Source organism: Meles meles, chromosome 8 (genome assembly GCF_922984935.1).
Source record: "Meles meles chromosome 8, mMelMel3.1 paternal haplotype, whole genome shotgun sequence".
Lineage (NCBI taxonomy): Eukaryota > Metazoa > Chordata > Mammalia > Carnivora > Mustelidae > Meles > Meles meles.
Genome location: NC_060073.1, coordinates 6,514,416 through 6,637,330, shown reverse-complemented (window position 1 = coordinate 6,637,330; position 122,915 = coordinate 6,514,416). Strand labels below are relative to the sequence as shown.

The 122,915-nt window shown below is 57.7% G+C and overlaps 9 protein-coding genes across 20 annotated transcripts; 5 read left to right on the top strand and 4 right to left on the bottom strand.

Annotated features, from left to right (window-relative positions):
* Positions 1 to 12,910: 12,910 nt before the first annotated feature.
* ZNRD2 (zinc ribbon domain containing 2) lies at positions 12,911 to 14,312 on the top strand. The gene is made up of 4 exons (XM_046014471.1): positions 12,911 to 13,065; positions 13,162 to 13,313; positions 13,444 to 13,528; positions 13,922 to 14,312. The coding sequence occupies exons 1-4, from the start codon at positions 13,047 to 13,049 to the stop codon at positions 14,263 to 14,265; spliced, it is 600 nt and encodes a 199-aa protein (XP_045870427.1). The 5' UTR covers positions 12,911 to 13,046; the 3' UTR covers positions 14,266 to 14,312.
* On the bottom strand, positions 13,535 to 18,926 carry LOC123948043 (protein argonaute 2-like). The gene is made up of 2 exons (XM_046014474.1): positions 18,448 to 18,926; positions 13,535 to 13,732 (listed from the first exon to the last, which is right to left on the bottom strand). The coding sequence occupies exons 1-2, from the start codon at positions 18,924 to 18,926 to the stop codon at positions 13,717 to 13,719; spliced, it is 495 nt and encodes a 164-aa protein (XP_045870430.1). The 3' UTR covers positions 13,535 to 13,716.
* On the top strand, positions 15,091 to 16,730 carry FAM89B (family with sequence similarity 89 member B). The gene is made up of 2 exons (XM_046014473.1): positions 15,091 to 15,494; positions 15,902 to 16,730. Exons 1-2 carry the CDS (start codon positions 15,195 to 15,197, stop codon positions 16,178 to 16,180), a joined length of 579 nt encoding a protein of 192 aa, XP_045870429.1. The 5' UTR covers positions 15,091 to 15,194; the 3' UTR covers positions 16,181 to 16,730.
* Positions 18,770 to 34,991, top strand: EHBP1L1 (EH domain binding protein 1 like 1). Of its 7 annotated transcripts, none has more exons than XM_046014462.1 (19): positions 18,770 to 19,110; positions 21,938 to 21,995; positions 22,198 to 22,293; positions 22,559 to 22,612; positions 22,703 to 22,881; positions 22,970 to 23,112; positions 23,672 to 23,740; positions 23,835 to 23,997; positions 24,165 to 26,163; positions 26,622 to 26,779; positions 26,866 to 26,914; positions 27,309 to 28,001; positions 32,411 to 32,480; positions 32,603 to 32,658; positions 32,754 to 32,877; positions 33,150 to 33,249; positions 34,048 to 34,121; positions 34,219 to 34,333; positions 34,473 to 34,991. In XM_046014462.1, the coding sequence occupies exons 1-19, from the start codon at positions 19,007 to 19,009 to the stop codon at positions 34,570 to 34,572; spliced, it is 4,404 nt and encodes a 1,467-aa protein (XP_045870418.1). In that variant the 5' UTR covers positions 18,770 to 19,006; the 3' UTR covers positions 34,573 to 34,991. The 7 variants fall into 7 exon arrangements, with proteins under 7 accessions (XP_045870418.1, XP_045870420.1, XP_045870422.1 ...); XM_046014465.1 differs by having other exon boundaries at positions 18,781 to 19,110; positions 24,165 to 24,411; XM_046014467.1 differs by having other exon boundaries at positions 18,782 to 19,110; positions 24,165 to 24,300.
* A 123-nt stretch (positions 34,992 to 35,114) lies between these two features.
* Positions 35,115 to 38,056, bottom strand: KCNK7 (potassium two pore domain channel subfamily K member 7). Its single transcript, XM_046014470.1, has 3 exons — positions 37,723 to 38,056; positions 35,811 to 36,209; positions 35,115 to 35,554 (listed from the first exon to the last, which is right to left on the bottom strand). Exons 1-3 carry the CDS (start codon positions 38,039 to 38,041, stop codon positions 35,349 to 35,351), a joined length of 924 nt encoding a protein of 307 aa, XP_045870426.1. The 5' UTR covers positions 38,042 to 38,056; the 3' UTR covers positions 35,115 to 35,348.
* Positions 38,057 to 39,236: 1,180 nt separating this feature from the next.
* MAP3K11 (mitogen-activated protein kinase kinase kinase 11) lies at positions 39,237 to 53,321 on the bottom strand. Its single transcript, XM_046017493.1, has 10 exons — positions 52,057 to 53,321; positions 47,519 to 47,699; positions 47,173 to 47,321; positions 46,897 to 47,072; positions 46,547 to 46,790; positions 45,915 to 46,028; positions 45,287 to 45,422; positions 45,112 to 45,203; positions 40,573 to 40,986; positions 39,237 to 40,101 (listed from the first exon to the last, which is right to left on the bottom strand). Exons 1-10 carry the CDS (start codon positions 52,799 to 52,801, stop codon positions 39,764 to 39,766), a joined length of 2,589 nt encoding a protein of 862 aa, XP_045873449.1. The 5' UTR covers positions 52,802 to 53,321; the 3' UTR covers positions 39,237 to 39,763.
* A 711-nt stretch (positions 53,322 to 54,032) lies between these two features.
* Positions 54,033 to 74,390, top strand: PCNX3 (pecanex 3). Of its 6 annotated transcripts, none has more exons than XM_046017490.1 (35): positions 54,033 to 55,098; positions 55,462 to 55,649; positions 55,872 to 55,971; positions 56,093 to 56,132; positions 56,232 to 56,327; positions 56,555 to 57,682; positions 58,116 to 58,236; positions 58,323 to 58,498; positions 58,933 to 59,023; positions 59,405 to 59,540; positions 60,712 to 60,872; positions 61,650 to 61,803; positions 62,091 to 62,123; positions 62,393 to 62,564; positions 62,669 to 62,779; positions 63,103 to 63,194; positions 63,359 to 63,468; positions 63,642 to 63,747; positions 63,852 to 63,944; positions 64,104 to 64,254; positions 65,069 to 65,213; positions 65,558 to 65,735; positions 66,763 to 66,871; positions 67,029 to 67,158; positions 67,526 to 67,584; positions 67,689 to 67,904; positions 68,565 to 68,818; positions 71,127 to 71,357; positions 71,526 to 71,629; positions 71,937 to 72,084; positions 72,185 to 72,415; positions 72,506 to 72,780; positions 73,142 to 73,275; positions 73,359 to 73,657; positions 73,733 to 74,390. In XM_046017490.1, the coding sequence occupies exons 1-35, from the start codon at positions 54,946 to 54,948 to the stop codon at positions 73,928 to 73,930; spliced, it is 6,123 nt and encodes a 2,040-aa protein (XP_045873446.1). In that variant the 5' UTR covers positions 54,033 to 54,945; the 3' UTR covers positions 73,931 to 74,390. The 6 variants fall into 6 exon arrangements, with proteins under 6 accessions (XP_045873446.1, XP_045873445.1, XP_045873444.1 ...); XM_046017489.1 differs by having other exon boundaries at positions 54,035 to 55,098; positions 58,113 to 58,236; XM_046017488.1 differs by having other exon boundaries at positions 54,037 to 55,098; positions 58,320 to 58,498.
* A 731-nt stretch (positions 74,391 to 75,121) lies between these two features.
* On the top strand, positions 75,122 to 86,835 carry SIPA1 (signal-induced proliferation-associated 1). Its single transcript, XM_046016571.1, has 16 exons — positions 75,122 to 75,196; positions 77,554 to 78,317; positions 78,980 to 79,107; positions 79,192 to 79,368; positions 81,413 to 81,587; positions 82,269 to 82,372; positions 82,631 to 82,788; positions 82,870 to 83,485; positions 83,813 to 84,087; positions 85,016 to 85,237; positions 85,360 to 85,471; positions 85,566 to 85,674; positions 85,766 to 85,867; positions 85,969 to 86,023; positions 86,248 to 86,326; positions 86,433 to 86,835. The coding sequence occupies exons 2-16, from the start codon at positions 77,642 to 77,644 to the stop codon at positions 86,577 to 86,579; spliced, it is 3,135 nt and encodes a 1,044-aa protein (XP_045872527.1). The 5' UTR covers positions 75,122 to 75,196; positions 77,554 to 77,641; the 3' UTR covers positions 86,580 to 86,835.
* Positions 86,836 to 88,500: 1,665 nt separating this feature from the next.
* On the bottom strand, positions 88,501 to 97,101 carry RELA (RELA proto-oncogene, NF-kB subunit). The gene is made up of 11 exons (XM_046017105.1): positions 96,742 to 97,101; positions 96,107 to 96,133; positions 95,853 to 96,004; positions 95,546 to 95,694; positions 94,789 to 94,880; positions 94,297 to 94,428; positions 93,344 to 93,448; positions 92,927 to 93,139; positions 90,838 to 90,918; positions 90,664 to 90,738; positions 88,501 to 89,890 (listed from the first exon to the last, which is right to left on the bottom strand). The coding sequence occupies exons 1-11, from the start codon at positions 96,746 to 96,748 to the stop codon at positions 89,283 to 89,285; spliced, it is 1,641 nt and encodes a 546-aa protein (XP_045873061.1). The 5' UTR covers positions 96,749 to 97,101; the 3' UTR covers positions 88,501 to 89,282.
* Between the last annotated feature and the right edge of the window lie 25,814 nt (positions 97,102 to 122,915).

Genomic DNA, 122,915 nt, shown 5'->3' with positions numbered 1-122,915 from the left:
TCAGGAACACCTGTCGAAGGAACTCACGGTTTTTTCTTTGAGGATGGATTTTTTCGGGTTGCTTTGGAGGGGCTGAGAGAGACCCATAAGTGCAGCCGCTGCCCGAATTGCTCCGTGATCTCTGACCTGTTCATACAGCCTGGGGCTGCGGGGAAGGGGTGAGGCCACATCCTCAGGGGATCCAAGCTGTTGGAATCCCAAAGTGGGTGTGAGGGGCAGCTCCGGCCTCCCCCAGGGCGTGCAGGTCGCACACTGACACAGGGAGCAATGCTGAGTGCTTACACCCGTCAGGTGCAGGGCTGAGCGTTCTACGGTCATTTTTCCCTCATACTCATTTGAACCTGACTCTCCCCTGACCCCAGAGCAGGCTGTGGCTCCCCTGGGAACACAGCACAAACAGACCAGGCATAGAGTCTTAATCATCTTAACCACTCCAAGCCTCAGTTTCCTCATCTGTGAAATGGGGCTCTAGTCATTCAACAGACTGAGAACCTACCACCTACCAAGCGCTTGCTAAGAGATAGAACCAGTCGCTGCCTTCCCGGAGCCTCTGTGCGGGTGGAGCCTGGACACGTGACACAAATCAATTCACACAGGATGGCGGTTACCTTGCAGGCCCGTGCTGTCACAAAGGGCAAGAACTGGGAGCAGAGCGCCCTGGGACCCGGAGGTCCTGGAAGGCCCTCTGGCAAAGGGACTTGGAAGCGGGAGGCTGGGAAAGGAGCACGAGTTCACAGGGCACAGGAGAAGCCAGCCAAGCCCGAGGGAAACCTGGGGGGGGGCGGGGGCTGAGGAATCCGAGAGCCAGGGGTCGAGAGACAGTTTACCGAGGGCATGCAGGGCCCCGGGGAGGGGAGGGGAGAGAGATTCAGTTCTTCTAGGAACTAAGAGAAGAAAGCGAAGCCACAGGGTGAAGCCACAGGGTGTGAAGGGAAGAGAGAATACGGAGGTGGGAGGCCACCGTGAGGAATGTGGGTTTTCTTTTCATCGCAGTGGCGCTGTGTCAGGGCAAGAGGGGGTGCTGTTGCCCGCATCGTACCTGGGAGGTGGGATCCAGACACTGGGTGAGTGGTGGGGACCAGAGAGGCAGGCGGCACAAATGGCTCCAAGGTTGTGGCTCAAGCCTGTGGGTGAGGAAAGCGGCAGAGGAGAGGGAGACACGGGGAAGAGGCTGGACTTCTGTTGGGGGCTTGTTGAGTGTGGGAGGCTTGTATCCTCCAGATAGAGACATCTCAACCTGGAGGGCTAGAGCTCAGACAGCATGTCTGGCCCGCAGACATAGACCTGGGGTCCCCAGCATCAAGGGCATCGCTGGCTGTGGGAAAGGATGGGTTTTAGCCTGGGAGAAAGGGGGTCCTGGGTGAGCCAGCGAGGTCCCCATCCCAGGTCAGGGAGTGAAGGCAGAGTCAGAAGCGGCTCAGAAGGAGCGGCTGGAGAGAGCACAGAGGAAAACCAGGGACACGATGGGGAAGAGTGAGAGGAGTGTTTGGGGAGGAGCGCATGGCCACCGGTGTCTCCTGCTCCTGCTGAAAGCCGGATGGGGTGGTGACTTGGGGACAGTGATGCGAGCACCCAGCTCAGTGCCTGGTATATACTGAGTGCTCAGTAAATGTTATCTGTTGTCATTACCAAATTCCTTAAGCCCAGCGGGGAGCCAGCAGGGAACCGAGGCACCCTCATGTGGGTGACCGAGGTGGCTAGATCGGGGGGCTTTTACAGAGGGCTAGGGGACCATCGGGGCAATGGAGGGAAGCCCTGGCCGCTGAAGGGGCTGGGGGAAGGTATCCATTGCCCCACTAACCTCAGCCCGGAGTCACAAGGAGCTGGAGCGGGGGCCTGCCGCAGAAACCCTCTGCACCAGTCCACCTGCTGCCTGCAGGGAAGGAGCTGGGGAAATAAACACTACCCTAGTCTCTTCTTGAGCACCTAGGCCTCCTAGGGGCTGATCCCCAAAGGAAGCCTGCGGGCAGGGGCCCCCGGGGGGGCTTTAGGACATGAGGTTAGCCACGGAGCAAGGAGGGTAAGGAGGCAGCGTGGACCAGCAGGGCAGACTGTGACAGTCCGACTCACGGGATATCGTTAGCCTGCCCACTGTCTCTTCTCATCTCCTGTGTCAACACATCCAGCCGTCTCACCCCCTAAAATCTACAGGCATGCTTCCATGCCGCCCAGATGGAGTTCTCCTGCAAGTCCAAGGAGACCATGCCCTTCCCCATCATTCTAGATCATTTTCACCACCTAAGAGGTCTCCCCACAGCCACTCGTACTGCCCTGGTCCCTCCTCTACCTGGCAACAGTCACCTTTGAAAAACCTCATGCTACTCCCTGCTTAAAAAACCTCCAGTTGGGGGCGCCTGGGTGGCTCAGTCATTTAAGCGTTGGCCTTTGGCTCAGGTCACGGTCTCTAAGTCCTGGGATCGAGTTGTGTACCCCCCCCAGCTCAGCCGGGAGTCTGCTTCTCCCTCTGCCCCTCACCCCACTTGTGCTCTCACTCCCTCTCTCAAGAAAATAAATAAAAATTAAAAAAAAAAAAGATGGGGCACCTGGGTGGCTCAGTGGGTTGGGCCGCTGCCTTCGGCTCGGGTCGTGATCTCGGGGTCCTGGGATCGAGTCCCACGTCGGGCTCTCTGCTCAGCGGAGAGCCTGCTTCCCTTCCTCTCTCTCTGCCTGCCTCTCTTGTGATTTCTCTCTGTCAAATAAATAAATCTTTAAAAAAAAAAAAAAAAAGAAAGAAAGAAAACAACCCCTGGGGCGCCTGGGTGGCTCAGTGGCTTAAGCCTCTGCCTTCGGCTCAGGTCATGATCTCAGGGTCCTGGGCAGTAGGGAGCCTGCTTCCCCTCGCCCCACCGCTTCTCTGCCGACTTGTGATCTCTCTCTTTCTGTCAAATAAATAAATAAATGAATAAATAAATTAAAAAAACAAAACCCTCCAGTGGCTTCTCTTTGCTCCCCTCTTGCCTCTGAGGGGTTGGGAGGTGGGGTGGGGCGGGTAGGGGTGATCCTTCTTGTCTAGAGTTCCTGCCTCTATGACTTTCTTTAAAACAGCCACTCCTGGCCCTCTGGGTCCCATCTCCTGTTTGCTTCCTGCTGGGGATTCATCACAGCTTGGAACATTCCTCTTAACGGGTATGTTTACTTACCGTCTGTCTCCCCACCCTCTCAGGAAGGCACCCCTTTGTCTCCAGATCCCAGCACAGGGCCTGCCACACGGAGGGTGCTGAAGTTTGTTGTTTGACTAAATGGAGTGAGACCACGAGAGTGCCCCCCGCATGCCGTGCACTTTGCGCTGCTCCGTTACAGCATTCTTCCAGTGACTCTGCAAAGGAGGCAATGGAGGCTTTGAAAGATGAAGTGATTAGACTCAGGTCATCAGGTGAGTGACCCGATCACCCCAGCCTGCCTAATCCAGAACCGACACAGTGCTCCTGGGAGGGAGGAAAGGGAAGGGTCCCACGAATGTGCTAAAGATGGGTGGGTGGGGCCCTGAGGGCAACGAGGGGCTCCACTGGAATTAGGACAAAGAGGAACCAGGGCAGCTAGACCCAGGACATGTTTGGACTGCTTAAATGTTAGGGAAGGCTCCTTTCTGCCCAGGGGGTTCTTGAGGCCTAGAGAAGGCAAGGGACTTGGCCGAGGTCACACCGCCGGTCAACGGCAGAGCCAGGACTCAAACCCAGGGCTCCTGCTGCCCCCCTAGGGGACTTGGCGGGACAGGGCATCAGCCATCTGCATAAGGAAGTTCTAGTTCAAGAGGAGACATAGCACAGCGGTCTTAGATTTTCCTGGCTGTGTCCTGAATTAACTATGGGAATTGGGAAAATTCTTCAACTTCTCTGGATCTCGATTTCCTCCTTGTTAGACATGGAATCAAATGAGCTGATGTTGAGGAACCCCTTAGTGGACGCTTCAGAGTTCTGAGTGTCTTTGCGAAGCTTCTGGGCTCCGAAGAAAGTCCTGGCTCTGGGGAGTAAGGGCATGGGACTAGTCATCAGTTCTGCTGATGAAGGTGGAAAGTTTCAGAGGCCTGGGGGGGGGGGGCAGTTCTGCCCTGGAGCATCTCTCTTGGAAGACACTCTGGTGAGAGTGGCTTTCACTGAGTCCCTCCGAGGTGCCACTGAGGGATGAAGGGCGCTGAGAGATGGGATTGGAAATTGAAACGAACCTTTCTTCATGCTCCATCAATCAGACAAGATCTTTGGCCCTGCTACCCTTTTCCACCTTTCAGACTCAGGCAAAGCCCACTGAGAATCAGGGTCTAGAGGTGCGATGCCTGGAGGGAGTCCTAGGCCTGCGGTGTCCCAGCCGAGTGATCGTGGAGAAATCTCTTATCTGGCCAAGCCTCAGCTTCCTCATCTGTAACTTGGGGATGATGAGAAGACCTAATTCCCAGTGCCGAGAGCATTAAGTGAGATAATTCATGCAAATCTCTTAGCACAGTGCCTGCCCCAAAGAAAACAGACGCCCTGGGAAGGGGCTGAGATTGTCCCCCACTTGCAGACTAACAAGGGAACTCACCATTGTTTTGTGTGCGTGGGCAGAAGACACGAGATTCCTGGGTCAGAGACAAAGGACTCATGGCATAGTGAACAGTGTGATCACCAGCCTATTGACATTAGTCCCCCTGTCCCTAAGTCCCATAGAGGTGGCACCAGGGGGCCAGACAGATATCTGCACACAGTGCATTTGCAGTATGGAGAGGATTCTAACCTTAGAGCACCCAAATCTTTTCTAGTGGCCAGCAAGCATGTCCGCGCTTGGCTCTGGAGGAGACATCGTCTCGATCTTCCGTGGCTGCTCATTATACCTACATCCCCGAGAAAAGTCCTGGACAAGGGAGGCCAGGCCTCTCTCACATTTCTGCAAAATGAGCAGAAACTCAAGAGGCTCCTGGATAGCTGTTTTGCAAGAACAGCCAACCCTCACATCGGAACTGTCTTTGATTTCGGTAGATTTTCCCAAGGCTGCACCACTCTATCGGCACGTGTTCAACAGGGTCTGAGACCAAATCTGTCCAATTTGTCACATGCGGCATTTCTTTTTCTTTTTAATTTTATTTATTTATTTGACAGACAGAGATCACAATTAGGCAGAGAGACAGGCAGAGAGAGGGAAGCAGGTTTCCTGCTGAGCAGAGAGCCCGATGCGGGGCTCGATCCCAGTACCCTGGGATCATGACCTGAGCCGAAGGCAGAGGCTTTAACCCACTGAGCCACTCAGGCGCCCTCACACGGCATTTCTTAAGGCTGCTCTCAACAGGACATCAAGGCCAAGATGAGGCCAATTTATAGCCCTTACCTCGACCACGACCCTCAGGAGTTCCTAGCTGAACAATTTCATGGAGCGTCAGATCTCCCTGACGAAAGCAACGTGGCTGCTCCTTAGCTCTCTGTGACAACCCATCCGCTTGGCCGGAAGTGTTACTCGCCGTAGAGCAGCTTATAGGAACAGCTGCTCAGACTCTGCCCGGCCCTGCAAGGAAGAAGTCCAGGGAAATCCTATCATCTATAGCACCTGTAAGCTGGTGAATGAAAGTTCTCCTAAAAGCCATCCAGGCCAAGGTGGTGCCATTGATTATTTCAACTAAAGTTGGGGATACAGTTCAAGTCATCCTGTTTTCAAGAAAGAGGCAAGTTACTCTTTGACTTCCACACAAGTTGGCTAGTCTCAAGGGTGCACATGGTGCTTCTGGGAAGAAACCTGGCGCACCCCCCCACCCCCCCGCCAAGTGGGACAGAACTCTATCAGTTAGGGAGCGCAGGTTGATGGTGCCTCCCATTGGCCTCTCCACAAGCTAGTAGCCTTAGAGTTCCCAGTCCAAGTTAAATAATTGAGTCTAGTCCTTGTTTTGGGGGGATTGACTGATGGCGCAACCTGTCCCGTTTGTCCATGCCACCAGCCAGATGGTGTTCATCTACCCCAGGGAATTGTGAGTGGTGATGGCTATGACTGGGGTGAGGAAGACACCTGGGGGTCCTGGGGTTGGCAGGTGTTTTGTGTGGAAATTACCGGAGCTGAGGTGGCTCTCTGCTCCTTCCAGGCTTTTAGTAAGTTAAGCGGAATGGCAACCCAGTCAGGGTCAGAACTGAGGACAGCAGGCCCAGCAGTCAGTTAAATTTAAACCCCTTGCGATAGTTTGGGTGAGTGGCATCAGGATGTTGACCTCAGTAAGGGAGGTTCTGGGTGGCTCGGAAAGCCAAAGATCATTAATGTCTCTCCTTCCTCCATGTCTCCCGTGTCCTCCTTCCTCCTTCCCCCATGTCTCCCGTGTCCTCCTTCCTCCTTCCCCAGCTGCTGAGGTGGTCATTTTCCTCCCGTTGTTACAAAATCAATCTGTTCTGTTCCAGTAACTAGAACGTCACCTTTTCCCAGTCATTCCCTACTTAAACCTTTCATTTGGAAGGGTCTGGTGCAAGAAGGACAAGGACATTTTTATAAAACTTACATGGACTTGGGGCACCAAGGTGGCTCAGTGGGTTAGGCCTCTGCCTTCGGCTCAGGTCATGATCTCAGGGTCCTGGGATCGAGTCCCACATCGGGCTCTCTGCTCAGCAGGGAGCCTGCTTCCCTCTCTCTCTCTCTCTCTCTGCCTGCCTTTCTGCCTACTTGTGATCTCTGTCTGTCAAATAAACAAATAAAATCTAAAAACAAAACAAAACAACTTACAAGGACTCTTCATGTCCCCCAGTCTACACGAGGGCCGCTTCCGGGGACTCAGATAGGTACGCACTGAGCACTCCTGTTATTCTCATGATCCAGGCCCATGAAGTCCAACAAGAGAGCCTAGGTGGTTGACCCACAATTGTAGGCCCCCTTTTGAATGAGCCGCCACCCAGGAGATGCACCAGCCAGGCTGGGGCCATTGTTAGGGGAAAGAAAGAATCCTACATCTGGGAATGGTGAGTGTGGAAGTCTGAATTTTTAGGTAAGTAATCTCTATACCCAATATGGGACTTGAACTCACAACCCTGAGATTGGAGTCCCATGCTCTACTGACTGAGCCAACTAGGCACCCCAGTGAATTTTTAAAGCTGGTCTAAGCCCCACCCCTCTCATCCTGATCATGACAAAGGACCTGGCCAAAGGGAGATGGCTCCGTCCTGGGCACAGCCACATTCAGAGACTGAACTGCTCTACTGAGGTGTGTGGACCAGGAGGTAGGGCCAGAAATTTTCCTGAGGTTTTAAGTAAACTCTACCCCCAATGTGGGACTTGAACTCATGACCCCGAGATCACGAGTCACATGCTTTTTGAGTTTATATTTGAGGAGGTTACTTCAACACCCAATGCCTGGGGTTGAGAGAGGGTTTGGAAGGGCAACCATATCCCTAGACTATAAGCCCATTATGGAGTGGCTTTTGGGATAAAAGTCACCCTGTTGCTAGATCAAATCATCCAGAAAGTAAAAAACACAGATTAGTATCGAGAACCACAATGATGTGGTCGAAGTTGGCTGGTTGGACTGGAGCAGCACCTGTGTAACCACAAAAGTGTGAGGCATCACCGATAGCCCCAAGAGGGAGTAAAAGGTTCTACGTATTCAACCCCTCAGGAGTGAACAGAGGCAACACGGTAGTCCCAGGACAAACAGATGAACATTGGCAGGAATCCCAAGTCTGGCGTGGAATGGCACCAGCAGCAGAGAGTCCCTTAGTTGGTGCCCGCTCTGTGACGGCGGACATGTGGCCATGTCTGGTATGTTGAGGGATCCAGGCAGAAATGGAGACAATCTGGACAATGCAGGATCAACCAACAGCTTGATTTCTGTCGGTCCCATTAGAGAATGACCCTTTAGCATGGGCTTCTACATACGTGATCTAGACTGGTCGGCTCTGATTTGTTGCCACAGTTAGCTGAAAATGTTACCATCCAAAACTTTCTATTGGGTGGTAGGGTTACTGTTGCTGACATTATCTACCTCGCATTTGATGTAGCAAACACAGCCACATTGCTTTCCAGTTGCGCCTGCAAGGTTCATACCCTTTGGCTAAGCTGGGCTGGAGTTGGTCCGGATAGATGAAGGTTTGTCAATTTCGTGGATCTTTTCGATGAACTTGTAGGTTAGCTGATTTTCTCTAATCTTCATTACAGCCTTCCTTTTGCTCGCTTTGGGTGCAGCTTGTCCTTCTTTTTCTATGTTCTTAAGGTGGATATTTAAGTTACTGATTTTAGGTCTTTTCTTTTTATAAATGTAAGATTTGACAGCTATAAATTTCCCTCTAAGCACTGCTTTGGTTGCAACTCGTAAGTTCTGGTATGTTGCACTTTTAAAGATTTTTTATTTATTTATTTATTTTTATTTTTTAAAAGATTTTATTTATTTATTTGACAGAGAGAGAAATCACAAGTAGGCAGAGAGGCAAGCGGGGGTGGGGGGGGGAAGCAGTCTCCCTGCTGAGCAGAGAGCCCGATGCGGGGCTCGATCCGAGGACCCCGAGATCATGACCCGAGCCGAAGGCAGTGGCTCAACCCACTGAGCCACCCAGGCACCCCGCGTTTTTAAAGATTTTTAAAATAAATCTTAAAGAAGCTTCTAATTTTCCCTGTGATTTCTTCTATGACCCATTAGTTATTTAAGAGTGTGTTGTTTAATTTCCATGTATTTGTGAATTTCCCCAGTTTTCTCCTGTTATTGCTAATTTCCTTGCATTGTGGTCTGAGAACATATTCTGTATGATTTCAGCCCTTTTAAGTTTACTGAGACTTGCTTTACGGTTTGACATATACTCTGTTCTGGAGAATGTTCCATGTATGCTTGAGGATATGCACTTCACTCGTTTTGGGTGGAGTGTTCTACAGATGTCTGTCCTTACTTGGGCTTGAGTCAAGCAGCTGTGACTTTTCTTTTAAAGGAGTCTACCTTGATAGAGGCTATTTCTGTCTGACTGTGATAACAACATCTTTTTTTTGCCTGGTTTTAATGTAAGGGCTAGGAGCATTTCCTAAGTGGGGCTGATCGCAAGAATTTAACTAGATTTCTTTGGGTCACCTTTGAGCAGCGTTGTAAACCCAAACTAAGACGATAAGAACACTAAGAGTAATCAATGACTCATTTGTGGTTTTCTATGGGAGTTGGTCTGTCTCAAGAGAGTCTCCCTGAGCGGGATAAATCTCCCTTATATAAGCAGCCAGGACTCACTGGAAAGGGAAAAACCAAACCAACCAACCAAACAAACAAAAAAACCCTGAGACCTTTTACTGTCATCTTGAAGTGGGTATGAGACTGGCATGACAGACAGTAGGAAGGGCTGAGTGGTAAGATGGCTCAGCTGTTTTTATTCTCCCTTAGCAAGCAGCACATGTCCTCCCCCTCGCCTCCCAAGTGAGCCAGCAAAATGCTAATGATTCATCTGGTTTTCGTCTGTAGTGGTAGTAAATTTCCCTCCATTCATGTTTGGTGTGTGTGTGTACTGTCTGAAAGGGGACAGAAACTTCTGTATGCCCCAGATGAGTCTTAGGATTGGTTGTTACAACGGGGTGGACCTGAGGTTGACCCCTCCACTCCCCAGTCCCACCGGGAGGAGAGTTAGTAACACCTGGGCGATGTCTGGCAGCTGACCTTGACTCGACATCCGGGTACTCTGCTGGCAACTACCTCCCCAATTTGTTCTCGCGAACAGGAAATAAAGTTGGAGACTCCTTATTGCTTGGTTGATCATACAACCTGGTCAACACGAGTTGCTGCTGATTCCCTTGGTCTTCCCTCAGAACTTGTTAGTAACCCCCTGAGGTCCTTGTACCGAAAACCATGTTTCTGCCAGTGTCTCATCCCCGGTGCCCAAACAGTCAAGAACTGTGGTAAGGTCTCTCCTTTCACCCTATGTTCAAATAAACAAGTTTTGGGGATACAATTTCGTGGCTACCGGCAGAAGACGTGAGACTTTTGAGTAAGAGATGAAGGACTTTATTACTCAGGGGGTCTGGGTGGCTCAGCCGTTAAGTGTCTGCCTTAGGCTGGGTTGTGATCCCGGGGCCCTGAGATCGAGTCCCGCATCGGGCTCCCTGCTCAGCGGGAAGCCTGCTTCTCCCTCTCCCACTCCCCCTGCTTGTGTCCCCTCTCTCGCTGTGCCTCTCTCTGTTAAATGAATAAATAAAATCTTTTAAAAAAAAAAACATTATTACTCACAGCACACAAGTGTCATGAATGTGAGTATATCTGTCCCTTCCCCTTCCCCTCAAGTCTTGCCAAAGCAAGGCGGGCGGACTCCTATGGGTGCCTGGAGGGACTCTGAGCTGGGGGCATCCAGGTGTTCTATAAGGGGCAGTAATACCAGCCCTTTGCTCCAGAGGGGCGAGTTGTCTCTGCTGTCCAAGGCTGTTCACTATACAAACATCCTGCAAAAGACAGTCCGGAACCAAGGTAATGTCTCTGCTCACTACACCTGCATTCATGTGAGAGATGCGGCGATCAATGGTCTCCTACCGCCTCACTCCTCACATCTCACTAAATCTCTACGGCAACCCTGCTAAGTAGGTATTAACTGACCTGGTTTCACAGATGAGGAATTGAAGTCCAGAGAAGTGAAGTGAATTACACCTGGTGCCATAGCCAGTAAACAGTGGATCCGGGATCAAACCCAGGCCGACCTGATTCCAGCCCTGTCTTGTCCATCCTCCTGCAGAACTTGAGGCATGCAGGGGCTCTGAGGGGAGAAAGACGATGGCAATTCCCTTGAGTAGTGGGACGGGATTATAGGAAGGGTGGGAAGGATTGAGGGGGGCCAGGAGCCAGATCTGTATGACCTTGGAGACCATAGTAAGGACTTTGGATTTTTGTCTAAGGGTGATGGGGAGATGCCAGAGAGTTTTGAGCAAAAGAGTGATATGACCTGATTTATGTTTTTTTAAAAGACTTTATTTATTTATTTGACAGGCAGAGGTCACAAGTAGGCAGAGAGGCAGGCAGAGAGAGAGGAGGAAGCAGGCTCCCTGCTGAGCAGAGAGCCCGATGTGGGGCTTGATCCCAGGACCCTGAGATCATGACCTGAGCCAAAGGCAGAGGCTTTAACCCACTGAGCTACCCAGGCGCCCCTGACCTGATTTATGTTTTAAAGATTTATTTATTATTTATTTGAGAGAGAGAGAGAGAGTCTTGCCGGTTAAGTGAGAGCACAGTGAGGAGGGGTAGAGGGAGAGGGCGCTGAGTGCAGAGCCCCATGTGAGGTTTGACCCCACGACCCCAAGGTCGCGACCTGACCAAAACCAAAGTCTGATGCTCAACTGACTGTGCCGCCCAAGTACCCCTTGATTTATGCTTTATTTATTTATTTATTCACTTATTTATTTTTGAAGATTTTGTTTATTTTGTTGGAGAGAGGGAGAAAGAGAGAGAGAGAGCACAAGCAGGAGGAGTGGCGGGCAGAGGGAGAAGCAGGCTCCCCCCAAGCAAGAAGGGCGATGTAGGACACGATCCCAGGACCCTAGGATCATGACCTGAGCTGAAGGCAGATACTTAACTGACTGTGCCACCCAAGCGTCCCCTGATTTATGTTTTAAAATAATTGTTTCCTGTTCTGCAAAGTGGGGATAACAGTAGTACCTTCCCGATAAGGCTGTCACGAGGAGTAAATGACAGGGATTAAACAGAAGGAGGTGTGCCGGGGTCAGGTGCCAGGAAGAACAGCTGTTGGCTGAGTGGATACTGGCCATGACGGTGACAGAAGGGGCACTGAGAAATTTAGGATGGGGCTGGGAGCTGAAGACAGTATGGATCTGGAGGGTCTGTACATGCTGGCTAAAGTCCAAGAGGTCCTCTAGTCAGCTTGGCATAACTTACCTGGGGTCAGGCCCAGAGTCAGGAGCACTGCTGCCCAAGAGCCTGCCAGTAGCTGGAGACAGTGAAGAGGGTCTCAGGGCTCTCCAAGTAAGCAGGCGGCAGCAAGGGTCAGAAAATGGCAGTTTCAAGCAATCGATGTAGAAGGAAGATGGGGCCCGGAGAAGGGCGGTCAACCTTCAGGTAAGAATGCAGAAGCATGTGCTGTCTAGTTAAAGAAGGAGGTTGCCGATGAGATTACGGGCGAGGGGGGGGTGTGTGTCTAAATCCTAGCTCCTTCTCCCCTGCCCCGCGAACCGCCTTAAGGCACTTCAGGCTACACTTCAGGGCACCATTTCCTGCCCCATCTGGCTTCTCCAAACCTAATAAGGGAGAGGATGCTTAAAGAAAAAGAACACAGAAGGTGTGTGTGGGGGAGGGGGGGAATCGAGTCCAGTGTTCAGGGAGCACTAGTAGTTTTAACAGAGACCCCCCCTAAAAACAGCATAATGGCCATAAACATAACTATTACTAGACCATCCAGGTTCACCAACCCGCGGGAAGCGCTCCGCGGAGGCTGGACCCAGACCTGCGCATGCCCAGTACAGCGCTTATCGGCTGGCCCGCGTTTCGAGGATTTATTTAAATTAAAAAAAAAAAGCGAGGGGCGGACTTTGCATCAGTCCCAGGCCTTGGGGTTAAGGGGATCGGCAGACCGGGCCTCCGAACATGCAGAAGGGGGTGAGGGTGTCTTGAAATAGGCTGAAAGATACAGAAAGGGAGGACGACCCCCGCCTGGCCGGTCTTGCGGGTTAAGTGAGAGGCACTGACGACTGAAGAGGCTGTACGGCGGCGCAAGGGGCCACTTGTTATCATCAGGGGTGTTGTTGATTACGCCACTGCCCCGCCTGCCCCGGGTCCGACTTGTGCGGAAAGGGAAATCCAAGGGGAGATGGAGGCCAGCGGGGATTTCTCAGACCAAGTGGTCCCCATCTGGGGCGGGCAGGAATGGCGACCCCGGGCAGCCACTTTCAGGTCCTGCGACCCGAGCGGCGTTAGCCCGGAGACTCCGGTCCTGCGGCCCAGCGAGCCCAAAGTTCGGCTACCGGGTTCGCGCGGAGGAGCTGGCCCTCAGGCCAAGAGCTCCAGCAGCAGACACGCCCCACTACGGGCAACTTGACGTCTGAGAGGCGCCATTTCCGCCCTTATCCTGGACCTCAAAAGAGGGGGCGGAGCCGAGCGGAAAGCGCTCGGCTCGTACGTCACGTCCGGTGAGCCTAGTGGCGACAACGGCAACATGGCTCTGAACGGTGCTGGTGAGCGTCTGGGCTGTGGGTGCCTGTGGTTGAGGGGTGCGGGAGGTGGCCCGCTCGGGAAAGACTCCTCTGTCTCTTGTGCCTCTCTTCCCCCAGAAGTCGACGATTTCTCCTGGGAGCCCCCAACCGAAGCGGAGACGAAGGTTCTGCAAGCGCGAAGGGAGCGACAGGATCGCATCTCCCGGCTCATGGGCGACTACCTGCTGCGTGGTTACCGCATGCTGGGCGAGACGTGCGCGGACTGCGGGGTGAGGAGAGACTTAGGACGTGGGATCCGGGTTGGGGCCGCGGACCAGGCCGCACGGCCCTTCCCCAGCTCTCCCCTCTGGACCCCATCGCCCTGCGTCTCATCCGTGCCCGCGTGCTTTCTGCTTCTAGACGATCCTCCTCCAAGATAAACAGCGGAAAATCTACTGCGTGGCTTGCCAGGAGCTCGACTCGGACGTGGATAAAGATAATCCGGGTGAGGGGCGAATGTGCTTGGAGAAGCTGCGTGGTGATAGAGGCCCAGGAACAGTAGGTTTGGGAGGTGACGGTGGAGTCTGTGGGTGAGGCGGAGGTAAGGCGCTTTCCCTTTTCGGCTCGAGAGGCACCATTCATTCAGCAGAAGCACTAAATACCCGTGTGCCAGACACTGTGAAGACTCTGAGCTCAGTCGGGCATAGTCCTAATGGGAGAGAGGAAGCAAGGGCGTAAATAGCTCTGACACAAAGAAGAAAATGGATGAGTTACCTTATACAGGAGAAGGGAAAACATCTCAAGCATAGGAAGACCAGAGCAGTAAAGAGGAGGTGGCCCAGGGCTGATGGGGGGGGACAGACTTCCTGACCGCTCCATCCACTTTCTCCTCTTTTAGCTTTGAATGCCCAGGCTGCCCTCTCCCAAGCTCGGGAACACCAGCTTGCCTCCGCCTCGGAGCTCCCCTCCGGCTCGCGGCCAGCCCCTCAGCCCCCAGTACCCCGTCCAGAGCACTGTGAGGGAGCTGCGGCAGGGCTCAAGGCAGCCCAGGGGCCGCCCCCTCCTGTTGTGCCTCCAAACTCAGATGTCCTGGCCTGCACACAGGAGGCCCTCCTGCAGAAGCTGACCTGGGCCTCAGCTGAGCTGGGCCCTAGCACCTCCCTGGAGACCAGCATCCAGCTGTGTAGCCTGATCCGGGCTTGTGCTGAGGCTCTGCGCAGCCTGCGGCAGCTGCAACACTGAGAGGCCCCTCCTGAGAAAAACCCTCTAGAAAAACAGCTGTCCTCTTGTGTGGTTTGTTCTTTTCTTGGTTCTGAGTGTGCATGCCAGCTCCAGCTCCACTCGCCTTTTTCCTACCTTTGGTCTCTTACTCTACCACTATCTGCTCTCCTTGATGCCGTGAGAGATTCGTTGGGCTTGTTTGTGCTTGGTTTCCCCCACTCAGAATGAGGGGGGAGGGAGAGGACTATGTGATGCTTTTTTTTCGGAGGAGGAGGTCATAGCCTCCTCAAAAGCAGGAACAAGAGGGATGGACCTCTACGGCATCCCTGCACCCTCCTCAGCCATCCAGTGCTCAGTTCCCAGTCTTGGATGAGATTTTGGGTTCCAGCCCCTTTTGGTATCTTCTCTGTCCCCTGAGCATTCTGATGCCATCATCCTGACCCACCTCATGCCCAGTCAAGGTACTCAGACACGAGACACTGACAGGGCGTCCGGTTTCACGTTAGGGACCCAGTGTGGACTTACTCAAGTTTCCTGACTCCCCACCTCCAGGTTTAGATCCTTTCCCTGGGGAGTTAAAATTGAGCAGAATAATTAAACATTGTTGTGGGGGGAGCAAAGAAGAACCGCGAAGGAACCCCATTCGCCGCTTTCGGTCTCTTTCCCCGCCCCTTCTTCTCGCTCCGTTCGGGTGGATACCCCATTCCCTTTCTCAGCTTTTCGCGATGTGGTCCCACTAACCGTAGCCCTTTTAAGAGAGGCCCCGCCCATGCAAAGGGGGTGGGGCAGGGGCGGAGTCGGAGGAGTCGGGGAAGGAACAAAGCGCGGCCTGCGGGCGGCGGCTGGGCTCGGCCGGCGGGGCCGCGCGGTGCGGGGCCTGCGGGCTGCGGCCCGGGCGGAGGGTTGAAGGGAAAGAGGCAGGCAGCAGCGCCGTCCGCGCCGGCCGGGCCATGAATGGGCTGCCCTCGGCCGAGGCGCCGGGCGGTGCTGGCTGCGCCCTAGCCGGGCTCCCTCCGCTACCGCGCGGCCTCAGCGGTCTTCTCAACGCAAGCGGGGGTTCGTGGCGGGAGCTGGAACGCGTCTACAGCCAGCGCAGCCGCATCCACGACGAGCTGAGCCGCGCGGCGCGTATCCCAGATGGGCCCCGCTACGCTGCTGGCGCCACCAACGCGGGACCCGCCGCGGGTCCCCCCGGCCCGCGTCGCCCTGTCAATCTCGACTCAGCACTAGCAGCGCTGCGCAAGGAGATGGTGAGCGGCTGGGCCCCGGGCCAGCTGGGCGGGGGGCTGCAGCTGAGCATGAAGGTCTCGGGGCGGAGCGCAGTCAGAGGCCCATAACCGGGATCTCATGGCTTGAGCGTCAGAACTGCAGAAGCGGGTTGGGTCAGAGGGGTTACAGTAACAATGATTATAGTTGCCGTTTATGCCAGTAGTTACCATGTATTTTTAAGTGCTTTACTCATGTTACTTTATTCCATCCTGCTAGGTAAATGTTATCCCTATTTTACAGATGAGGGTCAGTGACTTGTCTAAAGATTCACAGCTTGCAGATGGCATCGGCTGTCCACAAAAGTTTGTGCTTAGAGAGGTGCAGGAAGATTGGCTAGGGCTGAGGGTGGCCTGGACCCCAACCCCAGCCCACCCTCAGTCTTTTGCAGGTGGGGCTGCGGCAGCTGGACATGTCCCTGCTGTGCCAGCTGTGGGGCCTGTACGAGTCAATCCAAGACTATAAGCACCTGTGCCAAGACTTGAGCCTGTGCCAGGACCTGTCATCCTCCCTGCACTCAGACAGCTCTTACCCACCTGATGCTGGCCTGTCTGATGACGATGAGCCTCCCGATGCCAGCCTGCCCCCGGACCCGCCACCCCTCACTGTGCCCCAGACGCACAATGCCCGGGACCAGTGGCTGCAGGATGCCTTTCACATCAGCCTCTGAAGAGCTGGGGGTGGGGGGGCACACGCACCCATGCGGAAGGCTCAGAAACTCAGCCCGTAGTCAGTACTCAGACTTCTAGTGCCTGCTTTCCCTGTGCCGCCTCACTTCACAAGAAGGCAAGCCTTTGGGCCCCTCGGAGGTAAAACTGCCAACCCCCTCCCTCCTGACTCCGGTTAGCTAGCGCTGGGGCAGGCACCTGGGCTACAGCCTTGGCCCAGGGCACCGAATCTCCACTTCTCCCACATGTGTGCGCCCCAGCTTGGCCAACCTGCAGTCTGGTGGTGGGGCCCAAAGCATCTGGCACTCCCCTTGACGTCTCTGGGATTGGGATGAGTGCCTGCTTCCCATCGCCTTTTCACCTTTCGCTGCTATTGGCAGCTGCTGGCTCAGGGGCATCCCACCTCTGGTCCCTGGGTTCCACTGCTCTAGACCAGGGCATCCCCATTCTTGCAACCACCCACGGCCGGGAGGGCCAAGGCTCCGTGCTGGATATTTAAGTTTAGGGGCCAGACTCTTGGGCACGTAGGTCAATAAATAATCTCTCAGCGTTCTTGTGTTCTGAATGCCTGGCTCTGGGGCGGGGAAGATAGCAGTGTTTCTGGAAAGTGCGGTCCCGCGCTCCGCCGGCAGGTGGCGCCGAAGACCCCCCGAGTGGAAGAAAGGCTTGCCTACCAGGGAGTGCGAATCCTCCCTCCACCAACCCGGCTGGGGAACCCGCGGAGCTGGCCGAGGCACCGCGGTCTGCGACGGAGGGCGAGTAACTTCCCCTCTGGCCGGAGATCTGGGAGCCCAACCCTCTCCGCCCCGCCAACTCGCCTTGGTCCTTCCTGGCCCGCCGGGAAGGAAGGAGAAGGAGCCGCCTATCTCGAGAGAAACTTTCCACCCCGAGTGGGGGCGGGGCTGGGGCGGCACAGGAAATGGGTGGGTCTGAGCCTGCGGGCCTAGGGGCCCCTCGGAGGGAGAGGGGAAGGCGCCTCCAGGATGCGCCCGGGAGCTAGTGAGTGCTCTTTGGGTGGGAGGAAACAGCTGCAGAGGCAGAAGGGGGCGAGGTGGCGATGGCCCACACTTCCCCAGAGGCCACAGAAGCCCTGGGCGAGGGGGCGGGGAAAAAGGGCCAGGGCCCTGAGCTCTGGGGCAGGAGATCCAACTCTGGTGAGGAGCATTTGGGTTCCAGACGCTCCCATTCTGCACTTACTCTTGTACAGGCCGCCTGGCTCCCCAACAGCACTTGGAGACTTTAGGCCTGTGTGTGAGGGGCTTCCTCTTAAGAGGACCACACCGCTGGGCCTGGGAGACAAACCCACGTGCCAGGCTCGCTGGAAGACCCTGCACATTTGGGGATGGTGGGTGTTCTGACCTCCAGGCACACACAAAACCCCTACAACTCCCTGAGACGAAGAGGTGAGGACCTCGCGGTTACACACTTGGGCTTCCAGGCTGCTCACCCCCACGCCCTGCACACAGTCACTTGCCTCTGGAGACAACAGTGGGCACTCTTGGCAGATCAGAGAGCCTGTTCAAACCAAGTATTTATTAAGCACCGTGTTGCAGTCCATTCACAAACCTTGCCTAGTGCGGGCAAGGAGGGAAAGCTGAAGAGCTGCCCCAGGGCAGTTCCCTAACTCCAGCCAGGACACCTGCAGGTGCTCATTAGCATGCTGGGCCCGCAGGTAGGCAGGTGATAAGGGCTCTGTTCTAGGTGTGAATAAGGTGGCTAATGCCTGGGGCAGGCTTCTTAGGGGAGGGAGAGTAAATGTGTGTGTGTAGCCCAAGTTCACGCTTACACACACACACTCTCTCTCTCCCTCCAGTCTGCAATAACGGATTCCGTTTAATAAGACCTCAGAAAATCAGCCAGTCTACGTAGGGAATGCTTCCCAAGATTTCCTACTCTCAGTGGCTGTGTAAGAGTCAGAACTATAATTATCCCTATTTAACAGAGGTAGAAACTGAGGCTCAGAACGTTAGTATTTTGCCCAAGGTCACACACTTGTTGGAAATCAGCTGCTTGTGGGGTGTTGGGACTGTCTTCCCACTTGACAGCCAAGGAGTCAGGTTCCGTGACTGGCAAATGCGCGCTACCCAAAGGCAGGCACACTCGAGTTGACCCCTGACTCTGCTCTAAGACCTGGGTGACAGCAGGAGTCTGCCACCCCAGTGTTGACAGTTGCCTCTGGCCCAGATTCGCGGCGTGGCCCTGAGCATGCCTGTTCTTTCTGGGGCTCTGTTTTCCCCACCTGTGAAATGGGGCCATCATTAGTACGTACCTCCCAGGGCTGCGGGCAGGAAGGGTGGCGGCCCGGGCAGTGCTCCTGAGGGCGGCACCAAGTTGCTGGTAGCTCTCTCCCCGGCCCACGCGTCCACACAGCCTCCGCGCGCTATCAGCGGGCTGTGCTGTCCCGGCGGGCCCCTTGGTACGCCCCCCAGGCACCCCCCCCCCGCTCCCGCCCCAACAGCAGCAGCCGCGCGAGGCCCCGGAAGCCGGGCCGCCCCGCCCCCCGCTCCCGCCCCGGCCCCCGCCCCCCGCCGGAGCCCCGCCCGCCTTCCGACGGGGGTGCGGCTCCAGGAAACGGCGCGCTCGCCGCTCAGCGCTCCCGCGACCCGACGCACCCCGACGAGCCGGCCGGCTCAGCCCGACCACCCGGCGGGCCCCAGCGGCGGCAGCGGGGCGATCGGCTCCCAGTCCGACCCTCGGACATCTCCGACGGACGGGGCGGGCGGCGCGGATAGCAGCCCGGGGGGCCATGGGGACCCAGGCTCGGCCAGCGGTCGTGGGCCAGCTGGAGCCCCGAGTCTGAGGAGCGGGCTCCGGGGGCGGCGGGGGCCATGACCTCGGTGTGGAAGCGCCTGCAGCGCGTGGGCAAGCGGGCCGCCAAGTTCCAGTTTGTGGCTTGTTACCACGAGCTGGTGGTGGAGTGCACCAAGAAATGGTGAGTGGCAGGGAGGCCTGGGGACCTCCGCAGACTGGCTGGGACCCCAGGGCGCCGCTGGAGCCCGAGAGAGGGGGCCCTGCCCCCAGCCCGGTGGCCCCTTGCTCCCCCACCTTGGGCCCTGGGTGTCCCAGACACAGAGACTCAAAAATGCCTTTGCAGCTTGTGGGACCCCTGGCGTTGGGGTGTGGGTCGCTTTTGGGGAGTGGAGGTCAGAACCCGCAGGCCTGAGACTCTGTCTGTACCCACACCTTCCTTAGTGGTGCCCAGCGCTGGGGGAAGGGAGGTCTCATGTTTTTGTAACCGGAGGGACGGTTGGGGTAACATCAGAAAAGGGAGCAAGTTCTGAGGTCTGCGGGTGGCTGGTGGTGTCAGAAACCTCCGTGGACCGCAGCGCAGAGCAAGGGTGTTGCCCCCTCCTCCTCTGCCTGCTTGTGGAGCCAGAGGAACCACTTCAGCCAGAGTGGGTGCTGGGAGGCTGGATGTGTCTCCACGATGTCCTTAAAAGGGGAAACTGAGCACTGGGAGGGATGAGGAGGGAGGCCCCATCGGCTTAAAGGAGCCTGAGGGCCTAGAGGGCTCTGAGTCTGGGAGGAGAGGGCTTGGGAGGGCGCGGCCGCGGGTTGGGGAGGGTAGGTGAGAGCGGACAGGACCTAGCTGGACCGCCTAAGGGCCCCGGGGGGCATCTTGTTCACGTGCTCCCAGCCGCAGCTGCCGGGACCCCTGCGTCACACCCTAAATATACGTGTTCACTGGCGTTCGCTGGTGTCGGCTTCCCTTGGCTGGATTAGGGCACAGCTGTGGGGGCCTCACCCGCCAGGCCCCGGCTAAATTTAGGCTCCCAAGAGGAAGAGCTGCTGGGGCAGGAAGGGATTATGGGGTCCAAAGGGAGGGGAGCGAGCAGGAGGCTAAGGTCCCTGGGGCAGCAGCCATATCCCTGGTTTTGACTGGGCCAGCCACAGGGCGGGCTCACTGCCTCTGCGAGGCCCGGGAAAGACCAGGGTCTGGCTAAGGTAACACAGCTCAGGGCTAGGACTTGAACCCCGGTGTCTCTGGCTTCTGCCTTCTGCCCCAGGATCCTGGGTGAGGCCAGGGGGGGACGCTGGGCATGGTCCCAGTGGCAATGCATCTGAGTCACGGGAGCCCAGGCTAGGAAGCTGCCCCTGCCCAGGTCTTGACTCCCCGGGAGGGTGTGCCCAGCCTGAGTCAGGCCGCCCGGCCAGGCCCCGCCCTCTCTAGGCACCCCCTGTCTGCTTCCCCTTTCTGGGAAGGCCCCATGGCTGCCTTGCTCAGCCACCGCCTGCAGTCTGGGGTTGGGAAGGGGAGCTTGGCTGCAGGCCCGAGGGCTCTGGGCTCTGCTTTGTGACCTTGCCTGGCTCCCAACCTCTCTGGGCCTCAGCATCCTCAGGGACTAACCAGGGAGCCATTTGTCTAGCCTCAGCCCACAGAGGGGCGGTGAGGTAGGCAGCCCTAAGTGTCCTCGCATGGGGCTGGGCACAGGCAAGAAGGCCTCTGGTCCTGTCCTCGGCCTCGTGGTCCCCTCAACCGCCCCCACCCTCCTGGGTTACAACTGGACCCTCTAACCTGAGACAGCCTTCTCCCTCCCCGGCCCAGCCATGTGGTCAGTTCTGGAGGGCCAGGCCCGGTGCAAGCAACTCGTTGCCCCTGTGTTATCTGTCTCTTCACATCTCTGCCTCTCCCCTGAGTCTGCCCTGGCCTGTGCAGTTCAGCCTGGTGGTCACCCTCTGGAAGTCTTCCTTGATGCCCCTTGTGGGAGTCAGGGGTCCTGCAAAGCTAGAGTCCAGAGCTCGGGGTTTGAGAGTTGGGGAGCATGGCTGATTCTCAGGGCCGCCGGGCTGTGGGTGGGCATCTAATGGCAAGCTGACCCTCTTCCTTTCTGACCACTTCCCACCCTCTACCCCTCGGCTCTGACCCCAAGCTTCCCCCCAACCTCAGACCTTTGCGCCTTCCATTCCTTTTTCCTGAAGCCCTCCTTCTCCAGACCCACGCACAGCCTGTCCCTCCCCTCTGAGCCTCTGCTCAGACACCCCAACCTCAAGGAGATCCCAATGGCTCTCTCCCATCTCCCTGAAGTCCGCTTATTAATTTATTTCCCTTCTTTCTTTCTTTTTTTAAAGGTTTTATTTATTTATTTGACAGAGATCACAAGTAGGCAGAGAGGCAGGCAGAGAGAGGGGGAAGCAGGCTCCCCGCGGAACAGAGAGCCCGATGTGGGGCTCGATCCCAGGACCCTGGGATCATGACCTGAGCCGAAGGCGGAGGCTTAACCCACTGAACCACCCAGGCGCCCCTATTTTCCTTCTTGACTGGCACTGTTCCCCAACCGCTGTCGTCCCCAGCCCCGGAAGGGTCTTGCTTCCCCTCTGCTCTGCTCTGCCCCTAAACTGGGCTCGGTTTACAGGGTGCACTCCCCACATATTTGTGAGTGAACAGGTTTGTTTAACTCCGAGTCTGTCCCTCTCGGTGTCTCTAAGTCTGTGTCTCTTGCAAAGTCCTTGCTGAGTTTATGTGGGTCTTTCTGACTCTGTGTGTGCCCGTCTCTCTGAACGTCACCGTCTCTCTTGCTGTCTGTCTTCGCGATCCCGGCAGACACACATGGGGCCTTTGCCCTCTGCCCTGGGCCCCGCCCTGCCTGCGCAGCCTCACCCTGCTCCTGGTGGCTCCCGATAACCAGCTGCCTGGATAACCAGCTGCCCGGGCCATCTCCTGCGGGAGGGGGATGTGGGCAGAAGGAAGACCCCAGAGGAGATGGAGAGGCAGGCCGGGTGGGCCTAACTGAGTAGAACCTCCTTCTCCCCACCCCCAGGCAACCCGATAAGCTGGTGGTGGTGTGGACCCGGCGGAACCGACGAGTCTGCTCCAAGGTGGGGGAGGTCGCCAGCTGGGAGTGAGGCCAGCTGGGTGTGGGGACAGTGGGTGAGTGAGGCCTGATGGGAGAGTGGAGTCAGGTGTGGGTTTGGATCTGAACCCATATAAGGGGGAGAAAGATGAGGTCGAGTCTGGGGCTCCGGGGAGGGGGCGAGGGGAGAGCCGTGAGGCAGGGAGGCCTCAGACCGTGCCTTGCAGGCCCACAGCTGGCAGCCAGGCATCCAGAACCCGTACCGGGGCACCGTGGTGTGGATGGTGCCGGAGAACGTGGACATCTCTGTGACCCTCTACAGGGTGAGTCCCTAGCCCTTCTGCACAGGCGGGAATGGGGCGGTGGGGGGCAACATGGGGGATCCCCGGTGGGTGATCTATCCAAATAGCAGAGCACAGAGGGGCGAGACTGAGAACCGAGATGGGGGTAGGGGTGGCCCAGGAGGTCTCGGAGGAGGAGGTAGCATGCGCACGTAGGGCCAGGAGTAGTACGAGAGACAGCTGGCCCTTCTCCCCACGCTGCCCTCACCCCAGAGCCCCTGTACTCACTGGCGCGCCCTTTCCCCAGGACCCTCACGTGGACCAGTACGAGGCCAAAGAGTGGACATTCGTCATTGAGAATGTGAGTGGCCGGCAGGCTGGGGCCCGGGCTCCTGGGGGCTGCGGGGCGGCACTGAGGGCCCTTCCCCCGGCCCCTCTCCCTGGCCCGCAGGAGTCTAAGGGGCAGCGGAAGGTGCTGGCCACAGCCGACGTGGACCTGGCCCACCACGCGGGGCCTGTGCCCGCCCCGACCCCCCTGCGGCTGCGGCTAAAGCCCAAGTCGGTGAAGGTGGTGCACGCCGAGCTGAGCCTCACCCTCTCCGGAGTTCTGCTGCGGGAGGGCCGCGCCACGTGAGTGCCCACCCTCTGTCCTTGGCCTCGGTCTGCACCTCCGACCCCAGCCCTCACCCCCGACCTCTGACCCTCCGCCCCCAACCAGGGACGATGACATGCAGAGTCTTGCCAGCCTCATGAGCGTGAAGCCAAGCGATGTGGGCAACCTGGACGACTTTGCTGAGAGCGATGAGGAGGAGGCTAATGGCCCAGGGCCCCCTGAAGCACGGGCTCATGCCCCCCAGCCAGGTGGGCTCATAGCCTGCCGTGGATGAGATCACCAGTACCGAGGGAGGGTGGGGGTAAGCCAGGCTGCGGGCCGCTGGCGCATGCCCAGTCGGGGGGCTCGCTCCTGCCCAGGCAGTCCCAACCTGCCTAGCAGCTCTGACTGTCCAAACTTGGCTCCTAGTCCCATGGCAGCCTAGCTCATTAGCTGAGTTCCCCAGGCCCTCTCCTCAGCCCCGACGGGGTGCCTGCCCAGGTTGGCACCTGTCCTGAGCTGGCCGGGCCGAAAGCGTGGCGGGGAGATGCGGGCCCGGTTCCCCGGCCCTAGCCACCCACCCTTGTGCTCAGCCACTAGCTTCCTCACCCTTGGCTTGGCTCGTTAAGGCTTTGTTTCTGTCTGTCCCTGCGGTTCTCTCTCTCTCTTTCTCTGCATCCGAGGGCCTGTCTCTTCTCGCAGGCCGGGGCGGTGCCCTGAGGCTGGGGCGTTTCCCAGGTAGGCCCAGGACTCTGGTTGGGGGGAAAGGGGTCCTACCTAAGGGCCCTCCCCTGGGCTGACCTGCCCCCCATCCTCCCCCCCCCCCAGACCCACCTCGGGAGCTGAAGACAGTTTGTGAGGAGGAGGAGGGGGGCCGGGTACAGCCCCCGCAGGCAGGTGAGGCCCAGGCTGGGGGGTTGGGGCTGGGGAGGGAATGGCCCTCGAGTCTCAGGGCCCAGGCCTCAGCGCCCCTCCTTTCCTTCCTCCCCAGCCGCCCGCCCTTCTAGCACGGAGGATACCAGCCCAGCCCCTGTGAGTGCCCCTGCGCCCCCAGCCAGGGCCTCCCGGGGCCAGGGGTCAGAAACAGCTGCTGTGACAGGGGGCCAGGAGGGGCTCAAGGCCCTGAGGCCCCCGGGAACCCCACCAGAGAAGAGGTGAGATTTGGGATGGGCCCTGCCTCCATCCCCTGCCCCACTGTTAGAAAGCTCCATTCCCCTACCTTCCTGCCCTTTCGGGGCCTCAGCAATCAGAAGTGTGGGGATGGGGCTGTCAGTGGGGAGCTATGCGGGTTCCCCAATGCTTTCTCCTGCTCTCCCCTCAGGTCCTCAAGACCGCCAGGCCAGGATGCGGCCCCCACCCCAGCCCCTCGGCTCCGGAAAGGCTCGGATGCCCCTTGGCCCCCAGGCGCCCAAGGGGAAGATGAGGCTCCCAAAGCCTTAGGGGCTCCCCTAGCAGGAGTGGGTTCCTCTGGGGAGACCCAGGCCCAGGGAAGCCCTCAGGAAGGGACAGAGGCTCAGGGACCCGGGCTGGGCCCGGGCATCGAGCGTGGGGGCTCCAGAGTCCCTTTGGTAGGGCAGAAACCCGAGGTGGAGGAGGGGAGCGCTGGGGACAGGCCAGGGGCTAGAGGGGTGGACACCGGGCACGAGTCAGGAGGCAGAGAGGTGAACACTAAGAGGTCAGACATCAGCGCGGGGCAGGCTGAAGAGAGTTTAGAACCGGATGCTGAGCAGAGGTCAAAGGTGAGACACGAGGACACCAGGGGGTCGGAAGCTACAGGGGTGATGTCTGAGGCCAGATTCAAGGAGACTCCCGAGGCTCCTCCAAGGGGCTGCCAGGGAAGGGCAGGGGTCAGGAGCAGGAATGAGGCTCCCACAATCCTGAGCGCGCCCCCAGCGGAGACTGCGGGACACACCTGGCCTCTTGGTGACCTCAAGGGGGCCAGGGCTGCCGCAGGCCAGGAGAGAGAGGGTGCAGAGGTGAGAGGCAGAGCCCCTGGTGTTGGGGGGACAGGCCCGGAGCCGGGTCCCTCTGTTGGAGCAGCAAGCATCAGGTCGCAGGTGAGCAGGCACCAGAGGGCCCCACCAGCAGCTGACCAAGGGGTAATGTCTAGGGATCTGGGGTTTGGGGAGGCAGAGGCTGGGGATTTGAGCGTCCTGGGAACAGAGACTAGGGTGAGAGAATCACAGGTACTGGGGACCCTGGAGACAGAAATGGGGGGATCGGGATTCCCAGAGATAGAGACTGGGACAGCAGCAGCTGAGGTACTGGGGGCCCAGGAGACGAAGACCGTGGCATCAGGGGTCCTGGACTCAGAGGCTGCCGGAATGGTAGAGTCTGAGGAACTGGGAACCCAGAAAACAGAGGCTGAGCATTCAGGATTTCTGGGGACAAAGATTAGGACGGCAGAGACTGAGATATTGGGGACCCAGGAGCTAGCTGGTGGTTCAGGGATACTGAGGTTAAAGGCTGAGACAGCAGAATCTGAAATATGGGGGGCCCAGGAGACAGAGGTGGGAGGTTCCAGGATGCCAGAGATAGAGGCTGGGAGGGCAGAGGCGGAGATATTGGGGACCCAAGAGACAAAAGTGGGGGTTTCAGGGATAAAATCTGAGATAGCAGGGACCCAGGAAATAGAGGTGGGTGATTCTGGGATGCCAGTATTTGAGACTGAGATGGCAGCAACTGAGATACTGGGGGCCCAGGAGCTAGAAGCTGGGGGTTCAGGGGTCCCCCGGACAGAGAATGAGATAACAGGAGCCCAGGAGACGGAGATGGCAGATTCAAGGATTTTAGGGACAGAGGCTGGAATGGCAGAGGCTGAGGAACTGGGGACTCATCAGACAGAAGTTACAGTGTTAGAGTCTGAGAAGGCGAAGGCTGAGACTTTGGGGGTCCAGGAAGCAGAGAATGGGCTTGGGGGGACCCTCAAATATGAGGCTTTACAGGATCCCATCCCTAAGTATGGAGTTTTAGGGCCTCAGAGAGCAGAAGCAGAGGTGGAGAGCACAGTTTTAAGGGTCCAGGAGGTGGAAGTTGGGGCTCTGGGGGTTTCAGAGACCAAGTCTGGGGCTTGGGGAGCCCTGGAAGCACAGGTGGAGGGTTTTGGGCCACCAGAGAACGAATCCGGTGTTTTGGAGGCCCAGGAGGCAGAAGCTGGGGTCTCGGGGATGGAGAAGGGAAAAGAAGCTGAGGCAGACCTCCCAGAGGCCAGCCTGACTGAGGTGCAGGTGGCCAGCGGGGCAGGGGCTGGGGTGCCCAAGCCCTCAGGGGCCTCTTCCCCAGAGGAGCCTGAAGAGGACAGGAGGCTGCCGGGCAGCCAGGTAGGGATGGGGGCCGCCGAGGGCCCAGTCTGCTGCTTCCCACTAACCTGGGGCTGAGCTAACGGCGGCTCTGCATGGACCCACCTGGTGGACTGGGGAGTGGTGGGACAGGGGCTCAGCTTCAAGGAGCCCCCCTCACCCTCTCCTCTCTCAGGATGCCCTGGCTCCCCCTTCTTGTCTTCCTTGGGCTGCATGGAGCCGGACACCCCCTAAGCTGATTTTCTGGGCTGACCTTGAGGTGTGGCTGCTGGTGACCTCTGATCTTGCCTGGGGGCCACTGACCTTTTAGGTGACCTTGGTAGATAACCGCAGAGCTGGAAACCCTTTGCCTGGTCCCAGGCTCTGACCAGTGGTCTCTGGTGACCCCTGCAAACCCAGAGCTGGGGCTGTTTTCTGCCCGAGGGACAGAGGGCACGGTCCTATGTTCACATGCCCTGAGCCCATCCTTGTGTCCCTAGGCACCGCCTGCCCCGGTCAGTTCCAGTCAGTCCCTGCTGGAGTGGTGCCAGGAAGTCACCGCTGGCTACCGTGGCGTCCGAGTCACCAACTTCACTACATCGTGGCGCAACGGCTTGGCCTTCTGTGCCATCCTGCACCGATTCTACCCAGACAAGATGTGAGCCGCCAGCGGGTGGGAATGAATGAGGGAGCCTCCGGGGAGGGCTGTGGGAGCCCAGCCTCTGACCAGCGCTCTCTCTGCAGTGACTATGCCTCCCTGGATCCCCTCAACATCAAACAGAACAACAAGCTGGTGAGATGTGGAGGGAGCCACGCCTGGAGGGAAGGGTTCTAGAACCAGGCCTAGGACTAAGATTTAGGGCCGGTCCCTAACTCTTCAGGAGAGGAATCTGGGGGCTGCAGGGTCCCAGCCCTGGACTTTGGAAGTTTTGCCACTTTTTACTCTCTTGGGCTTTAAATCGTCCGTTTTCCTTAGTTTAGTTTAGTTTTGTTTTACGGCATATTTCCACTAGATGGTTTTTCCCAAACCACCCTTTGGTGTGCGGTTGCTGGGTGACGGCGGGGGCGGGCCCAGCAGCTAGGTCCCCCCCAATGGAAGGGGGAAGGCGTTGCTAGGCAACCCCTGGCGTGCCAGTCGCCCGGTAACGCCCACCGCCGCCGCTGATCCCCAGCGCCCCCATTCCTAGGCCTTCGATGGCTTCGCGGCCCTGGGCGTGTCGCGGCTGCTGGAGCCGGCGGACATGGTGCTGCTGTCCGTGCCGGACAAGCTCATCGTCATGACGTACCTGTGCCAGATCCGCGCCTTCTGCACCGGGCAGGAGTTGCAGCTGGTGCAGCTGGAGGGCGGCGGCGGCGCCGGCACGTACCGTGTGGCCGGCGCCCGGCCGAGCCCGCCCGACGGCCTGCACGCGGGGGGCCTGGCGCAGCGGCTGCGCGAGCACCGGGCCGAGGCGCCGGAGGAGCCCAAGGGGCCCAAGGAGCCCGAGAAGCCCGAGAACCGCGCGGACCGGGCGGCTCCCGAGGCGGCCTCCAAGGACCGCGGTGCCGAGGCGGCCCAGGAGGCGCGCGCGGCGGAGGCCCCCGCCGACGGCCCCGGAGCCCGGGCGTCCGTGCCCCCGGCCGAAGGGCTGGTGAACGGGGCCGGGGCGCCGGGCGCGGGGGGCGGCGTGAGGCTGCGGCGGTCGTCGGTCAACGGGGAGGCCGGGCCGGTGCCCCCGCCCCGCGCGCACGGCTCCTTCTCCCACGTGCGCGACGCCGACCTGCTGAAGAAGAGGCGCTCGCGGCTGCGGAACAGCAACTCCTTCTCGGTGGACGACGCGGACTCGGGAGCCACCGGAGCGGCCGGAGCCACCAACAGGACTTCCGGAGCGGCGGCCGCAGTGAGTGCCCCCTGTGGCGCGGGGACCGGGAGAGCGGGGCAGGGAAGCACGGCCCGGAGGGGCCCCAGGGGCAGGGCTGGCCCAGGGCGGCCGCTTCGGGGCGGCGGGACTCAGCTGGACCCGGCGAGGCGCTTTCTGAGTGGGGGGACCGCGGTGCCGCGGAAGAGTCCCCCGGCGAGGTCGTGAGCGCCTGCGCTGGGGACACAAGCAAGCCGAGGCCCCCCAGGCCCCTCCACCTTCGTCGCCAGGCTTGGGATATAGGCTAATGGTCTTTACTGCCTGACACCCTGGTGGTGGAATCGTGCGCTGGTGTAGGAAGTTCCTAGAAGGCTCCACGTTTTCCGCACTCAGCGCACTGCTGTTTATGAACTGTAAAGTGGGCTGGGCGTTTCTTTCCCTGCAGGGGTGGACCCAGGGGCCACCGTTGTCCTGTAAGCTGGGACAGAGCTTCTGTGCTCACGGGGACCATCCAGGGCCTCCCAACCCCAAGGATCTCTGACTCGGATCTTTAACTCCAGGTCCTGGAGACCCATTCTTCTCTGATAATGGGGAGGTTGCAGACGGTAGACCCAGCCAGGTGCCGATGTCCCCCACCCCCGCCCCTGCAGGTCTCAGGTTAGGGGCTCTCAGGGTGTCCCATGGTCATTGCACTGAAAGGGAGACGGTCCCAGAGAAGGCAGGGATTTGCTCAAGAAAACTGAAGCCATTTCGGCTGAAATAGCTTTCCAGCTGGGGTTCCTTCCGCCCAGTGCACCCGTCCTGCGTGTGACAGCAGGGGCAGCTCTGTGAGGCCATCCACGCCTTCAACTGCCCGGGGATGACCCCTGAGTTCTAAAGAAAGGAGGGCACAAACTGGGAAAGTCTTTCTGGAAGAAGCAGCCACATGAGCGAGGCTGATAAGTCAGGTGGGCAAGCTTTCCCGGATGAAAGCTGAGAGCGGGTGGTTCTCACGTGGGGGGACCTGCTGCATTTACTGCTGGCAGGAAAGCTCGGGTCTCACTTAGGGATCAGCCTGCCTGTCATCCCACGGAACTAAGGCCTGCAGGTGGTGATGAGGCCGTCTTGCAGAGACGGAGCCTTGAGGACAGAGTCAGAGGCAGGCATTGGGAATGAGAGACAGGAGGGGCCCAGAGGCACCCACAGGGGATGTGGTAGGCGGGGGTCAGACACAGCCACCCATGGGCCAATCTGTTGGCCTCTGGCAACGCCTCCTTGATGTGTCAGTGGCTCTTTAAATCTTAAAGGGGAGGCTCCATCCTATACCTTTCTCTGCCCAAGTCCCAGCATCTGGTCACCCCAACAGTTCCCCTTTTTTTGTCAGCACCCTGAAGGGGTGTCGCAAGGCCACTCTGGGAGGAACTTTCACGCCCTTACATGCTTTTCATCCTCAGGGAGAGAGCACAGAGAGGTTAAATGGCTTGCCCGGGGTCACACAGCCAGTCAATACTGCGGGGCCTTATAGAAAGTGCCATTTAAGAGTTCTGGGTTCACAGGTGAACCTCAACTTCCTCTGCCTCTTCCTTCATCTCCCTGAGCCTCAATGTTCACACCTGCAAAATGGGGTGATCATTCCTCCCTGGAAGAGGCGTTGTGTGGAGTCAGTTAGGAGCCGATGAGGAGTCATGGGGACAGGCGAGGGACAGGGAAGTGGGCTCTTCACCAATCAGAGTAGGCAGAGGCAGGAGGGTGAAGGAAAAACCCCAACCTCAGCAACAACTCAGCTTACTCACACCAGCCCTGATGGGAATGCCAATGCTTCCTCCTGTCTGACCCCAATTCCGCTTTCGATACCCTCATGTATGGCCCCTCCTCCAGGAAGCCTTCCAGGGCAGAGGCGCCCTGCTTTCCCTATGGTGTTGCTTCAACCCCGCCCCAGCTTCAAGGTGCCTGACTTCATCCCAGCCAGGACTCTGGGAGCTCCCAAGGGCAGGAACAGGCCTGACCTTCTCCCACCACACGCATGGGGCACAGGGGATGGGAATGGCCAAGGAGGAGTCCCAGGGTGCCCGGGTAGTGGAGGGTCTGACTCTTGGTTTCTGCTCAGATCATGATCTCCGGGTCATGGGGTCGAGCCCTGTATCAGGCTTGGCACTCAGCGCAGACTCTGCTCGACATTCTCTCTCTTCCTCTGTTCCTCCTCCTGCTTCTCTCACTCTCTCTCTCTCAAATAAAAAATAAATCTTTAGGGGAAAAAAGAAACAAAACAAAATGAGGTGTCCCCTCCAGTCCTAGGGAACAAGGTCTGGAGAGGGGTCTGGCTTAGAAGGACGAGATGCGGGGCGCCTGGGTGGCTCAGTGGGTTAAAGCCTCTGCCTTCAGCTCAGGTCGTGATCCCAGGGTCCTGGGACTGGGCCCTGCATCGGGCTCTCTGCTCAGCCGGAAGCCTGCCCCCCCACCCCCCACCCCGCCTACTTGTGGTCTCTGTCTGTTAAATAAATAAATAGAATCTTAAAAAAAGGGGGGGACTGTGTTCCCCAGATGCCTTTCTGGTGCTTTGCGACCCCCAGATTACACAGGGCTGCGCTTCCTCCCACACAAAAAAGACACAAACAGAAGCCCAGTGGGTGTGACTGGCCCAGAGGCAAAGAGCAAATTGGTGGCCAAGCTTGGGAACAAATCACAGGATTGGACGGCCCTGGGTGCTAAGCCAGGCTCTGTACGAGCCTCATCTCTGACCTCCAGTTTCCTCATCTGTAAAGTGGGGATGGTAATTACCCGACGCTCAGGGTCGTTGGGGGAACTAAGGAGTCCGTATGTGTGCTGCGCCGAAAGCGTCAATGTTTAGTCAGTAGGCCTTCATCGGTGGTCCCCACGTGCACCTCCTGGCCACCCCCCCCATCTGCGGGGGCTTCGTCTGGGCAGGGAGACACGGGTAGCCAGCAGCCATGACGCGGGCGCTGTGACGGGGACGGCCTGGGAGGCCATGCGGGAGCACTGTCCCGCCTGGGGATCAGTGAGGCTTCAGGACGGGTCAAGGTGAGGGAGGGGGACAGAGCCTTGTGAGAACCCGAAGGGGCCTCAAGGAGGCGGACTGAGCTGGGTCAGGAAGCTTGCTGATGTGAGGCCGCCCCAGACAGGGGCCATTCTGGGCCGAGGAAGCTATTTGGGGAAGCGAAAGTCCATGGGCACGGTGAGGGGTAGTAGCAGAGGCCGGAGTGCCACCAAGTCTTGGCCACAAGGCTGAGGGCTGAGGCGGGGGTCGGGGGAGAGTGACACCAGCGCGTGACTGCTTTAGGAAGACCCCTCAGTTGTGGCTTGAGGGTGGAGTCGGCAGGCAGGGCTTGGGGAATGGCTGCGGCTGACCCAGGCCACAGGGGACGGCCACAGAGCGGGCGGTGTCCAGGGGTACCTCTCCGAGAAGCACAGGGTGGGGTGGACAGCCAGGTGGTTCAAGCCCTTCTCCCCACCCTGCGACCCAGAAGGGGCTGGAGCAGGAGCCGTCAGAGGGGCCGGGCTGTCTGAGGTCCCTCACCCCCCAGCGGCCTCTCCCAGTGGGTGGCCAGGGGTGGGGACTATTAAGGGCCAGTCCTGGGGTGCCTGGGTGCCTCAGTGGGTTAAAGCCTCTGCCTTTGGCTCAGGTCATGATCCCAGGGTTCTGGGATCGAGTCCTGCATGGGGCTCTCTGCTCGGTGGGGGGGGGCTGCTTCCTCCTCTCTCTCTGCCTGCCTCTCTGCTTACTTGTGATCTCTGTCTGTCAAATAAATAAAATTTTTTAAAAAATCTTAAAAAAAAAACAACAGAACAAAAAATGAGCCAGCCCTCCTTTCCAGGCTGAAATTGGTAGGTCCAGCCAACCTGGCCTTTTCTGAGGGTCCTGTGGAGAGCCCAGCAGGCGTGGGATTTGATAAAGCAGGAGGGTGCCCCCTTTTGGCCAGGATATGGAGGTGCCGGTTCAGGATGGCCTTGGTCCTGCAATGAGTTGTATGGGGTCAGCTCAGTAGCCCGTGTCACTGTGTGGGCCCATGGCCATGATCGAGACGCAAGTGCTAGGTGATGCGAGTGGGAAGTGGCCTGACGGAGCTCCATGGAGGAGGGGACGAGAGAGGGAAGGAGAGGCCCCTGTCAGGTCCTTCTCAGCCTTTCATCTCTGGTTCTCACAAAATCCCCCTGAAGCCAGGGTTTATCAGCCCAGCCCCAGGAACAAGGACTGTGCAGCTCTAAGAGTGGGAGTAGACCGGCCCAGGACCACAGGGCCAGGGAGGGTGAAGGCCATAGGGCTTTGCTTGAAGAGGCAGTTTCCCTACAGGGGCTGGGGTGGAGCTCTGTGCACTCAGGACTGGAGAAGCAGCGGGGTGGGCAGGCCCTGAGCTGAGGCCCTCCTGTCCTACCTGTGCAAGAGGCTTTGGCTGGCCCCAGGGTGGGACTGTTGGGAAAGCCCTACAAGGCCTCACTGGCCTCTTTCTCCACAGGAAGGCCTGAGCCCTGACCCCAGCTCAGCTCCTGGCCCACCCACAACCACAGCCCCACAGCAGCCCCCTGGTGAGTAGTTCTGCGGGAGGAGGGACCCAGCTCAGTTCAGGCTGTTCACAAATCGGGAGCTGGGGACCCCCTGGGGGGGCTGGTGGCAGTTGGAGGTGTCTTAGCTTGGTCTCTGTCTGCAGGTGGCAGTGCCCCCTCGGAGGAGCCACCCCCAAGTCCAGCAGAGGAGGCTGGGCTGGTAAGGCAGGCTGGGGCAGGCGGAGCTGGTGGGCGGCACTCTCTAGGCAAAGCCTGGGCTGAGCCCACTCTGGCCTTTGCCCCCCCTTTTTGCAGCAAAGGTTCCAGGACACAAGTCAGTATGTGTGCGCAGAGCTGCAGGCCCTGGAGCACGAGCAGAGACAGATAGACGGGCGGGCAGCCGAGGTGGAGACCCAGCTGAGGAGCCTTATGGAGTCAGGTGGGGTCGGCCTCCGAGTCCCCGCGCCAACACACGCTACCAGGTCTGCCTAGCCCTGCGGCCCTTCCTGATCCAGGGAGGAGCTGGGAGGAGGCAAGGCTGGGGTCACTGTCCCATTTACAGCTGGACAAGGGAAGCAGCTTGCTGGAGGCACACGGCTCTGGTTTCTGGGATGCCTACAGGAAAGCAAGCACGGTCCCCACACCCCAGCCACCCTATTCCTGCCATCTGGGTTGGGGGCAGGCCTTGTGACTGTCCTGGCCTGGTTTTAGGTGCCGACAAGCTGCAGGAGGAGGTGCTGATCCAGGAATGGTTCACGTTGGTCAACAAGAAGAATGCTCTCATCCGGAGGCAGGACCAGCTGCAGCTGCTGTGAGTGCAGGCAGGCCCCGCCCATCACAGGCAGGCCCCGCCCCGCCCCGCGCAGGCAGGCCCCGCCCAGTGCTGGCGCCAACCCCAGCCAACCCAGGGCCAGCAGAACAGAGGGAATCTTGGCGGCTTTGGTCAGTTATTCACCGCTTTCTTCTTTCTGCAAAGATCTTTTTGAAAAATTGTTCAGTCATCTTATTTCCTCCCCCGGAAAAGTCCTGTATAAGTTGTACACCTTGTAAATTGGTACTGTTTTTATGAATCAGAAAACCAAGGCCCAGAGAAAAACGTGATACATACGGGCAGGTCAGGGCTGAGTGTCTCAGGTTGAGTCTGTTCCTTTACAGTAAGGAAAACCGAGGCCCAGGGAGAGCTGAGTTGGCTTCCCAAGTGGGGTCAAACGCGACTCTTGGCCATGTTTGTTTTTCTAGTCCTGCATGATGAAGGCAGTTTTGCCTCCTGTGATTTTGGATCATTTTTCAGAATAACTTTTGGTCTAATACTTAGGGCTTATGAATAATCATCCAAATAATCCTGCAAGGTTGTTTCATTAAAAAAAAAAAAAAAGAAAGAAAAGAGCGGTGGGAATGGGAGAAGACCATATAAACATCCAGAACTCGGGAAAGTTGGAAGATGATTTGGTGCAGGAACAGGGATACAGAGCTGCCATTAGGCCAGTCCTGCCCGCAAACGGGTAATGAGGTGGGATGGCGGGGGCAGGGAGCGGTCACAGCGGTGGGACCCCTCCCCCTCCCTTTCCCCTGTCCGCGACCCACCTCCCCCCCATCCTCACACACACAGCATCGAGGAGCAGGACCTGGAGCGGAGGTTCGAGCTGCTGAGCCGGGAGCTACGGGCCATGCTAGCTATTGAAGGTGGGCGATGGGGCCTGGGAGATGGGGCGGGAGGGGCTGAGAGCCAGGACAGAGCAGGGGCCGGCGCCTCCTGACCCCCAGCCTCCTCTGCCCTCAGACTGGCTGAAAACGGCCGCGCAGCAGCACCGAGAGCAGCTTCTGCTGGAGGAGCTGGTGTCCCTGGTGAACCAGCGCGACGAGCTGGTCCGGGATCTGGACCACAGGGAGCGGATGTGAGTGGGGCAGGGTCTGCGTGGGGGGTCTGGGGGTGAGGGGTGGGAGGTGCTCGCTGCGGCCCGCGGGGCCGGGTGGGGTGCGGTGCTTAGAGCGGGCGCAGGGTCCTGACTCTGACTTGAAGCTGCGCCCTCGCAGCGCCCTGGAGGAGGACGAGCGCCTGGAACGTGGCCTGGAGCAGCGGCGCCGCAAGCTGAGCCGGCAGCTGAGCCGGCGGGAGCGCTGTTCGCTGAGCTGAGCCCGGCCCGCCCGCACCGCAGGCTTTCCCGCCGCCGCCGCCGCCGCCGCGCGGGTCGCCGCCCGGGGCTGGCACTCCGGAGCACCGGGGCCGCACGGCCGCAGCGCGCCGCTCGTGGGGGCCGCCACCGCCCCTGAGCTGGAAGGAGGAGGGTGGCCCCTGGGGCCGGACCGCCGGAGCGGCTGGACGGCCGTGCAGTCTGGGCCGTATTTATTGGTCCTTGTGAGTGCGTGAGCGTGTGTTCGCTGGGTCGGGGGTGGGGGGCGTCCCAGGAGCGCCCCGCAGAGCCACCCCTCCCCGACGGCGGGGGTCCGGGCCGGCCGCCGCGGGAGCAGGGATGGCCGCTGAGCCGGGGCGCCCCCGCCCTCCCCCCTTTCCTGATCTTCTGAGCAATAAAGTCGGACAAGCCTTTCTCAGGACTAGGGCTTTCAATAGACGGAAGGGGGTGGGGCTGAGGCCGATAAGGTCGTCTGGGATCCCAAGTGGGGCCCGTGTGGGCTTGGAGGTTCCCAGAGGCAGCGGAGGGCCCTGCTGGGCCCTCACCCTGAAAGGATGGTGTGGTTTCAGGATGATGGGGTTTGGGCCATCGATCACTTTAGGAGTCCCATTGAAAGAAAAGACGAAAACAGTCGGGGTTATTGGTCCCGCTTTTAAAATACACAACTGCCTGAGGGCCTTACAGTCACCCCCTCCCCTCCCCTCCCCTCCCCTCTCTGGAGGCTTCCTCTGGAGGCTTGTCCACCTGGAAGGAGCTCAACTCCATCACCTGACCCCTGTCAGCAAGTCGGGGCCTGTTCTGGGGCTGCAGCCGAGGGTGCCAGCGTGCTCAGAGCCAGGTCGTCCTGGCCCAGGAGGCCACCTTGGTCTTCAGCGGTCATCGGGCCACTGGACCCAAAGAACTTGACCAGGGCACGGGCCTGTGGCAGCTCTGAGAAGGTCTCCACAACGAGCAGCATGACCAGGAGCCCGAGGAGCAAGTAACCTGGGGAGGAGAGGTGGGCTAGGGCAGCTCCCTGCTCCCCTCCCAGGCAGGTGACCCGCCACGTGGCGGGTGGCGCCTGGTGCCACTCACAGTCCTCTGAACGCGGCCATCAGGGTTCTTCCAACCACAGCCCGCACCCCACACCCTAGGGCCTTCACCTGCGCCGCTTAGCCTCCCCAGCCCTTTATGGGAGTCCTGGGCCCGGCTCCTCGTCCCTCATCTCCTTTCCCTCCCACTCCGTGGCAGCTGGACTCACCGAGAAGGGCCAGCTGGCCCAGGTGGTAGAGCACGGGGTGTAGGCTACGGCCACGGCCGGGCAGGAGGTCCCCCAGGCCGATGGTGCTGAGTGAGCCGAAGCAGAAGTAGACAGCCTCCAGCAGGCTGCAGTCACCCTGCAGACCCCACAGCACCAGGGCCGGCAGCAGCACGAAGATCATGGCCACCAGCAGTCCCCATCCAGCCGCCTGCAGCAGCGCTGCCCTGGCCGGGGCCAGCTGCCACCGGCTGGCTCCCCAGGCCCCCGGGCGACAGAGCAGGGGCATCAGGCAGCGGCGCAGGGTGGCCACGAGCACGAGGGAGGCTGGCAGCCCGAAGGCTGCGTAGACCATGCAGAAAGCCTTTCCGCCAGCCGACAGTGGGGCCATGTAGCCATAGCCTGGAAAGGAGCAAGGCGGTGGGCAATGAACCCTGGAGGGGGATGCTTGTGTCCCCTAACCCGGCCTCTGGCAGAAGGCTGCCCTCTGGTGGCCGAATGATGGGAACTGTTCTGGCCTGGACTCTAGCTGCCTTTGTTCCTCTTTTGCTGGGGGTCTTAGGCAAGTCCCTTAACCTCTCTGGCTGCTCTTCTCAGTTGGTTACGCGTCCGATTCCTGATTTCAGCTAGGTCATGATCTCAGGGTCATGAAATCGAACCCCCATGGGGCTCTGCACTGAGCCTGGAGCCTGCTTAAGATTCTCTCCCTCTCCCTCTGGGCACGTCCCCACCCCACCCCCCACTCTCTAATAAATAAATAGATACATAAATAAACAAACCTCTCTGGCCACTCTTTTCTGGAAAATGTAGGGATTAGAAGAGGCAGTCACCTTAGGCCTCTTGTAGCTGGGACAGTTCTGAGAACTGTTATCCTGTCCCAGGGGAGGCTAGGTGTTCTCAGATTCCTCAGCTCTGCCCTTGACCGATACAATACTTGCAAATCCACTAGGAAGAATGGTACCCGCTGTTTCACCTCAGTAGTACTGAGACACCCCGTGTGCTAGGCCTTGCTCTAGCATCTGAGTCTGTCAGGGCCCCGCTTTGTGGTGCCGGGAGACAGGCAGGGGCTGCCAAAGAGGCAGCGCGTGCCCGAGAGGGCATTCCAGCCTGGAAAAGCTTGTGCAAAGTTAGGGAGAGGTGGGAGAGCAGGGAGTGCCGGGAGAACAGGACCGGCTAGTCCTGCCAAGGTTGTAAACCCAAATGCCTAGAGGAGCCAGAGGGGAGACAAGAGGGAGTGGTGGGGACGGTGCTGATCCGGGGAGAACATGCTCTGCCCCAAAGGTCAGGCTTCTTCCGGACAAAACGGAACCCCTCACAGGGATTCTGGCCCAGGGGCAAAGAGGTTTCCTGATTGTTCGCAAGAACCAGGCAATAGAGACTTTCATTCAAAAAACATTTAGACACTTTCCAGGATGAAAAACCTGCAGGGCTGGGAGGCGGGGTGCGGGGGGGGGGGGGTTCCCATTCCTTTATTTCTCTGGGCCTTTGCACATGCTGTTCCCTCTGCCAGGAGTCCCTTCCTCCCTCATCTCCCTGCCTCTTCCTGCCATGGCTAACATCTCATCAGGACTTCCTGCCTGCCCCGGACATTCTCTCCTGAGTCGGTGGTCCTAATCTGTATCTGGGGTTCACTCCATTTTCCTCCACCCATGAATTCACCCCACAATACCTGTCCCCTCCCTTTGTCTCAGGCCCCGGGGTCTGGTCTTAGGGGGTGTCAGGGGGTGTGGCTGAGGACACGCCCCACCGGCAGCTGAAGTGGAGGCACCAGTTGGGGTGCTGGTGTGGGAAGCACCAGCTGTGACATCACGCCTTGTCGGGCCTGGGCTCTGGCTGGCCTTTGGGGGCTGGGAGAAGGGCTACAACCCCAGGGCCCCCAGGAATCCCCTCCTGCCCGGCCGCCTGGCGTCCTTACCCGTAGTGGTGAGGATGCTGGCAGTGAAAAGCAGGGCCGAGGGCAGGTCCCAGTTCCCAGCCTCTGAGCCATTGCCCAGGCTGGAGACCCCGTGGACCTGGGCTGCCAGAGCGGTGCTCAGCAGCTCCTCCAGGGCCCCGGGGGGCAGGCAGGCCCCATACTCCGCCTGGAAAGTGGCCAGCTCTGCCCTGAGCTTGGCCTGGAGCTGGAGCGCTGGAGGCCCCTCCAAGACCTGGAGCACCGCAGCCCCAATCCCCAGGGCCAGCAGGTGGGCCGCGACCAGTAGTGGGAATCGGGCCCAGGGCCTCAGAGCCCCCATGCTGAGCCGCCCGGGGTTGGAGGTGCTGTGGGAGCAGAAGGCGCCAACCGCAGGCACCTGGGAGGGGCTGGGCAGGGTGGGGCCGGGAGGAGGCGCTGGGGCGTGGGCGGCTGGAGACCGAGGGACGCCTGGGACTGGGACGCCAGGGAGATGGGAACAAGCTTAGAGGCGATGGCGGTCCGTGCTCCCTGTTTCTGGGCCCAGACATTATTTGCCCAATTCCCCGCAGCTGGGGAGATGCGGGTGCACAGGGGGCGGCCCGGAGAGCCACTGGCTCAGGTCCCACGGTGGAGGCTCATTCGAGGGGCTCGCTCAGCCACACACACTCCATTCACCCACTTGGCAAGTGCTTCGATCTGGAGGACACTAGAGAAGGTGATGGACAGAGGTCCCTTCCCTCCTGGTGTCCCCACCAGAAACCCGTTAGCAAGGAAATGTGCTAAGTTCACATGGTCATATGTGTCCTGAAGGGTTTTTTTTTTGGGGGGGGTGCCCTGGGGAAGGCTCCTGGAGGAGTGAAGAGTGACGTTGCCTCTGGGGAACAGGAGAGGCCACAGCCAGGCAAGGTGGGAGAGAGCTTGGGCGGGAGAGAACAGGGGACTGGCGGTGGGGGGATGTGGGCGAATACACAAGGCCCGGAGGACAGTAGCAGCCCAGGGAGACCTACAGGGGTTATGGCAGGTGTCCTCGAAGGAGGAGGGGAGAGGAGGGGCAGGATTTGGGATGGGTCAGGTAGGGGCAGGGTGGTGAGTGGAGCCGAGGATGCCCAGTGGCCTCTGGATAGATGTTCTCCCACCTCTGTTCTGAGTCCTCCCTGAGAACCCTCCATGCTCCGAGGTCCTGTCCCACAGAACAAGGGACCTGGTGGGCCTCGCTGCTGGGGAATGGCGAGGGGGAGCCTAGGTTACCACTCCCCAGAACCGCAGAGAGGCCTTGCCCTGGGGCTTGGCGTGGGGGTGGCCACCCACAGAACCCTGCAGCAGTAAGAGTGTGCGGTGCCCCGTGCCAGGGCAGGTCCCTCCTCCGGGTGCCAGACCACGGCATAGAGACAAACCCAGGACAAGCCCCCAGGATGCTGCCCAGAGGGCTCTAGGCGTCCCCCAACCCCCAGCTTGGCAAGCTGCCGAGGGGAGGTGCCGTTGCAGCCACACCCCGAGGATGAGCAGGAAAGGCCACAGAAGGTGACAGGCTAGGCTTGGGGAGACAGCTTGGGGAGTTTATTTGGCTTCATTGGATCCCGAGGCCGAGGCCCCAACCCTGGCCGGGGCAGCAGGAAGGCACCCAGAGAGTCCCGGCCCCAGATAGCCCCCAGGGTGGGGTGGGGGGTGTTCCAGGCACCAAGCCCTGGGGCAGGGGCCACAGTAGCATAGCTTTGTCAAAAGTGCTGGTGACAGCTGGGGCTGGCCCCTCTCCCCGGCACCTCCCCTCCTTCCTGCACCACCCCTGGGGGCAATTCCCTGAGACAGGCTCTGGTCCTCCCAACCAGCTGGGTACAGTGTTGGGCCCCAATGGGGCAGGTAAGTTGGGGGACCCACAGGTTTCGGGGTGTGGGGGGGTGGGCCCCCCGTCCAGTGTGAAGGCTTCCTGTGCAGTGTAGTGTTCCTGACCCCCCAGAGGGGTCCCTGGGGGAAACCGAGGCAGCTGCAGAGGCTCGCCCGGCTCCAGTGTACACTGTGGCTCTTCTAGGGCCGCCGGAGCCCAGGCGGGGGCAGCCCGGCCCACTCAAGGCCCTGCCTCGGGCGCCCACGGGGCCTGGGCGCCTATGTCTTTGGTCTGTGCCCTGCAGTCCTGAGGGCCCCCCCGGAAGGGGTTGGCAGGTGGAGAGTCCCAGAAGGGGTCCGAGTCTGGGAACAAGGTCCAGGGTGCCCGGCGGGGCGCAGGCTGGGGCGAGGACAAAGGCGAAGGCCGGGGCCCAGCTGACACAAAGCTCCAAGGGTCGATGCGGCTGCGGAGGGGTGAGGGCCGAGGTCGGCTGATGAGGCCCAGGGGCGGTGAGCGTGGGGTGCCTGGGGTGCCAGGAGCGGAGCGGGATATCCCCGGCGGGGGTGAGACGGTACTTCCTAGGAAGTGGGGGGAGGAGGCACGGGGTCAGGTGAGGGTTTCCCATCTGCACAGGGAGCTGCTTGACTCAGGACGCCCACCTCTGCGATGTTAAGAGCAAGACCACTGGGACAGCCTGGCGTGGGCTCGGATCCCAGCTCTGCCATTTACCGCTGGGAGCCTTGAGTCCCTTGATCTCTGTGCCCTAAGCTTCCTCACCTAGAGCCTGGGTATGACCCGAGCGCCTTGCTCACAGGGTCTGCGGGTGGTTAAGCGAGACAATCGGGGTCGGGGGTGGGAGGAACAGAACCTGGAGCAAGTCAGCGACCAGTAGGCGGAGCTCTCCTCCCCTCCCGACGGTCATTCCTATTATCTCACAACCCGCCCCGCAACTGGGGCTCATCCTCAGCTCCCTCCAGGCAGCCCCCAGCCTCACGGCCCTGCGGGTCCCCCCCCCACCCCCCAAGCAGGCCAGCTTCGGGGCCACTCACCACGCCTCTCCTCGTCGCGCCGCCGGGGGCTCTTGGCAGACAGCTGGCCCACGGGGACCCCCAGCTCCAGCAGCAGGGGCGCAGGGGCGGGTGGGCCGGGGGCCTCCGGGGTGAGCGGGGAGGCGGGGACGTCGAGCGTCTTGGGGGAGAAGCGGATGAGCTGGGAGGGGGGCGGCTCGGCAGGGGACGCGGTGGGAAGCGTGCGGGGTGTTGGCGGTGGGGTCTCCCCGCGCTCACGGCCTGGGCCGCCCGGCGGCGGCTGCAGGTCGCGGCCCAGGCCCAGGGACGCGAGCAGGGCGGTGCCGCGCAGCAGCGCGCGCTGGATCAGCTTGGGCGTCCCGGAGCCGCTGCCCCGCTCCGCCGGGCCGGCGCGTCGCGGCTCCTCGGGCTCCGGGCTGGGCCGCTGGGGGTTACCTGGCAGCGGGGGCGGGCACACGTTAGGCGGTCTTTGGGCGGGGGCCACGGGGACCCCTCAGTGGCCCTGGAGCAAGGACCGAGTTCTGCTCCCCACCAGCGTCTTCCAGGACTCCCATTACTCCCCCACCCAGTTCCTGCCCACCCACCGGGACTCCCCCCACCTCCGCAGCCAACTTCGGTGGCCTTAGTGGCCAGCCAGGGGCATCTGCTGGGCTCCTGTGCCCTGTGTCCACCTCCTTCCTGGCTGGTCAGGCCCGGTCCTTCTGCCCACCTCCCCCTGTACCGGACACACAGGCCAGTTCAACGTACACAACAGCACCGAGAGGCACGTGTCTCTCTTCTAGAAATGAGGAAACTGAGACTCAGAGTGGTCAGTGTCAGGCCCGAGCTCACTGATTTAGGGGCATTATGTTATCCGATCCTCATGCCCCAGGAGTTCCAGGCTCAGAGAGGTTAAGGGTGTGTCTGACGCTGCACAGCCAGGGAGGGCTGGAGATGGCCTCACTCCAGATGGAGGCCACAGCGCCTTGGCTCTCCACCACTTCCCACCCAGACTCTGCTCTGGATTTCAGGACATCAGTGTCCTGTCTATGGGCCTAAGGTTGGCCTGACTCTGTTCTAGACCACCAGGGGCGAATCTGGGGAACCACACATTGAGAAGGTAGTGTTGGTAGGGTCCTTTGGTCCTGTGATGGCCTCCCACAAAGCCCAATTTTGTCAAGCCCTCTTCGGCTCCAGAACTTGCTATGGCTCCCCATTACCACTAACACAAAGTCCAAGCTCCTTGGCTGGGCGTCAAAGCCTTTCCACATTCCGCCCACCTTGCGCCCAGCCTGGAGCAGGGCATGGGGCTGGGTGCCCAGGGGGAGAAATACAATGCTGGGGAAATTGAGCTTTTATGAGGAGGAACTCAGTTCGGGGTCCCTTTTCTTAGCTACAACCCTTACCCAGTCTCTCTGACCCATCCTTGCACCCCTACCCCAGGTCCCTGCCTTCTAAAATGCAAATTGGCCAAATTCATTCTCATTTCTGGCCCTTCCTAAACTGGCTCCTGCCTGCTTTTCCGGCTTCACCCACCCAGTCACTCAACCAACATCTGCTGGGACTACACTGGGCCCCACAGGCCCAGGGGATGAAGGCCTGGCCCTCACCTGCTGCCTGGGACCTGCAACTCCCAGGCTCTCAACTCCCCTCCGGGTCCCAGCCGGGCTTCCTCTCCCCTGGGTGCGCAAAGCCCAGTGCCTGCACACACACTGTTCCCTCTGCCCAGCACGCCTTTTCCACCTCGCCTTTCTGTGATTCCTTATTCACCATTTAAGACTTAGGTGAGGGGTCACCTCCTCTGTGAAACCGTGATACTGTTAATTACGACAAGAACTATACGTTGGGTCTTCGTCTCATTCTTGGCACAGAACTCCTGAAACTCCCAGCTCTTTCTAAGGGACTGGTCACAGAAGCAAAAGGTGCATCTCTGGTCTTCCTAACCAGCCCCTTTTAATCACATTTAAGTTCAGGTTAATGAGGTCACTTCTGGAAAGCTCGTAAGGAAGGGGGTCTGGTTGCTGGCAGCACAGACCACAGGACTAGAGAGCTGGAGACTGAGGTCTATCACCAACAGCCAATGGTTAAATCAACTGATCACATCCATATAATGAAGGCTCCATCAAAACCCTAGCCAAAGGGTTAGAGAGCGTCCAAGTCGGCCAGCACACGGAGGAGCTAGGAGCGGCGCCCACACACGGGGTACCGAAGCCCCAAGCCCCCTCCCACGTGCCCTGCCCTACGCATCTCTTCCCTCTGGCAGTTCTTGAGCTCCGTCCTTTATAATTAACTGGTAATCTAGTAAGTAAGTGTTTTTCCTGAGCTCTTTGAGCCGTTCTAGCAAATGATCAAAGGTGACGGGAGCCGCTGATTTAGAAGCAGCACAGGGGACAACCGGACTTGGGGCTGGAGTCTGAGGTGGGGCGGAGATGCGGGGTGCGGAGTGGTCTTGTGGGACAGAGCCCTTCACCTGGGGGCTGGCCTGTGTCAGAACTGACTGTGAACCACACATCTGGTGTCGGAAGTGTTGTGGGTGGCACCTAGGGGAGAACAAGGTTTTTTCCTGCTTCTAGAAGGCTTCCCAGAAGGCCCCCCCCCCCACCAGAGCGCTTATGGCTCTCATCAGGCCTGACACAGCCGCTTCCTGCTGTCTGCTGCACTCACTTGTTTCCGAGCTGCCCCGACCGCCAGGCTAGGCCCGCCCCCAGGTCACGGCAAGGCTGATTCCTAACGTGTCCATGACTGGCTCATGCAATGCACTGACGCAGTCTGATGAAAAGAGTCCGTGCTCCTACGCCCCCGCAACAGCCACACAAGCTGAGCGCTGCACTCCCGCTGTGCAGGTGAAGGCACAGGCCGTTTGTAAAATTTAGCAGAACAGGGGACAAACCTGTCTCACACCAGCAGGAAAAATGAGACAGAGTTAAGGGGAGATGGAAGTCAGTCTGCAAAATGGAAAGCGTAAAGACATTCCTGCGGTCAATGGCCTGAGAAACAGGTTTCCAAGAGGTACGTGCTTTGCTCGAGGTAATTCAGCAAGGGGTTCCTTGAATTTGCCTCGGAGCTTCCTAGCACGAGGAGGAGGCATCCCTGGGTTTAGGACCAGGGAGTACAACCATTCTCGACCCACGGATGCAGATGAAATCGTTTCCGTGAGACCTCATGGCAAGGATGCGCCATGTGGTCATTAGTGGCTCTAGGACAACATGCTTCGTGTTGAACCTGAACCAGAACCCCTGGGACATGAGGATGAGCAGGGCTGTTCCATCAGTCTAGGCTGAGGGTTCTACCAGCAGGCAACTCACTGCAGCCCGTTCCCCAATAGTGTGGCCCGTGCCTGGGCTATCTCACGGGGTTTTCTTCCATTCCCAGCCAGCCTTCTGACTCTGTGGGTGGCTGAGAGGTCAAGGTCATGTACTCTCCTGGGCCCAAGATGCCCACTGGAGTGTGGGCTTGTGCTCAGGGAACCAAGTGCTTGCTCGGCCAGCAGCTGGGCTGGGGTAGGAGCTCCTTCCAAATAAGGGGCAAGCTTGAGGAGGATGGGGTTCAGGCCCTTGTGTTCCTACTCCTGCTTGCTTGGGAAGAGCAGGCCCAGAGGGCTCTGAGGAGCATGGTGGGGCGGCCTCAACCTACACACCTGGGTTGACGGGACTTTAAGTTCTCTATTGGCCCTTCTAGCTTGGTACATTCAAGAGCAGGTGAATCCAAGCTTCCCCCTTGGCCTTCTAATGCTCCCTTCAGTCCCTGCAGTCCAGCCAGCCTGGGGCAGTGCGATTTCTGGAGCGGGGAATGGTGTGTCAGAGGACGGTCCAGGGTCCTGCCTCTAGAGTCAGACCTGGGTTCAAATCTCTCCTCTGCTGGGTACCCCACATCAAACCAAAGAACCTCTCTGCACCTCTCTGTATGTACCCAGCCCTTTCTTCAGGTGAAAGCTTCTAAGCCTCTCAAAACCTCAGCTGAGGGCTCTAGGTAAGGTTAATTGACCTCTCAGAGCCTCGATTTTCTCATCTCTAAAATGGCAAGAATAATAGCACGTCCCTCCACTTGCTCAGATGGAATGCCTGGTGCCCATAACTGCGCTGTCCTCACGGAGAACAGAACAGCTCAGAACCCGGATGCAGTGAGAGCAGGTCCTAGATTCCCTCCTTCCCTCCCATCCCCCCGCCCCTGCTCAGCTTTCTTATCCTCTTCTCACCTAAAAGATCCCCAGAAGGGACTCTGGGAAGCACAGTATGGCAGGCACCTGCCCGGCTCCACATGCACAGTCTCCTCTCTGGACCCAGGTTCCCTTGGGTCCCAGATGGGCACAGTACCACTCCCTGTCTTCTTTCCTTCCCTGCAGCCTGCCAAAGCCTGGCCACTGCTACAGGGCCAGGACAGAGCCCTCTCACAGGCCAGGCGCCTGGAGGACTGCACTCTGGGCCCCCTGAAGCCTGGGTTGCACCTGGCTCAGCTGTGGACCTATAGGGCAGATGTGAGTACTAGGAACGGCCTGCCCTACAGTTAATTTCTTGTAGTTCTCCCCGTAGTACCCACAGGAATGCAGCAAGAGTCTGCTGGGGAGTAGACAAGGCCACTCACCATTGAGCATTGGGGGTGTGGAAGGAGATCCCAAGGAGGACGAGTCATCTGAATCCAGGTACCACGGGGCTTCGTCCAAGCGGGACCTTCTCCTGGGGAGGAGAGCTGGGCTTCAGCAATCTTAGGACTATTGGGAGGCAGATGATGGTGGGGTGGGGGGCACTCAGGCACTCACCTCCCATTCTGGGCTTCCCCAGGCTTGGGGGAACTGGGACCCCAGGCCCAGCATGCTCGCCGCTCTCCATTGCTTGAGTCCTCCAGACGTCGGGGGGACTGGCGGCCCCATGCCTGGCCTGGTTCTGCGGGTTCCACTGTAGGAGGAGAACCGGGAAGTCTGAGCTGAGGTCAGGAGCCCCATCAGGAGAGTCAGGCACCAGGGACAGCTTCTCAGAGGATGGGGGATCAGGCTGGAACCCACACTATTCCAAGGGTGGGCTTTAGGCCCCAGAGAATCTGAAGAGAACTGAGACAGGGTGGGTGGGTTTGGGTCCTGGGGCTAGCACTTGGGGGTGGGGTGGAGTTAGCTCACTGTGGCAATCCTGTCTGGGTTTGAATTCTGACCCTGCCCCTCATTAGCTGTGTGACATTTGGCAAGTTACTTTGTCCACTTTTCTCATCTATGAAACTTAGAGAAAATGAATGCTGCCTGAGAACTCAGAGGTACCAGCCTAGTCAGACAGCGGAGGGAGCCTGGGTGTGAGGAGTCAGAGTGGGAGACAGTGGGTGGAACCCACCTCCCAAGATAAGCTTTGACGGAAGAGAAGGGGCCGCGGAGGGGTTTCGCAAGAGGAGAGGTTTCTTACACTGGATCGCCCGGAACCGGGGGAAGGTGGGCGAGTCCCCAGCTCCCACCTCGAAGACGTTTCTCCTCCGGTCCAGGCCAGGTGAGGCCTGCACAGTGATGCGGTGTTTGAAGTCTGGGGTTGGGGGGAAAGAAGGAGGCAAGTTCGTAGTGAACAAGAGCCAGGATTCCAGCCCTCAGGGCCGTCAGCCGGCTCCCAGGCCACGAAGGCCAGTGCAGGGACCGGGCCTGGCACGGCGGCTGTGGGACTGGGGCCCGCATCACTGCCTTCCTGGCCCGTCAGGCTCTCGGTAAGAAAAGCGGACGGCCTGGACGCCAGCAACCGAAGGAGCCAGACGCAGGCGGAGATTCCAGGGAGCAGACGCGCCAGGTCCCCCCAGGCCTTACCGGAACTTTCATGAGCCCCGCCCCTCCGCGGGCGCAGCCACTCCCCGGCCGCCATGCAAATATTTCCGGCAGAACCCGCCCCCACACGAAAACTGCGCTCCCGGCTCCACCCCTCCCAGCCTTCGGCTCACAGGTCCACCCACCAACGTCCCCGACCAATCCCAGTGTGGCCAGCACAAGCCTGACCCCGCCCCCCTCCGCTTCCGCAGCCAATGGCTGGGCCACGCGCTGGGCCCCGCCCCTTACCGAGGGGCATGCTGATACGCTCGCCGCCGTCCCGCGCGCGGAGCTTGCTGCGCTTGAAGGTGCCGCGGCGGCGGCGAACGTGCGGCCGCTCGCGGTCCACCTGCTGCAGCAGCAGCGTCAGCTCGCGCTCGAACACCTCCAGCTCCCACTGAGCCAGCAGGTGCTCGCGCCGCCGCAGCTGCTCCGCCTGTGACCGCTGCTCACGCGCAGCCCGGGTCAGCTCCTCCTCGCGGCTCAGAAGTTCCTGTGCCAGGGACAGTGAAGGCAGTGGGATCAGCCCGGTACGGACTCTCTGCTCCAAGAAGACCGGGGAGGCACTTCCTTTCCTTTTCCAACCCTGGGACCCCTACCTTTTCCTTGGCCCGCAGCTCGTCGAAGAGGCCTTGGATCTCGCGCTTCCAGCCTTCCTGCATGGAATGGAAGGAGTCCCGCGGCATTTCCCGCAGGACTTGCGCCTCCAGCGCCTCCAGCTGCTGCAGGATGGAGGCAAAGTCGGGCCTGCGGTGGGGGTCCTGCGCCCAGCAGTCTGGGGACACGGAGTGGAGGGGGCACAGAGTGAGAAGGGGTCTGTGGAGGGATGTGTCTTGTGCCAAGGAGCTCGGCCTCTCCCCCTCCAGTCCCCTTACCTGCCATGAGCTGGGCGAAGGGCTCAGGGCAGGTGGACGGGATGGGCAGCGTAAGCTTGTTGACGGCTACTCCGTAGGCTACAGCAAGGCAGTCGATACCACGGTAGGGCACCTCCCCAGTCAGCAGCTCCCACAGCAGCACCCCAAAACTGTGGGCAAGACAAAGGGTCTGTGCTCCCTCCTCTACTTACTCAATGCCATTTCACCCCCAAAGCAACGAGGAGCCAAATGATTTGAGTTCCCTCCCCCAGGGCTCTGCCTTTCTGCCCAGCCCTCGATTTCCATAGCCCCCTTGGCCCTCCTCAGCCCCACAGATGGCCTTGTCCAGGCTGCAGCCAGGCCTCACCTCCAGACATCGCTGCCCTTAGAGAAGGTGGAGGCCTTGATAACCTCAGGAGCCATCCAGGCGTAGGTGCCTGCTGCACTCATTTGTGTGGTTTTGTGCCACTCCCGGGCCAGGCCGAAGTCAGTGATCTTCAAGGTCTTGTGGTCCATGTCATCACCTTCAATGGGCTGCAGCAGCAGAACTGGGGAAGAGGGGGGGCAGGACTGTGGGTACTCCGTGCTCAGATCGTGGGGTCAAGGGAGGAGCTAGGAGCAAACCATCATCGGACAGACATGCTGGGAGCACAGAGGTGATCTTGCTCTGGACGGTTGGGGTAGAATCAGACAAAGGTAGCCATGCTGGGAAACGTGGTTGGAGGGGCTCCTTGAGGCCAGGCTTTTACGCTCAGCTCTAGCACTCCCAAAACAGCCCCTGAGGCCCACATCATCACCCCCATTTTACAGAAAAGGAAACTGGGCAGAGAAACGACTAGCTGAGACCATATGCAAATAAAGAACAGATTTCAACCCCGTCTGTGTGGTTCTAAAGCTGGTGTTCTAGCTTTTCCCTAATGCTGCATTGCATAGAAACCCCCGTGTCTTGTCATGTTGCTGAGGCAGGAGTGTGAGTTAGGACCTCCCTTGGGATGGGGAGCAAGAGGGACCCCTTGGTGAGAAAGGAAACCCAGTACGCCCCCAGTGCCCATACCCCCTCATGGCTGGCACAGCCCCTCCCTGATGAGAGCCTCCAACCAAAGATGTCTGCCGCTGCAGAGCTGGATGCGAAGAACAAGGGTGTTCGAGAAGCAAAGGTTCTCGGCCAGAAAAGGAGGAGCTTGGGACAAATGTGGGAGTGGATGGTCAGATCCGACAGGGACTTGTGGAGCTGACCCAAGAGGGGCCTTGCATAGCGAGGAGAAGCAGCAACTTGCAGATCTCATCAGGACAAACATGGCTCAGATGAGAGAAGGTTTTGAGGAACAGAAAGACGATAAAGTCAGAATCATCAAGGGTTTGAAAGGGCCTCTCCCTATTGTGGTAAATGTAGAGAAGCGACATCCAAGCCAACTACCTTTCGGAATATATGTCATTTCAGGGCGCACACACCTCTCAGCTCTCCTGGCCAGGGTGACGGCACCATTCTGGGGCAGCTTAGGGTAGGGGCAGAGGGGATGGGCACCTAACCCAGCCTGGTGAAAGGGAGGACTTCTCAGAGGAGGTGGCGGGACCAGGGGTAAAGCCATAACTCCCGATCCTGTCGCTGGCCAAGGTCTCTAGGCCTTGTGGGGGCACCTGGCCCTGCTGTCCACCCCTCCCTTCTGTCTTTGATTCTGGGTCCTCTGCCTGCTTGTGCCATTTCCTTAGGGCCTCCCCTAGCCTCAGCCTTTTCAGTGTCAGTGGTCCTCAGAGCGTGGCCTCCCCTCAACCTCTACCCACTGCCCCCGGGCTGCCTTGGCCTCTCCTAAGTGCCCACTGCCCCCTTCCCATCGGCCCCTCCCACATTTGGAGCTCTTCACCAGGAGCCGGTTCAGCGGTCCATCACTGCCCTAGCTCATGTTCAAATGCCCTCCCGCCCCCACCTTCATCCTCCCACCGTGCGGGGCAAATCTCCCTGCAATTTCTCCCAATCCAGTGAATGGTCCTGCCATCCACCCTCTTCTCTTCTGGAGCCAGACTGGGGCTGAGTCCCGAACTATTCATAAAGCTACAGATGACAGCAAAACCCACCTCAGATGGTCGTCATAAGCATTTAACAAGATCACTTTTTTTTTTTTTTGGAAGTAGGCTCCATGCCTGGTGTGGAGCCCAACCCAGGGCTTGAACTCAGAACCCTGAGATCAGGAACTGAACTGAGATCAAGAGTCGGACACTCAATGGACTGAGCCCCACCCCCCCACTCCGGCACACCCAACAAGATCGCACTTTTTAAATCCTCAGTACGGGGTGGGACGTCTAGTATGAGTGCCCTAAAGCTTGTCAGCTGTCCTAAAGATTAGTCCTCTGCCAGCTCGTCGGCTGTCCTCGCTGTCCTCTATCACAAGCAGTCCCCACTTTGCAACAGCCCCTGGCCTGGGTGCTGGAGGCTCAGAACCGGACCATTTAGTAAACATTACACAGGTTCATTCCAAAGCAGAACCAGAACAGGGTGAGGGCAGGTGGCTGGAGTGGAACAGCCAAAGGGTCTGCGTGTTGAGGCTGGAGAGGGACTCCGGTCTCCTCTGGTGACAGGATCCACCCATACTCCTTAAGACCCACTGGTCAGGCCTCTAGCCACTTGAACCTCACAGTCCAGTGAAGCACTTTCCACACCAACATCTCTGGCTGGGAGGCCAGGCTCTCCTTTTCCATCACATAATCTGAGGCCCAGAGATAGGCAGCCTCTCATCCAAGCCTTGGGACTTCTTTGTCCTGGTGACCTGTCACCTTCCACCCCCAACTTGGCTTGACACCTTTGAATCCTTATCCTCATCTCCACATCCCCTGCTTTTCCCCAAGTGCCTTGAATTTGTCCCAACCCAAATTGCTCATTTGGCGCCTGATCTAGACCTTGGGGAAGGGGTGATCAGGAGCCACCTGGAGGAGAGGGGGCTGGAGATCCCAAGCTCTCAGTCCCCATGTGGGGCTTCCTGGCCTCTGGAAGGGCCCTGGTCCCCAGCCCCCTCCCCAGGCCAGTCTCTGTGGGGCTAGGGAGTGGCCTGCGCAGCTCACACCTCTTCCGCTTCCCTCCTATGGTCCCTACTTCTCCTTTCTGGGAGGCCTGAGCCAGGTCTCCAACTCGGCGGGGGGGAGTCCTTTGGGGGAGCATTGGGGGAGGTCAGACCCAGGCTGGGCTGGCTGGTTAGTCCTGTGACTCGTGGGCCTGGAGAATTCCCCCTCCACTCCCCGCCAGGCTTCCTCACAAGGCCCCCATTGTCCAGGAAAATCACGCCATTGTTTCCTGCCTGTGCCCCCCCCAACCCAGGGACTCCCCCCACCATGCTGCAGACAGCACCCCAGGCCTAGGACTGGGGTCTTCGAGGTAGGAGGCCAGGCTCAGGGAGGCTGAGGGCAGGTTCTCTGTCCTTCACCACCACCCAGACTCTGGGAGAGACATACAGGATGGGGGGGATGTAACCCCTGGCTCCTTCCTCTCCCACAGAAACCACCCCCCCCCTTGGCTCTTTCCTCCCCTGCAGGCAGCTGGGCTGGGGAGGGAGCAGAGGCTGGAGCAGGGGCAGGAAGCCGGCTCAGGGGCAGCAGGAAACGCAGGAAGCAGTGGGGAGGGTGGGGAGCAGGGGCCTGGGCTATTGTTCCATTTTTTCTGGAAAGAAAACTGGAGGAAAAACAGAAGGGAGTCCCCTCCCCCAAGGCCTTCGGGGAATCTCCCTTGGGTTGGAGCAGGGAGTGGGGGTCCCTGGGGGCCTAGAGCCAGAGAGGGAGGCTGAGCGGTGCGAAGTGCCCCACTGGATGAGGGGAGAGGGGGGTGGTGGGCAGGACTCTCCTGACCCCTCCAGTCCTGGCAGGGACTCGGGATATTATTGGGTCCTGCCTTTCTCTCCCCACAAGCCACTTGTATATGGCCAGCCCAGGCCAGGCAGCCCAAAATATCCAGGCTCACGTCCTCCTAGGAGCTGCCCATGTCTCTCAATAACCCATCAGCCCCAGCCCTGTGTCTCCACTCCTGGGGGGCGGGGTATGCAGTGCTGGGCCCTGCCTCTTTGCCTTTGCTCTGGCCAGGCCCTGACCGAAATATCCAGCTGGTGCCTCTCTGAACACGGCCTGCTTCTGGCCTGGTGTGAAGCTTGTTTCCACCAGGAAGCCCTCTGAGCCTGTCACTTACTTGTCGTGGGCCCATGCTGGGCAGTGTGTTGGGCCTAAGATGGCTGGAGGCGGAGTACCTTACTGCTTAAGTCTCCCTTAGCCCCATCACGCCCACCCCAAGTGCTAACTCCAGGTAAGGCCGATCCAGCCCGCAAATGTCCACCCGCACAGCTGCATGCCCGCGCCATGGCAGGCAGCGGATGCCAGGCTCCCCCGGCCCCTCACGCCATTTCACCTTCCTGGTCACTCCCTTTTTCCAGAGTCCAAAATTGAGGCTCTGAGTTGAAAGAACCAGCTAAAGGTCATGTAGTTAGGGGTATGGGCGGGGCCAGTATTCCAGCCCCATCCCCAGCCTTGACCACGGAGGGGGGGGGGCGGGGCAGGGGGGCTTTCCACTCCAAGATCTCTGTTCTGGAAGCGCTTTCTATCCCCAGAGCACAGCATCAACAGCACATGGGCGAACTTGAGGGGAGAGGAAGACGAGTGCCAGCATCCAGAGCTCCCATGGCTACGCGGGATGCCTGCGGCTCACTGGGAGATCCCAATTTTCTAACCTGGCAGCTGGGAGCTGGGGCGCGAAGGACTGTTTGGTGCCTGGGTCTCCTGCTTTGGGGCCAGTCCCGTGGCGCCCCGAGTCAACTGGGGCTCCCCTAGGACAAGAGCTCCTGCCTCTGGTAGACCCCCCAGGTGGCTCAGCTGAGAGATGGCAGGTGTGTGCTTGGGCCATGCCGCCCTCCAACCATGCTCCCCGAAACTCACTGTTGTTGGACTTGAGGTCTCGGTGGATGACGGGCACCAGGGCCTCGCAGTGCAGGTAGTGCATCCCGCGGGCTATCTGCACAGCCCAGTTGACTAGCACGTGTGGGGGTACACGCCGCCCGGCCAGGGCACGGCTGAGGGGCCCGCCGGCCGCGTACTCCATCACCAAGCATAGGTTGGGCTCCTCCAGACACACAGCCTTGAGGGCAATGATGTTGGGGTGCGCCAGCATGGCGAAAAGCCGGGCCTCCTGGCGCACGCTCTCAGCTGTCACACTGATGTCCTCATCGGGGTCCTGGCGAGCAGCCTTCACGGCCACCAGCTCACCTCGCCAGCTGCCGCGGTAGACCTTGCCGAAGCCGCCGATGCCGATCACCTCCTCCAGCCGCAGCTCTTGGAAGCTAGCCACCTCGCAGGGGGGCGGGCCACCGCCCCGAGACACATAGTTGGATGGAAAGATGCCCACCTGGCCGCCCACCTGGCCCGCCCACCAGCCCTCATCGCCAGAGATGGCTGCATCCCGGGACAGCACTTCCACACGGTCGCCCTTCCTCAGGGCCAGTTCGTCCTGCCCATTGGGCTCGTAGTCAAACAGGGCTGTCCACACAGGGTTGGCGTAAGCCGCTGTCTTCGGGGACCCCTCTGGCCAGACTCCTCCGCCGCCGCCGCCCCCACCGCCCCCACCACCACTGCCATTCCATGACCCCAGCGGGCTCTTGAGGAAGAGGTTCTTCAAGGGCTCCATGGCTGGGAGCCGATATTGGGGCAAGCGGGGTACCTTCCCTGGGTGCCCCTGGTCCCCACCCCCGCTGGCGCCCGAGGCCCTAGTCCCGGAACCTGGGCATCCGGGCCCTGGCCCTCAGCCCCAGACCCAAACCTCTCTGGGGAGCCAGGAGTATTGACTCCCGGCCCCCCGCATCTCGGGCTTCTGGAGGGCCACCCAGGGCAGTGTGGTCAGGCTCTGGGGGTGGGACCCCGAGGCCTCCGGCGTCTCACCATGGCCAGCTTGGAGGGGCCCGGAATGTCCCTCAGTCCCGGAGCAGTCCTGGGAGGTTGGCTCCAGCACTCGCCCAGCGCAAGGTGGGGCCAGCAGGAAGGCAGCGCCTGGACTCCGTTGGGTCTTTTTGCCCGCAGGGGGTGGCTGGAGTGTCCCTAGTTGGGCCGAGCTGCGGCTTCCCAGTCCGGCTCCCTCAGCCCGACCGCTCCAACCCCGATCCCTTCTTCCTCCTCCCTTTGTACTTTGGCCCGGGGGCGGGAGGCAGAGGTGGAGGGTGGAGTTTCACTTTTTTCCGCTCTTCTCCCTCCTGCAGGAAACAGCATCAGATGACGCGGGCGGGTAGCACTGCTCCCCTCCCAGAGGCTGCCGGCGCTGGTCCCGGCAGTTCCCGGGTAGGCGGGCAATGAAGGGCGGGAGGGGATGGGTAGCCCCAAACGCCCATCGCTGAAGGTTCAGGGTCAAGGTTGGTCTTTGCTAAGGACAGGCCATCCCCTCTGCATCCGCATCAGCAAAACGAGGTAAAGAATCTGGCTTGGGAGTGAGTCTAGTCTTGGCTCTGAAGTTGCAGGACTGTGTGACTCATCTTCTCTTCGCCTCCTTCCCTTCATAGCTGACATAGGGACCAGAAGCTCCTTGGGTTGGGAGTGGGCAAGATTGGAAGACGGAACTGGCTGCATCTCAAGCTTTAGGAACGGGTTGTCTAAGCCCATCCTCTTCCCCTCACCTGGGAAATAATCCACTTCTTCATGCCCCTTACCAAGTGGGCGGAAACCTGAGACTGTCGACCTGAACTTCGCCCAATTGCTGGATTCAGAATGGCTAAGTCGCCCTCACAACCGCTGGATTGAACGCTCCACTTCCATTGCCTAGAGCCTGTCACTTTAAGAAAAGCGACGTTATCCTATTTCTATTATTCATGCCTGTTCTGGAGGGTTGCTTTCTACACGCCAAGTCTGAGCTCTGACCCGGAAGTAGAGGCAGATTGGGGCGAGAGTGCGGGTTTGAGGTCCAGCACTAAAAGGGGCGGGCCGAAAGGGGCGTGCTTTGGGGGCGAACTGTCGCTGTAGCCCTGGAAAGTCCACGCCTCCAACCTCTTCCCGCCTCCTGTAACTCACTGGGAGAGTTTTGTGCTAATTAATTCCGTCATTACCCAGTGGCCACTCAACTATCCCTTCGGTTCCGCCCAGTAGTGTCAACTGGATTGACAACGCCTAAGTGTGCGCATGCGCCCCAGCGCTACCCCTCTGCGCACGCCCAAAGGGCTCCCCGGCGTCTTAGAGCTCCACCACCTTCCTGCGCGTGCGTCGGGTTTCATGCCTTCAAGTTTTCCTTTTCCGGGTCTCAACTAGGCTCGTCGGGCGCATGCGCCACCGCTGGCTGGCGGCTCGCTGCTCCTTCCGGCCTTCCCCTTGGGCCGGGTCCCGCAGTAGCCGGGCGAGCGCGGAGACCGAAGCGAGTGACCTGTAACCCCGGAAGTGGACCTCAGGGTCCCGGGGCTCTCCCCGGGCCGGAGCCGAGGGAGCCGTCGCCTGCACCCGCGGAGCACCCACCCCACGCCCAACTCTGAATGCCGCCGACGGGTGTCCGGCCCGTGCCCCGCGCCCGCCTCCCGGCTCGGCCCCTCGGAGCAGTTCTGGGCCGGGGGTGGGGGCCTGGACCCCGCCCCTGATGAGGCTCCACCCCCGCGTCCAGGCCTCGCACCGTTGACTGCCCGGGTCGGCCCCGCCCCCTGCCCGCCCCGTCGCCCCGCAGACCCCTCTCCCCGGCTAGGGGAGGCCATGGCGTGAGCGCGAGGCCGGGCCCCGGGGCCCTCGGGCGCCAGACGGGGCATGGGCCGGCGGCCGCCCCCATGAGGGTCCCGGGAGGGGGGCGCGCGCAGCAGCGGCGGGGCCATGGGGTCGCAGGTATTGCAGATCCTGCGCCAGGGGGTGTGGGCCTCGCTCACCGGCGGTTGGTTCTTCGACCCGCACCAGAGCACCTTCTCCAACTGCTTCCACCTTTACGTCTGGATCTTCTTGCTCACCTTTCCCTTCTTGCTGTACATGGTGAGATGCTGCCGCCACCTGCCTCCCGCCGGGGAAAGGGAGGGCAGGTGTCACGGAGGGGTGCCGACCTGGCAGAGATTCGGGGCTGTGTCTTGTAGGCTTGGGGGTGGAGAAAGGACTCCCTGCAGTTTGGGGGTATATGGAGGAGCGACCAGATTATCCTTTAGCTGGGCTGGGTGACCTTGAGTCTCTCACTGGATTTCTCTCCAGTGAAGGATAGAACCCCTGACAGGGTGTTTGGACCAGTTGCGAGGGACCGGTGAGGGGGTGTTGTGAGTTTGTGAGTGCTGGCTGTGACTGTGGCGGTAGGTCTATCCCATGGGGACAGGGCTGTGTGAGAAGCTGACTTGGTGCCGCCTCCAGGTCCTGCCCCCCAGCTTGATGGTGGCCGGCGTGTACTGCCTCGTGGTGGCTGTCATCTTCACTACTATCAAGACTGTGAACTATCGGCTACATGCCATGTTCGATCAGGGCGAGATTGTGGAGAAGCGCAGCTCCACCATGGGGGAGCCAGAGGAGGAGCCTGTACCGGGGGACAGCAGTCTGCCCAGGTGAGTGGGGGAGGGGCCGTGTGGGGAACTAAGGGGTCTTGGTACCCGGGCTTAAGCATCGGCGCCTTGGGGACGTTGGCTTCAGGAGCAGGTGAGCCCCTGTTCTGTGATCAGCCCCACAGGACCCTTGAGAAGAGAGGAGTGCTGGGAATAGCGGAGGAAGTAGGACCTAAAGGGAGGGGGAGGTTAAAAAAAAAACCTGGCGCTTTTCTCCCCGGCTAGGGACCCGGGAGTGGAGATGACAGTGTTTCGGAAAGTGAGTTCCACGCCTCCAGTTCGCTGTAGCTCCCAGCATTCTGTGTTTGGCTTCAACCAGGTTTCGGTGAGTGCTCCCCACCCTCAGCCCGTCCCACTCCTCTCCTGAGAGCCCATCCCCACGGGGGTATGTCCTGAGGCTACTTCTTATCCGGCTTGTTCCTTCACTTCTCTCTTTGTCTGCCCAGGAGCTGCTGCCCCGCATGGAGGACTCTGGTCCCCTCAGAGGTAGGTGGCTGCTGCTCAGGTCTGAATTTGGCGGCATGGAACGAGATGGCACCTTGGTGTCTTGAAGTCCTGCCGACACCTGTGGGACTGTGGTTGCAGACATCAAGGAGCTGGTACGGGAGCAGGGCAGCAACAACGTGATCGTGACCTCAGCGGATCGAGAGATGCTGAAGTTAAGCTCACAGGAGAAGCTAAGTGAGTGGGCTTGCTCTGGCGGAGACCGAGGGGGAGGATGGGCTATCTTGTCTTTGAGTCACCCCAACTGTTGCTTCTCCAGAGCTCTCTTCGGCCTTCAGAATGGGGCCTTCTCGTGGTCCTGCTCCAGCTGGGCTCTGGGGAAGCGGTGGCCACAGGACCCCCTTAGTGGCTAGTTCCTTTTGCAGCATGCCCTTTCCTCATTTTGTCTTCCTTTTCTCTGATAGTTGGAGACCTTCCCCAGACACCCCCGGGGGCTGCCCCAGACCCCTCTCTCCCCAGCACAGACTCTTCAGACCGTTCTCCCTTGGCCGGGGATGGAGCCCCCTGGAGTGGGAGCAGTGTGGCCGACACTCCCATGAGCCCCCTTCTGAAGGGGAGCCTCAGCCAGGAGCTGAGCAAGAGCTTCCTGACCCTGACCCGGCCTGAGCGGGCCCTGGTGAGGACCAGCAGTCGACGGGAACAACGCCGGGGAGCAGGTGGCTACCAGCCCCTGGACCGGCGGGGTTCGGGTGAGCCCACGCCCCAGAAAGCAGGCTCCTCGGATTCCTGCTTCAGTGGCACGGATAGGGAGACGTTGAGTAGCTTCAAGAGCGAGAAGACGAACTCTACCCATTTGGACAGCCCTCCCGGTGGCCATGCCCCCGAGGGCAGTGACACAGACCCACCCTCCGAGGCCGAGCTGCCCGCATCACCAGATGCCGGGGTCCCCTCCGATGACACGCTGCGTTCCTTTGACACAGTCATAGGAGCGGGGACGCCACCGGGCCCAGCTGAGCCACTCCTGGTTGTGCGGCCCAAGGACTTGGCCTTGCTGCGGCCCACCAAACGGCGGCCCCCCATGCGAAGACACTCCCCACCTGGCCATGCCCCTCGGCGGCCCCTGCTTGAAGGCGGGGGCTTCTTTGAGGACGAAGACACCAGCGAGGGCAGCGAACTGAGCCCAGCCTCCAGCCTCCGATCTCAGCGCCGCTACAGTACCGACAGCTCTTCTTCCACTTCCTGTTACTCCCCCGAGAGCTCCCGTGGGGCGGCCGGGGGACCCCGGAAGCGAAGGGCCCCCCATGGGGCTGAGGAGGGGGCTGCTGTGCCCCCCAAGCGGCCCTATGGGACCCAGCGGACGCCTAGTACTGCCAGCGCCAAAACGCATGCCCGTGTGCTGAGCATGGATGGGGCAGGGGGTGATGTCCTCAGGGCGCCCCTGGCTGGCTCCAAGGCGGAGCTGGAGGCCCAGGCCGGGGTGGAGCTGGCTTCTGGCGAGCCTGCTCTGCTGCCTGCTGAGGCCCACAGGGGACCTGCTGCCAACCAGCCCGGCTGGCGGGGGGAGCTGCAAGAGGAAGGTGCTGTGGGGGGAGGTGAGTGCCTGCTCTGCCGGGGGGCGGGGGGCAGGTGAGCTGGGTATGGGCTTGGGTTTGGACAGAGCCCAGGCTGGAGTGGAACTGGTCAGAGTCGGCTCGGCCTCTGTCTCAGGCAGCAGGTAGATGAGGACTGAGCGAGAGAGTGCCGTCCGCTGAACCCCTCAGATGAGCAGGGCTGGGAGATCGCAGACCCCTGGCTCCAGGTCCTGCCCCTTGAGGGCTCTCAGCATCCACAGTCATCGTGTCCTGATTTCCAGATGTGGAAACTGAGGCACAAGCGGTTAGGTGACCTGGCTGGGTCCCAGAGGCAGGACACGCTTGGATGAGGCCTGACCTGTAGTTCTGGGCAGGGGCCACACGCCCCTACCCGTGACCGAGGCTGTGTCCACGCCTCTGTGGCTCACGCGTGGGGCCTCTCTCTGGGCAGCAGCTGACGACACTGGCAAGCGGGACCGCACGAGCAGCGTGCGGCGGACTCAGGCGATCCGCAGACGCCACAATGCGGGCAGCAACCCCACCCCTCCAGCCTCTGTCATGGGCTCGCCGCCCAGGTGAGCGCCTTCCGGGCGGCCGGAGGGGTGGTGGGGGCCCGTGGCTCTGAGTGGCGCTGACCTGCTGCCTGTCCCTTCCTCAGCAGCCTGCAGGAGGCTCAGCGCAGCCGCGCCGCCTCTCACTCCCGGGCGCTGACGCTGCCCTCCGCCCTGCACTTCGCCTCCTCGCTGCTGCTCACGCGGGCCGGCGCCACCGTGCACGAGGCCTGCACCTTCGACGACACGTCCGAGGGGGCCGTGCACTACTTCTACGATGAGAGCGGTGAGCCCCTCCCTGCGTCCAGTGGCCTGGCCCCTGAGGCCCGCCACCCCCCTGCCCTCCTGCCGAGGGTCTTCGTCGTCCCCGCGGCAGGGCTCGCTCTGTCGGCCACGGACCACCCGCTCGGCCCCCGTGGTGACTGCTCTCCCCGTGCTGCCCGCCGCCAAACCCGCAGTTTCTCTGAGACGTGGGCGGCTTCGTTATCCCTGCTCTGCCTGTGAGGAAGCCAAGGCACTGCCTGAAGTCCCGGCTGAGCCAGTGGCAGGACGGGGACCCGAGCCCAGGGCGGGCTGACCTGCAGGCCCTCCCTTCTCCGGCTCGTGGTTTCCCGGGAGCTGCTGGGCTGCCGTCCCGGGGAACGCCTCTCTGGGTGGTTTGTGTGGGTCAGGCTTTGGTGCCCCTGTCCCTGACGTGCTGCCTTGTGTCCCCGGGCCCAGGCGTGCGGCGTTCCTACACCTTCGGCCTCGCTGGGGGCGGCTACGAGAACCCTGTGGGACAGCAGGGGGAGCAGGCGGCTAACGGAGCTTGGTGAGTCTCCCGGCTGGGGCTCTCCTGGCCTGCAGCCTGGCGGGTTTGCCGTTTCTGGGCATTTTCTCTCTGCGCTGTGCCGGGGCAGGGGCAGCTCAGAACCTCTAGGAGAAGAGAGTGGGGAACAGCGAAGGGCAGGCCTGCAGGGATTCCGTGCCACTGCGGCAACGTGGCGTTTCTGGCGGGAGGCTGCCAGGAAGCCCAGGATCTGGGAGGGAGGCACTTCTGCCCTTTGCTTCCTCTGGATCCTTGGTGCTCCTTCTGGGTGTCTGAGCAGCCCCCGGAGGCCCCCAGTTCTGGTCTGGCTTTGGCCTTAATCCCACCGCGGTCCCGGGGCTCTCTGGTGGCCCCGATCTTTCTTCATGGCTGCCGTTCCCACAGGGACCGCCACTCGCATTCCTCCAGCTTCCACTCGGCCGACGTCCCGGAGGCGGCAGGCGGCCTGAACCTGCTGCAGCCAAGACCTGTGGTCCTGCAGGGTATGCAGGTGCGCCGCGTGCCCCTGGAGATCCCGGAGGTGAGGAGCCAGTGGTCGGGGAAGGACCCGCAGGAGGGGCAGCGGTGGGGGCAGGCGGGCAGCTCATGGAGCACTTGCCCCGTACCGAGAGGGACAGGCTGCTTGAGTGAGTGCTCTGGGGGCCCTCGGTGTCCATCCTGACTTTTGACGGCTGGCCACAGGTGTGCAGGCTCTGGATCTCTGTGGTTCAAAGAGTCGTTCGTTTGCTTATTCAATAAGCGTGTCTGGAGTATTTTCTTTATCTTGGAGGGGCCTGCAGGGAGCTGGGTTGGCGGGTCTCTGCCGGGAAACCCGCCGAAGAGGCAGTGAAGCTTACCTGGCCGTGGCCTGCCGCTCCCTGTGCTGGGCCCAGGCATGGGCCATGGCTCGGGGCACTCTGTCCCTGCTCCTTCCTCTAACATCCCGTTTCCCTCCTGAAAGTGTCCCGGTTGGGATCATGAATTACACGGTCAGTGTAGTAATAGACGTGTTATAGATGCGTAAAACACAGAGTCAGAACTGAAAGAACCGTCGTAAAATGCACCCACACGTCTAACGCTCAGGGTCACAGAGCACGTGCAGTGCCTGGAAGCCCCGTGTGTCCCTTCCCGACGCATTTATTCTCCTTAGCGGTCACACAGGAGGGGCACCACGGTCCTGACTCCGCTGATGGCCACATCAGCTCTGCATGGGGTCCCCACGGCCCCGCAGAGCACCAGACCCATGGCTTGCCTCCGGAGTATGTGGGCATGAGAAATCCGAGATTAAGTAGCTTGCCTAGGGCCTCACAGCATGGCCCCTGGCAGTCGTCAGGGCTGGGGCTCCGTGTGCTCCAGGCTGGGGTGGTCAGAGTGACCCCCGATGGCTCCGTCATCAGAGGATGGTAGGATTTGTACTGGGTCCCAGAGGGCAGGGTGGACTTCACTGAGCCCAGGAAGAGGCGGGAGAGGCTGCCTGAGGAGGGAGGAGAGACTCCGGCCCTCAGCAGCCATTGAGGCACGTCCTGGGGACCTGGAGAGATGAGCGCGCCTTTGTGATGGAGTCGCAGGACAGGCCGCAGGGCCACTAGATCGCGGGGCCTTCTGTGCCAGAAGAGACGGCGGACCAGTCAGTGCGCTCTGGGCAGGGGAGTGGTGGCGATGGGCCGTGTTCGGGGGCGAGGGGCTGATGGCTGCGGCTGTGGGGACCGCAGTTTGACCTGCTGGACCAGGACTCCCTGCACGAATCCCAGGAGCAGACGCTGATGGAGGAGGCGCCGCCTCGGGCCCAGCACAGCTACAAGTACTGGCTCCTTCCTGGCCGCTGGACGTCCGTGCGCTATGAGCGGCTGGCCCTCCTGGCCCTCCTGGACCGGTGAGTGCCCACGTGCCATGGCCCCTGGGCCTTCTGAGCCTCTAAACGTGGGGAGCCCATTGTGGTATCCCTGAAGGCACCTCGGGCTGGGGTCTGCGGTGGGGTTTGACTAGGTAGGTCCTGGGCCGGAAAGGCATGGCCGTGTGGGTGGTGCTCTAGGCACTCCCTGCCCCCGAGCTCTGTTCCAAAGCAGCTGTTCCCGGCCGGTCTCTTGTATTTATTTGCTTCGGTGTTAGAGCTGATGGCATCGAGTTCTGTGGTCTAGAAAAGCTCACACAGCCCTTATGTCATGCTTTCTGTTTCTTTGGGGTAACTGAGGCCCAGGAAGCCAGAGAGGAAAGTCAGATGATTTCTGTTGTCTTCTTGGATGGCTCAGGCCTCAAACCTGTGGCCCGGCTTCCCACGCTCTGGATATCCTCCTGGCCCGGCAGCCGGCACGTGTCCAGCACCGCCTGTGTGCACAGCACGGTGTGCTTGACTGGGCGTGCGCGAGCCAGAGACAGGCAAGCCCTGTGGTGGTGGCCCTTGGAGCCTCAGGGTCTAGAAGGGGCAAAGATTGGGATGCAGGGTAGCAATGGGGCAGCTTCCTGGAGCAGGTGCCCCTGGCCCTCTCCCTGAAAGGGACAGGGTCTCGTATCTGGAGGACGAGGGGTGGCCCGGGCACAGGCTCAGACGTGGGCCTTTGTGGCTGGGTCCTGTCCCCCTCCCCACCCCGCCTGCCTTCGTCCCACTAGCTGGGAAGGAGATGGGTGTGTCCTGACCCTGCTGTCTCTCCAGGACTCGGGGGCTGGTGGAGAACATCCTCGGCGTGGGCCTGAGCAGCCTCGTCGCCTTCCTGGGCTACCTGTTGCTGCTCAAGGGCTTCTTCACGGATATCTGGGTCTTCCAGTTCTGCTTGGTCATCGCCTCCTGCCAGTATTCCCTGCTGAAGGTCAGGCCTTGCTCCTTGGGTTTCCTTCCCCCACCCCCCTCTTTCCAGACGTCTCCATGCCCACAACCCGTTTGGAGGGGTGTGAGCTTGAAAGCAGAGGTGGTGTTTAAGATCCCCTGTAGTTAGCCCTCTTGTCTTACCCACGAAAGAACGGAGACTCTGAATGGTGTAGGGTCCTGCCCTGGCCACCCCAGGTAGTCCGGTGGTGGAACTGAGCAGGGCCTGGGGTCTCTGATCCTCCCCTGGGCTCTGGCTCTTGCTGCCAGCATGGCTCCTGTCTCTTCCAGAGTGTGCAGCCTGATGCGGCATCTCCCATGCACGTGAGTACCCGTCCCTTTACCCACGAGGCTCGGGCGTGGGCCCTGGGCAGGGGCCGACACAGGCGTGGAGGGCTCTGGGAGGGGCAGGACTCCTTTACCACCTCTACGGCCTCAGATCTTCAGTCCCGCCGCCCTCACCCTGCCAGGCTTCCTATCTTGGTTCCAGGGCCATGGGCAGGGCAAGTGTGTTCGTGTGTGTCCGTGTGTGTGCACGTGCGTGCGGGATGGGCAGCTGGGAACAGCTGGCTCCTCACCGTCCCGCTCCCCAGGGCCACAACTGGGTGATCGCATACAGCCGGCCTGTCTACTTCTGCGTCTGCTGTCTCCTCATCTGGCTGCTGGATGCTCTGGGCTCAGCCCAGCCCTTCCCCCCCGTCTCCCTGTACGGCCTCACGCTCTTCTCCGCCTCCTTCTTCTTCTGTGCCCGGGACGTGGCCACTGGTGAGATGGGGCAGTGTTGTGGCCCAGGGAGTGAGGCCGCGAAGCCGGCAGGCCAGGCCGGTGCGCGGGTGACCGACGGGGCCTTCGCTCTCCCTCCCTGCCAGTGTTCACCCTGTGCTTCCCGTTCGTCTTCCTCCTGGGCCTCCTGCCCCAGGTCAACACCTGCCTCATGTACCTGCTGGAGCAGATAGACATGCACGGCTTTGGGGGTACAGGTAGGGGACCCGTAGGTAGCTTGGGGGGGTCGGGAGAGCATGGGGCCTCGGAGGGGCTGTGGTTTAGGGCGTGGCTCCGGCCTTCTCCTCTTTCTCCCTGTTTATGCTGTGGATTCCAAGAGCCCGTCTCCTCTCCCCTCCCCCCCACAAGCCAATGGCTTAAACCCAAGAATGTCAGAAGCTCTGATGGCCTCTCAGGGCTCAGGGAGCGGACAGCACTGGACTGGGGGTGGGTCCCGGGGAGGTTAGCCCGTGGGAGTTGAGGGGCGGCGGAGCAGCGGCAGGTGGGAGCTGGGCTTCACCTGCTGTTTCTCTGCTCGCAGCCGCCACCAGCCCGCTCACCGCGCTCTTCAGCGTCTCCCGCAGCCTGCTGGCCGCCGCCCTGCTCTATGGCTTCTGCCTTGGGGCCATCAAGGTAGGGATGACCTGTGGGGTGGGGGGCATGCTGAGGCCCAGGGGGGTCGTTGGGACGGGACTGTGAATTGGGCTCAGCGGTGGCTTCTCCCGTGGGGGGACCCCCACCCCCACTCCCCCACGCTTCCCCTTGCCTCCCTTGACCAGCATGGGTTCTCTCCCCAGACTCCTTGGCCGGAGCAGCACGTCCCTGTCCTCTTCTCGGTCTTCTGTGGCCTCCTGGTGGCACTGTCCTACCACCTGAGCCGTCAGAGCAGTGACCCCACTGTGCTCTGGTGGGTGCCCGCATGTGCCTGTCTGTGCGCATGCGTGTGTTTTTGTGAGTGTGCATGGCAAGGGTCGGCGGTGGGGGTCTGTGCATGTGCCTGTCACCTGCTGACCCTGGAGCCCGCAGGAGGAGGGGCGGCCCCCGCAGACCCAGGCCTCTGCCTTTTCTCACCCACCCCAGGTCCCTGATCCGGAGCAGGCTCTTCCCCGAGCTGGAGGAGCGGAGCCTGGAGACGGCTCGGGCTGAGCCCCCTGACCCCCTGCCAGACAAGATGCGCCAGTCGGTGGTGAGAGGCTGGCGCGTGGGGTCCCAGTCTTGGGGCGGAGGGCTGCCCAGGAGCGGTCGGCCCGGAGTGGCGGGCACCCACGCTGGTGTCTCCCGGCCTTGCAGCGTGAGGTCCTGCACTCTGACCTGGTGATGTGTGTGGTGATCGCCGTGCTCACCTTTGCCATCAGCGCCAGCACCGTCTTCATCGCCCTGAAGGTTCGTGTGCTCTGGGCCGCCCCTCGCGCTCCGTCCGCCTGAGGGCGCCGAGCTGGTGTGGCCCCGTGTCCTTCTCTGCCCTGGCCCGCCCGGGCCCGGGCCCCATGGGCTTCTCAGCCCGCTCCCCTGGGCTGAGCCTCCGGCCTGTCCCTTTTGCAGTCGGTGCTGGGCTTCGTGCTGTACGCGCTGGCCGGGGCCGTGGGCTTCTTCACGCACTACCTGCTGCCGCAGCTGCGCAAACAGCTGCCCTGGTTCTGCCTGTCGCAGCCCGTGCTGAAGCCCTCCGAGTACAGCCAGTACGAGGTCCGCGGTGAGTGCCTTTCCCGGGGTTGGGGCCCCTCTGACCCCTCTGCCCGATGCCCCGGGGACCTCCGGCCCTCTCGGCTCTTAGCGCCAGCAGGGGGCAGCCTCTGCACATGCCCGCCCTGTCCCCAGGCCTCTGTGCAGCCCTGCCTGTGCTCTCTGCCTGTCCTCTCACACAGCGCTGCCTGGCTGCGCCTGCCTTGGCCCCTGCTTGCCCCTCGCCCCGCCCACCCTGCCCTTCCTCTGCCCATCTGCTTTCTCTGCGGAGATGGAGGATGTAGAATTCTAAGGCCCAAAGGGATCTTTAGTCCAGAAGGATCGATCGGTTGCCCACAGACTAGGTCTGCGTGGCAGATTTTCATTTGGGCTGTGCGATGCAGACGTCTGTAAGCCTCTGTTCCGTTACCTGGATTTGGTGCCCGAAATTCCATGTGCCCAGTTTTACGTCCGCAATAAAGAGTTTGCCCCCTGGGCTGGCACTCCCACGTGGCTACGGTCAGCTCAAGTCAGGGGGCAGTGACCCGTGAGGAAGGGGCTGCCGCTCGAGGTCACCGTGGATGTGGGCCTCACCCAGCCTCCAGCGGGCAGCTGGGATGTCCTCATTTGGTTTGTTTTTCCAGACGGCAGAATGGGCAAAGCATGTGCCCTAAGACCCGGAATGTCCTACCTGGGCCTCATCACCCTCCTTTGAGCTGCCACAAAGGCTCTGGGGACCCAGAGAGCCATGTCTCCTGGTTTACCCTCCGTCTGGGCGGACACCTGACTCGGCCCGGCAGTGGGAGGGGAGCGGGGCCGGTCAGCAGTGCTGCCTTCTGCCGCAGGCGCCGCGCAGGTGATGTGGTTCGAGAAGCTGTACGCCAGCCTCCAGTGCGTCGAGAAGTACCTCATCTACCCGGCGGTGGTGCTCAACGCCCTCACGGTGGACGCCCATGCCGTCGTTAGCCACCCGGACAAGTTCTGTCTCTAGTGAGGACTGCCCCAGCCCCCGCCATCCCACCGTCCACATTCCCATGGGACACGTGAGACACCGAAGCCCACAGACGGAATGAAACCTGCCCCAGCACGCGAGAGCAGTCCTCGAGCTCCTGCTGCCCTTTGTTGAAGACAGTTGCCTCTTTGAAGATAGATGTGTTTCCCAGATGTGTCTTAAAAGGGAGACCCCTTTAGAGAGCAGAGACTGAGCATCCCTTGCCCAGGAGAGCAGGGCCCCGCTCAGCAGAGCTCAGGCCAGGGCTGGGGAGGGATGGGCCCCCTTCCCTGCCGCCCCCCCGAATCCCACCTGCCACGTAATGCCTGCTCCTCCCCCACAGCTGCCGGGCGCTGCTGATGACCGTGGCTGGGCTGAAGCTGCTGCGCTCAGCCTTCTGCTGCCCGCCCCAGCAGTATCTGACCTTGGCCTTCACTGTCCTGCTCTTCCACTTTGACTACCCACGCCTCTCCCAGGGCTTTTTGCTCGACTACTTCCTCATGTCTCTGCTCTGCAGCAAGGTGAGTTGGTGGCCGTGCTGCAGGCTGGGCGGCGGGAGCAGAAGCTGTCTGCATTGGCCGCAGGGAGAACTTTCCCAGGGGCCTGCAGCCCCGCTAGCTGCTTCTCCATGTCCGCCCCTCTGTGGGCCTCTGCAGCAAGTCCCCGGGGCACAGAGGAAGCTGTGGTTTAAAGCACTAAAGTCACTTGCCTTCTGTCCCCTGGAGAACTGGTGAGCAGCCCAGACTTTAATCCGGGTCCCTTTGACTTTGCTGCCCAGTCTCGGAGTCATGGCCCTTCACCACCTTCCTTGTGGACAGTTACCAGGGAGTTAAGTAGTTAAGACTTGGCCTTGGCCTCTGGAAACCAGCCTCTGAGCTCTGCCCCTTTGCCAGCCACAGCCTCGGGGAGCAGTGAGGAGCTGAGTTTCAGAGGCCCCCGGGGCCTGGACAGATCTAGACTGCTCTGCCAGACTGCGGGACCCCCTGATGTGGGGCTCGGGGGTGCAGGGAATCACTGAACAGAGAACCATTCCCCGGCACTGTCCTGGAGGCCTGGGGTGGTGCCTGCCATGGGACCCCAGCATGGGCCTGAGCCGTTTTCTCTTTGACGTGGGCATTGTAGTCTGGTTTCTGGTCTGGTCCAGGATGGTAGAGATCCAAAGTGTGCTCCCCTCTGAGGGCGGGGCCGGTCTTGACTTCCAGTGTCACGGTCACGGCCCAGTTTCATCACTCACCGATGGCTTGAGCAAGTCGTTGTCCTGCCCTGATTTTTCTGAACTTTCCCATCTTGTCCTGAAATGGGACAAGATAGGAAGCTCTCAGGGTGGTCCCACAAACAGACTAATGCTTCCTTAGAGGGTCTGCCAGTGGGAGCGGGCTGCTTTGAGCTAGGTCCGGAGAGAGAGGGCTGGGAGTCATGGTGAACTTAACCCCCCCCGCAAAGGGCAGCCCCCGGGGTAGCCCCGAGGCCCTGAATGGGGTACTTGGCCATCTCCGCCTCTGTGAGTGACCTGTGTGTCTCTTCCTTTCGCCGTCTCCGGCCCGCCAGCTGTGGGACCTGCTGTATAAGCTGCGGTTTGTGCTGACCTACATTGCGCCCTGGCAGATCACCTGGGGCTCCGCTTTCCACGCCTTCGCCCAGCCCTTCGCCGTGCCTCGTACCCAGCCTGCCGCCTGCGACCTGGATTGGGGGCATGCGGGGAGGGCGGTGGTCCGGAGGGGGGGTGCGCGGGGCAGGTTGGTGGGATTCCACGGGTGGCAAGGGAGGCTAGGGTGGGGTCCTGCGTGCCCGCCACCTCCTTGACTTGCGCCCAGACTCGGCCATGCTGTTCGTTCAAGCTCTGCTCTCAGCGCTCTTCTCCACGCCACTCAACCCCCTGCTGGGCAGCGCCGTCTTCATCATGTCCTACGCGCGGCCCCTCAAGTTCTGGGAGCGCGACTACAAGTGAGTGTCGGGGGAACAGGCGGGTCCTCCAGAGGGGCCTTGGAAGGAAGGGGAGCTTGGGGCCCAGGCGGGGTGGGGCACAGAGGGGCCACAGCTTGGGGGTCACGGCTGCTTTCAGGGGGCTGATCTGATAAGGGCAAAACCTGAGTCGGACCAAGCCTCGGGCTCCCCCCCACCCCGGGCGTCCCAGCCGTGGGGTCCTGGGGGTGTCCCCTCATGTCCTGGAGCCTCGACTTCCTATGAAATAGGGCTCTCATGACATCTGCCCAGAGAACAGGGCTGTGGGCCATGAGGACGCGGTGGTGGGTTGGCAGGAATCCTCCCCCGAGCCTGTCGGCCGACTGGGTTTGTCGTTCTGTCTGAACAGCACTAAACGTGTGGATCATTCCAACACCCGCCTGGTCACGCAGCTGGATCGGAACCCCGGTGTGTTCTCGGCCATCCAGGGGCCTTTTGGGTGGTGCCTTCCTGGGGAGGGGGCCTCGCTTACTTGTCATTTTGTCCACGTGTCTGTTTGTCCCGGGTCTCAGGCGCTGACGACAACAACCTCAACTCCATTTTCTATGAGCACTTGACGCGCTCGCTGCAGCACACGCTGTGTGGGGACCTGGTGCTGGGCCGCTGGGGCAACTACGGCCCCGGTGACTGCTTCGTCCTGGCCTCTGACTACCTCAACGCCCTGGTGCACCTCATCGAGGTCGGCAATGGCCTTGTCACCTTCCAGCTGCGTGGCCTCGAGTTCCGGGGTGAGCTGCGGGGCTTGGGCCTGACACAGGCTGCTGCGTTTTCATAGCGCGGGAGGGCCAGCTTCTGGTGCAGCCCTGCCCCGGTTGCAGGGTGACGGGGGGCAATGCACCCTTCCTGCCTAGGCCTGGGTTTCCCAGTCTGAGTGCTGAGGTGGCGGGGCCTCCTTCGGCCAAGCCGAGTCCCCGTCCTGACTCTGGGTCCACAGGGACCGAACAGGCCGGTCTGGCGGAAGCGTGGGCCTGGAGCTCTGGGCTCTCCCATCAGCTGTCCCCGGCCTGCTCTCTGGTCTCAGGCTCGGCTCCGATTGGATGCCACATACAGCCCCTGGTTAGCAAGCCAGGTCTTTGTCCTCCGGAACACGCACGTGTTGGACGTCAGCTTCGGAAGAGGCCTCAGGGTACAGAAGGGCTGGAGGCCCAGCTCACGAGCACCGTGGACCTGAGCAGGTCACTTCGCTCTGAGCTTGTCTTTGCCGTGGCCTCTAGAAGTCTGGAGGAGGAAGGGTTCGTTTGTTAATCCGTGCGTCTAGTAACCGTTGCTCGCGGCATCCTCGGACAGGGAGCGGCGAAGGCCTGGGCTCTCAACAGGGAGAAGGCAAGCAGGGAGGTCCCAGTGGCCCCCTGACTGGCTGCTCCCCCCCGCACCCCCCCTCCCCCCAGGTACCTACTGCCAGCAGCGCGAGGTAGAGGCCATCACGGAGGGTGTGGAGGAGGATGAGGGCTGCTGCTGCTGTGAGCCCGGCCACCTGCCGCGGGTCCTGTCCTTCAATGCCGCCTTTGGGCAGCGCTGGCTAGCCTGGGAGGTGACGGCCAGCAAGTACGTGCTGGAGGGCTACAGCATCAGCGACAACAACGCGGCCTCCATGCTGCAGGTGTTTGATCTCCGCAAAATCCTCATCACGTACTATGTCAAGGTATGCCCGGCCGGGGGCTGGGCAGCAGGGGTCCCTGGACGGCTCACCGAGAGCATCCCGAGTGCCACCTTCTGGATGGTTGGGAACCCGTCTTCCCCAAGGGAAACGGAGGCCTTAGAGAGCTTTAAGAGTCCTCCAAGACGCCACTCACCACGGGACAGCGGGCCCCACGGGCCCCAGCGGCTTGCGTGCCTCTGACGGTGTGGTGTTGGGGGGAGCGGAGAACAGGGCTCGCTGTCACCCTTCTCTGGGAGATGCACCTGGACAGTGAGTCCTGGGGGCAGGCAGGCAGCGTGTGCGTGAATCTCCTCACTGGGCTGCTGGTCCTGGGAAGGGCGGCTGCGGAGGCCAGCCTCCCAGACCACCGGGAGCCTGTCCCACTCCCGCGGCAGAGCACCGTTAATGCTAACGGCGGTAAGTGATGATTTCAGGAGCGGCTGCCAAGCGCTGGTGGCTACCGGGGGGCAGGCTCTGAGCCAGGTTCCCCTCCCGAGCGGGTGACGCCCAGCACACCCTCCGGGGGAGCGCCCGCTGTCAGCTCTGGCGGTTGACTGGCAGGACGGAGCGACCAGCCTGCGGCCCCAGCAGCAGGAGAAAGTGGCGGAGCCGAGCTCCGATCCAGGCCCGGGCCTCCCTGCATCAGTGTCGGTGCTCCAAGCCCCTGCATGGGGTGTTGAGGGCTGTGAGGCGCAGTGTGGAGCCCAGCAGCAGCCCTGGACTGCGTTCTGGGAAGCCTGCTTTGGGATGTCCCCTCTTTTGCTGTGCCCCGGTTTATCCCCTCGAGGAGGAGGGATCCATGTAGTGCTGTGAGGGGGCAGGAATGACGGCCCCCGGGGTAGGGCACTGTGCCAGCGAGGAGAGGGTGCCTCCTGGCCCCCTTGTGCCCTCTTAGCATCTGCCCTGGGGCTTCCTGTGCAGGGCCTTTGGGGGGGGGCTGTCGGGGCCCAGGGCAGCCTGCTCACCTGAGGCTCTCTTGAGGGCGGTCCTCTGCACCTCCCGGCTGTGCCCTTGCCTCTGTGGACACCCCATCATGGCGTCTGGCAGAGAAGCTGGAATTTCTCCGACGATTTTCCCGTCCCCCCCAGCCACTCCTAGGGAAGGGTGTGCGAGCTTCCCGCCCCTCACCTTCACCCAGAAAGACACTGTGGTCCAGACAGGGACATTCCCAGGCTCAGGTCATCCAGGGGTCACAGTTCTGTCCACCTTCCTCCCCCACTGTCAGAGAGGTGCCCAGGTCACCCTGCGCAGGTCACCCTGCTGCCGCCCGCACAAGGCCAACGCGGCCTTCTCATGGCCGCACACCAGGCACCCAGGCGGGCCCAGGCTGGCAGGCCGAGATGAGCCCCAGCCCTGCCAAGTTGACCGTCCCGTGGGGGAGGCTGACTCGCCACGGCTATAGCCGCCTCACAGGCCGGCACAGTCGGCACGGGGTGGCGGCGTCCGGGGCACCTGGGGGTGTTCTGCCAGGGACAGTGTGGGCTCAGGTTTGGAAGGGGGAGTTGGGGTTGCAGGGGCAGTGCCTGGGTGGGGTTGCAGCCTCTCGGGCCCGCAGCCCCCACCAGAGCCACCCTGCTAGACGTTCCCACTCCTCCTGCCGGCGTGCCCTGTGTTTGGGGCCAGTGGCGGCCCTGGACTCGCCACCGCATCCCCGGGGAACGGGGCCCACCCAGGGTGGGCACACGGAATCCCAGTGACCTTGCTGGTTGCCAAGGGCCAGCCTCACACTGCCCATCCACCCTGCCCGTCTGCCTTCCGGAAGCTCTTCTCCATCGGCCCAAAGCCCTATGCAGGAGCCTGTGACTCGGAGCACGGGTTACTGTGCCTTTCCTTTTTTCTGAGAGGAGCGCCCTGTGGCTCTCAGACCTCCGCTGCCTAGAGGGACCAGGACCCCCAGGCACTCAGGCCCCGCTGGCCTGCAGGCAGCCCCACTACCTCAGCCCGACCTTCCAAGGCCTCTGAGATCGCCTCCCACAGCGTCATGCTGTGGAAGGTCCTGGAGGCTCCAGTCGTAGCTCAGTCGGCCCTGTTGTGTCACCGCAGGCAAGTCTGCTGTCCTTCTGCACCCCGGTCTCATCACCGGGGCATCTTCTGAAGCAAGCAGGCGAGCACTTGTCACAGGCAGGACCCTCTAGGGCTTGCTCTGTAAGGCCGGGGGGTGGGTTGCTTCCCGGCCGCATTCTCACTCCGCCTCCCTGGCCTCGGAGACACAAGGTGGGAGTCCTAGGTGACATCCCGGGGCTTTCTGTCCCGCAGCCAGGGCGCGACCGTGGTCCCCGGCCCTAGCCCTAACTCCTGCCCCTCCTCGCAGAGTATCATCTACTACGTGAGCCGCTCCCCGAAGTTGGAGGCATGGCTTAGCCACGAGGGCATCGCCACGGCCCTGCGGCCGGTGAGGGCACCAGGCTACGCGGACTCGGACCCCACCTTCTCCTTGAGTGTGGACGAGGACTATGACCTTCGCCTTTCTGGCCTCTCACTGCCTGCCTTCTGCGCGGTGCACCTCGAGTGGATCCAGTACTGCGCCTCCCGCCGCAGCCAGGTCCAGCCCCCACTCCCCTGGGGCTGCCCCCCCCCCCGCCCTGTTCCCCCTTCCCTGTCCCGGTTCCTCTTGCTCTCAGCCTCCCTTGGTCTGGGCCCGAGCCCCCACCGCACGTTTCCCTGCCCTGGGTCTGAGTGGGGCTCTGGGGACGGGGTCCTTGTGCCGCAGCCCGTGGATCAAGATTGGAACTCGCCGCTGGTCACGCTGTGTTTCGGCCTGTGTGTGCTGGGCCGACGGGCCCTGGGGACAGCCTCGCACAGCATGTCTGCCAGGTGAGTCCCATGGGGCCAGCTGCGCCTCGCGTGTGTCCCTCTACGCCCTCCGCAAAGAGCTCCGGGCCAGCGGCCCCCAGGAACCGCATCGACCCTTCTTCCAGGGCGGCTCTGCCACATGGGCAAGGCACCACCCAGTTCTGGACCTTTCCTGGTCCCCACCACCCCTTGAGGGACCAAGACGGAGCTGGACCTTGTCAGGATGGGGAAACAGAGGCCCACTTGGAGGCATGGTCTGGGCTCAGATCCCGGAGTGGAGCACCTGAACTCGGAACCTTCACGCTCACCTGTTCCTTCTCTCCCCCAGCCTAGAGCCCTTTCTCTACGGCCTGCATGCCCTGTTCAAGGGCGACTTCCGCATCACCTCCCCGCGGGACGAGTGGGTCTTCGCGGACATGGACCTGCTTCATCGTGTGGTGGCGCCCGGGGTTCGCATGGCCCTCAAGCTCCACCAGGTGGGGACGGGCGTGCGGGGGGTGGGGGGGGTGGGCGTCGGGGGATGGAGCGGGGTGGGGGGCGGGGGGCATTGACCCAGCCCTCCTGTTGGCCCCACAGGACCACTTCACGTCCCCGGACGAGTATGAGGAGCCGGCTGCTCTGTACGACGCCATCGCCGCCAACGAGGAGCGCCTGGTCATCTCGCACGAGGGTGACCCCGCCTGGCGCAGCGCCATCCTCAGCAACACACCCTCGCTGCTGGCCCTGCGCCACGTCCTGGACGATGCCTCAGACGAGTACAAGATCATCATGCTCAACCGGCGCCACCTCAGCTTCCGGGTCATCAAGGTGGGGACCGAGAGCCCGGCCCCCCCCCCCGCCCCGCCCCGCCCCCGCCCGGCGCCAGCCCCCCTGACCCTTGTGCGGGCCATCCCGCAGGTGAACCGCGAGTGCGTCCGGGGCCTGTGGGCCGGGCAGCAGCAGGAGCTGGTGTTCCTGCGCAACCGCAACCCCGAACGCGGCAGCATCCAGAACGCCAAGCAGGCCCTCCGCAACATGATCAATTCCTCCTGTGACCAGCCGCTGGGCTACCCCATCTACGTGTCGCCCCTCACCACCTCGCTGGCCGGCAGCCACCCCCAGCTGCGGGCCCTGTGGGGCGGCCCCGTCAGCCTGAGCGCCATTGCCCGCTGGCTTCTGCGCAGTTGGGAGAGGTGAGCCCCGGGGGGTTCGGGTCCCGGAGTGGGAGGCAGAGGCTCGCCGAGGTGAAGCGACTTCCTCCTAGGACTCAGAGCGAGGGAGTGCTGGAGCCAGGACTGGGCCCCGAGAGCCGACACCGTCCCAGAGCCGACCCGCCTTCGTGCCGCTCTGCCACAGCGGAAGGTGGCCTTTCGCCTTCAGAGCCATCGCTAATGCCTCTTAGAAGACCCTGGAAAGTCGATGGCGAGATCTCTTAGAGACGGGGTCCTGGGGCTCAGAAATGTTAGCTGGCTTGTCCTAGAGCTGGGGACCTGCGCCTCTGGGTCTTGGGCCCTCCCCCTTCCAACCTGTCCCTCCCTGCCTCCCCCCTCCCAGGCTTCATAAGGGCTGCGGTGCCGGCTGCAACAGCGGCGGGAACGTGGACGACTCGGACTGTGGCGGAGGCGGCGCCTTGACCTCCCTCAGCAATAACCCCCCGCTGGCCCACCCCACACCTGAGAACACAGCAGGTGAGCTGGCGGCAAGGCCGGCGGGAGCCAGTGGGAGAGGACAGCCTAGCTGAGACCTCGACCCTCTTATCTGTCTCCCACAGGCAGTGGCGACCAACCCCTCCCTCCTGGCCCAGGCTGGGGCCCTCGGCCTTCCTTGAGCGGCTCTGGTGACGGGCGCCCCCCTCCTCTGCTGCAGTGGCCGCCCCCTCGGCTCCCTGGACCAACCCCTGCTTCCCCTGCACCCACTGAGGGTCCCCGGCCCTCAAGGCCCCCTGGCCCTGGTCTCCTCGGTTCTGAGGGTCCCAGTGGGAAGTGGAGCCTGGGGGGCCGGAAGGGGCTAGCGGGATCTGAGGCGGAGCCAGCCTCAGGGAGCCCCAAAGGAGGAACCCCCAAATCTCAGGTAAGGGTCCTGTGGAAGAGTTGGGTCCTGGGCTGCTAAGTCTGCTGTTCCACTGACCTCTCTCCCCACCCCTAGGCGCCCCTAGACCTCAGCCTCAGCCCGGATATCGGCACCAACGCCTCCTCGCCCCCCAGAGCAGCCCAGGACATTCCTTGCTTGGACAGCAGCGCTCCTGAAAGTGGCACACCCACTGGGACCCTGGGGGACTGGCCTGCCCCTACCGAGGAGCGTGAGAGCCCGGCCGCCCAGCCCCTGCTGGAGCATCAGTACTGAGCGGCCTGGTACCCTCTGGATCCCAGCCCCAGAATTCAGTAACTTGGATCCCCGGGCTCTGACCTTCTCTGCTGGACCACAGAACTAAGGGGCTTTGGCTTCCACATCTGAACCCTGACCTCTGGCTGCCTTAGCCAGAGTATCAGAACTAAGTGGCCCAGACCTCTGACCTTGATCCCTGATCTCTCATCCCTAGTCCAGGGCCTGGGCTCCCCAAACTGAGGCAGGCAGCCTCCCAGCCAGGGCCCCAAAAGCCAAACCCATGGGCTGGTCCCGCTTCAAGCCCGTGGCCAGGACTGACTTGACTTGGCCCCCGGGCCTGCACTGCCTGCAGGGGCAGCCCCCCTGGCCTGGACCTGGGGCTGAAATGTGGGAAGGGTGGTTTCTTTTTTTCTTTCTTTTTTTTTTTTTTTTCCATGCTTCGGAGACACCAGAATTAATAACACTATTTTTGATTTTGGTTGGTGTTTTCTTTTTCTGACTGGGAGTGTTTGGGTGGAGCGTGGAGGAGGGTGGCCAGGTCAGGGTAGATGAGCACAGAGAGGGGGATAAAGAATGTGGGGCTGGCTGATGATGGGAGATAGTAGTAAACCCCAGGTGGGGTTCAAGTAGGCCTAGGTCCCCTTCCTCAGAAGACTTCCTTTTTAAGCCTTCATCTGAAGTTCAGTTTGTTCAGTTTCTCACCCCTGTATTTTCAAAGACTTCCAGATCATGAGGTTAGTGCCTAAAATGATCAGCCTTGACCTTGGTGAAAGCCTTTCTCTGAACCTGAAGTTCTTCAGCTTATAAAGAAGAGAGGACACCTGTCTAAGGTGTTTTAAGAATGAGAGCGTGTGTAGAGCAGGGTTCAGTGCTTAGCGAGTGCTCTTAAATAGTCGCAGTTTCTGGGCACCTGCCTGGTGGGGTGGAGGAGGGCGAGGGGAGGAGGGGACACGAGGAATCCTGCTGTAGCCCTCCCAGGTGGTCTGGAAAGCAGGCACACTGTTCAGCGTTTCTCAGCTGAGGCTGGAGGCCCAACAGCAGGGCGGGACTGGGCCGGGCTCATCTGGGTGCTCCGACTGAGCGCCAACCTTAGCGACCGTGGGCCTGCAGTCCACTCCCTCTGAACTTCCCGCCGCAGACTGCTCCCAGGCTGGCTCCGCCCCCTCCGCGGGGTCCCGCCCCCCAACACGGCCCCGCCCCCAGGCGGAGCCAGCGCCGGAGCGGTAGCGGGAGAGGCAGCGGGATCCCAGCGCGGGAGGCGGCCACCAGGCGGGAGCCCCAGAGGTACCGGCGGGAGCGGGGGAGTGGAAGCACCGCGGACAGGCCAGACAGGGGGAAAGGTGGCTTGGCGTGGGCCTGGGTGGTGTGTATGTGGAAGGGGGATCCTTGCCGCGTTAGCTGCCTGCACCCTCCTAACCTCCGTCCGGGCTCCCGTCCCGAGTCAGCACGTCCAGTCCCCTGCGTCCGGCCGGTTGGCGGCCCCCACTCTCCTCTGCGTGACGGCCCGGCCCGCCCAGCCAGTGTGAGGGCGATTGGATGCGGTGGCCCCCGACTCCTCTGGGCGGCGCTGGCGACTGCCCCGGCTGCCGGCCGTGTGCGGGGCTCCCCCTGTCCTGGGGCTCCCCTGATCTCGGGACGGCCTCTTCCCCAGCCTTTGCACACCGCCCCCCAGTCTGAGGTCTGGCCTGGGAGGAAACATCTGTCGCGCCCCCTGGCAGCAGAAATGGGGTCATGACCTCCAGATGTGCTGGGAAGCGTCCAGCGCCTCCTCCTGGGGCAGCCAGGCCTTCCGGATCTGTGGGGGCGGGGCCGGCCCTCTCCCCCCAGTGACACAGGCTGCAAGGAATGTCCCGGCCTCAATGGACCCTGTGTGAAGCTGCCGGGTGGGGGACAGAGCCCAAGAACACCCCCGAAAGGCAGGGCCAGAGCCCAGCCTTGGGCCAGAACAAGAGGCAGCCCATGGGCTGTGCACGCACACTTACACAGAGCTCAGCCCACACGGAACAGGGGCATACACAGCTCCCCTCTCATGTCCCCTCCCACCCCAACACACTCATCACAGCCCAGGCCCGAGAGCTTGGCGCATGGACCAAGGGCCTGCCTCACCACACATACTTAACACATGGCCGGCTTCACACTCTCGAACCTCCTTGCAGTCTCCCAGTGGTGCTGGGAAAGGGCAGAAGAGGTAATCTCCTTTTAGAGATGAGAGGACAGAGGCTCAGCCTCGGTGTCAGACGTTGTCCTGGGAGAAACTGTGGGAGGAGGCACCCCAAGCGCGGAGGCCTACCCTTGCGGGGTCCTGGAGCTCTGGATGAGGGCTGCACGGAGCCCCTGCCCCTGCCCTGTCCCAGCCCAGCCGCACAGCGTCACTGGAGGATGGACCAAGACCTGCCAGCAGTTGTCTGTGTTGCCAGTGGAGGGTCCCATATCCCTGCCCGGCCTGCCCACACCAACCTGGGTCCACTTGGGGCGGCCCCCTCCCCCAACTTTCTCACACCACCCTTTGCACCTGCCCTTGGGTCTCCACACATTTCCGCATTTAGCAGGTCCCTGGTGCCTTGGGTGTCTCAGTCTTACATCCTGTGAGACTTTGAGCCTCAGCCCAACCCCCACTCGCCTCACACCTACACATACAGGGACAGGTGTGGGCAGGTACCGCACTGTTTAGGCCTGAGAGATTGGCAGACCCGGGTTCAAATCCTAGCTGTAATGTGGGGTTATGTCAGGCAAAGAGCCTCCCTTTATCTGGACCTCAGTTTGAGCATTTGTCACAAGGGACTCAGACTCCCCTGTCAGCATCAGGTAGGCAGAGGTCCCATGGCCCCAGTTCCTGCAAAGGGGCTCCATCCGTGTGCCTCCTTCCCCTGCCCCCCAGGCATGGCTGCAGTCTCCTGCAGAGAGTGAGCCTGGCTGGGCCTGTCCTTCAGGCCGGGGTGATGGGTCCCATGACTGGGCTAGTGTGACCCCCAGCACCTTCCTCAGGATATGGGGCTGGGCAGGGGGCTGGGCTCAGATTTGGGGCCACTTCCTGTACTGAAGGAAGTCCTCTTGCCATTTCTGTTGCCCTGCCAGTGCCCCCGGGAACCCCTGTGTCCTGGAGGTGTTGAGGCCATGAGAGCCAGGACGTTGAGACCCAGCTTCTGGGTGCTCAGCTCCTCAGGGACCCTGGAGGAAGTGGGAGGGGCAGGGAGGAAAGTCTCTGGGGACAGGACGTCCTCCCTTTGTCAAGCGGGCCGGACCCAGACACCAGTGGCCCCATGGGTTTCCCGTCCCAGGCGGGACAAACCATCTGTCCAACTGGGCCAGGACTTGGTAGGGACCCTCATTCTGGGCCCAGGCCAAAGCCAAGGTGTATGAGGAGGAACTGAGGGACGCTGGCAGCCTCGGTACTGCCTGGGTTCCAAGCCCCCAGGGCCAAGACTGGGACAGCCCAGCCCCTGGCCCTGACCAGTGCTTAGCTTCAGGAGGGGGTTAGAAACCTCAGCCTAAGGCAGACAAGGAAGTGGCCAGGAAAGCGGAAGCGGCTTTGATGGTCGCGGAGGGGGCCGGAAGCCAACCCCCGTGGTGGAGGACCAGGCTGGGGGCCTGGGTTCCTGTTTTCTCCCCAGGCCCCTCTGAGCAGCCCCCTCCTTCCTCAGGGCAGGAACTGGCCTGCCGCCCGGGCACCAACCCCCCGTGCCCGCCAATGCGACCCGTTCCCGGGAGAGCCAGGCCCACAGCACGCCCATGTGGGCCGGCGGCGGCGTGGGGAGCCCTCGGCGGGGCGCGGCCCCTGCACCCACGGATGACCTCTTTGCGCGCAAGCTGCGCCAGCCAGCACGGCCCCCGCTGACACCGCACACCTTCGAGCCAAGGCCAGCCCGCGGCCCGCTCCTGCGCAGCGGCAGCGATGCGGGCGAGGCCCGGCCCCCCACACCAGCGAGCCCGCGTGCCCGTGCCCACAGCCACGAGGAGGCCAGCCGCCCTGCCGCGGGCCCCACCCGGCTCTTCACTGACCCGCTGGCCCTGCTGGGGCTGCCCGCCGAGGAGCCGGAGCCCGCCTTTCCGCCAGTGCCTGAGCCCCACTGGTTTGCCCACTACGACGTGCAGAGTCTCCTCTTTGACTGGGCTCCAAAGCCGCGGGGGACAGGGGGCCACGCGGAGGCGGGATCTGGGACTCCGGCCTCTGCTGAGGACCGCTCTGCGGGCTCGGACCTGCTGCTTGAAGCGCCTGGCTTTGTGAGTGAGCTTGGGGGTGAGGGCGAGCTGGGCCTGGGTGGACCCGTGCCCCCACCCGTGCCCCCTGCACTGCCCAACGCCGCCGTGTCCGTCCTGGAGGAGCCGCAGAACCGAACTTCAGCCTACAGCCTGGAGCACGCAGACCTGGGCGCCGGCTACTACCGCAAGTACTTCTATGGCAAAGGTAAGGGGAGGGCCGCCCGGCTGGGCGGCAGTCCCTGTCACCTGGGGAGCACACAGTAGGGCTCACGAGTTGTCCCTTCCCTGTTAAGTTCCTGGCCATATGAAGGATCGCGCTCTGCCTCTGGGGCCAAGACTGCCCTGCGGAGCCGAGCTCTAACCACGTTCTTAAGGCCTTTGGCCGCCATCTGATTCTTCCTCCTACCCCTCCGGGCTGGGGGGAGATTTCCCATCAACATTTCCGTGAGGTGGAAACAAGTCTGAGAACCTCTGCACCCTTGTGGGAAACTTGTTCCTTTTCAACAGCGGTCAGAAGGGGGGGCAGCTTACATCCTGCCGCGGAACATGGGCGTGGCGCGCGGGGCCTCGCAGGACGTAGACCTGGAAGCAGGCAGGCATTGGCCCCCTGCGCCGGGGGCAAGGCGTGCTGTGAGCGGAGCCGCCTAGGGGGCGGGCACAGGGCCGAGCATCAGGGAGGCCGCACGAATAGGGATTTGGCCTTGTAGGATGTAGGCGGGGCAGCGGAGGGAGGGGGCCCTAGTCTAGGGTCTGCACTAGGAGATACGATGGGGCGTGGGCGGGGCTTCGAGATGGGCGTGGCCGGCCCCGGGTGGGACTCCCAGGGGGGCGGGACCAGTCATCCACGGCCCGGCCCCCCCCCACCAGAACATCAGAACTTCTTCGGACTGGACGAGGTGCTGGGCCCGGTGGCAGTGAGCCTGCGGAGGGAAGAGAAGGAAAGCAGCGGAGGGGGCACTCTGCACAGCTACCGCATCATCGTGCGGACCACACAGGTGGGCGGGGGTCCTGGGATCCGACTGCGGATTGCTTCCTCGAAAACCTGTATGGATTCTGAGGTCCGTACATCCCCTCCTCAGCTCCGGACCCTCCGAGGCACCATCTCGGAAGATGCGCTGCCGCCGGGGCCCCCACGGGGCCTGTCCCCTAGGAAGCTTCTGGAACACGTGGCTCCGCGGCTGAGCCCGACCTGCCTGCGCCTGGGCTCAGCTTCACCAAAGGTGCCACGCACGCTGCTCACGCTGGATGAGCAAGTGGTGAGTGGCCGCCGGGGCCCCCCCTCGGACCCCAACCCAACAGCTACATGTACCTGGTCAGAACCCAGCCTGTCCAGCTCCCAGTGACCCAGCCTTGACCCTGATTCTGGGCCAGACGGTGACCCAGCAGAGCTGACCTTTCAGAGAGGGCAGCAGAGGTCATCCAGAACCTTGCCTCTCAAAGTAAAATTTGTAGACCAGCAGCAACATCCACATTATCTGGGAGCTAGTTAGAAATGCAGATTTTGGGGCCTATACTCCGCCTCTGATCTGCTGAATCAAGAGGCTGTACTCTAAGAAGGTCCCGAGTTAATTCCTATGTACATTTCTGCTGAGAAGCACTGGTCTGACCATCCCCTCCCCTTCCTGCACACACCTCTCATTCTCATTCTCTGTCCACTTGGCCGGCAAGGTGCTGCGTAGTCTCCTCTCCATGCGGGGTGCTTCCGCCTTGGGGCTGCCTATCCCACTATGGAGCAGTGGAAGTCCCTCCCTAGCCTGTGCTGAAAGTTGCCCGCTGGCTCTGATTCTCCTCCTCTGTGTCAGTCTGTCAGCCACTCAACAAACATTTCCTCAACCTTGGTGCCAGGCCCCCGAGTGGACACTGGAGACATGTCCAGACCGGTTGCTGTCTCTGAGTGGCTCACAGCCAGCGGGGGGAAAGAGACCGACCCACAGGGAATCGTGAGGGATTGTGGAGCAGTGAAAGGGGAATGTTGAAGGCTCCAGGGGGCACGGAGTCTGTTTTGACAGCCCTGCCTTGGCCGGCGGGGGGGGGGGGGGGGGGGTTAGTGTCATGGTAGAAATGTAAGAGTTTAAGTCAGGAAAAGCAGGCATTTTCTGGGCAGAAGGCACAACTTTTGTGAAAGCTTAGAGACCGAGAGCAGGTCACACTGGGGGCCTGTAGGGAGTTCTGTGTGGCTGGAGTCGTGCTTGGGGGGACGGGGTGGGGGGAAGGCTTGCATTTGGTGGTGGGGGCACTGGGGAGCCATGGAAGATATGAGAGGTAGAGCAGCCCTTTGGCTGGAGTGTGGGGGCCAGACTGGAGGGTCAGGGAGGCCAGGCCAAAGGCTGTTGCAGTCATCAGGCCACACCCGGCGGTGATGATGCAGATGTGAAGGGGAGAGGACAGTCCAGGGGTAGATGGGTGGGATGGCAGCATCCATGAGGAGATGAGGTGTCCAGGTGAGGGAAGGACATCTGGGCAGCTGGAGAAGTATGTCTCGAGCTCAGAAGAAAGGTTGGGGCTGGAGGCAGAGACTGGAATGTGTTTCCATGGAGACCGCTGTTGCAGTCCCTGAGGGCGAAGACCATTGTGGAGAAGAGGCCCAGACCAGGGCGGGTGGGGTGGCTAGGGTCTCAGGCAACGTGAAGTTTAGTTGTTCCAAGTGCCTGCTGTGGTGTGACCGTGCCAGGACGAAGCCATGCCTGTGGGCTGTCAGGGGAGGCTGGGTTGGAATCGGGGCTGCAGGGGTTCCGAGGGACCCACCCAAAGTGGGGCCAGGGGTGTAAACAGGTTTCATATGAAGAGAGGAGGCCTGAACTGGAGGGGCCAGAGAACCTTGACCTCAGCGCAGTTAACCCCCGATGGGAGGAAGCCAAAGGAGCCAGGAGCAGGGCAAGCGAAGGTGGTGCAGGGCTCAAGGCCTCCGGAGGCTGGGCTGCGGGTGCCTGGGATTTGAGGGAGGGGAGTACAGGCTAACCTTGAGATAAGGAGGAGGACAATGGGAACATTTCTTGGGATCAGGCACACTCTGCCTGGGGTCCTCTCCACGAATCACCTCCTCTCTCTCAAGTGGTCACTTGAGAACCAACGCCCCTCCTGGTCCCTTCCCACCTGTGACTTCTCTACCCTCCCGACCAATGGCAGCAGGACCTACCGAACCCTCTTAGAAGACCCACAGGAGGCTTAGGGAGGGAGGGTGGCGCTCAGGGCCACGTGTAGAGACAGCCCGGCCCCCGGGTCATTCCCCAAGACCTGGGGGGCACCGCAGAGACTGAGGCCTGGGCCTTCCATCTGTTCCCCGCCCCCCCATCCCGGCAGCTGAGTTTCCAGCGCAAGGTGGGCATCCTGTACTGCCGCGCGGGCCAGGCCTCGGAGGAGGACATGTACAACAACCGGGAGGCAGGACCGGCCTTCATGCAGTTCCTCACCCTGCTGGGCGACGTGGTGCGGCTCAAAGGCTTTGAGAGCTACAGGGCCCAACTGGACACCAAAAGTGAGGCCCCGGGGGGCTGGGGAGTGGGGGGCAGGCGGCCTTGGCGGGAACCAGCGGCCTTGTCTCTTCTCTACCCCATGCTGGCCTGGGCCCAGGCTCGGGGTTGCAGAGCTCTTTGGGTAGGCTGAGGATGCGGGTCCGGGGCTGTGGGGGCCAAGCGAGCCACAGGCTGGAGGGAGGGACTAGGATCGTCCCCTGAGGCCCTGATGTCCTACCATCTGAGCTGGGGCCAAGGGGGTTTGCGGGCACCACGCCCCCCACCACACACACAGTCCACCAGCCCAGCTTCCTGGGGAGCACGCCTGCTTCTCCGGTTGGAAGTGTCCCAGGGCCCCTTATGGAGCACGAGTCTTGCCTCCCACTCTCAGCTGCTCCCCACATGCTGGTGCCTGGGCCGACATCTGTCCTCTCCCAGGACATCCACCCCCGCCTCCCTCATAGCGGGCCATTCCTCCTTTCGGTCTTCATCCTGTCTCAGCACGCCTGCCTGGAGCCTGGAGCCTGTGGGGGAAGGGGAAGGGAGCAGCCAAAGCTGAGGCCCCTAGACCTCATGGCCTGTGGCAGGAAGGGGTTGTCCACCTGCTGGTTGGGGACACAGGAGCTCCAGACCGCAGGCAGGGATGGCAAGTTCAAGAAGATTCCCCTTCTTCTCCCTCGGTGTCCCCAATTCCCTGGCCACAGCGGATTCCACGGGCACGCACTCCCTCTACACCACTTACCAGGACCACGAGATCATGTTCCACGTGTCCACGATGCTGCCTTACACCCCCAATAACCAGCAGCAGGTGTGAGGGGGCTAGGGTGGGGCTGGGGGTAGCCAAGAGCCTCTGGGAACCCCTGCAACGGTGTTGTGTGGGCGGGGGCATTTGAGCCTTGGCCTGCGTTCTCTTGAGCCTTAACCATCTTCCCCAAAGGCAAACACCCAGACCTTGACCACGGGCAGATGGGGGAGCCGCTGACGCCCAGGCTCTGGCCTGACTGCGTGTGGAGGGGCTTGGAGGACAGATAGGTCCCGCTTACACCCCCCACCGTCTCCCTCCCAGCTCCTGCGGAAACGCCACATCGGCAACGACATCGTGACCATCGTGTTCCAGGAGCCCGGCAGCAAGCCCTTCTCCCCTACCACCATCCGCTCCCACTTCCAGCACGTGTTCTTGGTGGTGCGGGCTGATGCGCCCTGCACTCCGCACACCTCGTACAGGTGGGTGCCCGGGAGGTCTCAGTGCTGCCGATGTCAGGGGGCCCTCCCGGTTGCCCCTGACTCCCGCCTGCCTCCCCTCAGGGTGGCCGTGAGCCGCACCCAGGACACCCCGGCCTTCGGACCAGCTCTGCCCGAGGGCGGAGGCCCCTTCGCAGCCAACTCCGACTTCCGCGCCTTCCTGCTGGCCAAGGCGCTCAACGGCGAGCAGGCAGCGGGCCACGCACGCCAGTTCCACGCCATGGCCACGCGCACGCGTCAGCAGTACCTGCAGGACCTGGCCACCAACGAGGTGACCACCACGTCGCTGGACTCGGCTTCGCGCTTCGGCCTGCCCTCCCTGGGCGGGAGGCGGCGGGTGCCCCCTCGGGGCCCGGGCGCCGAGCTGCAGGCGGCGGGGGCGCTGGTGTGGGGCGTGCGCGCGGCGCCCGGAGCGCGGGGCGCGGCGGGGGCCGGGGTCGAGGCCGGAGGTCCCGACGACGCCGAGGTGCCCTGCCTGCTGGGCATCTCGGCCGAGGCGCTGATACTCGTGGCGCCGCGCGACGGTCGTGTGGTCTTCAACTGCGCCTGTCGCGACGTGCTGGCCTGGACCTTCTCGGAGCAGCGGCTCGACCTGTACCACGGCCGCGGGGAGGCGATCACGCTGCGGTTCGACGGGTCCCCCGGCCAAGCCGTAGGCGAGGTCGTGGCGCGTCTGCAGGTGAGGCCCGGGAGTCAGGGCGGGCGCTCCCCACCGGGTACCCCCCGCGCCTCGGAGGGCCGAGCGGGCGGTGGAACCCCTCGCTCCCGCCGCCTCCCCCGTGAAAGGGGAAACCCGGGGCGGGGCCGGGGGACAGACCCAGCCCTGGAGCTTGGCAGAGCTGGAACTGGGGGTTCCTCGGGCGGGTGGCTTGCGCTGTCTGAGCCCCAGACCCTGGGTCCGCGGGGTGGGTGCGGGGAGGTCGGGGCGGCCCCGGGGGCCGGGGTGGGGGTGGCGCCGGCGCGGTCCCCCCCTCCCCCGCTCACGCCCCGCTCCGCCCCGCCCCAGCTGGTGAGCCGCGGCTGCGAGACCCGCGAGCTGGCGCTGCCCCGCGACGGCCAAGGCCGCCTGGGCTTCGAGGTGGACGCCGAGGGGTTCATCACGCACGTGGAGCGCTTCACGTTCGCCGAGACCGCGGGGCTGCGGCCGGGGGCGCGCCTGCTGCGCGTGTGCGGCCAGACGCTGCCCACGCTGGGCTCCGAGGCCGCCGCCCAGCTGCTGCGCTCGGCGCCCAAGGTCTGCGTCACCGTCCTGCCCCCCGACGAGAGCGGCCGGCCCCGCAGGTCAGGCCCGGGACGCGGGGAGGCGGGAGGACCCGGCCGCTGGCCACCTCGGAGCCCGTGCCTCCCGGGTCGCCGTTAGCATTTCCCCAGAGTACCTACCTTGAGGCAGGCTCTCCTCGTCTCTTAATCCCTCGGAGTCACATATCCAGCGTGAAGCCAATTAAACAGGCTGTTTTCACTGCTCGGGATCTAACAATCAGCCCCATCTTTTTTTTTTTTTTTTTTTTTTTTTTTTAAGGATCATCAAAGACACATACATGCTATTAATTAATCGCTGCCTTAGCCAGGAGATGCGAACTTTTTCTGTAAAGGGCCAGATAGTAAATATTTAGGTTTTCTGGGCCATCTGGTCTCTGCTACAGGTACCCAGCTCTGCTCTAGCACAAAAGCATCCGTAGACGATTGGTAAATGCACGAGTTTTCTTTATTCCACTAAAACTCTGTGGGCACTGAAATTTGAATTTTCTTGATTTTCACGTGCCATGAAATATTCTTTTGATTTCTTTCAACGATTTAACAATGTAAAAGCCACTCTTGGCTCACAGGAGTACAAGAACAGTCCTATCTGCTAAAACAAAAAAAGGCACCCAGGTTGGATTTGGTTCACAAGCAGTAGGTTTTAGATCTCCACGCTAACTGATTTACTTGTGTTAGGATTTAAAGCCTCACAGCAAGCTGTGGACTGGTACTGTTATCCCCATTTCACAGATGGAGAAATCGCTGTTCCGAGCAAGTTGCCTGGGATAGGCAGGGGCAGCACCGGGGCCGGAAAAACGGCCCGCAGTCAGGCAAACAGTTTTCATTGTTAGGGAGTTTGGAGAGCTCTCCTCCTGGAAGTGAGCCTCAGGGACAGCTGGGAGTGGGGTTGGAGATGCAGGACACTGGGGACGGGCCGTTCCCGCCTGACACTGCCCACTCCTCCCTGCAGGAGCTTTTCGGAGCTGTACACGCTATCTCTGCAGGAGCCTAGCCGGCGGGGGGCCCCGGAGCCGGTACAGGAGGAGGCCCCAGGGGTGGTGACCCTGCTGCCCACCACGAAGCAGCTGCTGCAACTGTGCCTGCATGATGGTGGCAGTTCCACAGGGCCTGGGGATCTAGCTGAAGAGAGGACTGAGTTCCGGCACAGCCAGCACTCACCGTCCCCCCGCAGGTGCCCCCTCTCGGCCTTCCTTCTCTCCTCTGCGGGCGCAGTGAGGCTGGACCAGCGTGGTCCCTGAAAGCAGGGGCCGTGGGGTGCAGCTTCCCTTGCTGAGCTGTCCCTGCTGTCCCCAGTTCCCTGTCAGACGAGGCCCCGGTCCTGCCCAACACCACCCCGGACCTCCTTCTGGCCGCCACGGCCAAGCCGGCAGCACCCAGTACTGGCAGAGAGACACCCCCCACCCGGGTGAGCAGAAACAAGGCTCTGGAGCCCGAAGCACGGGGGTGGGCACCATGGTGGTGGTGGCCGTCTCTGCATCCATACCCGTTCATACCCCCAGGATGGGCCAGGCAGCCCCAGTGGTGGTGAGGCCAGGGACGACCCGACCCCAGAGCTGAGGGCCTCCTTCCTGCCACGAACCTTGTCTCTGCGGAACTCCATCAGCAAAAGTGAGTCTAGGGCAAGGTGGGGCGGGGTGGTGGGGGGCTCAGGGCGGCTGGCTTGGGCTTCCCTGGCTGAGCCACCTCCTCGCATCCACAGTCATGTCGGAGGCGGGCAGTGAGACCTTGGAAGACGAGTGGCAGTCCATCTCGGAGATCGCCTCCACTTGCAACACCATCCTGCAGTCACTGTCCCGGGAGGGTGAGGCCACCAGGGCGCTGGGGCTGGAGCCCGGATAGGGTGGGGCTTTCTCCTTTTCCCTACCTGCCCACGTGATCCCTGTGTCCCCCCCCCCCCCACAGGACAGCCCATCCCGGAGAATGGAGATGGCAAGGGAACGCCAAAGGCCGATGCTGAGTAAGCTTCCCTGTGCCCGACCTAGTGCCTTCACTGTGCGCGTGTGACCACCGTCGGGGCCCGTGCACGAGAACGAAGCCTTGTCCCAGGCAGGGCTCTGCTTTTCCGGACATAGAAGTCTGCGAACACAGGAGCTGGGCCCGTCCCATTTAAGTGGGTCGGGGGGGGGCAGGCAGAGGTGCTGCGGGCTGCCTGGTCCCGTGACCTGACCCCTCTGTCCTCAGGCCAGAACCCGGGAGCCTGTCCGAGAAGGTCTCTCACCTGGAGGCCACACTCAGGAAGCTGCAGGAGGACCTGGACAAGGTGACGGTGTGGGGGGGGGGGGCGGGGGCTGGGGGTCCACAGGGAATGTACAGGGCTGCCCTGGGAAAGGAGCCAGCGTCGTGACACCTGCCTCCCCCCACCCCAGGAGAGGGCCGACAGGGCAGCCCTGGAGGAGGAGGTCCGGAGCCTGCGGCACAACAACCGGAGGCTTCAGGCTGAGTCGAAGAGCGCTGCCACCCGCTTGCTCCTGGCATCCAAGCAGCTGGGCACACCCACCACCGATCTGGACTGAGCGGACTGTCTGGTCCAGCCTCGGCCTGGCTGGGGACCCGCTGGGAACTGCTCAGGCCCTTCAGGGCACCTGGGGCATAGCGGGGGGCCCCTGGGCCCTCCTCAGGAACTCTCCCTGCGCTCGGAGGCGCATCTCAGCACTGCCCCGCTCCCCCTCCCGGAGTTTGGTGGTGAAGTCCCCCTTACCCTGTCCCTGTTTGTACATATTCTGTGGAGAAAAGGGGGACTTCAGGGAGTAAAGAAGCCACTACTCTTTGTGTCTGTGCTGGTGTTCATGACGTGATGGGGGAAGGGGTTTTGCCCCCAGAGGCTCCAGCCAGGTTCCCGGCACCACTTAGAAGGACAGGCCTTTGGACCATTGGTCCAGGTTAGGCTGACACTCACTGAGGCGTTCTCTGCAGCTGGGGAAGCAGATGTTCACACCCCACACCTACTCTGCTTTGTCTTGCTCTGGAACCAGACCTGAGGGACGGAGATCAGGGGCAGGAGGGACGGAGGTGGACCTGCAGGGCAGGGGGAGGGATGAAGTTTAGGGATCAACGAGAGCCTGACTAAAGGCCCTCTCACTTTTCAAGGTGCTGCCCCCCAAGGCAGGCTGCACCTCCTTTCTGTAGGTAGGCTGGCGCTCCCTTGACCCTAAGAGGCGACCGTATGACCCTGGGAAAGCCAAGGGAGAGGCGTGGCCTGGCTGGGAGGACTGGGGCTCATTCGTTTCCCGGGGGACTCAGGCTGCAACTGCTCAGCTAAGCCTACCTTTTCCTCCGCTCCGGACCCTTCTCAGCCCTCCGGGTGCCTCCCGCGGCTCGCCCTAGCCACGCCCCCGGTGCTGGGCTTCCACCAAGCCCCGCCTCTCCGTGTGCTAGCCGGCGGGTTCGCAGGGGTCCTGACCTGGCAACCCCGCTCGGGTCCGCCCCTTGCACTTGGCCTGATCCCTGAGTGGCCCACCTGCTTCGGGCCCCACCCCTGGCTCCGCCCCCTGGGCCAGAGGCTGGAGCGCAGGGTCGGCTCCGCAGATGCTGTCTGGTACCCCCGCTTTCCGCACCGGCCGGCCTCGTCCTCGAAGGCACAGTCCATCGGCGTCTGCAATCAGGGCCTGTTGTTCCCAGGGGACGCGCTAGCTTTTGCTGCAGGCCCCACAGATAACCCACAGGCCTCTGCCTTCGCCTCCCGCAGCAGCACGAAGCCAGAATTTAGCCGCCGCTAGACTCAGGGCCGGGGTTTCCCCGCAGCGCATTGCCTGCCCCCGCCTCTTGCAGAATGCTGTCTGTGCGCCTGCGCACTTGAGAAGGCAGGGTCTTGCGGGCCAAGGCCTTTCACGAACACTGCTTTACTGCGCCTGCGTCGGGCTAAACCGGAAGTACGTCCAGCTCCCCCTCTTCGGGCTTTGGCCTAGCTTTTGTTTAGGCCTCCCTGGGCTGCAGACTCTTTTCTTTGGCCCTCGCAGAACAGGACGTCAAAGCATAGGCCTCTACCTGGAATCTCCCCTTCCCCAGCAGATGCAAACTTTCCCTTAACCATCCAAGAGATGAAATTCAAAACTCTTAGTCCAGTGTCCTTGGACTTTTATAGCCTGACCCCGTCAAACCTTTCCAGCACGGTCTCTCTTACCCTCCTCACTTTCGAACGCTGGTAAATGCTCTGCAAACACCCTACTCTGTTGATCTAAGACCTAAAGCTGATACGGGCTCTGTGATGCCACCCTTCCTGAAACTACTCCATCCCCACAACCGGTGGGCCCTACTGCCTCTCCAGGGCTGGGGCAGCTCCCGCATTAGCCGCCTGCTGTCATGCCCCGGGCATTTCATTCCCGAGGCCATCCTCGGACTGCAAGCTTCCGGATGGCAATGTAAATATTCATCCAGTTCTGGATCACTCATGCCCAGAAAGGTGTGCGGTTTGCTGAAAGAAGGGAAATCTCCAGCCAGCTTGGCAATGAATTTATTAGTTCAGAGTAGAAAGAGCAAGAGTCCAACTGCTTTGATTCTTCAGTAAAAACTGAGCCTCTTGATTGGAGAGCTGCCAGCCTGCCCTCCCCGCTACTCTCCAAACAACTAGCCCTACTATTAAGGCACTTGAGAAAAGGGGAAACAGAGAAGTCTCAGACCGAACCTCCCTGGATCCTGGAAAGGGCCAGTGTTGTCCCACTAGCTCCCTCCAGCCACAGCTGAGCGAGGGAAGAGCTGGCAGAGACTCTGCAGGGCCAGGAGGCCAGGCCCTCAAACGCTGGTGTTAGTTCAAGGACAACGCCAGCACCACAGAGGGGCTGGTAAGGGGGCGTTATTTTGGCACAAGGTGGGAATCAATCCATGATTGGAGGAAGACACTTGGTGATAAGGCTTTGTGGCCACAAAGGCCATAGCTCCAGCCTGTCCCTCTCTCTAGGAGAGTATTAGAAGCTGGAGGGTTGGGATGGGTGCCCCCAGAATTCCCTGTAAGGAGAAGGGAGTTGAACATCAGGATAGGGGAAGAGTTTGATTCCTCCCTGCTCCCCCCTTTCCAGAGAAGTTAATGCTTCTGCTTAAGCACCTCCAAAAAGAGAGAGAGATAGACACTGCCAATAAAAGAATAAAATGCACTCTCCCCACCCCTGGAAGACATTACCCAAAGCAGCTGGGGGAAGCTGGAGTGCACCCCCCAGAATCCGTAAGTGCTTGCTTTGGGAGGGCTCCTGCGACCCTGCGCTCCAGGCGGGGGTGTCACCCACTTAGGAGCTGATCTGACTCAGAAGGGCTGAGAAGTCCATGTCTGCGATGGAGGAGAAGTCTTCATCCCCTGAGAGGAGGCCGTTGGGGAGCCCAGAGGCCCCCAGGGGAGCAGGAGCTGGGTCGGGGGGCCTCTGGGACCCTGTCACCAGGCGTGTTATTGCCTCGGGGTACTCCATCAGCATGGGCTCGGCTGTGTGCGGGGCCGCAGATACACCTTGGTTCAGCAGCTGCTGAAACTCCGAGTTGTCGACGCATGCCAGGTCTGTGAACACGGCGGGGTCAGCGCCGCTGCCCAGCAGGGCCCCGAGGTCCTCGTCGGCGTCGAACTGCAGCTGCAGCAGGGCCTCTGACAGCGTCCCCTCCCCGGCCTGGGCGGTCTTGGGGGCGGGGAGGACCACAGCCTGAGCGAGGCCCGGGGGGGCTAAGATTGGAGCCGGGGCCGGGGCTGGGGCCGGGGCCGGGGCCGGGACCGGGGCCAGGATTGGGGCAGGGGCCGGTGCCAAGGCAGGGGTCTGGTTTGGAATCTGCCCCGAAGGAAAGACCATGGGGGAGAACTCCTCGAAGTTGATGGTGCTGAGGGACGGCGTAAAGGGATAGGGCTGGGGAGCTGGGAGAGAGAAACAGAGAGTCAGGGCTCAGAGAATGCTTCAGAGACCCACCCGCTGTCTGTGCCCCAGCCCCTGCCGGCAGGGCTTAGGATCAGCCCCTCCCTAGGGGGTCCCAGCCAGGACCCTGACTCCCTCCTTTCACTCCTTCTGACCTGCGTGGTTCTATCCACACCTCCTCTAGCCCCCCGAGCTCTGCCAGCCTCTGACAGGAAGGGATGCTGTCGGATCACCTGGTAAAACTTCACTTTACAGCTAAAAACGAAGGCCCAAGACACCAAGAGCCCAAGGAGCATCCGGTCGTGGCCTGAAGCAGGACCCTCTGTTACTCTTTTTTGAGCTACAGATGAGAACGTACATTCCGCTACATTAGAGATTTTGAGTCCCTAATTCCACAGAGAGCTGAGGGAAAAGACTGCATTTTTCAACTGTCTCCCAAAGCATCCAATATGGGGTTTAGCTGACGCAGTGCTCATTAGTGCTGTAGCTGGTTCCTGGGCCACGCTTCCGCAGCCTCGGATGGCGCCGGTCAGGAAGAAGGCCCGGGAATGCATGTCTTCACCACTCCCCTAATGGCTCTGATGTAGGTAACATCAGAGCCTCAAGCGCTCGGGCCTCAGGCCTCAAGCCCTGAGAAACAAGGGCCCAACGGAGAGCAGGCTTCAGACACTGCGGGTGAAGCTGACCACTTGCTTGTCCTCCCAACCCAGGTATCTAAACCACAGGCAAGCGGATTTGAGCCTGTAGTTCCGGTGGGGCAACCGGAAATTCTTACCTGGCTTGGGGATGGAAGTTGTGCTTCGGGAAGGCACAGCAATACGCCGGGGTGGAGGCCTGGGGTCCGTGGGTCCTGTGGGGCAAGGAAGGCTGGTCAGTTCCCAGCCCCTACCTAGTCTCACTCCCCCACCCCACCCCCTTCCCTCTAATGCTCTCCCACGGCCCCTCTCACCATTGAAGGGACTTTTTTTCATGATGCTCTTGAAGGTCTCGTATGTCCTTTTGCGTTTCTCCTCAATCCGGTGACGATCATCTAGAAAAGTAACGGGGAGAAGTGGGCCTTGCTCTTTCCAGCTGGATCCCCAGAGCTTTCAAAGGACGCTCAGGAGGAAGATGCTGAGAAAAGCTTTCCGTAAGACCCTTTCTCCAAACCCTCCCTGCCAATGAGAAGAGTCGCAGGATATCGTGACAGGCAACAACTCTGAGAAGCCCAGAACTTTCTCAGAAGGCCTCTGTTAGTGACTATGACCCCCTAAAGGCCACGCGGATGCCTTCAGGTAAAGGGGCCACGCTCTGCGGGGGCAGAAGCCCTTGGGGGACCCTGTCTCCAGCTTGTTCTCTCACCGGTGTTGCTCATGTCCTAGCTTCCCTCCAGCCTGGATCCAGGCCTGGCCACGATCTTTGCGCTCTGGGGCAGTGAGGCACGACAGGCTTGCCGAAGACCGACAGAGACCCATACTCTCATCCCTGACGGTTGCGGGGTTCCGTCCGGAACCTCCAGGACTGCTTCAAAGTACTGTGGCAAGTGGGTAACTCCAGAGTACTCAATGCCGTGCCCAGAGCCAGCCTCGTCATCTCGCCTCCAAAGCCTGCTTCCTGCTCTACCAGAATCCCTGCACCACCCACGTGCCCTGTCCCCAAAGTCAGAAACCTTGAAATCGTCCTCAGCACCTTCCTTCCTCTCACTCCCCGCCATCCACGAACCTGACACACATCTACCGAGCACCCCCCCGCGCGCAGGCTCCATTCTAGCCCCTGTGGATATGGCTGCAAGCAGACGAGGTGCCTGCCGCCCCGAAGGCTGACACCCTAGTGACAGGGGGGACAGGGATACAACTACATACAAGGGACAGGAGCTCTGAGGAAGAGACACAGCGTGATGTAAGAGAACCGGAAGTGAGGCTGGAGCGTTGAGCCTGGAGGTGGCCAGGGAAGTGCTGGTGTGAGCCCAGCCGACGAAGATCTGAGGCCAAGCGTTCCAAGCCGAGGCAGGAGCTGGAGCGCGGGTCCCGAGGAGGACAGCGGTGGAGGGACCCGAGGCCCTTCGCTCAAGGCTCACAGCCCATCTGGACCACCGCGCCCTCTTCCTTGCAATGGCCTCCCTGCCTTGAGGCTCTCCCTCTCTGATCCTCTACTCACTCCTGCCAGAGTGAGCTCCCAGACCCACTGGCGTCCCTTCCTTGCTTAAACCTTTGGTGGCTCCCCACTGCCTTTAGGACGAAATCCTGGATAAATGCCTTGAGCCTGACATTCAAGGCCCTCCTGTCAGCACCGGCTCACAGCCCACTGGCAGCTCCCACGAGGCTGTCCCCAAACGCAGTGGGCACCCTCCAACACCCCTGCACCTCCAGGTGCCTGTCCGCCAGCCTGGAGAATGCGCTTCTGGGTCCTTCTCTACCTTAAACGCTCCCCCGCCATGTGGCCATCTCCAGCTCTTTGCACGCGCCTCCCTCCGTCTCACATGTCCCTCTGTCACTTAAGAATCTGTTCTGCGCGTTTGTCTTTCTCACGTGACTGAGCTCCCGGAGCGCAGGGAACACATCTCAGTCATCTCTGTATTCAGTCCCCGGCACACGAGCGGGCACTTGCTAATTATTTGCGGCACAAACCGTTTCAGGGGTCACTTTCCAAACTCTATTAGACCGCTCCGAGGGCAGCAAACACTCTCAGGCTAGATGTTGGGCTTTGGACTGAAGATCGTTCCGGCTGTTCCTAATGTGGTCAGGTGCCCGAAAGCCTGGACCCGGAGAGCCTGGGTTTAAACACTAACTCTGTGATCATCGATGTGGCCTGGGGCAAGTTAGATGCGATCTTCCAGAATCAGGTGATTCGCCGATATGCTTGGAATAGGACCAGACCCGTAATAAGGACCCAGTGCCCTGACTATTAACCGAGGCGAACGAGAGAGTATGATTACTGCATGAACCCCAGCCCCGACTGCAGAGGGTGGCCCTCGCCCCCAGCGGCAGACGTCTAGCCCTGGCCTCGCTTGCGTTGGCCGGAGTCCGACAGCCCAGCGGCCTCCCTCCCCAGCTGTGTACCTGTGTCTGGCAAGTACTGGAACTCCATGGGCTCACTGAGCTCCCGATCCGAAGGCCGCCGCAGCTGCATGGAGACCCGCACAGGGGCCTGCAGGCTGGGGTCCGCGTAGGGAGGTGTCCGGAACACAATGGCCACTTGTCGGTGGACGTCAGCTTGTGAAAAGGAGCCTCGGGCCTCCCAGCCTGGTCCCGTGAAATACACTTCAATGTCCTCTGCAGGGGACGGGACAGCAATGTGGGTCACTGTGTTCAGCTCACACAGCTGCCCCCCCCGCCCCCGTTCCAGGAGATACATCACTCTGCCGCCCCCGAGGTACTGGGGGGGCGGTGCAAGCCAGCCTCCCGACACTCACTGTCTCTGCTCAGCCTTGCCCCTCACCTCCTGGTCCAGAGTCCAGCCCTCTTCCTGGTGCGTACCTTTCTGCACCTTGTCACACAGCAGGAAGATCTCATCCCCGCCGAGGCAGCTCCCGGAGTTCCGGTTCACCCGGCAGATCTTGAGCTCAGCGGTGTTGGGGGCGCCTGAGGGTGCGGGGGTAAGGAAGGAAGCCCAGAACCGGCCATCAGAGGTCTCCAGGGCTGGCCCCCACGAGATACAACATCCCTGTCCATCCCAAAGTCAAGGGTGCCCGCAGCTTGCGGACCACACCTCTACGGCCAAGGCTGACTGATCCCGTGGCTCCTCGCCCCCAACTTTTCTGGCAACATTTACGCACCAGCACTTCCTGTGCACCCGGCGCCATGCCAGGCACGGAGAACACACAAAACCCAACATCCCTGACCTCCCGGGGCTTACAGTCCAGGGGAGCCAGTCTGGTCCCACCTTGTCTCGTTCCACCACACCCAAGCAACGTTCAGGGCCCAGGCTGCTGGCATCAAACCCTTCCCTCCTGACCTCTACCTCATCCTGGCTTCCTATCCTTAGGGCTCCAGAGCCCTTTTATTTTCATTCATCCTGGCCGGTTACTTAATTAAAAGACTCCCAACTGGTCGACCATGGCCCAGTCCAACTGTGAACTTCCTGTGAGCTTTCATCATTGAATTACTACTCTGCACCATCATCTTCTTCCTGGGAGTTCATTTCCTGGAGTCGTTAGTACAGTTCTGGCCACGCCAGCCTCTCATCACATATTCAAAGGGCCTGTCCTCCCTCTGACTCCCAGCCAGCCTGGAAGCTACGCCTCAAGGGCAGCTCGGGGTCTTCTTCGCCTTGTCCCCGCAGCCAGCACAGAGCTGGACACAGAAGAGATGACAGATGCGCCAGATGCCTGAACGAAGCCACAGCTCCCCTGGCAGGCCATGCCCAGCCAACCCTCTTCCTCCTTCCAGGCTCATCCCTCTCCCCTTCCCATGGCTCCTTGGCCACTTACGGTTGTCAAAAATGGGATGGGAGAGGACAGGTGACAAGCGGAGGGGCCTGCCTGCCGGGTCCCGCACTGTCACCTGGAAGCAGAGCCGCACGGCGTTCAGGTCGTAGTCCCCACGCTGCTCTTCTATGGGAACTGCCGCAAAAACACATGGTCGGGAGATCGGGAGGCATGGTGGGGAATGGGGGGGGCGGGGCAGGGAGCTCAGGGCTGGGAGGATTGCTCAAGGGTGTGTCAGACAGTGGGAGTCCTAAAGGAGGAGAATGAGAAGGATCTAGACCCACCAGTGACCTGTGTGACCCCTCTGTGACCCTGGATGTCCTGTCCCCTCACTGGCTCCCACTTTCCCCAACACTAAAATGGGAGTTGTGTACTGAAGGGGCAGCAAAATTCCAGCTGTACTAGGAGTCTTGGCCAATGAGGGAGAGACGCGAGGAAGGTGGCTTTGGAAGGGGTGCTTCGGCCAGGCCCAACCTTTGCTCCCTCACCCCTCACCTTGGAAGGGATTGTTATTGGTCTGGATGCGTTGACTGATGGCCTGCTCCAGGTCCCGCTTCTTTACACACTGGATCCCCAGGTTCTGGAAGCTGAGTCCCCCCAAGAATGAGTCCCATTGTCTCTGCCCAGTCTGCCCCTCCCTCCTCCACCCATTCTCCAGATCACCACTCCGCTTCACCCCCTCGAATGGTTTTCTCCTGTGCTGCCAAGAAACCCACTCCCTACCTTGGCTGACAAGCACTTGTGCCCTGCGTCCTGGCCCTGGCCACATCCGTGCTGCTCCCCTACCCTCCGCCGCAGTGGCTTTTTTTCTGTTCTCCGAACACACTAAACTCACCCTCCACTTCAAGGCCTTTGCATTTGTTCACTCTGCTTGGACTGTTTTTTTCCACGCTTCTCCGCTCTTTTCTCACTACTCAAACCTTAACTGAAAGGCATTTCCTGACTTGCCGGCTCCCCGGCCTCCCCTCCACCAGTCGGCTGTTCCTCCAACCTAAAACTGTTTTTATTTTCATAAGTGAAGTTGCTTTGGGGGTTCAGAGGTGATTCGAGATTCATCCCCATCCCACGGAGCTCATAGCTACTTGACAGTGAGACGCACAAACAGATAATCCAAGGCAAAGAGAGTCTGCTTGCAGAACTAGGAGGGAGGAATCCTGCCCTGGGATCAGGACGGAGTCCCGCTGCGACAGCTGCACAGCCGCCCTGCCTCGTGTCCCCCTACCGCACCCCCACACCCTGGTCAGGAGCTCACCTGTGGATGCAGCGGTCTGGGCAGAGCTCAGCCTCATAGAAGCCATCCCGGCAGTCTTTCCCCACAAGCTCATGGGGGTGAGGCCGGTGAGGGGGGTCTTTGGTGACCAGGGAGATGCGAACCGTCCCCGGCCCAGTGTAGCCATTGATCTGTTCAAAGTACAGAGAACATCTAGACACTCAGGAATTCCAGTCCCAACTCCCAGACACTGACTGCACCTGGGCCCGGAGGCGAGCCCGCTGGGCTTCCACGGTTCCTGCAAACCCACTCTGGGCCCCCCCACCCCACCACTAACAGCCATGCTGACCTTGATGGTGGGGTGGGTCTTGGTGGTATCCGTGCTCCTCTCGCCTGGGATACTGCCCGCTGAGCGGCCCTCGCACTTGTAGCGGAAGCGCATTCCCCGCTGCTTGGGCTGCTCGATGATCTCCACATAGGGGCCAGAGGCCTGGGCAGGCTCTGCAGGCGAAACCCGGGCCAGCCCCGTTCAGGCCGCTGCCCTCCCTGCCCCAAACCCTGGGGGGCTCCTCCCCAGTCACTGAGAAAGGATGGTCCACTTACCAGACGGGAAGATGAGGGGAAACAGGTCTGAAAGGGGAGGGAGACAGGGGTCAGCACAAGTCCACTTCCCATCCTTACCAGGCAGCGCCTGCTGCCCCTCGGAGAGGACATGGAGCCAGGCTCCCTCCCCCCGAAGGGCACTGAGTCAGGGCCTGCTCCCTAGAGCCTGCGGTGGAACTAAGAAGGGGCAGAAGGGGCAGAAACACCTGTTTCCTGTGGGAAAACTGGGTACAGTGCCCTCTCCTTACGGAGGGAAACGGAGTCAGGACCTGTTCTACTTCCACACGGAAAACTAAGGGACGGCACTCCCCACCCCTCACCCTGGGAGGAAACTGAGTCAGATACATTCTCCCCTAACAAGGAAACTAAGTCAGAACCGCCCCCGGGGTGAAACTGAGTCAAAGCTCACCGCCACCGCCCCCTCCCCGGAGGATACTGAGTCAAGACCCCGCCACCCAAAGGGGAAACTGAGTCAGACCCTTCAAAGCCCGCCCCGCCCCGCGCCACCATCCGGCCGACCGCTCCCTGCGCAGCGCCCATCGGCGCAGGAAGGGGCGGAAGGCCGCGGGGGGGTTCGCGTCGCTGTCCCCGCGGCCCCGACACGGCCACCCCGCGAGCTCAGAAGGCGCCCTCACCGTCCATGGCCGGGGTCCCGGGGGCGGGGCCGGGGTCGCAGCTGGGCCCGCAGCGCGCGCTACAGCCAAGCCATTCGCCAGAGGCGGAAATGCGCCGCGCGCGCCCGCCGCCGCGTCACTGCCGGGAATCCGGCCGCGCCTGCGCGCTGCGCTGTCGCCGCCGCCGCCGCCGCCGCTGCTGCCCCTGCCGCCGCCGCCGCCGCCACCGCGGTCAACACCAACCCCCGCGCGGGGCCAAGTGCGCGCCCCGCCGAGGACTAGAGGCCGCGCCCGCCGCCGCTGCCGGAGGCTGGGAACAGGCGCGCGCCGCTCCGGGGACTAAGAAGCTGCTCGTCGTGGCGCCGCTCCCGGGGCTGGCGGGGCCGCTGGGCTCCCTCCCTTGGTCTGGGCCCCGCCTGGAGGGCGGGCCCGGCGATTACTCACAATGTTTTTAGGGGATTTCGGGGCCCCCTCCCGCTGATCGGAGGAGTTTGGTGATGTCACCCAGGCCCGGTCTGGAGCCCAGCCAGGGCTGCTGGCTGCGGCCGTCTACCCTGCGCAGGGAAAGGCCCGGGCCTGCTTCGTCCGCAAAGGCCAGGTGGCTGACCTCCGCACGGTTTCCTAATCGCTGAAGGTGCTTCTTGGTGGTCGTCGCGGCAGAAGCAGTTTTCTAAATTAGCCGTCCACCCCCGTCTAAAGCAGCGGGGGCAAAGGGGAACGACCGGACCTCTCCACCGGCCGTGCTTGTGTTTGGACCGTGGGCTTCGCGGAGCCTGCTGCACGCCAGGGGCGACCGAGGCCGGGCCTCGTCCGCTCCCGCAAGCTAGGGGGCCCCGGCGCTCGTGGGTTTAAGATGCAAATGCGTTTACGGTTCATCCCTACTGCGGGTCCTGGGGAGCGGTGGATGGGCACGCGGAAATCTCCAGAGCCCAGTCCCTGCAGCCAGATGTCTGTGTCTTAGAAGGTCCCGGACCCCTGGGGCCGCCTAAAGCAGCGGGGTCCTTTCCCCCTCTCTCCCGCCCATCTCCCCAGGGCCTACTGCTAGATTCCAACCGGTGGCCAGAGCATTTCCACTAATGACCCATCAAGTGACCTCTCGGTGGGGGTATCGTCTCCTATCTCCTAGCCCTTATGCTGGGTGAGGGAGGAGGCTGGAGTAACCCCACTCCGGGCTTTTTGCTCTTCTCCAAAGGAAGATAGATGCCCCCACGGCGGGCGGCAAATTCTTCCCCAAATGGAGAAAGACCCAATTCGTTCTAAATTAGGGAATCATGTGGGAATTGGAAAAGATTGGAAATTCTGACTTGCTTTCCCAGGCTCTGAAAAAACAGGAAGAGAAAAGTGAAAACAGTTAACCACCCCTCCCACTCATTTCGGTTTCTCCTTTGGCTGGCCCGGATTTGAAGAGTCAACTCACTTTTTTTTTTTTTTTTTTTTTTTGAGGAGGCCGACTTGGGGTTGACAGAATGGATTAATTACAATCTTTGGTTAATGACACACAATTATTGATCCTTGCATGATCCTCTTTTTAAAATTCACATGTATTTGGGGCGACCGGATGGCTCAGCTGTGTCTGCCTTAGTCTGGGATCATGATCCCAGTGTCCTCAGATAGAGTCCCGCATGGGATGCCCTGCTCAGAGGAAAGCCTGCTTCTTCCTCACCCACTCCCCCTGCTTGTGTTCCTTCTCTGGCTGTGTGTGTCTCTCTCTCTCAAATAAGTAAATAAAATCTTTAAACAAAAATAAATAAAAGGAGCGCCTGGGTGGCTCAGTGGGTTAAAGCCTCTGCCTTCAGCTCAGGTCATGATCCCAGGGTCCTGGGATCGAGCCCCACATCGGACTCTCTGCTCAGCAGGGAGCCTGCTTCCCCCTCTCTCTCTGCCTGCCTCTCTGCCTGCTTGTGATCTCGTCTGTCAAATAAATAAATAAAATCTTTAAAATAAATAAATAAAATAAATGATAAAATTCACATGTATAACAACACATTGAATCGCAGTGTGCCCATTGCAAAACTTAAGGGGCTACACAGAGGGTCAACCCACGTGCCCCTCCCCTGTTCATCGCTCCCTACACTGCTGGCTGTGGACCATCACCCAGTATTCTGTGTCATTCCCTTGACGTGTTTTAAAAGAAAAAGAAAAGTGTACTCACATATACATGCCTACACAACATGTTGTTTGGTTTTAATGAGTTCTGAACTTCTATGAAGACAGTATCCTATTGCTTTTCCTTTGTTACTTGCTTTTATTTTTATTTTTTTAAAAGATTTTATTTTTTTATTTGATAGGTGGAGATCACAAGTAGGCAGAGAAGCAGGCAGAGAGAGAGGAGGAAGCAGGCTCCCCGCTGAGCAGAGAGCCCGATGTGGGGCTCGATCCCAGGACCCTGGGATCATGACCTGAGCTGAAGGCAGAGGCTTCAACCCACTGAGCCACCCAGGCGCCCCTGTTCCTTCTTTTATTACGCAATATATCACTAAGATTCATCTGCTCCATAATTCATTCACTTTTTACTATTGTACACTATTCTGTTGTGTAAATATACCACGGTTTGTTTATTTATTCAGCCTGAGGGTGGTCACTTGGTTTTCTTGGTTGTTTTTTGTTTTTGTTTTGTTCTTACTATTACAATGTGATTAAGAACATTCCTGTGTGTGTGTCCTCTTGCATATGTACCCAAGATTTATTTGGGTATATACCCAAAAGTGATTTACTGGACTATAGAATTTCGCTTTATCAGTTTTCTAAATAATGCCTTGGTTCTCTAATATCCTCCAAGATTAACCAATAGGCATTTTAAATTTTTTTAAAAAGGAATTTATTTATCTGTTTGACATAGAGCACAAGCAGAGGGAATGGCTGGCAGAGGGAAAGGGGGAAGCAGGCTCCCCATTGAGCAAGGAGCCCAAGTTGCTGCTCGGGGCTTGATCCCAGGATCCTGATCATGACCTGAGCGGAAGGCAGATGCTTAACCGACTGAGCCACCCAGGCACCCTGATCAATAGGCATTTTTAAAAAAGTAATGAATGCACAGATTTAAATACATTTGATGTGCTTTGATCTATTAATATTTGATCTATTGTTATTGAAGTTCAAATTGTCCCATCTCCGGCCAGTGAAAACCTTTTCAACTTTGTTGTTCAGGCCTTTTGACACAACTCCACAATTCCAGTGTCCAAGATCTGGAATTGGAAAGCTTTCCAAGGAGTCTGGTTCTTCTTACTGGGAAATGGTATTTAAAGACCACAGTCTGGGGGCACCTGGGCGGCTCAGTGGGTTAAGCCTCTGCCTTTGGCTCAGGTCATGGTCTCAGGGTCCTGGGATTGAGCCCTGCATTGTGCTCTCTGCTCAGCTGGGAGTCTGCTTCCCCCTCTCTCTCTCTGCCTACTTGTGATCTCTCTCTCTGTCAAATAAATAAATAAAATCTTAAAAAAAAAATAAAGACCACAGTCTGAGTGCTAGTATCAATAAGTATTGATACTGGGTGAGTCATTGTACCTCTTTTCAACAAATAGTTAGGCTATATATAACATATGAAATGCATCAGGAGTTCACATTGGTATCTCCTTTTCAAATTTAGGACTACAGGGTTTTCTTTTTTTTTAAGATTTTATTTATTTATTTGACACAGAGAGAGAGAGATCACAAGTAGGCAGAGAAGCAGGCAGAAAGAGAGAGAGGAGGAAGCAGGCTCCAGAGAGCTTGATGTGGGGCTCGATCCCAGGACTCTGAGATCATGACCTGAGCCAAAGGCAGAGGCTTAACCCACTGAGCCACCCAGGTGCCCCAGGACTACAGGGTTTTAACTTAACCTCAGTCATCTTATGTATTTATCCTGTGTTTAAAAAAAGTCTCAATTCTCTTTTTTCCAGAAATAGAAAAATCCATTCTTAAGTTCATATGCAGTCTCAAGGGACCCCAAATAGCCAAAATTATCTGGAAAAAGAACAAAGTTGGAGCAGTAATACTTCTTGATTTCAAAACTTACTCTAAGAGACGACTAATCAAACCAATGTGGTACAGACATAAAGATCAATGAAATAGGATACCCAGAAAAATAAACTTTTACATATATGGTTGAATGATTTTTAAAGATTTTTTTTTTTAATTGGTCAGAGAGAGAGGACATAAGCAAAGGGAGTGGCAGCCAGAGGGAGAAGCAAGGTAGCTGCTGAGCCGGGAGCCCAATGCGGGACTCCATCCCAGTACCCTGGGGTCATGACCTGAGCCAAAGGCAGATGCCCAACGATTAAGCCACCCAGGCGCCCTAATGTCAGTGTACTTAATGCATGGAACTATAACCTTAAAATGGTTAAAATGATAAATTTTATATGCTGCACATTTTACCACAGCAAAAAAATACAAAAAAAAAAAAACAAAACCAAACCAACCTCTGTTCTCAAGACGCCAAATACACATGTGATGTGTTTCACACTATACAAAAAACACTCTCAGAATTAACAACACCAACTGCTACCAATAATGTGGTTATTGAAAATAGAAAATGGTTTTCCAGTACTCGTGCTTAGGTATCTGTAACTGGGGGTACACATCCATTATCAGGTTACGGTGGCTCGTTTCTAGTCCAGGTTTACTAAGAAAGTATATGGTAAATGGGTATTGATTGCTTTTCCCACATCTACAGAGAAGATCAGATGATGTTTGTCCTTTATCTGTTAATGTAGAGTATGATGTGGATTTCCTAATAGTAAACCATCCTGTATTCTTGGAATAAAACTACCTTGGTCACAGTGTGTTAGTTATAATGTTGACTTTCATTCACTGGTATCGGAGGAAGGGATTTTCCAACTGTATTTCCATCTCCTTAGAAATATTAGAATCAGCTTGTTAATTTTTATAAAACAGCGCCAAATCTATAGATCAATTTGGGGCGCATCAACATCTTAACATCAAGTCTCTCAGTCCATGAACATGGCTATGATCTATACTTGCTATGCTTTCTTTTCTTTTTTTAAGATTTTACTTATTTATTTGACACAGAGAGAGAGAGAAAGAGCACAAGCAGGGGTGTAGCAGGCAGAGGGAGAGGGGGAAGCAGGCTCCCCACTGAGCAGGGGGCCTGACGTGGGGCTTGATCCCAGGACCCTGGGACCATGACCTAAGGTGAAGGCAGACGCCCAACCAACTGAGCCACCCAGGCACCCCTAGGTTTTCCTTAAATTTTTATATAGTATCTTGTAGATCTCAGTGTACATCTTTTGTCAAATTTATCTCTAAGTATTCAAAATTTTATGGTATTTGTAATGTTTTTAAATTTTAAATTTTTGATTGTTGCCAGTATATAGACATATTATTTATTTATTTAAAATTGATTTGTTTAAGAGAGAGAGAGAGCACGTATGTGTGCATGGGTGGGCGGTAGAGGAAGAGAGAGTCTTAAGCAGACTCCACTCTGAGCATGGGGTCAATCTCATGACCTTGAGACCAACCTGAGCTAAAAGAGTCAGCTGTTCAACCGACTGTGCCACCCAGGTGCCCCGGAATATAATTTATTTTCGAATACTGCATCCCACAACCTTAATAAATTCATATTTTGTTCTTGTAGCTTTGTTGTTGTTGTAAATTCCTTAGGACTTTCTACATAGATGATCATGTTGTCTGCAAATAAAGTCAGTTTTGCTTTTTCCTTTCTTTTTTTTTTTAATTTTAATTTTAATTTTTTTGACAGATAGAGATCACAAGTAGGGAGAGAGGTAGGCAGAGAGAGGAGGAAGCAGGCTCCCCGCCAAGCAGAGAGCCCGATGCGGGGCTCGATCCCAGGACCCTGGGATCATGACCTGAGCGAAAGGCAGAGGCTTTAACCCACTGAGCCACCCAGGCGCCCCTGCTTTTTCCTTTCTAATCCAGGTGTCTTTAAATCTCTTCCTTCCTCCCTTCCTTCCTTTCTTGTTTTCTTGTTCGAGCTTAGAACCTCCAGTACAAGTCTGAATGAAAATGGTAACAGCAGACACTTCGCTTTTCCCAGATCTTTTATTTTTTTAAAGATTTTATTTATTTACTTGACAGAAAGAGATCACAAATAGGCAGAGAGGCAGGCAGAGAGAGAGAGAGAGGGAAGCAGGCCCCCTGCTGAGCAGAGAGCCCGATGCGGGGCTTGATCCCAGGACCCCGGGATCATGACCTGAGCTGAAGGCAGCGGCTTAACCCACTGAGCCACCCAGGCGCCCCGCTTTTCCCAGATCTTAAGATGAAAGCATTCTCTTTCCTCATTAAGTAAAATGTTTGCTGCAGGTTTTTAAAATTAATTTTATTTATTTGACAGACAGAGATCACAAGTAGGCAGAGAGGCAGACAGAGCAGAGGGGAGGAAGCAGGCTCCCTGTTGAACAGAGAACCCGATGCAGGGCTCGATGCCAAGACCCTGAGATCATGACCTGAGCTGAAGGTAGAAGCTTAACCCACTGAGCCACCCAGGTGCCCCTGTGGCAGGTTTTTTTTATAGATGCCTTTAATCAGGTTGAGGAATTCCTTTCTATTACTACTTTGCTGATTTTATCACGATTATTGGATTTTGTCAAATGCTTTTGCTACGTCTATTGAGATGATCATACTGAACACATGTATTGAACTTCCTAAAGTGTTAATACAAAACAGTATCTCAGCTGCCTCATTCAGTTCCCTACAGTAGAAAAGACCTTAAAAAAATCTTTGATTTTTATCTCACCCTCCTGATCAATACAGAATCGTGGTTGAATATCTTAGTTTCACTTTTTGTTTTAATTACACTGGTTAGACACTATTGTTATTGCTCTAAGCAGCTGTGTTTACATGAATTTAACTACATGTGTGTGCTTTTATAGCTGATCATTCCTTCTCACAATTCAAACCATCCTTGCAGGGTAATTTTCTCTCTTCTTGACACACAACCTTTAAATTTCCTTGAACATGTTTCATGCTATTAAACTCTTAATTTTTGATTATCTGCAATGGGTTCATTCTACCCTCATTCTTGAAAGATAATTTTGATAACCACACAATTCTAACTTGGTTGTTTTGCCTCAATACTTTACAGGTTGTCTTGTGACTTCCTTTGTTGCATTGAGAAGGTTGCTGTTTTTCTAACTCTTATTTCTTGACTACAAACCTGTCCTTTCCTTCTGGCTGATTTTAAGATCTCCTCTTTGTCTTTGATGTTCTATAGTTCCAGTAGAATCCATCTGGGCATAGATTTCTTTCTCCTTAACTTCCTTGGGATAAATTATGTTTTCCAGATCTGTGGATGGATGTTTTTCATCAGTTTTGAAAACTTTGTATCCATTGTCTCTAAATATATTGCCTTTCATCTATGCTTTCCATAAGTTCTTTCTAGGACTTGTTAGTAAAATAACTAGATAGGCCTCAGGGAAAAAAAAATATTTGCAACACATATACCCAAGAAGGTCCTTCTATCCAGAATACATAAATCAGTGATAAAAAGAGAAATAGTAAACATTGGCAAAAGAGTTGAAACTTCATAAAAGAAGATATACACACAAATAAATGGTCAATAAACACACAAAAGAATATTCATCAAGAGTCAAGGAATTGCAAACTAAAACAACAATAAGATACCACTTCACATATACTAGAGTAAAAAAGACTAAAACATCAAATGAGGAAGAGGATGTGAAGCAACTTGAACGCTTGCTGCTGAGAACATAAAGTGGTACAACCACTTTGGGGAACTGTTTGGCACTTGTTAAATACACATTCACCCTATGACCAGTAATTTCACTCTTACGTATTTTCCAAAAATGAATTTCAAAAAATTCTTTCACAAAATGCATAAGTGTGTTTATACCTTTCTCATAATACGAGAAAACTGTAAACTATTCAAACGTCCACCAGTATAAGCCTTTTGTGAATGGCTAAACAGATTGCGGAATAGTCTCACAATGGACTACAGTTATTGCACGTTCTGCTGTGGAAAGGCAGCACGGCGTCTGCTGGACGGTTTTTAGATTTAGACAACAGCATGTACTACATTTGGGAATTCTCTTCTGATCCATTCATTGGGAGGTCTGAAGGCTGACAGGTTTAAGTAGAGCCCAGAGCACGAGAGAGCTCTATGTATATGTAGGTTAAGATACAAGGGTCTCTTGGGGTGCCTGGGTGGCTCAGTGGGTTAAGCCTCTGCCTTCGGCTCAGGTCATCATCCCAGGGTTCTAGGATAGAGCCCCGAGTCAAGCTCTCTGCTCAGCAGGGAGCCTGCTTCCCTTCCTCTCTGCCTGCCTCTCTGCCTACTTGTGATCTCTGTCAAATAAGTAAATAAAAATCTTAAAAAAAGAAGATACAAGGGTATCTGCCTATCATGATCCACAAACTGTCATCCCCACCAAGTCTCAAGGTAATATATTCAAGATTGAGTCTGTGCAGATCCAAAGGGCAAATGTGAGTTTCATGACTGTATGGCCCGATCTCCTTCTGTATTGGTTACTTCAATATCTCACTCTTTCAGATTATGCCCTTGGGATTTTCCATTACCAGCTAACAGAGGCGGAACCTAGGCTTGGTTCATTGTTGGACCATTTTTGGTTCACCACTGTTCCACAGATCTACCCAGGGTGAAAAATAATGGTTAGGGGTAATCTTCCCAGTGGGAAGAGCTTCAGGTAGGCAACTTGGTCATCAATTTTCTGTAAAGTGAGAAATTAATGGCCCAGAATAGGGATATATATGGATTCCCAGGCAGTGATGAAATGGTTGGTCAGGGATGGGGAAGTAGTGAGGTGAGAGGTCAGAGACAAGGAGATGTAGGGAAGAGGCATGACAATGGACCTATGAGAGTGGAAACAAAGTGCACGGATCTTCGTGTCTGGTGCTACAGTCCACCAGACAGCATCCATCACAGAGAGAAACTAAACAATATGGTGGACGGGATGCCTTGTCTCATAGATGTAAACCAGCTTTTGTTTAGGCTACTCTAGTGTTTGTACAATGGTTTCATGAGAAATCTACTACAGCGGCAGGAATGGAGGTTACTTGCCTATGGCCCAGTAATGTAGGCTCCCTTTCACACAGCCGGTGGTAAGTGGATTATATTGGGACCTTCTTCTATGGAGTAGCTGTGATTTTGTTCAAACAGGTACTGGCATGTATTTGGGGTAAGATTTGCCTTCCATACCTGCAGTGCCTTGGCCCCTACCATAATCCGAGGACTTAAAGAGGATTTGATCCACCAACCTGTGACCCACTTTATAGAGAATGAGACATAACCACATGACCACATTACAGAGTCTGCTAGTGCTACCGTATACTGCCTCACCCAGGAGCTGTTGACCTGCGAGAACGCTAGCCTGACCTCTGATAGGTAGCTAGTGTACTTGGGAATGACATATGGCCTTCAAGATGACATACAGCCATTTGCTGGCCATAGCACCCAAGGGGATATGCTTTTACCAAGGGCACAAATTTCCACCAAACCCAAAGTTATGGCAATCACTTAGTCATGTCGGGCTCCTGGTACAAGTAAACCAGCAACTAAAGAAAGGAGTTCCTATATTGGCAGAAGTAACTAAATCTGATTGTTATGGGGAAATAAGGTTCTTCTATATAAGGAGGGGCAATGCAAATATATCTGAAATTCAAGAAATTCACTGACATGTCTTTTGGTGTTTTCATGCCTATTGATAAGTATGTATTGGCAACTACAGCAACCACCGAGTGAGAAGGATGAGGTTTGGGCTAACCCACTGAGCAACCCCCCATGTTCATGGATGGAGAGAGTCAGTATTGTGAAGGTATCACTTCTCCCCAAATTTACCTGTAGAATCCATGCACTCTCAATCAAAATGCTGGTGGAATCTAGCATAGAAATTGACAAACTGATTTTGAAACTCATAGGGAAATGTGAGGGACCTATACTAGCCAAATGTCTTTGAAAAAGAACAAATTTGCAAGAATTACATTACTTGATTTCAAATTTATTTTAAAACTGTATATTGGGCTTTGATTAAAGAGGGTTTATTGAAGTAAAAAAAAAGCTGTAGTAAACAAGAAAGTGGGATATTAGTGTAAAGATAGACCTACAGATAAGGGAAACAAATTAGAGAGACCAGAAAGAGACCTACTCACACACATCCAGGATCAACTGACCTTTAGCAGGGGGACCAAGATGATTCAATGAGGGAAGGTTCATCTTTTCAAGAAGTGGTGCTGGAATAATGGGCCAAGGCTGGGGTGGGAAGGAAAGAACCTTAATCCCTACCTCACATCATATACAATAAGTGGTTTCTCGTCTCTGCTGGTGTTCACTGCTGGTAGTACCCTTTCACGTGTTTGGTGGTGGTGGTTTGAGAAGTCAAACAACAATCCTGTAGGCTTAGCTTGGGAAAGCTTCCCTCCATGGAGGGTTTGGTTTTGCTTTTGTTTCTGCTATTGGCTTCAGTGGAACAAGTGGAGCAAGGTGAGCAAGAGGACCATTGTGTCCACTTTAGGACTGATTCAGCCTCTCTTGTGGGTTTAGCTCTAAATGGGAGTGTCAAAAGCAGCTTTTTAAGAAAAATTTTTTTAATTTTTTAAAAATATTTTATTTATTTGTTTGACAGACAGAGATCACAAGTAGGCAGAGAGGCAGGCAGAGGGTGCAGGGAAGCAGGCTCCCTGCTAAGCAGAGAGCCCCATGCAGGGCTCAATCCCAGGACCCTGAGATCATGACCTGAACTGAAGGCAGAGGTTTTAACCCACTGAGCCACCCAGGTGCCCCCCCACAAAGCAGTTTTTTATCCTTGTTCTTGTTCTGAGAATTTAGGAGTGTTGACCTAACGTTAAATGTGTTAGCTAAATATTTGAAGTATTTAAAAACTGCAATTTTTTGTCTTTATTTATACAAATGGATAATACAAAGTTTAACCGAAAGATGAACACAAATAGGAACACAGAGTTTAATTAAAAATATAAATATTATCTGTAAGACCATATAAATAGTTTTCTTGTTGGAGCTGGTTGGTGGTGGTGTTGGTGGTGTGTGTATGTGTGTGTGTTTAAGTAGGCTTCATGCCCAGCAAGAAGCCCAACACAGGGCTTGAACTCACAACCCTGAGATCAAGACCTGAGCTGAGATCAAGAGTCAGACACTTAACCAACTGAGTCCCCCCAGGTGCCCCATTCTTGTTTTTTAAGTAGGATCCACACTCAAAGTGGGGCTTGAACTCATGACCCTGAGATCAGGAGTCATATGCTTTACCAACTGAGCCAGCTATGCCTCCATAGAGCTGATTGTTCTAATAAAGAAGAGCAGAACTAGCCTTCGAACCTCCCAGTTTATTTATTTGTCTTTAAGTTTTATTTGAGAGAGAGCAGGGGGAGGGCCAGAGGGAGAGAGAATCTGAAGCAGACTCCATGCTGAGTGAGGAGCTCCACGTGGGGCTCGATGGAGGTGGGGGCTTGACCTCACAACCCTGAGATCATGACCTGAGCTGAAACCAAGGGTCAGAAGCTCAACTGACTGCACCACCCAGGGGCCCCATTTATTTGCTTTTTCAAAAATTTTTATTTTGGGGATCCCTGGATAGCTCAGTTGGTTAAGCAGCTGCCTTCGGCTCAGGTCATGATCCCAGGGTCCTGGGATCAAGTCCTGCATCAGGCTCCCTGCTCAGTGGGGAGTCTGCTTCTCCCTCTCCTTCTGCCTGCTGCTCCCCCTGCTTGTGCTCTCTCTGTGTCAAATAAATAAATAAAATCTTTATTTTTAAAATTTTTTATTTTTTATTTTTATTTTTTTTTTTAAATTTTTTAAAGATTTTATTTATTTATTTGACAGGCAGAGATCACAAGCAGGCAGAGGGGCAGACAGAGAGAGAGGAGGAAGCAGGCTCCCTGCTGAACAGAGAGCCCGATGCGGGGCTCGATCCCAGAGTCCTGGGATCATGACCTGAGCTGAAGGCAGAGGCTTTAACCCACTGAGCCACCCAGGCACCCCTACCCCTGCATATTTAAAGAAATCACTGCCTTGCACTTTTCTGGCCACCAGCCAGTTGATTTACTTTACATGTGACTTGTCTTAGTTCACTGGGTCCTGGGAACCAGCTCCCCTGGCCCATTTCCAGCATTGTAACAATAGCTAACATTGAGCACTGATTGTGCGCCAGATTTTGAGCTAAATGCTGTACATGGGTGATCATTTGAATCTAATGCTCACAGACAGTCTTTGAGCTGGTGTGGTACTACTCATCTCCAAATTACATGTAAAGTAGCAGGTTCAAAGACACTGGGTAACATGCTTAAGGTCACAGCTTCTAGAGAAGCCAAGATTTTTTTTTCCTTTTCAGATTTTATTTATTTAGTTTACAGAGAGAAAGAGAGATCACAAGTAGGCAGAGAGGCAGGCAGGCAGGCAGAGAGAGGGAGGGAAGCAGGCTCCCTGCCAAGCAGAGAGCCTGATGCGGGGCTCGATCCCAGGACCCTGAGATCATGACCTGAGCCGAAGGCAGAGACTTAACCCACTGAGCCACCCAGGCGCCCCGAGAAGCCAAGATTTAAACTCAGTTCTCTCTGACCTGAGAGCTGATGTTTTGTCACAATTACCTAACCTTTGACAATGTGACCAGTGAGCCAAGTCCCAGATGCAGTGGCTGGAAGGATGCTTGGGGCCCTTCAGGTCTGCCTTGAAGCAAGTCATCTTCTCCAGTGTCCCTCCATGTCTACCTTTGGCTCCAACAAAGTCGGCTCAAGCAACAGGATGCTCGAGGCAGCTCAGGTTTTCAAGGTCTTTTCTGATGTCGGGTCAGAATCTACCTCCCTTTGGCTTCCATTAAATGGTCAGCTTTTTGCCCTATGGGGCCTTTCACCCTATGGGGCCTTAGAGAAGACATAAGACTAGTTCCCACCCTAGGGAATCCCCTCAGATCTTGACTCATTCGTTTACCAGATATTTACCGTGTACCCACAGTGTGTCTGGGACAGAGGAGCGAAAAAGACAGAGTTGTAACCTTGGTGGGGTTGGCACGCACGTGTGCGCGTGCACACACACATATCCTCTTAGCCTCCCTGGGTTATTCCAGCTTTCCAGATTCAAGACCCTTTGAAAATGTGGCCCAGGTGAGGTAGCCACGCAAAGAACAAGGTCGTGGGGCTGCGGTGACCCATGCAAGACGTTCTGGCTTGTTTCTGGGTTTTGGAGGAGCCCTCGATCCAGGGTAATCTCAAAACTTTACTGTCCTAATCCTGGCAAGAAAGGAAAGAAAATCCTGTCTCCCCATCTCCGAACACCAAACAAGCAGGCAGCAGGACAGACCCAATTCACTGGCCTCCCTACCCCCTCCCAAACTCCAGGGTCCCCACTCCCACCCCAGCCAACCGTCTGTTGCTCTTGTCCCCAGCTCCTCCCCTAGCCAGAGCACCTGGGGCCTTTTCACTAAACTCACATTCTGCCCTTCTGCAGCACAAAGCTTCCTTATCTGTTCTCACCGCCTGCCACTCCCTGGTCTCAGCATCCCTTCCCTTCCCCCATTCTTCTAGTCTTTTCCATCCCCCAAATCTCTCTCCAATTCAGCCATGGCCCCAAGATCAAGTGTTGGCACTGTTTCCTCAGACTTACACCTTCCTGTTCACCTCCCCAACCGTACTCCAACGGATATTTGGAGTAGAAGGAAATCTGAGATAGAATCCAGGTCAAACACACACACACACACACACACATTTCCTTTTATCCCGTGACTCTCTCTAGTCATGGACTCAGGACACAGTGGAACAAAAGAAGTCATAATGCTGGTTTCAGTCCTAACAATAGACGCGGAGAATGAATGCCTACCGAAGGGATAATGAGCGGATGAGGAGCGGAAAAGACAGGAACAGCAGAGGTTTCGGAGAGGATCCAAGAAGTTGGGGTGTCCCCCTGTATCCCAGGCCCCCGCCACCAGCCCCCATCCTGTCCGAGATACAGAAATAAAAACAGAACCCAGAGAGATTGGGTTGCTGACAGCCCCGTGCCTGTGTCGTGATTTTGGGCTGGAGCTAGGGTCAAGGATGATGGTCAGTGGAACCTGGAAGATGATCTGTGGGGGCTCAGAGAGTCCCTGGGAATCGAGAGGGATGGGGCACAGAACTCCTGCCACCAAGAGCTGCATGGTTTTGGCGTCAAGAGCTGGTAGGCCTGGAGTGGCCCTGACCTCAGGGCAGGAAGGGCCAAGATGTAGAAGGGACCAAGTGGACTTCTCATAGGTGCCCGCAGGGGCTGGATGCCCTCCCCCCATAATAACACTACCTAGCCTTTCTGGAGTGCTCACAACATGACACTTCATGTGAATAGAGCTCATTTACATCTCAAAACAACCTTGTGAGATACTATTATTCCCATTTTACAGATGAGCAAAATGAGGCACAGAGAGGAAGGAACACCCACTCAGGACACGATACAAAAGTGCAGGGCAGGTATTTTCACTTAAAAAAAAGTCAGTTTTATTAAGATATATTTGCATACAATAAATGCATATATTTTGAGTGCATAGTTGATGAATTTTGACATACACATCTAGGTATCCATCACCACAATCGAGATATAAAACACTTCCATTTTTCCAAAATGCTCCCTTGTGTCTCTTCCCAATCAATCTCCACATCCATCTGGTGAACCAGGCATTAAGTGATCTGCTTTCTGATACTGTTAATTCAATTAGTCTTTCCTAAAATTTCACAAAACAGAATCATACAATATGATGAGAGCTCTTCCCTTTATGGGAAGGTTTTAATTTATGAATTCAATTTCTTTAATAGACATAGGACTACTCTGTATTTTTTATTTCTTCTTGAATCAGTTCTGGTAATTTGTGTCTTTTAAATAATTTGTCCATTTCACATAGATCGCTGAATATACTGACATAAAGTTTTCAAAATATTTACTTGCTATCCTTTTTCAGTCTTTTTAAAAAAGATTCTATTTATTTGTCAGAAGGAGAGAGTACAAGCAGGGGGAGTGGCAGGCTCCCTGACTCGATCCCAGGACCCTGAGATCATGACCTGAGCTGAAGGCAGATGCTCAACCGACTGAGCCACCCAGGCGTCCCCTTTTTTATCTTTTTTCCTTTTTGTCTTTTAATAAGACTTAAATAATAATAAAAAATCATATATGTTTATCCACATAGTTACCATTTCTGGTGTACTTCATTGCTTTTTTGTAGACCCACACTTCCATCTGATGTCATTTTCCTTCCACCTGAAGGACTTCTTAACATTTTCCCCCTAACATTTCTTACGGTGTGAATTTTATGTCTTAAAAAGTCTTTGTCAATATCTTTGAACATTTTTTGCTGGGTACAGAATTCTATTATGCTGACAGCTTTTCTGTTTCAACACTTTAAAGATACTGCTTCACTGTCTTCTTGCTTGCATTGTTAAACCAACAAGAAATCTGCTGCCATCCTTATTGTTATTTCTCCATACATAACAAATCTGTTTTTTTTAAGATTTTATTTATTTACTTGACAGAGATAGAGAGCACAAGTAGGCAAGGGGCAGGCAGACGGAGAGGGAGAGGCAGAGGCAGGCTCTCCACTGAGCATGGAGCCCAATGTGGGGCTCAATCCCAGGGCCCTGAGATGATGACCTGAGCCAAAGGCAGTTGCTTAACCAACTGAGCCACCCAGGCGCCCCCGAATCTGCTTTTCTTTCCTGGCTGCTTCCAAGCTTTTCCTTTAATCGCTGGTTTTGAACAATTTGATAATGATGTGGCTTGATTTTGAGTTTTTCATCCCCTCATGATTCTTGTACTTGAAGGAAACTAAACTTCTTGGCTCTGTGAGTTTACAGTTCTCATTAATTCAGAAAATCTGTAGCTTTTATTTCTCCAAATATTTTCTGTTCCACCCTTCTCATTCAGGGACTCCATCACACATGTCTCAGGCCACTTGAGGTTGTCTCACAGCTCACCAATGCACTTTTCAGTTTTTGTATTGTTCTTCTGTTTCATTTTGGATAGTTCCTTTGATATATCTTCAAATTCATTAATATTTTCTTCTGCAGTGTTTAATCTATTAATCCCATTCCGCATATTTTTCATCTCAGACGTTGTAGCTCTTATCCCGGGAAATCTATATGCGGGAATTTTTGTATCTTACATGTCTCTTTTTAGCTTTTTAAAGATATGGAATAGTTACATATATGTTTTTTAAAGATTTTATTTATTTATTTGACAGAGATCACAAGTAGGCAGAGAGGCAGGCAGAGAGAGGGGAGGAAGCAGGCTCCCCGCTGAGCAGGGAGCCCAATGCAGGGCTCCATCCCAGGACCCTGAACGGGATCATGACCCTAGCCGAAGGCAGAGGCTTCAACCCACTGAGCCACCCAGGCACTCCCGGAATAGTTATATTTTTAAGGGTCCTTATCTGCCAATTCTAACATCTGTTCATTCTGGGTCAGTTTTAATCGACTGATTTTTCTTTTCCCCATGGGTCATATTTTCCTACATTTTTGCACGTTTGTAATCTTCTGCTGGATGACAAGCATTATGAATTTTACTTTTTCATATTTTTGTATCCCTATAAATATTCTTGACTTGTGTTCTGGGACACAGTTAAATTATTCAGTAATGGTTTGATTCTTTTGAGTCTTGCTTTTAAGATTTAGAGAGTTTTTTTTCTCCCACCAACCGATTCTCTAACACCAGCTGAATGTCCAATTATTCGTTTCAGTTCTGACACTATTTGTAGTTAGCACAGACCTCACAGTTAAGGGTTTAGTCTCACAAGACTGCCCCCAGTTCAGATGCCGGGTGCATGGGATGCCCAGTCTACCCACATGTCTGACTGGCCTTCTACAAATTTGGGGGGTTCCCATGGCCCTCCTCCCTCCGGTTCAATGACTTAGAACTCACAAGAGATCGGGAGAGTGCTTTACTTAGAATTACTGGTGTATTACGAAGCTCAGAACAGGCAAACAGAAGAGATGCACAGGGGAAGGTACGGGGCTCAGAGAGCTTCCAGGCCCTCTCTGGACACACCACCTTCCCAGCTCTGGGTGTTCACCACTCGGGAAGAGCTGTGTATCCTGTGGTTTAGCAGTTTTTGTGGCGATCTCATTAGGCAGCCACGACTGATTAAATCATTGGCCATTGGTAATGAGCTCAACCTCGAGTCCCTCTCTCTTCTTTCAGGGTTGGGGGTGGGGCTAACAGGTCTAACCCTTGAATCACGTGGTTGACTCCTCTGGCTACCAGCTTCCATCCTGAAGCTATCAAGGGGCCCACCAGTAGTCATTTCATTAGCACAGATTTGAGTATTACTTTAAGGGGCTCATTATGAATAACAAAAGACATTCCTGTCATTCAGTAAATTCCAAGGGTTTCTGAGCTCTGACCCAGGAAGCCAGACAAAGACTATACATCTTTGATTGTACCACAGATCTACTAGATGGGACTAGAGCAGCAATTAGCTTGAGGCTAATTATTCCTCACTACTGAGGCAGGACCCATCTAGACCCAATGCCCCATTATTAAGTCTTTCATTCTGACTGGTGGATACAGACACTATCTTTGGCCCATACATATCGGTTAGGTCAAGGTGGTCTGTAGTATTATTCAGGTCTTCTATATGCTTACTGTTATTTTCTGTGCCTGTATTTACCAGTTCCTGAGAAATGAGGGCTGAAGTCCCTAACTGCGGGTTTTTCTGTTTCTCCTTTCAGTTCTGTCAGTCTTTGCTTCACGAATTTAGAAACTCACTGAATGCCTACAGTTAGTACTTCTATGTTTTCTTGATGATATAACCCCTTTACAACTATAAGATGTCTCTCTTTAGGGGCGCCTGGGTGGCTCAGTGGGTTAAGCCGCTGCCTTCGGCTCAGGTCATGATCCCAGGGTCCTGGGATCGAGTCCCGCATCGGGCTCTCTGCTCAGCAGGGAGCCTGCTTCCCTCTCTCTCTGCCTGCCTCTCTACTTGTGATCTCTCTCTGTCAAATAAATTTAAAAAAAAATTAAAAAAAAAAAAGATGTCTCTCTTTATCCCTGGCAATTATTTCGTGTTCCAAAGAGAGCTACGGCTCTCAACTACCAGGTCAGACGACTAATGCCATGGCTGCAGGTAAGCCCCCTCCTTTCTCTCCATCTCTACCTGAGATTCAAATCCACATCACGAAACTTACTGAGATCAGTTTCCCCACCCTCCAGGCATGATGGATCTCAAAACAGGGATGACGCTGAATTGTGGAGAAAATAAAGGTTCTCTGCTTTCTCAACAATGTTGCGACTACTGCATGGATAGGAAGATTGATGGAGAGATGGGCAGATGTCCTTTAACGTCACAAAGCCCATCTATTCCTCCTGTGTTCCCCGTTTGTCAGCCTACTCCCCAGCAGCAGCTTCTTTCTTGACTTCTAGCTACCCTCCCAAATTCTCCTGCACATCCTCTTAAAGCCAGGTCCTCCACGCTCTACCTGCAAAGTTCCTTCTCCCTCTGATCTATCTTTTGAGGACACCAGAAGCCCCCTGAATGTCACAGTGAAGTCATTTTGCATGCTGATCTCAGCCCATCCCCTGGGCGGCTCCCTCTCCCGTTCTCATTGTCAACTCGTCCAAACCTGAACTTCTTTTGACCTCTACACTCTCAGCAAAGCACCTGGTCTCCCACTCTCCCCAGAAAAACCCCAAGGAAGAGGTTCTCAAACGTCACAAGACCTCAGCAGTGCTAACCCCCCAGGACATCATCAACTAAACACGCAGTCTTTGATTCAGCCCAATTTATTTGAGCTGCTGTCATTGTAGGCTTACTCCACTGAGACCTTTATACTCGATAGTTAGTTATCCGTCACACCTACCGATCAAAAGAGGTGTAATTGTTCACCTAGATTAGGAAATGGCGGCTCAGAGAAGTTAAATTATTCAGTCGGACGGCCGGTGAATGGCAGAGCAGGGATTCTTTCTGCAACATTGCTTTTACTTAATTGTATGTTAAAACATTTTTAAGACAGGTGAGATCTGGGGCACCTCAGTGGCTCAGTCAGTTGAGCATCTGCTTTCGGCTCAGGTCATGCTCTCGGGATCCTGGGCTCGAGCCCTACTCGGGCTCTCTGCCCAGCTCGGTGTCTGCTTCTCCCTCTCCTTTTGCACGTAACCCCGCTGGTGTTCTCTCTTTCTCAAATAAGTAAAATCTTAAAAAAAAAAAGATAGAGGGGTGCATGAGTGGCTCTGTCCTAAGTGTCTGCCTTTGGCTCAGGTCATGATCCCAGGGTCCTGGGATCAACCTGGCATCGGGCTCCCTGCTCAGTGGGAAGCCTGCTTTTTCCTTCTCCCACTCCCGCGGCTTATGTTCCCTTTCTCACTGTGTCTCTCTCTGCCAAATAAAAAAAGAAAATCTTAAAAAAGATAGATAGGCGTGCCTGGGTGGCTCAGTGGGTTAAGCCTCTGCCTTCAGCTCGGGGTCCTGGGATCAAGCCTTGCATCAGGGTCTCTGCTCAGCGGGGAGCATGCTTCCCCCTCTCTCTCAGCCTGCTTCTCTGCCTACTTGTGATCTCTCTCTCTCTGTCAAATAAATAAATAAAATCTTAAAAAAAAAAAGAATAGTGAGGGGGCCTTGCCTTCCCAGATGGGAGTCATTATAAGGACACTATAATCAAATCAATACAGGATTTGCAAAGAAGGAGATGAATTTATAGAGCCAAATCGGGGACTCAGAACTGGGTCCCAATCCATTTTAGGATTAATATAGGACACATAGGGTATTTTGATTCAGCAGGAAAGAGCTGAATTATGTAATGAGAGGAGCAGGCACACAGCTCACTGCTAATCTGGACCAAAATAAATTCCAGAAGGATCAAACACTTAAATGTTAAAAATAACATAATAAATATCTCATAAGAAACTTGAAAAGATGAGAAGACTGCCTTTTGTTTTTTAAGATTATTTATTTATTTATTTGACAGAGAGAGATCACAAGTAGGCAGAGGGCAGGCAGAGAGAGAGGAGGAAGCAGGCTCCCTGCTGAGCAGAGAGCCCGATGCGGGGCTCGATCCCAGGACCCTGAGATCATGACCTGAGCCGAAGGCAGAGGCTTTAACCCACTGAGCCACCCAGGCGCCCCATGAGAAGACTGTCTTAACCAAGGCTGCTGACCCAGAAGTTATCACGGGAAGGGCTGCCATCTTTGACTTAATAAAATATCCCTTAAATGTATCCTCGCCAAAGATGCCAGCCACACAGCAAAAAGAGCGTAGATTTAGAAAAGATATTTGTGAAGCAAAGCTCCTACCAATCAAGGTGGAACAAATAATGTAATAGAAAATGAGCTAAGCGTACAGAGAGCCAACTCACGGCAGAGAAGCTCCCAAGGCCAACAAGCAGAAGGAAAGATGCTTGACTGGGAAAAGGCTAGGAGAGGCACGTTCAAGCCATGCTACTCCACCACGTGACTCTGCAGTCTGGCGGAAATGAAAAAGGCCTTTAAGATCTGTTGCTGATGGGGAGATGGGGAAATAGGAATTTTCATACATTTTTTCATTGCTTTAAAAAAAAACCCACACATTTAGCTAATACTGGGTTAAACTGAAAATTCTTTCAATCCAGCCATCCCACTCAAGGAAGCAAATCCCTCAGACTCTGAGGAGTATTTTGTAGCTGCTTTCGTGTTGGCATAAAGCCAAGAACAAAGCAAAAGACCCCAGAGAGCTGAATTCCACCTGTGGAATCGTACAAGCATTAAATAGGGAAGCGGGGCTGTTGACACCTGCCTGGAAGGGGGTCCCACGAGGTACTGCGGAGTGAGGGAAGTGCATTTGGTCAAAGCACGAAGAGTGACCAAACGAAAACACATGTACAAACGCTTGCACACATTCACAATCTTACGTAGGCATAAAACACACGTTATGGCCACGTGTTCATCAGGTTCTTCAGAGAAACAAAACCTATAGGATGGTAATGTTGGAGGTGGACCAGGCTTTGTAATGGTTGTGGATCATCCAAGAATAGAAATAATTAAAAAAAAATTTTTTTAAAGGACAGACATATTTTTAAGCAAAAAGCGTACTTGTGGTGAATGAAAACTTCGAAAAAATAAATTTGTGCATTTGGGAAAGAGAGAGCATGCACGTGAGCGAGTGCAGCAGGGAGGGACAGAGGGAGAGGAGAGAAAGAACCCAAGCCACTGCCATGCTGGGCGTGGAGCCTGATGCGGGGCTTGATCCCAGGACCCTGAGAGCACAACCTGAGCTGAAACCAAGAGCTGGACTATGCCCCCCAAGCACTCCATGCGGTGAAATAAAACTTTTGAAAAGCCTTCCTGAACCCTCCATCTTCAGAATGGTTCTAGGCAGAGCCCAAGACAATCTTATCGCTCAGAAGACCACCAGACATGCAGAAGTGTGTTTACGAGGACTATTGGGGCAGATAAATGTTACCTAATAACAACGATGAACGTTTGCTTCTGTTAAGTTCGAGTAAGAAAATGTCACGTAGACTTCAAGACGACGCGCAGAACCTAAAGGATTCCTGCCCAGCAGTCACTGTTGTAGCTACCAAGGCCACTCCCAAGTCTCTCTGCTGGGGTGGGGTCTGTGCTCCCCACAGTCCCTGACCGGTTGGCTCTGGGATTCCTGGAGCAGGGCTGGCAGGGGGTGGGCCAGTGGGTGGAAGGTAGGGTCTGTGTTCAAATAACGGCTCTGCTAATTCTTGGATCTAGGGTTTGGTTGAGTCCCTAAGCTCTGAGCCTTCATGATTTACTCGCCAAATGGGTACAGCACATAACCCCGTTCGCGGGTAACTGTGGGGACAGATTCACCCTTCAGCAAATGTTCATTGAGACACCCTTTTGTGCAGGCACTGGGGAGCTAGGGGTGGACCACGCAGAAGTGGCCCCAGCCTCAAAGAGCCTGAGTGTGGGAAGGTGGGGAGTGAAACACACATGTGACCAGATGACGAGCAGCCTGGGCTGTGAGGTCCAGAGGAAGAGTCGTCAGAGCTGGGAAAGCATTATCACCCCATGGAGGGGGCAAACCAGAAGGGCAGTGCAAGGTCAGAGGAAGGGCTACAGGTGGGAAGGGAAGCATCCGGGACCTCCTGTGAGAGGCATCAGCTCCTCTCTCCAGCCTCTAGGGGGCCTCTCTCTGCCCACCCCCCTCCTTTCTTTCTCTAACCTATGTATTCCCTCCTCCCCAAACCCACAAGCCAGTCTCTATCTTCCACAATATTTTATATATTTTTAAATAAAAATGATGGAACAGGGGTACCTGGGTGGCTCAGTGGGTTGAGCCTCTGCCTTTAGCTCAGGTCATGATCTCAGGGTCCTGGGATCAAGCCCCCAATCGGGCTGTCTGCTCAGCAGGGAGCCTGCTCCCCCCCCCCCCCCGCCGCCTGCCTCTCTGCCTACTTGTGATCCGTCAAATAAATAAATAAAATCTTTAAATAAATAAGTAAATAAACAAACAAATAAATAAATACGATGGAACAGAAACACCAAATCATTTTCCTCTAATAGACTTGTACTAAAAGTTTCAAAGCTTTCTGGAAAAAAATATAATAACTGAAAGATTTATCATTATGAACCAATATGTCACAAGACTGAATATGTCAATGACAATTAAAAATAATCTCCATCTGATTCAGACATTTGATGAGAGAAAAGATTAAAAGAAGGGAAATGAAGGGCCCCTGGATGGCTCTTGGGTTAAGCCTCCAACTCTTGGTTCTGGCTGAGGCTGTTGTCCTCAAAGTCATGGGATCAAGCCCCATGCTGGGCTCCACACTCAATGCAGAGTCTGTTTGAGATTCTCTCTCCCTCTCCTTCTGCCCTCTTGCTTGTGTGCTCTCTCTCTAAAATAACGAAATAGGGGCACCTGGGTGGCTCAGTGGGTTAAGCCTTTGCCTTCAGCCCAGGTCATGATCTCAGGGTCCTGGGATCGAGCCCCACATTGGGCTCTCTGCTCAGCGGGGAGCCTGCTTCACCCCCCTTCTCTCTGCCTGCCTCTCTGCCTGCTTGTGATCCCCGTCAAATAAGTACATTAAAAATATTTTAAAAATTAAATAAGTAAATAAAAGATTTTATTTATTTGTCAGAGAGAGAGAGAGAGAGAGAGGGAGAGCGCACGCACAAGCAGGGGGAGCAACACGACCTTCGGCAGGTCTTGATCCTGGGATCAAGCCCGGTGTCAGACTCCCTGCTCAGTGGGGAGTCTGCTTCTCCCTCTCGCTCTGTCTTCCCGTCCTTGTGCACGTGTGTGTGCTCTCTCTCTCTCAAATAAATACAATTGTTTAAAAAAGGAAATCAACAAGTCCAATGCCAATTAAAAGCCAACTACTGAGAAATAATTACAAAGAGTATTTAATATCTAGACGTTACCACTTCTTAAAATGAAAACATAGAACATACAAAGCATGGATTAGCCCACCTGAGAGTCCTGACAACTGTTTTGTGATAAATAGTCTAGATGTAAAAACCTCGCTTTCATTTTTTCATTTTACATTGACCTTGATCAAACTGTTGAAAGGGCGACTGCCAGCAACTTCAAGGTGGGCATATACACTTCATATAAGCTCATTTCCTTTCTTTAACGGGGAGAACCTTTCATCTGCCCGTTCTGATTCTGGTTTTGCTGTTGAAATCAATATTGTTAATTCAGATTTCCGATCAGTTTCTGGTTTCCTGCTGGGAGTATTTTACAACACTCATGTCTTCTTTGTCTCTGCATTTCTCCTCTTGAAGTTTTTGCAAGAAACTGTAGCCTACAGCTAACACGTATATGTTTCAATCTTTCATTTTAAGCAGGCTCCGTATCCAATGTGGGGCTCAAATACGACGCACACTCTACCAACTGAGCCAGCTGGGCGCCCCACCCACAGCTGATACTTAAATGCTGGAATATTCCAGGGAACATTGTCTTGGTGGTGTTTGAATAATGTAACATTTGGATCTCCTAGCAAGGTGTGCAGCACTACACGGAGTCCCGTGTCAAAATGACCAATTTAAGGACTTTTTCTTTTTAAGATTTTATTTCTTTTTTTGACAAAGACACAGCGAGAGAGGGAACACCAGCAGGGGGAGTGGGAGAGGGAGAAGCAGGCTTCCCGCCAAGCAGGGAGCCTGATGCGGGGCTCAATCCAAAGACCCCGGGATCATGAGAGCCAAAGACAGAGGCTTAACGACTGAGCCACTCAGGCACCCCTTAAGGACTTATTTGACTTCCAAAAGGTGTTAGCTTTTAGAACACCATTGAAAGGCTACTTTGCATATAGACTTAGTGGGATGTGAGTTGCAGGAATGATTCACCGATGTGGTCTATCCATGTAATGGAATGTTATTCAGCTTTAAAAAGGAATGAAGTTCTGATACCTGCCACAACGTGGGTGATTCTTAGAAACATTGTTCTTTTTTTTTTTTTTAAAGATTTTATTTATTTATTTGACAGACAGAGATCACAAGGAGGCAGAGAGGCAGGCAGAGAGGGAGAGAGGAGGAAGCAGGCCCCCTGCCGAGCAGAGAGCCTGATGCGGGACTCGATCCCAGGACCCTGAGATCATGACCCGAGCCAAAGGCAGAGGCTTTAAACCACTGAGCCACCCAGGCGCCCTAGAAACATTGTTCTAAGTGAAGTAAACCAGATGCAAAAACCAGATATGAAACAATGCCATTTACATGAGTTACCAAGAGCATTTAAATTCTTAGAGAGAGAAAGGAGAATCGTGGTTATGAGAGGCTGGGGAGAGGGGAATGGGGAGCTATTGGGTAACAGGTACAAAGCTCCTGTTGGGGATGACGGAAAATATTCCCGAGGCGAATGGTGGTGATGGCCGCACAACACTGAATGTACTTAATGCCACTGAACTGTACGGCACAAAATGGTTAAAATGTTAAATTTTCTGTTTTGTATCTATTTTACCAAAATTAAAACAAAACAAGACAAAACAATGCCTCACTGTCAGCAGAGACAGAGCCATGAACCCATCCTTGCAACACAGAGACAACTATAAGCGAAACTAATTTCATCATGGTGAGTTCCTCCTTATGGACTCCTGGTTCTGCATTTGCCGGTGATGTTCCATCAGCGGGAATGATTGCCCATTAAGCACTAACGTGTCCCTGCTTACTGCTTAGCTTTAACTGTTGTAGGAGAATTATAAGACTTTCCTCTGATTTTGGGGGGTGGGAAGGGACAGAGGGAGAGGGAAAGAATCTTAGGCAGGCTCCACGCCCAGCACGATGTGGGCTTCAATCTCACAACCCTGAGATCATGACCTGAGCCGAAATGAAGAGTTGGACGCTTGACCGACTAAGACACCCAGGCGCCCTGGTTTTTTTTTTTTTCCTGATTTTTTTTTTTTTTTTTAAGATCAGGACCAGCCACACAAACTGTGGGGCCCTTGTTTAAAAGTTATTAAGAATCTTTGGAGCGCCTGGGTGGCTCAGGCATTGGGCATCTGCCTTCGGCTCATGGTCCAAGGGTCCTGGGATCGAGCCCTGCATTGGGTTCCCTGCTCAGTGGGAAGTTTATTTCTCCCTCTCCCACTCCCCCTGCTTGTGTTCCTTCTCTTGTGGTGTCTCTCTCTGTCAAATAAATAAATAAAAATCTCAGAAAGTGAAAAAACAGTTATTAAGAATTTCCAAGATGGCAAAGTGGAACATTAAAGTAAGTGCAGGACCTTTCTAAGTTCTGGGTCCCGTGTAACTGCACACGTCCACACACCCATGAAATTGGCCCTGCTCAGGATTCAGAAAAACACATTTCCTGAGAAACACTGAGAAGGAATTCCTGCCTGGAAGCGCTGGGTGTGAAAGCAGACGTATATGGCCCAGTGGCCACTGTAGGCATTCTACCCCCTGAAGGACTCCCCCAGAGAACAAATCCAACCCACTGAGCTGGTGGTCTGCAGAGACCCTAGGTGGGGGATGGTGCCATCTTTGAGCTACTGGCCAAGCAGCCTTGGGGCTGCTCCACTTCTGAGGAGGTAAGAAGTTCAGTTCATTAAACTAGCTTACTCTTGGTTTTCTGTTATTTATAACTAAGAGTGTCCAACTCATGCATGTCTTAAAGAAACTTCCTTCCCTGTCCTTACAGCCCCCTCTGGTTTCCCCCTCCAACCACTATCTTCCTTACAAAAAAATAAATAAAAACCCATAGTGTATTTGTTTTTTTGGAGAGAGAGAGAGAGAGAGAGAGAGAGCAAGCGCGTGCATGAGCACGATGGGGGGGGGTGGGGCAGAGGGGAGAGGGAGAGGGAGAATCCTAAGCAGGCTCCATGCCCAGCGCAGAGCCCTACGCGGGGCTTGATCTCACGACCCTGAGAT

Excerpts from the sequence above, each read along its gene's own strand:
- FAM89B (XM_046014473.1), top strand. The coding sequence starts at position 15,195 with ATGAATGGGCTGCCCTCGGCCGAGGCGCCGGGCGGTGCTGGCTGCGCC. Across the intron at positions 15,495-15,901 it reads CAGCGCTGCGCAAGGAGATG|GTGGGGCTGCGGCAGCTGGA; the intron begins GTGAGCGGCTGG and ends AGTCTTTTGCAG.
- LOC123948043 (XM_046014474.1), bottom strand. The coding sequence starts at position 18,926 with ATGGCCCCCCGGGCTGCTATCCGCGCCGCCCGCCCCGTCCGTCGGAGA.
- EHBP1L1 (XM_046014462.1), top strand. The coding sequence starts at position 19,007 with ATGACCTCGGTGTGGAAGCGCCTGCAGCGCGTGGGCAAGCGGGCCGCC. Across the intron at positions 26,164-26,621 it reads GGAGGCTGCCGGGCAGCCAG|GCACCGCCTGCCCCGGTCAG; the intron begins GTAGGGATGGGG and ends TTGTGTCCCTAG. Across the intron at positions 34,122-34,218 it reads GGCCATGCTAGCTATTGAAG|ACTGGCTGAAAACGGCCGCG; the intron begins GTGGGCGATGGG and ends CTCTGCCCTCAG.
- PCNX3 (XM_046017486.1), top strand. The coding sequence starts at position 54,946 with ATGGGGTCGCAGGTATTGCAGATCCTGCGCCAGGGGGTGTGGGCCTCG. Across the intron at positions 59,024-59,404 it reads CAGGCGGCTAACGGAGCTTG|GGACCGCCACTCGCATTCCT; the intron begins GTGAGTCTCCCG and ends CCGTTCCCACAG. Across the intron at positions 62,780-63,102 it reads GCACGGCTTTGGGGGTACAG|CCGCCACCAGCCCGCTCACC; the intron begins GTAGGGGACCCG and ends CTCTGCTCGCAG.
- RELA (XM_046017105.1), bottom strand. Across the intron at positions 90,739-90,837 it reads GAAAAAAAGTCCCTTCAATG|GACCCACGGACCCCAGGCCT; the intron begins GTGAGAGGGGCC and ends CTTGCCCCACAG. Across the intron at positions 89,891-90,663 it reads AACTTCCATCCCCAAGCCAG|CTCCCCAGCCCTATCCCTTT; the intron begins GTAAGAATTTCC and ends TCTCTCTCCCAG.
- KCNK7 (XM_046014470.1), bottom strand. The coding sequence starts at position 38,041 with ATGGGGGCTCTGAGGCCCTGGGCCCGATTCCCACTACTGGTCGCGGCC. Across the intron at positions 36,210-37,722 it reads CAGCATCCTCACCACTACGG|GCTATGGCTACATGGCCCCA; the intron begins GTAAGGACGCCA and ends GCTCCTTTCCAG. Across the intron at positions 35,555-35,810 it reads GGGCCAGCTGGCCCTTCTCG|GTTACTTGCTCCTCGGGCTC; the intron begins GTGAGTCCAGCT and ends TCTCCTCCCCAG.
- ZNRD2 (XM_046014471.1), top strand. Across the intron at positions 13,314-13,443 it reads AGACGTGCGCGGACTGCGGG|ACGATCCTCCTCCAAGATAA; the intron begins GTGAGGAGAGAC and ends TTCTGCTTCTAG. Across the intron at positions 13,529-13,921 it reads CGTGGATAAAGATAATCCGG|CTTTGAATGCCCAGGCTGCC; the intron begins GTGAGGGGCGAA and ends CTCCTCTTTTAG.
- SIPA1 (XM_046016571.1), top strand. The coding sequence starts at position 77,642 with ATGTGGGCCGGCGGCGGCGTGGGGAGCCCTCGGCGGGGCGCGGCCCCT. Across the intron at positions 85,868-85,968 it reads GCAGTCACTGTCCCGGGAGG|GACAGCCCATCCCGGAGAAT; the intron begins GTGAGGCCACCA and ends CCCCCCCCACAG. Across the intron at positions 86,327-86,432 it reads TGCAGGAGGACCTGGACAAG|GAGAGGGCCGACAGGGCAGC; the intron begins GTGACGGTGTGG and ends CCCCCACCCCAG.
- MAP3K11 (XM_046017493.1), bottom strand. The coding sequence starts at position 52,801 with ATGGAGCCCTTGAAGAACCTCTTCCTCAAGAGCCCGCTGGGGTCATGG. Across the intron at positions 45,423-45,914 it reads CCGGTTCCGGGCGATCCAGT|TGGAACCCGCAGAACCAGGC; the intron begins GTAAGAAACCTC and ends CTCCTCCTACAG. Across the intron at positions 40,987-45,111 it reads CACACCCCCAATGCTCAATG|GTAACCCCCAGCGGCCCAGC; the intron begins GTGAGTGGCCTT and ends CCCCGCTGCCAG.